The 144179-nt window shown below is 42.3% G+C and overlaps 1 protein-coding gene across 1 annotated transcript; it reads right to left on the bottom strand.

The window, feature by feature from the left end:
• Nucleotides 1–60451: 60451 nt before the first annotated feature.
• On the bottom strand, nt 60452–142517 carry CEP120 (centrosomal protein 120). The gene is made up of 20 exons (XM_060235529.1): nt 142230–142517; nt 137329–137485; nt 136519–136633; nt 134168–134309; nt 133135–133277; nt 132424–132621; nt 128742–128963; nt 128387–128588; nt 119004–119181; nt 117092–117241; nt 113099–113281; nt 109343–109439; nt 109101–109259; nt 106329–106418; nt 101718–101810; nt 101023–101184; nt 99576–99698; nt 96854–96952; nt 63950–64095; nt 60452–63347 (listed from the first exon to the last, which is right to left on the bottom strand). Exons 1-20 carry the CDS (start codon nt 142276–142278, stop codon nt 63092–63094), a joined length of 2964 nt encoding a protein of 987 aa, XP_060091512.1. The 5' UTR covers nt 142279–142517; the 3' UTR covers nt 60452–63091.
• Between the last annotated feature and the right edge of the window lie 1662 nt (nt 142518–144179).

The following is a 144179-nucleotide window of genomic DNA, read 5'->3' as shown; positions in this document are numbered from 1 at the left end:
GGCAAAAATACATGATGAAGGAAGGGAGTTGCAGCCTAGGAGAGTTTCTTTAAATGAAATTAAGTCCTCTGGGCCAGATTATTTGTATACAAGTGTCCTAAAGGAACTTACTGATGTAATTCTGTCAATTACTTTTGAGAATTGTTGGAAAACAGGTGAGGTGCCAGAAGACTAGAGGTGGGCAAATGTTGCCTCCATCTTCAAGAAGGGGAAAAGGGGGAATCCAGGTAATTAGCAATGTGTCAGCTCTGGTTAGACCTCATGGAGTACTGTCTTCAGTTTGGGGCACTGCAGTTTAAGAAGGACATTAACAGGATGGAATGTGTCCAGAGGAGGGCAACAAAAATGGTAAGGAGTCTGGAGACCAAGTCTATGATGAAAAGCTGAAGGAGCTGGGTATGCTTAGCCTGTAGAAGAGAAGACTGAGAGGTGATATGGGAGTCATCTTCAAGTACTTCAAGCATTGTCATACAGAGGGTGGGTGCAGCAGAGTTGTTTTCTATTTTCCCAGAAGGTAGAACAGAACCAGTGGTTGAAAAGAAATCAAAAGAGTTTTTGGCTAAACACTAGAAAGAACATCCAAACTGAGAGGTTTCTCAACAAAACAGGCTTCCTTGTGAGATGGAGGGCTCTACTTCTTTGGAGGTTTTTAAGCAGAAGCTACATGGTTATCTGATGGCAATGCTGATTCTGTGAACTTAGGCAGACCCTGAGAGGGAGGGCAGGAAGAGATGAGCCAATGCTTGGCTCTTGTGGCTCTTTCTTACATGCTTAGGGTAAAGTTAGTCACCCCTATTGGGTCAAGACGGAATTTTCCTCCAGGCCAGACTGGCCAGGAATCCTGAAAGTTTTTACCTTCTTCTGGGCATAGAGCAGGAGTCACTGGGGGATGAGTAGTAAATGTCCTGAATTTTGCAGGGGGGTTGGACTAAACCCTTGAGATCCCATCCAGCTTTATGCTTCTATGTTTCTAAGCCATAATGCTCATTTCTGTCAAAACTGAGATTTAGTTGTAGATGCATTACCTCATAATAGCAATGTCTTTTGATTACGTTAATTCTACATGTTACTAGTTGCTAGAGTCCAATACCTGGTTAAATAACCTTAAGAATATGGCTATGTTTGCACCAGGCATATAGAAGCAGTGGCAGAAACAGCATGTGGTCCCAGGCTACACAGTACCAACACTGAAATGTAGTACCTTCACCATTATGGATGCAGATCAACACTACAACTGATTAAAGACTATTTGATCAATGTCAAGCATTGTGAGGAAAAATCCCCTTATAGAACATCGTGATTACCAGCTTGGTTGCCAGAGCACCTGGAGAAGTGACTCACACACGTCTGGCCAGAGAGTGTGGGCAAACCTATCCAGGAACATGAGGGACTTATGTAGTACAAGCAGCCATAACGCCAAGAGGGCACTCTAGACTGGTATAAGAGTGTCCCCCAGAAGAACAGTCAGCTTCCCATCGTTTCGTGTTCCAGCCATGGAGCGGAAGAGACTGTGCCGCCAAGAGCTATCCAGGCAAACGGTTATGAAGCACTGACCATGGAATCCACCGTGGAAGGCTAACACCACACGCAGCCATCTTCCTACCAGGCTTGACTCCATTCCATCGAAGTGGACGGCTCACATACACACCAGATATCACCTTGGGCCTATAAGCAACCTACCCACCCCAGGAGTGGGGAATAGTCCAACCGCCACTTTCTTTGTTTAAAGACTAGTTCCCAGAAGAAGACAGAAGAAGAAGACCATCTTCAGTTAGAGCCAAGCTTCTTTGTATACACTGGGTGTTACCTAGGCCAGGATTTGACTCTCTATTGTCACCCTTTTAGATAAGTCTATTTAGTCTTAAGTATACCCCACCCCGTAATCACTTCTATTATTCTCCCCAACTGTCACTTTGGAGCCTCCCCCTGGTCCGTTTTAAGCTGAAAGTTTACTCAGGTACTCCTGGACCAAGCCAGTCCATTGGTCAAGAGCAGGCACCCAATTAGGTGCCACCAATGAACTTTCTATTGGCTACTGCAGTAGTCCAGCCCTTATGGTCACTGCAGAGCCTCCCCTTTCTCCTCCCTCGCACCTCCCATCCCCCGAGGGCTCAAGAGAGTCCTTATAATCTGTGGACTAGCTACCCACAGGTGTGCTTCTATCAGTATCCCAACTTCCGCTGCGTAGCTCCATCCCCGATTCCTGATCAGTTTCCGGTCCCTTCTCCCACTTCCTCGCTTGTCACCATTGGAGCCTTCCTTGAAGACTACGATAGGTAAATATCACCCTGTTTGTCTACCCATGTGTTCCCCTATCTCTCTATCTATGTTTCCTAGGACTGAATGTGTGTTTTGATGAGTATTTTATCTTGTATGGAAGCCTATATTTTTCTTAATAAATTTTAATTGATTTTACTAAATTAGAGTCCCTAATCTGTTAAGCATTACTTTTCTGGACGTGTTAATCCTGTATACACAGGTAAAATGATCCTGAGTGAGCCAGGTGCCCACCTGACAATTCCCCAACCTCGTTTTGAGGGCATTTTGGCTTACAGCATTCCAAGGCACCATGCTGCAACACCTGTTCCCTGGAAATACTTGATACTGGAAACTGTGGTGCATGGTTCTTCCTCTTCTTCTACTAAGATCTCCAGGTAGGCTACACAACAAAAAATGCAAGCTGGTGACCAATTTACTAAGAAGTATATAGAAATCAGTCCAAATGTCCAAAACATGTATATATTCAAGTCCCAAAGTAGTGTAGTGACAAGCCAATCGATTAAGTACTTGTTTCTTTCCAGTCTTCATCAGACCTGGGACCAATATTGATTCAATTATATAGATTCTTTACACAATTTTCAAAAAAGAGGGACGCAGAGCATCTCCAGCAACAATTTCACATCGGCTACAGCTCAGCATGTGGCTTTTCAGCATAGCATCTGGTGACACTCCTCAAAAATACTTCCCAAGTTTCAAAACATTTGGACTGGGGGGTCCAATTCTATGATCCCCCAAAGGAGGTGCCCCTATCCTTCATTATTCCAAATGGAGGGAAGGCATTTAAAAGGAGTGAGGTCCCTTTAAATGTGATGGCCAGAATTTCCTTTGGGGTTCAACTGTGCTTGCCACACCCTTGCTCCACCCCCAAAGTCTCCTGGTTCCACCCCCAAGGTCCCAAGATATTTCTTGAGTTGGACTTGGCAACCCTGTCTTCTACTGATGATGCAACAGTCCACCCACCCTGCTTTGCAGGTTCAGTTTCTGATGCTGCCCATTAAGGTATCTCAGCAGGTGCTTTGAAAAACCTTTCTCTACATGAAACCATAGAGAGCCACTGCCAATCAGAATAGACTACATGGACCAGAAGTATGAAAGGCATGTACAAGGCAATGTTATATGTTAAGTAGCTCCTGTACACACTATGGAAGTCAGCAAACATACTGTTGTTTCTCACTTATAGTTTTTAACTCCAAGGATTTGATGGTGGACCAAAAGGTACTGGAAAGGAGGAAGGTTTTTATAATCATCAGGACTTATTTTACTATTTTCCAATTAACAATGCAATCATATGTGTTCCTAATGGCATCTAAGGTTGCCTTATGCCCACTGAGGGTGGGATATCTACTGCCTCCAGTAGACAGTACAAGTTGGCACTCCAATGGCTGGTGGAAGGAAAAAAACAATTTAAAACACCATTGGCAATGGTATAACATCAATTCTGCAGAAAACCTGAATATCACACCTCTCTAGGAATCTAGTGACATCATGCCTCCCTAGGAATATTGCTCACATGATAAGAAACATGGTATCAGGAACTATTTGCCTCTCTATGGTAAAATGATAGGTCGTTTTCGCACTTACTTTAAGCCGGAGCAACGTCCCTCTTCACCGCACAGCGTCTGCACGGTTTTCGCACTAATTGCTGCGGAGCACCTGGAAGAGCTGCAAAGTCCCGCGGCTTTTGCGGCGCAAATGTAAACCGGTTTTTGGCGGTTTACATTTGCGCCGCAAAAGCCGCGGGATTTTGCAGCTCTTCCAGGTGCTCCGCAGCAATTAGTGTGAAAACCGTGCAGACGCTGCGCGGTGAAGAGGGACGTCGCTCCGGCTTAAGGTAAGTGCAAAAACGCCCATAGTTTTCTGCAATTCCTGACAACACTTCCAAGGAAAAAATTACATAAACATAATTAACAATATGTAACATATTTCTTGTCATGAGAAAGGAATTTAGTACTCTTCTTCTGTGGTCAGGATGGGTACAAACTGGTTCACGAACTAAAGTTCACAATGAATTTTGGCTGGTTTGTGGTGTTGATCATGAACTGAAGAGCTGCCACGAGGTCCCTTTAAATGTGATGGCCAGAATTCCCTTCGGAGTTCAACTGTGCCATGCAGTTCATGGCAGTTTGTGAGGAGCAAAAAACATGGATTTAAATGGCTCTGAGACATTCAAACCCCTGTTTTCTGCTCTTCACAAAAAATCTGAGTTCCCAGCCACTCAGCTCTTTTATTTAAATGGCTCAGAGCCATTTAAACTACTGCTTTCTGCTCCCACCTGCTTTTCATGGGGATCAGAAAGCAGGAGTTTAAACTTTAAATGGTTAACAAACCAATACAAAAATACAAACTGGTTCAGTTCACAGACTGGCCTATGACAGTTTGGTTTGCAGTTTAATCACAAACCACAAACTGAACTACAAAAATGCAGTTTGTGTCATCCCCATTCTGTGGTATTATACAATGGTGGAAGTCAAATGTGTGTGTGTGTTTTTTAAAATATATATATAAAAACACCACACTGTACATATTAACTCTCTAGTGCTACAGAGGTAGGGAATGTGTTCCAAACTTAGAACACTGCTCAAGTGCTATTAACCACAAAGGACCCATTTATAATGCGCTCTCTATGTAAAAAATTGTAGTTAAAAATACTAATGTCATTTGGAGGCCTTAGGGTAAAATTTCATTTCACAGCTCTCTTGTTCCCATACCATGTAAAAAAGAGATTAATGTCTGAAATTTCAACTGTATTTGTTTTACAAATTTGCTAGAGTCCCATGAGAAGAATTGTCTTATATCATTTGAAGGCTGGTAATTCCTTTAGAATGACCTCTTGTATTATAATTATAGCAAGAAAACTTGCACGCAGCTAGAGAGAGAGAATGTTAATACTTTCAGTTAACTGGATTCAGGTCTGTTTTTTTTTTTAAGTAATGTAGAATTGCAACCTATAGAAATATTTGTAAACAATGCAAAATAGCTTCCTTTTATCAACTTTAGAGATCATCTACTCATGTATCCATAGTGTTGGGGTTTTTAATATATATATATATATATTTAAAAAAACACATCTGACTTCTACCGTTGTATAATACAACAAAATGGGGGTGGACATGCTTTTATTATGATTATTAGTCAATATTATTGATTACTGAACAAAATTATGTTGCCACTTATTGATTTTAAGAACACTGCTATACACCAAAAGCTATTATTAATAATTGGCATTTAAATCTTATACAAACTAAGCTTTTAAAAGCAGGATTAATTGACCCAAATTAACATCACTCTTGGAATTGCCAACTCCAGCTTGGGAAATTCCTGGAGATTTGGAGGTGGTGCCTGGGAAGAGTAGAGTTTGACAAAGTGGGGCAGCTCAGCAGGGATGAGATGTTATAGTGTCCACCCTTAAAAGCTGCCATTCCCTCCAGGGCAGGGATGGCCAAGCTGCAGCTCATGTGGCTCTTTCACACATATTGTGTTGCTCCCAAAACCCCCACCACCTCATCAGCCAGCTTGGAGAAGCATTTGTCTTATGTCTCTCCAAGCCAGCCAGCCAGCAGTTTGAAGAATGCATTTAAAGTTGCTTTCTTTCCACCTCTTCCTCCCCATCTTCCTTCCTTCCTTCCTTCCTTCCTTCCTTCCTTCCTTCCTTCCTTCCTTCCTTCCTTCCTTCCTTCCTTCCTTCCTTCCTTCTTTCCTTCCTTCCTTCCTTCCTTCCTTCCTTCCTTCCTTCCTTCCTTCCTTCCTTCCTTCCTTCCAACATCTGTGGCTCTTACATTAAGCACATTTGGCCACCCCTGCTTCAGGGTAACTGATCACTGCAAACTGGAGATCATTTATAATTCTGGGAGAATTTATGCACACACATTTATCTAAATTCAGTCTGTTAGAACTGGTGAAAAATCATAGTTTTCCCAGGCTCCTGGTTCAGTTCAAAACTACATTTCCTTCAGCTAAGACAGGAAGTTATGCTTGGGAAGACTTATCTACAGTGACAGTGGGCCTACTTGAAGCCTATTCTCTCTTTAAAGAGAGTAATCTATAGCAGGTTATAGTAAGAATGGTAAGATTTGTGGTTTAGTTGGGGAAACCAGTAGGAAACAAGACAGACTCTATTTTCACAGCAACACATATATGTGCATCTTGCAAGTGTCCCAAACAATCACTATGCCCGTTAATATCTGACTGTTAGCCTGAGCTGGATAGCCCAGGCAAGCACGATCTCATCAGATTCCAGCAGACAAGCAGAGTCAACTTTGGCAAGTGCTTGGATGGGAGACCTCAATGGAATACCAGAGCCTGAAGGAAGGGGCAGGCTTTATTCAGCCACCTCTCTGAATACCCTCCATGCCCCTAGTAGGGGTCTGTCACCAAAGGTCACCATGACTTCCAGGTGAAGATATACACTCATATGCATACACGTGCACAGTAAAAAAAAAATTGAGTGTTGAACAGGTATGCTGTCAAAAGTGAGAATGGTTTCAAGCTGAGCATGGGGTTGGCCAGTTATCATTTATCTCGATAGAAGCAGCTGACAATTCTACCTCTCATACTGTACACATTCCAATGTTTTTGGTGTTATACTGAGTGCATATGGATGTACTTTCAAAGGCATTTTGTTCAGATAGTTTTTTACAGCTCATTTCCAGACTACAGAGATCAGTTCCCCTGGAGAAAATGGATGTTTTAGAGGGTGAATATTGCTTTTTACCCCACTGAAGTTCCTGTTCTCCCAGGGATGCCAAGCTCCCGGGCAAGGCACGGGTTCTTCCGCTTCGGGGTGCCCAACCCACTGGCCCAGTGGACCTGCAAAGGGATCCCCTCCCGACATTGCCAACACAATGACATCACTCATAAGTGATGTCATCACTCCGGCCACATCACACAATGGCTGCTCTAGGAGCTTCCAGGAAAACTCTATGGTTTTCCAGGACAATTTAGCAATTTGCAAGGAAAACTCTATGGTATGCATGTGTGAAAAAAATCCACCACTGGAGGCCATGGGGGACTTGTGCAACCCTATGTCCTTCCCAAGCTCCACAAATCTCCAGTTTTCCTACCTGGATCTGACAACCCTACCCCCCCCCCCCAATCACTTGCTGGTGGTCAAAGGGGACCTGGCAACCCTACAATCAATTGATCACTCACAAAGAACAAATACCATGTGGCCATTTCAAATTAATAATGGATCTGTACACTCTTATGGACAATCAAGACATTACCATTTCAAATGTACATGGGAGACGGGATGGATATGGAATCACCACAATGATTCAGTCTTAATTTTCAGGTAAAAATTAGAGTTTGTAGTTCTGAGATCAGACTCTGCTCACATTACTACTTTCCATGAGCTACAAAGGGTCACATAGAATGTGCTTGTATAAATTGGTATAACACTTTTTTAGCATCCGTTTCTATTCTTGTCTGCTGTGACACTTACCGTCAACAGGCAACTGAATAGACTCACTAGATACAATCTGTGAAAAGATTTAGGTTTAGCTTCTGACTTTTACTTATTAAACAAGAATGCCTCTAAAATGGAAACTGACAAATTAATGAGAAAGACAAACAAATCACATGTATAAATTGCTGTGTGCAACAGAGTAATGACTGCCTTTCTGACAGATGAAGATGGTCAGTTGCAAGTGACCATACACTGAACTCCCTGGATGCTGGTGGCGATAACAGCAGTTGCAATGTTGGTTATCCTATGGAAGTCCCTTCACCCCAGCCCCCCAAAGTTTTCAAGGTACAGAATTTTTCCCTAGACAACTTGTGTCCTTAAACTGACATTAATTGGTATTGCATGGGTCAAGGAAAAAGTAAAACATGATGTAACAAAGTATTTAAGCTGAATTTCTTACTCCTTTTTGCCTCTTAAAAAACAAACAAACTGAACAATTTTATTGTTACATTCTTGTAACTGTGTTAGAGTTCTTTCTATTTTTATTTGCTAAGATTTGATAATTCACCCATAAAATATAATAAAGTGAATATTTACCTAAGAATGATCTCTAGTATCTAGAGCAAGAACAAAACCCTGAAATAATAATATACTTAGTAAAATTATACTTAGCCTTTAAAAGTATATTAAACTAACACAATTATTTGAAAAAACTGACATGTGCTTAAAAACTGATTTATCTAACCACTTTAAAATTTATTGAAGAGATTTATTGAAGAGCTCAATGTGAATTATCTTGAAGGATAGTCAGTACAGAATAATTCAAATGCATTTTGTAGGATGGCATATTAGGATGTCAAATATGAGCATAGTGATTAGATAGACTAGCAATTGTGAAAACTCACATTCATGTCTCCCCCCTGACATGAAGCTTATTGGGTAATCTTGAACCAGTTACTCTCTCTCTCTCTCATATAAATCACTCGAGGGACCTTGAGTGAGTTATAAAATAGAGAGGGAGGGAGAGAAAAGTGGGGTATAAATAAAGTAATGAAATAAATAACTCTTTAACCAGTTACTCTCTCACCCTAATCTACCACAGACTAGTTAGAAGGATAATACAGGTGGGGCCATACACAACAACCTAGATGCCTTGGGAGAAGCATGGGATAAAAATGTGACAGATCCAATATAAAATAAGATTTGGGATTAGTAAAATAAAAATCCATAATTTGGCTAGATATAGGCTATTACTCTAAACATACTGGCTAGGAAGTGGTCCTTATTAAATTCAGCCAAACTAGATGGTTGGTGCAAACATAAAATCGAAAACTCATGTTGCTGTTTTTGTTTTAAAGACTCATGTGAGATTTGCAAAAGGAAAGGGGAGTAAGTTCCCAGAACTGCATTTGTTACTGAATTTAGCTCCAGTGGAGATTCAGTAGTCAGCAACAAACACAGATGTAGCAGGCAGCAAAATAATTTATTTCAATGGCAAAGCAATGGAGGCAATGCATCCCTCCACATGCAGGACTCAGATTCAGCAGGAGCTCACAGGAGCACAGCTCCTGAATCTTTCTGACAGTTCCTCCTTTTCCTTCCCACCTTCCTTGTTCATTGAATAGTAGGTGCAGCTGCATAACAATTCCTGGATTAGGAGAGCAGCCAGCCACCCACCAGGGGCTTTGCTACACCTCCAGCAGCCCTCATTAACCCCTGGAGAAGCTCACACCACCCTTTCTCCACTTCATATATGATTCTGGGCTGCGGATGACTTGCTGGCTTTTTGACTGGGGGCACAGTGACCCAGGAGGGCCCCAGGTGAGCAAGTCCTGCTTGGGCTAGCTGGATCTCTAGCCAGCCCAAGCAGGCCTCGCTTTCCCGGGGCTCTCATTTCTTGCATCGAGTTGCTTTTGGCTGGTGGGGGCCCAGCATATGTTAATGAGTTATGCTAATGAGCTCCACCACCTATTTTTCTACAAAATGACCACTGTCCACAGGACACATTTCCTTGTATCTACTGCAACCAGTGTTCCCTCTAAGCTGAGTTAGTGTGAGCTAGCTTACAGTTTTTCAGCCTCCAATTTATATATTTTTGTCTTAGCTCAGGGAAAATGTCCTCAGAACAAACTAATTTATGCAGTAGCTCACAACTTTAATGCCTGTAGCTCACAAAGTAGAATTTTTGCTCACAAGACTCGACAGCTTAGAGGGAGTATTGACTGCAACCTCTTTGGTCCCAGATGAGTGTTTGCCATGTCAAGTGGGGGGGGGGGGAAATAGGGAGGTTGCAATGGGGAAAGTGGCAGAGTAAAAAGTAAATTCATTCTGCCCACCCTTTCCCCATATACACATCTTGCAGTGGCAGATAAAAGATCAAGTTTCTGGACAATGCTTTTAGCCAAATTCTTAGTTCAGATTCTTGTGGCACATATTTTCAAATAAAAATGTTTATATACAGGCTATTAACAATATAAACAAGGAACTGACAAGATGGTAAGGCTTTTTTGTTAGGCAATGAACCTGGTTTTAAACAAATGGGCCAAGTTACCAGAAAAATAATGTCCTGTTCTACTTCTGGTCCTTAATCGGCAGAAATCAGCAGATGATTGTTGTAGTGGCATGCAGGTAATATACATCTACTGATATTTACTTATCAAATTCTGTTGAGGCATGGGAGCAGGGTTGTGATAAAAGTTGGTAATCCTAGGACTAAACTGTCTGGAGTGGCAATTGTTTCGGCATTTCCCCTCTCATCTATACCTTCATATATTACTTCAGTCAAGGAATATGTACCCCTTATTACTGGGTTTATACTTTAACGGCAGACCTGCCCAGTGATTTTGGCAGGCTGGAAGATGAAAATAGAGAAAGTGTTTGTAGATTGCATAAAAAGATAAAAGTTGCACAGAAAGCATGAGAGAGAAGCCGCCTGACCCACATCATTCCATGCTAATCCAGAGTGCTACATTTGTCATTTTCCCTGGGAAAAAAATCCTGGTCTACTCCTGGTCCTTGATGGGAGAAATCAGTAGGTGGTTATTTCACCCTTCTGTCCCCTTCTAGCGATGATAAGGCTAGGGCTGCCTAGCTAGCTGTACTGCACAGATTGGGAAACCAGGTTGCCTTCATTGGAGCTGGTGGTGGTGCTGTCAGGGGCTGCTGCTCATAGTGGCACAGCACAACTGATCCAGCATTCCACCAGTGGGGAATACCATCCAGGGCTGCTACTTGCTATACCCTGTGTACAGGCACTCACCAGCCAGGTGCATTGTGGGCAATACCACTCAGCCACAGTCTTCCAGTACAGGTGCTGCCTGGGACTGCTTGTTGCCATGGCCAATCTCAGTGCTGCAAGACGGCTAGCCTGCCCTCACACAGAGCCTACCACTTAGGCATGGGAGTCTTCCCCAGGCCTTTTCTACCTCTAGTGAACTAGGCAACTGCTGAGGTATGCCTAATGAGTGGGCTGGTTCTATTTTCTTGAGATATCTATATTGGATCCTATTACCTGGGTTTGTATGGAATATTTCTGCTAATGGAAGGGACATCAGTGAAGTGAACCTTCCTATTTTCTCCCGTCCCCTGGAATGCAGCCATGGAGGGACAGGAGACCCCCAGGACCAGCATGAGGGAGGCATCAAAGGTTTGCAGCTGGGGGTGGGGGGTTGGCAAAAAATTTCACCTTCCATTTGCAGAAAACCTCCACAGAATACAACCCACTGTTTACATTTAGTATGGATGAGAATTACTAAATCACAGTGAACTGAGCAATTATAGTTAAGATTTTGTTTCTGCAATCTGAAAATGCATTGAAATGTTCAGATCTAATAGCTTTTCAAGGATAGGAAGATTTCAGTGTGGTGCACCTTAACATATACAGTGCATCATACCCCTGTTGAAGTGATACAGACAAGCAATATTATTTTGCTAAAATCTGAATAAGGCCCAAATAAAAGCCATTTAAGAATTAGAAGAAAAGATGGCCTCCATGGTAAGGCAAGATTCAAACACTGAAGGATTGAAAGTTTATGGAGAATAATTTAAACATAGAAGCTATACAGATGATGTTTTATCAGTTAAGGATCCCCATATTTTGTTGTCATACGTAATAAAACAAATTGAAAAGTCTGGATCATTCTCAGGATACAGGATTAATTGGGGCAAAACCAAAAATAATCACAAAATTTCTAACATGACTGGAAGAGGATACTGTTAAGAGAATTACAGGAGGTGAAATAACATCAAAATAGTTAAATACTTAGGAATACACCTGTCTGGACAAAATGCTACATGGTTTTAAAAATAATTGTAAAACTACATGGACAAAGATACAAAGAGATATGGTAAAATGGTCTAAACTAAAATTATCATGGTTGGGAAGAATCTCCGTAACAAAAATGAATGTTTTGCCAAAATGGAATTTTCTTTTCCAGATACCATCAATTTCCGTACAAGAAAAAACTTTGATGGACTGGCAGTAACAAATAAATGCATTTATTTGGAATGGTAAAAACCCCATAATTCAACAAATCATAGAATTAGAGACAGCTTACTTCAGACCTGGTGGTTTTTAAGAAAAATAATCAGCACCATAATATCTCCTGTTATGTCACTAATACATGCATACTACAATAAACATGAGAGAAAAAACTTTTTTTTAACTTACAAAGATATAATAAACTCAAAAGGTGAAATTAAAACTTGGCAGAAGATTCAAGAAGGAAAGAAGATACTATGGCTAGTCTACCTTCAATTAACCTCTGTTTAAGATCTTCTTACAGAAGGAGGCATACTAAGAGCGCAATCCTGAGGGGGGGGCAGAAAGTCTTTTGGAAGAAGATGAGCCAATACATGGGTGCAGGAAGGGTTTGCAGTGACATACAACCAGTGGCACCAGAGCAGAGGGGAGGTACGTGTGCGGGAAGCCGCCCGAGCGGCGCCCCGCCCAAGGGCAGCGGTGCCTGAGGGCTGCACCCGAATGCGAGTGGAAGTGAGGTGGAGTGAGGCATTCAGGCAGAGAAGGGGGTGCAGTTGGGGAGTGGCCAGGCTTAGGCAGCTTCCTGAGCAGTTTGGCCCACAACACGCCCCCCCCCCCCGAGAGGCACAACTTTATGCCCACAAAAACAGCAGCGTGCCTCATAGGCACTAAATGAAACCAAAAACAAAGGTCATCACCGCCACTACAGAAGCTCGAAAACCCCTGAGGAAGCGATGTGATTGCCTCACCAATCCCTTCATGGCTTGGGCTGAAGAGCCCCCTCCCCATCATTCAATTACGGTCTCCCCCCCCTCCTAGAAATACTTCCACTCTGGCCTCACACAACTCAGTTGTTAGGGAAAGGAGCGCATGGCGGGAAGTTCTGCCGGTGAGCTCCCGGTCATATGGACTTAGAGTGAGAGACAGGCAGGCACGTTGGTGACGGGTTTTACACCTCGCAGTTGCTTTGGCAGTATCTTTGCCTTGCGAGGGGGAGAGAGAGGTCTCTTCCCCTGGGGCTAACTGCTCTTTTTTCCAGGTCTCTACAGGTTCCAGGCTCCCGGAGGCTCTGCATGCGAGGACTGTTGCCCATGGCTGGGTAAGTTCCACGGCCCCCCCGCCTCCCCCTTCCCTCGCTCTCGACCACTCAGTGTGCGAGCATCTCTGGCATGTGAACCAAGTAGTGGGCTCTAGCAGGGGGCATCTGCTGACCCCGTTCCCCTGTGCTGCCACCTGCTCCCTGCCCTTGGTTTGCCCTCTGCCGTTTTCCCAACCCCTGGCAGGGCACGAGGGGTGTGTGCATGACAGTTGCCCTGGTGCGGGGAGGTGGGTCAGAGACTGTCCCTTTAAGAGAGCACACTGGCAGGGGGTATCAGGGCAGCACATTATTTATTCTAGTTATTTATTAATGTAATATATCTATTTTACTAAAAAGGTTTAAAATAATAAGTAATATGTAGAATTTTCTTTTTTAAAAAGGTTATAAATGTTAATCCAAAATTACTATTTCAAACTATTTTAAAACTGCTATGCTTAAAAAAGTATATTGCTATTCTGAGATAAATATGTAATTGAACTGACGATATTCTACTCTTGATCTATGTATGTATATTAGAATTATGTCCTCAACAAATGCAAAATGTCTGATGATTAATGACTTTTTGATACCTTCTTTCCTTTTTTTTCTTCTGTGCCCATCAAATTTTATAATAGAATAAATATATATTTGAAAAAGGATTAGAAGAGTGCAAGGAAGTTTTGTTTTCATATAAATTCATGGTAACACATGGGATTTCATTGTTGCAGACAAAAGAAATCTTAATATGGGGAACACTTTTTTTTTTGCTGTCAAATCACAGATGACTTATGCCAACCTTGTAGGGTTTTCAAGGCAAGAGATATTTCAGAAGTGATTTGCCATTGCCATTGCCAGCCTCTGTGTCATGACCCTGGTATTCCTTGTTGGTCTCCTATCCAAATACTTGCTAGGGGTGACCCTGCTTAGCTTCTGAGATATGGCAGGATTGGCTTAGTCTGGGCTATCCAGGTCAGAGGTGGTAAAAAACAGGTTGCTTACCTGTAACTAATGATCTTCAAGTGGTCACCTGTGCAGTCACACACACGGTACTGTGCCTGCATTGTATCCCTCACCATGAACATTCCAGAGATAGACATAGTAGTGATTAGTATGCAGGATGTTTTGTCCATCTGAATCTTTTGGAGTACCCTCAGGAGAAGAGGAAATAGAGTGAACATGTAAAACAGTTGACTGTTCCTGTGATTCAGGAAAGTGTCTCCAAGAGACTCCCTGGAGGTGCCCGCCCACTATAGAATTGGGTTGATGGTCAGCATGCTGAATATTTGGAATATGGGAGCCAAATACATGGTGTTCAGTTCCAACTCATGTTTCAACAGGCTTTCCCTGCTGAAAAAAAAATGGCACAACAGTTCTGAAGTCCTGATACATGGATCACTTGCAGGTGAATGTTTCTCAGAATGCATCAGTTCCAGATCTGGATTGCCAGGTGCAAAGAGATAAAGACTGTGCTGCCTTGCTCGTTGAGATAGAATACTATGGCAACATTGTCTGAAGCTACCTCTATCAGTCTTCTCTGTATTTATTTATATTTTGATTTATATCCTGCCCTTTCCACCGAGGTGGCTCAGGGCGGCTTACAACATATAAAACTTACATAGGTTTGGCTTAAAAACAATTACATGGCAACAGTTAAAACAATAAATTAATAAAACATAGGACATAAAAACCAGCGGTCTGTCAGAATGCACTCTAGCTCCATCCAAAAATTCTCAGTGTCAATTAGTTATAGGCCAGCCGGAAGAGGACTGTCTTGCAGGCCCTGTGGAACTGCCCTAGGTCCCGCAGGGTCCTCACTTCTTCCGGCAGCTGGTTCCACCAGTAAGGCACCGTTACTGAGAAGGCCCAATCCCTAGTGGATTTCAGACGGGCCTCCTTTGGCCTGGGGATTACTAGCAGGTTTTGCGAACCCGATCTCAGTACTCTCTGGGGAACGTGTGGGGAGAGACGGTCCCTAAGGTAGGCAGGTCCTAGGCCATATAGGGCTTTAAAGGTAATGACCAGCACCTTGTACCGGATTCGGAATATTATTGGCAGCCAGTGCAGATCCCGAAGCCTCAGCCGAATGTGCTCCCATCTTGGGAGCCCTAATAAAAGCCGGGCAGCGGCATTCTGCACTAACTGCAATTTCTGGGTTCGGCACAAGGGCAGCTCCATGTAGAGGGCATTACAGTAGTCCAACCTCGAGGAGGCCGTAGCATGAATCACCGTTGCTAGGTCGTCGTGCTCCAGGAAAGGAGCCAGCTGCCTCGCCCGCCTAAGATGAAAAAATGCAGACTTGGCAGTGGCTGCTATCTGAGCCTCCATTGTCAGTGAAGGCTCCAATAGTACCCCCAGACTCTTGACCCTGTGCGCCGCTGTCAACGGCACCCCGTCAAAGACTGGCAGGGGTATTTGCCCTCCCGGGCCACGATGACCCAAGCAAAGGACCTCTGTCTTCACCGGATTCAGCTTCAGCCCACTCAGCCTAAGCCACCTAGCCACCGCCTGTAACGCCCGGTCCAATTTTTCTGGGGCGCAGGCAGGTTGTCCATGCAGGTCCACCAAGTAGATAGAGCTAGGTGTCATCAGCATACTGATGACAACCCAACCCATACCTTCGGGCAATCTGGGCAAGGGGGCGCATATAGATGTTAAACAACATCAGGGAAAGCACCGCCGCTTGAGGCACTCCGCAATCAAGCGTGTGTCTCCGGGACAGTTCATCCCCAATCGCCACCCTTTGTCCCCGACCGTCAAGGAACGAGGAAAGCCATTGTAAGGCCAGCCCCTGAATCCCCGCGTCGGCAAGGCGGCAAGCCAGCAACCAAAGGTCGACCGTATCGAACGCTGCCGATAGGTCTAACAATATCAGCACCGCCGAGCCGCCTTGATCCAGATGCCGTTGAAGGTCATCCACCAGGGCAACCAGCACTGTCTCCGTCCTATGGCCCGGGCGAAAACCAGACTGGCGGGAATCAAGGACAGAAGCGTCCTCCAGGAAGCTCTGTAGCTGCAACGCCACTGCTCTCTCGATAAGTTTGCCCCAAAAGGGCAAATTCGAGACCGGCCGAATTTGTATGTGAAGGGCAAACAACAGTAGAACATGATACACTGCCAGGAGTTCGTTTGTTGATGTGAAGGGAATGTTGACAGCAGGGGTGGAATTCTAGCAGGAGATCCTTTGCATATTAAGCCACACATCTCTAATGTAGCCAATCCTTCAAGAGCTTACAAAAAAGAACCTTGTAAGCTCTAGGAGGATTGGCTACATCAGAGTGTGTGGCCTAATATGCAAAGGAGCTCCTGCTAGAATTCCATCCCTGGTTGACAGGGTGTCCAGTAGCCTTGGAGTTGAAGATTGTTGCAGTGGGCTCCCCAACTCCACAGTGATGTGTCAGTATAAATAGTCAAATCCAGGGTCTCTGGGTAAAATGGGACTTTCGAGAGGAGGTTGTCCATGCAGGTCCACCAAGCTAGCGACTGGAGGACTTCAGGTGAAACAGTGAGACAAAGTGATTGCAGGTCAACTCCCAGTTTGAATGTTTGAAGGAACCAAAGCTGGACAGGTCACATTCAGAAGCATGCCAAGGGAACCACCATGGTGGTTCAAGCCATCAGACTGAAGAGTCTTTGAATCTGTAAAGCAGTCTGAGTTGGAGTTGAAACAAAGATTTGCAAAATGTTCTGGATGCCCAGAGCCCTGTCAAGCGGGGAAAAGGCCTTTGTGTTTGATGGTGTCAAGATGTGCATTTAGGAACTTTATAGTCTGAGTGGGAGTGAGACACAATATTTTCAGATTCACACCAAGGCTGAGAGAATCTAATAAATGAAGTACAGTCATAAGGTCTTTGTGAGTTGGGCTAAGGAGCAAGCCACAAAAACCCAGTCATCAAAGTAAGGGAACACCTGAATACCCTTTGTATGAAGATATGATGTCATTACTGCCATGCACTTTATGAATACACGTGGAGCCATGGAGATGCCAAAAGGAAGAGCCCGGTGCCGGTAGTGGATTGTCCCAATAGCAAAATGGAGGACCTTCCAACGCTGAGGTTGCATGGTGATATGGAAGGAGGCATCCTTCAGATCGACTGATGCCATCCAGGAGTTTGGGCGAATCAACTGCATAATGGCCTGAAGAGTGACCATGAGAAGCTTTGTTTTGGTGATATGATCGAGGTCCCATAGTTTGAAAATGGGCCTCAAACCTCCATCTGCTTTGGCAACAATGAAGTACAGGGAATAAAAACCTTGATCCCATTGGCTGGTGGGTACAGGCTCAATGGCACCTTTGGCCAGGAATTTTTGGACCTCGGTTAGAAGTGCAGATGATGGAGAAGTGACAACATAAACTGGTACTCAAGGCTTGTGCTCTAATTCTATCATGTATCCCATGTGAATGATGGGGAGGACCCAGGTATTGGTGGTGATGATGAGCTCCCAGGTGGTGGCAAAGGGGAGCAACCTGGTTCCCATCAATGGAATTACTAGGGAGGGCTGAGCATGATTGTGGCTCAACGATACTTCAAATTGAAAATTTAGTGTGCTGTGCAAGCATTTTGGCAGAAGAGGTGTTAGATCGCTAATGGTAAGTTTGCTTAGAAGAAGGTTGACGCCATTTCCAAATGTCGGTAGGAGGTGGAAGTGAACATTGGCGGTGATAGTATGCAGGACACCAAGGCTTAGATCTGGAATGCTTTTGAGGTTGCAATGTGCTAACCCCAAGGTTTTTGGCCCTCTTGCGTCCATCATCAACAACCTTTAGGGTGTCATTTGTGGAGGTATGAAAAAGGCCCTCTCCATCAAAGTGAAGGTCCACCATCTTCACTTTGACATCAGGTTGGAGGGCTGTGGACCTCAACCATGCATGTCTGTGCAGTGCAGTTTTGCCATATGAGCCTCAGAGAGCACTACAATCAAGCTCACAAAATCTCCTAATGATCCTTTGGCCAAAGGATTCTTGGCTGTCCACCACCTGAGTGAGAGCCTTTTTGGTGACAGCCCCTACCCTCTGGAATGCTCTCCTTGAAAACACAAGGACCCTGCAGAACTTGCTACAATTCCACAGGGCCTGTAAGGCGGAAATGTTTAAACAGGCTTTTAACATCTAATGGAGGCAACCAGTACTTCACCAACCCACAGCATTGATATCCTGACCCAACCCAAACAGAAATGTAATGATTTTATTGTGATTTTACTGTAATAATTTAATTTCATGTTTTAACTGTGGTTAGCCACCTTGAGCCCGTCATGGGAGGGTGGGATATAAGTATAATAAAACAAATAAGATAAAATAGATGCAATGGAGCAGGAAAAGCAGGATATGGTGTGTTTCACAGTCAAAATTTGTTGTTTTGAAGTGAGTAAAAGCTCTTGCACCAGATCAGAAGCCTCCACTTGCGAGTCAGATGGGAGCTGGTGAAGAAGAGACTATTTCAACAGCATGTGGTTGTAAGTGGTGAAATAGGATAAGTATCTTTGCATCCTGGCAGCTGAGGCAGTGAAAGAATAAATGCTCTTGGTGATGCTATCAACCATATGCGCCTCTTTATCAGGTGGAGACAGTAGGTGAGTCTGTTTCCCTTTTGAAGAAGAGTGAACTGTTACAGAATTCGGCTCAGATGGTTAAAGAGGAACTTGGCATCACCAGGTTGCAATTTATATATGGCATCATATCTCTTCGGAAGCAGTGGGGTAGTGCTGGGTTCGTCCCAGACCTCCTTTATGGTAGTAAAGTGCACAGTGAGCATTGGAAGGACTGAAGTGTCAGGTACATCAGTATACAAGATGCCACACATGATGTCAGAGACAGCAGGTGTATCAGAAGCAAACTGGATCTCTAAACTTGAGGCAAACGTTTGAACTGTTCAACATAAGACTTATTACCCTCTGTAGGAGATAGGTTACAGTCAGGTCCTTGCAGGAGGTTCAGTATCATCACCTGGTTGTTCAGGGGCATCCGATGGTACTGGAATCCTCTGAGTCAGAACCAGGGACTCAAAGTCCACATCCAATGGAGCAGGTGAAGGAAGTCCTGGTCTCCAAGGGGACTTGCCTGGGATCCCAGTGTTTTGGTGTGGCTGAGCAAACATAGGGGACCAAAAAGCATCCGTCAGCCTCTGATGTAAAGGGGGCTCTCGAAGAGGAGCATGAATAGGAGTGCTGGAGTGCCTGTTGGATGAATCTCAAACACACAGAGGAGACCTGGAACGAGGTCAATGACAATGAACCAGATGGTGGGAAAGATCATGATAGTCAGTATAGCAACATTGGCATTGCTGATAATACGGGTCATAATAAGGATCCTCATAACAAGGAATATTGTAGAAGTGGCAGTTCCACTGTGACGAAGTACAGTACCGTCACTAAGGTGACCAATCCTACGAAGGAGGAGGAGACCAAACAGATCTGCAGCTCACTAGAGAAGCGATGTAGAAGTAAGGAACTCAGAGATACAACTGCAGTAGAAAAAAGAAAATAACTGTGCACACTAATTAGTACCCAATAATCCAAAATATAATACCACTCTTATCACAGAAATTCATAAAATACACCAGAAATTCATACCATGTATACAGAACAATTACACATACAATTCACACACTTGGGCCAGCTGATTGGGGCTTTCTGCGCTGGTCTCTTGGTGGGGGGAAGAGAGAAATAGCCTGGGAATGGAGGGGCCCTGCAGAGGGAAGGGGGGTTTACATGGAGCAGCAGGGCTTGACTGTACCTTTAAAAATTGGTTTTGAAGGTGAGTGAGCATGTGCTGAAAAAGGATTGTTTATTTTGTATTGAGAAATGTATGAGTGTATGAGTTGGAAAAAGGTATGTCTATGGATGTTTAATTAGTTGAGTGGATATGGTCTTGAGTGACTTTTTTACTCTTGTGTTTTTATAATGTTTTGTTTATTAGTGTGCTAAGGAAGAATCCCTGAGGAAGCTGTGAACGTGAAACACTATCATCAGCCAGTGAAAGTGTCGGGTTTGGCTGCTTTGGCAGCTTATGGAGAACCCTGCTTCAGCAGCATACAGAGGAACTGTTATATTGAATCTTGAGCGACCTGGATTTTATTTCTTACAAGTATCACTGAAGTGGATATCCTTCCAGGCTTATATCTACAATATCTGAAGTTGGACTGGAATTTTGGACTGAAAAATAAGACCTGGGCAAAGACGATTTATATACATAGTGATTTATGTTAAGTGCTCTATGTGTGTGAATTGTTTTGTATACACGGTATGAATTTAAAACATGATGTGTGTTATATGAATTTCTATGATAAGTGTGCTATTGTATTTTGGATTATTGGGTACTAATTTGTGTGCACAGTTATTTTCTTTTTTCTACTTCTCTAGAGAAGCGGAGCTGGAAGATGGAGCCAGTGTGTCAGTAGTGCGTGGGAGTTCTGCAGTATGAGTATGCTGATAAGTGCAGCCTCTAGTAAAAGTCTACAAAGACACAACTTCAGTAAGCCGGTTGAAACAGTTGTATTGGGGTTACAGTGTAAGAGTAGTTAAAGGCAGTCCAAGATAGTCAAAGCACAGTTAGTTCAGTTCATCCAGGTCAGAAGTACACAGTCACAAATCCAGAGAATAGTCTACACATACCAGGGTCATTACCATCATCAGTCAAACGGACAGAGTAACAGTCTCTGATAACAATAGCTCTCCGCTTCTCCAACACGTCCTTCCTCCTCATCAACCCAACAAAGACTAAGAGTTAGGTTCCTTGTTCTTATGGTGCAGCTGGCCAATCATGTTACACCCCACTTAACTAGCTTCACATGCCTCTCATTAGCTAGTATAGTTGGAGTTACATACTGTTGCATCAGCAGTTTTCATCTTAAAGTGCCTGATGCTAACATCCTCCCCTTGTGTAACGACATGGACTATACATTTTGTCACCATAAAACATTTCATTTTTAACATTCATACAGCATGACTTTACTGTTTCATTTTCTAAGACCCAAAGATATACAACTTTCCTTGTGCTTTACATGGGTTTGAATCTTGGTAAACAAGTCTGCGATATTAGCATTAGTTTCACAGTACTCCAGCACTATCAGTTTGTCCTCTAAACATTGCTTAACATTATGAAAGCGTACATCTGTATGTTTAGATCTACTCTTGACTCCATGAGAGGTTGCTAACTGGATAGCTGCCTGATTGTCTTCCCTCACAATGATGGGATTCATATGACATATACCAAAATCTAACAACAGTTGCTTGAACCATATGATTTCAGTACACACTGCGCTTAATGCTGCGTATTCTGCCTCGCAGGTGGACAGAGACACGTGTTTCTGCTTTAGTGATCTCCACCCAATTAGGGTGCCACCCAGAAAGATAGCCATTCCTGTTGTAGATTGCCTAGTTTTAGGATCATTTGCAAAACTAGCATCTGCATAGGCATGCATAGTAAGTTCACCAGTAGGTGTTATGAATAAACTTAAGTCTATGGTTTGCTTTAGGTATCTTAATATATGCTTGGCTGCTAGCCAGTGCTTTTGCCTAGGATCTTTAACAGCTCTAGCCAAAACGTTAGTGGCCATGGCTATGTCCGGCCTGGACCAATTTGCGAGATATGACAGACTTCCAATCAGGGATTGGTATATTCCTTGATCGAACAGTGGACTCGGTTCACAGTCAGATTCATTACCTGGTAGCATAGGATTTTGTACCCCTTTGCATTGTTCCATCTTGAACTGTTTTAGCAAATGGGATATTTTTGCCCTCTGTGATACTCTGTATCCATCATTTACTTTTGCAATTTCCAATCCAACATATTGCTTGATCTCTCCTAGATCTCTTACAGTAAATTTAGATTTTAGAGCATCAATAGTATCACTCATTACTTTGGCAGATTTACATATTAGTGCCAGATCATCAACAAACACTAATATGATAGAACGTTGCTCCCCTGTTCCCTTCGTGAACACACAGGGATCTGCAACGCCTTGCTTATAACCCAACATTTTAAGGTTATCTACTAAATGCTGGTTCCATTCGAATCCAGACTGCTTTAATCCATACAAGGATTTCTTAAGCAACCAACAAGTATTAGCATTATCATCATCATCTGAGACACCTGGTGGTTTTTGCATATATATACAGTGCCTCAGTGGTGCGTGCAAGTAGGCTGTTTTCACATCAAGATGCCTGACTAAACATTTCTGTTTGGCTGCAATAGTAAGAGCGCAATACAGTGATGTAGCCTTTAGAGTAGGGGCAAAGGTTTCGTCATAGTCTTGCCCCCCCTGTAAAAAACCTTGGGCTACAAGTCTGGCCTTGTACTGAGTAGTACCATCTATGCCAGACTTCAGCTTAAACACCCATTTACACCCAATGAGTCTCTGACCGATAGGTAGAGTCGTTTCTTCATAGACGTGCTGGCTTTGCAGGGACTCTAGCTCAGACTTCATTGCAGCGCGCCATCCAGCCTGCTCATCTGTTGATAGATGCTGTATACTCTCATAACTCGAGGGTTCAGCAATCACAGCGCATGTCTGTCCTGGGCTGTAGCGATCTGGTGGCCTCGTTTCTCGAGTGGACCTCCGAAGAATTGGTTCTACAGCTTCATCAGACACTGTCTGTTGTGTTGCCATCTCAGGCTGCAGAGAAACACCAGCTCCTGGGAATGTAGGAGTTAACGGTTCTTCCTTGATGCCTCCGTTGCTGAGCGACGGGCTCCTCCTCCCCCTCCGAGGAACGGGTAGCGGCTCTTGTTTCACTACTGCCGGAATGATCAGAGTTGAGGACATTTGTTGCCAGTCAACAGATTTTTCAAGAAAGCTAGCCGATGCGCTAGTCGTTATCTTTTTCTCTCCAGCATGGCAAAACCTGAAAGCTCGATGATTGTTAGAATAACCAACAAACAACAATTTTTTAGCTTTGTTTTTCCCTTTCCTCCTGAGCTCCTTTGGGATGTGGACGTACGCTGGAATCCCAAATATCCTGACATGCTCTAAGGAAGGTTTCTTGCCGTACCATGCCTCTGCAGGAATCATACCTGTAGCTGACGACCAAGACAAATTTAATACATGAGAAGCACACATTATGCTCTCCCCCCAGTAACACATAGGTAAATTGCTGTCTTGTAGCATGCTCATACACATATTGGTTAGCGTTTGATTTCTGCGTTCGCAAAAAGCGTTATGCTGGGGGCGGTAAGGAGCTGTACATTTTCTTTCAATGCCGTGCCTCCTGCACAAAGCAATCATTCTCTCGTTGCAGAATTCAGTACCGTTGTCACTCAGAATGGTTTTAGGGTATTTCCCTGTCTTGCGGTGCACAAAGCGAAGCCAATTATGAAATGCCTGGAATGTTTCTGACTTAGACCTAAGAAGGAAGCAGAAACCATACCTGGAAAAATGGTCTTCGATACAAAATGCATATTTTGCCCCGCCCAGACTCCTCGTTGGGAACGGGCCTATCAGGTCGAGGAACACTAAATCAAGTATGTCATCGGTCTGAAACTTGCTTGGAGATATCGTGGCTGTTGCTTTGGACTTAACAGCCTTGCATACCTCACAGTCAATGTAACACCCACATGCCTTGGGAGTAATTCCGGCCGCTTGAAGCGTCTTCTTCACTGCCTGGAAATTAAGGTGCCCCAGCCTGCGGTGCCAGAGATGTATGCAATTATCATGCAGTGGTTCATTAGTACTCACATGCTGTACCGTTCGCTCCTTCTCCAGAAAATAGAGGTCGCCTTTCCTTTTTGCTTTAGCAGTAATTCCTTCTGTACATATATTGCAGTCAGTAGCTGTAAAACAAACTTTATAATTTTGTTCAGTCAAAGCCGAAACTGATAACAAATTATAATTCAGACTTGGAACATTGAGCATAAGGAACTTTCTCCCCAGGCTCGGGATGTTGATAAGACCATTCCCAGCTACATTGGCAGACAGCCCATTTGCGAGCTTCACGCTCTGACCTTGCGTAGGAGTAAAAGTCTCAAAGAGCCTCCTGTCCTTGGCAATGTGCTCCGTAGCACCACTGTCAATCATAAATTGCTGGCTACTGCAGGAGGAATCATTAATGATTACATTGCACCCACCTCCTTTGGTAACAGCTGGAGAATGTTTCTTCTTGTACAAACAACACTGACGCTGTAGGTGCTTGTGACTTCCACACAAGTAACACTTGCGCACAGCACTTGTTTTTGCTACTACTGCCTTGCACTCTGCCCCTTTAAAGACCTCCCGGGCAGGCACATTCATTGTTGAATGGGCTGGAGCCTCATGGAATCGAGCTGCATCCTTCCTTCTCATAGCCTCATTCAACAGGCGTTGGGTAACGCTGGACACGGTGATTTCAGCTTGTGGAACAATATCAAGGTTGGCCACAAATTGATCATACGTACTGTCCAGGGAACATAGGATTATGTAGGCTTGCTGCAGGGGAGTAAAAATTACCTTTTTGTCCTGCAGCTGGTGTAACATACGAGTCATGTGCTCAAGATGAGTCATCATATCACCACCTGCCTCCAGACGTGTGGATAAGAGCTTTTTCATTAAGAATATGTGTGACCCAACACTTTCTCTCTCATATATTGCCTTTAGTGCATCCCAGCACGACTTGGCTGTGTCGGCCCCTTTAATATGGATGAGTTGTGAATCTTCCAAGGTCAAGCCAAGTAATGCGAACGCCTTCTCGTCATTACTCTTATGCTTTGCTATCACCTCAGCATCATCCTCTGCATGTAGCGTGGTTATGTCTGGCGGAGTTGCCACGTATTCCCACAGCCCCTGGAACTTTAACAATAGGGTGACCTTCTCTGACCATGTCCCAAAATTCTCTCCATTAAGCCTCTTTATCAAGAAGCCAGAGATATGAACACTGGACTCCATTGTTGCCTATAACACAAACAAAGTGCCACGCCCCAAACTGCTCCCTTACTCACGAGTAGAACTTCCGGCGAGTGCTGCAGCAGACAGAGCTCACTCTCCCGCAGACCACGCTGGGCCCATAACCGATGTCAGTAGTGCGTGGGAGTTCTGCAGTATGAGTATGCTGATAAGTGCAGCCTCTAGTAAAAGTCTACAAAGACACAACTTCAGTAAGCCGGTTGAAACAGTTGTATTGGGGTTACAGCGTAAGAGTAGTTAAAGGCAGTCCAAGATAGTCAAAGCACAGTTAGTTCAGTTCATCCAGGTCAGAAGTACACAGTCACAAATCCAGAGAATAGTCTACACATACCAGGGTCATTACCATCATCAGTCAAACGGACAGAGTAACAGTCTCTGATAACAATAGCTCTCCGCTTCTCCAACACGTCCTTCCTCCTCATCAACCCAACAAAGACTAAGAGTTAGGTTCCTTGTTCTTATGGTGCAGCTGGCCAATCATGTTACACCCCACTTAACTAGCTTCACATGCCTCTCATTAGCTAGTATAGTTGGAGTTACATACTGTTGCATCAGCAGTTTTCATCTTAAAGTGCCTGATGCTAACACAGTGATTCTGCCTTGGAAGGCGAGCATCTCGGAGGATCAGTAGACAATTGAAAGGTGGTCAGATCACATAGGTACCAAGTGGTGAGGTTGGACCCTGACAGACCATGGAGGTATCCAAATCCAGAATGAGAATTGGAGGCTCCAAAGAAATAGACTATATACTGATATTGACTTGAGAGGCAGTATCCAGTAGGACCATAGGTTGAAGGTCTAGCAGGGGAGCCGTTGCAGTATTGGTGATTGTTGCTAAATGAATGCTCAGAGTTGCTGTTGATAACTCCACTACTTTAAGGGGTTAAACAGTCTTAGATGGAGGGGCAGAAACAACAGAAGTGGTATCTAAGGATCTCTTTGACTTCTTATGATGCACCAGCATGGACTTAGCTGAAGAGTGACACTTCTTAGCCACGTGTCCATCAGCTTTTTTTGAGAGACGCTTTGAGGTGGATGTTGTTGAAACAGTTTTTAAAGCCAAAACAGATGGTACCAAATCCCCTCTCAATTGCTGCAGGGGAGGCAGAGCCAAATGGGCATGAGGGTAGATTCAAGGCGATGTGTCTTCAGACAAGAAGCCCATTTTTTCCACACTTGACAGCCAAAGCTAACACAATGAGGTCAAGAATCTCTTCAATGTTGTTCACTCAAGCAAAAAAGGCAACAATCATGGCCATCAGTTGGGGGGATTTTTGCATTGCAACCAATGCAGCTCTTGATAAAAGAACCTCCATCTATTTGATGTAACTCCTCAGAAACAAAATTTATGAGGGGAAGGGAAGGAAGGATGGGGGGAAGAGGACTAGGATGAAAATAAAAGCAGGGGAGAAATCCTTTAAAAAAAAAAAAAAAGGTCATAAGCCCTCCAAAAGAAGATAAAGACCTCTGAAGAAAAAAGAAGGGAAAGCTTATCTGTAGAAGAATGTTGACAAAGAGTGAGGAGAAGAGAAAAATTCCATCCAGCCGGCAGGCGGTAAGGAAGAAACTTAGATGCGGGCTGGGTTTCCCTCATCTCCAGGCATGCACAATCGGTGCCTGCTCCCCAGAGCTGAGAGAAAGCCCACCAAAATTTTTTTTGCAACCAGAATGTTCCCAGTGAGGGATATAGTGCAGGTACAGTGCCCAGTGCATGGTCTGCACAGTAACCATGAAGAAGATCAATTAAGATACCATTACATTAGAAAGGGGACTTGCATAGACAATTGTTTTTAAAAAAAATAGTGTTAATGTTGCATCTTACTCTTATGTGAACTTAGAGTTAAAAACTTGCAGTTGGCTTTCAAAAGCTATTGAGCTTGCCAGTGCTTCTCAAGCGTTGCCTCTCTTCCATGTACGCTTGACAAGTAAATTGCAAGCTTTAAATCTTTAAAGGCAATTAGCAAACAGCTGATGTGCCATATTTATACTTGGTGCTCATTTAGGGGGTTAAATTGCTTTAAATGTTAAAAGAGTCACTGACACTTAATCCCTCTCAATGTTTAACTGCAAAAGGGCCCCAAAGTAGCACATTAATCTAATTTATTTTAGATGTTGCTCTCTAACCTGACAGTGCATATTATTAATATATTAGTCTGATGTCATTTTGACTTCACTTTCATGAATTGCAGGTTCTCCCTTTAGACCTTCATGAATGCAAACTACTTATTATGAGGTAAATTGATGGAAATCATACACAAGGGAAGCTTCATTCCTCAGATTATCAGTTACTACTTCCAACCATTATCTAGGTCTAAAAGAGTGTAAATATAGTCAAATATGGGATTATGGGGTGCCTTCACACTTTCTATAAAAGGTCACCTCACAACCTTCAGGAAGCTGGCTATAAAACCCATCTCTCCAGATAGCCAGGTAACAAAATTAGAAAGACTGAAGAGAACAGAACGCATTACTGTGTGTGGTAATAAATATTAGCTACATTTGGCTCCATGCATTTAGCTTTCAATAAGTTTTCTATTTAGTTTCCAATTGTAATTATTTTTAATTTTTTCACTGTAATGACATTAGTCCAAACATTTAACTTTTTCTTGTTTTGCCCTGAAGTTGTTTTAGAAACTAATAGCTTTAGTGTTGCTGTGCAAGATCATCACTAGGGCTGTCAGTTCAGTAAACGCTTTACTGAATATTTACCGAATAGAAGCCTTTTCAGTAAATTTTCCGAAATAGGTATTCCGTATAGGCTTTTGAGCCTATTTTGTATTTCCAAATACCTGATTTCCGAATAATTACAGTATTATTCAGAAATATTCGGTAAAGCTATTGCTTCCATAGAAAACAATGGGGAAAGGCAAAAGGCAGTCTGTGATTGCCTTCCCAGCCTTTCCTTGGCCTTTTTCCACCTCTGACTGGGGTGAGGGGGAGAGGGGCAGGAGGCCTCTGACCAATCAGAGCCATGCATTTTTGTAGATTGCTAATGCATAGCTTTGCAGGACCCTGCAGGGCTGTTTCTGTTGTGCAAAGTAGGGGGGAGGAAGAAACTGCAATTCTCCAATGGAATTGCATGTTTTTCCCCTCAAACCAATCAGAGAACAGAACTATTTATTTTCAAACTGTTCTGTTCTGTCCATGGGCAGAAAGAGGGTATTTATTTACCATCTCTTGCCCCCTAAACTCCATTGCTGTTCCTGTTGCCATAGAGAGACTGTGATGTGGTGTTGAGCCTCTGCTGCTTTGGCACAGTGCTCTGTTGCTCTGCTCTCTGTGGCCTGGTGTGGTGATCCTGATCCTGAATCCTGGACCTGAACTTCAGCATCTGACTGGGTGAGATCCTTCCTTTTTTCCTTATTGAGGGGAAGGGGGATGGGGAATTTTTATAAGCAGGTTTTTGTTTCTAACTTTTAGAAAACCTTCTGTTTTCCTCCTGATTTGGGTAGGTGTATGGGTGGTTTTGTGTTTGGGGGGGTTGCTGGGGGGGATTGGGGGTGGTTCTGCTCTGGGATTGTTTGTTTTAATCACTTAATTTTATTTATTTTGTTAAAATTATTTTTGCTCTGCTCTGCTGTTTTGAGCCTCTGGTAGTCTGCTTTGGTTCCTTGGCATAGGCCATTTTTCTGTGACTTGAGTGCCTCCCTGGTCTGGTTGTTGTGCTTGTGGGTGGCTTTGGGGGGGGGCGGGTCTGGTAACCCTTCCTGGTCTGCTCTGCTGTTTTTGGCCTCTGGTAGCCTGGTTTGGTTCCTTGGCAAAGGCTGTTTTTCTCTGCCAATTTTCTGTGGCCTGAGTTCCTCCCTGGTCTAGTCACTGTGCTTGTGGGTGGGTTTGGGAGGGCTGGCCAGCTCTCCCCATGTTGTTTGGGGCAGGTTTGGAGAGATGGCACCTGTAGATAGTGTGTTCCATGGCAGAGAAGCTGGCATCTGGGTGAGAGACCCAGAACCAGCATGCTTGATGTGCTTGGCCAGCTCTCCCCGTATTGTTTGGGGCAGGGCTGGAGAGCTGGCATCTGAGTTTGCTAAAGCCAGGTCTGCAGAGCAGACCTTGAGCAGATTATGTTTTGTGTGGCACTGAAGTTGGCAGCTGGGTTTATATTGGTGTCAGGATGCATAGAGTAGATAGATTTAGTGCATTGGAGTTCTATAGAGATTCTCTGAGTTGAAGTTAGACTTGGCTTTAGGTGCCCCAGGAATTGGACCCCCGATCCAATTTTTTTTTGCCCTTGTGAGTTTTGTGTGAGACACTGCCCTGAAGCTGCACAGCAGTTTTAGGGACTCTCCCCCAAACCCCCTGCTCCCCAGAGCTACTTTTCCCACGATAATTACAGTGGGGGAAGTGGCTAATTGGTTTTTTTTCACCCTTGGGAACAGTGTTCTCTTTGGGGTGCCCACAGATGGGTGCAGTCTTTTGGGGCCATGGGGGTTGCATGTGGTGGAGTCCCCTGAAGCTGCCCTGAAGTTTTGGAGGCTCTCTCTCATACCCAGTGTCCCCCAGCAGCCTTTGATAATGCCCTATGTTGCCATTGAGTTCAATGGCACATAGGGTATAATGGTGGGATATGGGCACCCTCTTTGGGTGCCCCTGGAATGGGACCCCTGGCCCAATCTTTTTGGGACTTGGGGGTTTTGTAGGAAAGAGTCCCCTGCAGGTTCCCTGCAAATTTGGGGACTCTCTCTCAAACCCCCTCCAGATGGCTTCCAATATACCCTATTTTGCCATTGACTTTAATGGCCCATAGGGTATAATGGGAGCCGAATATCATATATATCCGAATATATCTGTATATTTGGATATATCTGAATACCACTATTTGGTAATATCTGGTATACCGAAAATTTATTACTGAATATTTCCAAATTCGGATATTACCGAATTTTTTTGTTGTTGGCTGCCCTATCATCACACAGGACAGGCATTCTATGCTGCTGGACCACACTCTTGCCTATGCTCTAATGATCAGTCCACATCAGTACAACCTGCAATGGCCCCAAGAGGCTTACTCCACAGAATTGCTAAAGGTGAAGAGAAACAGCCGCTGAGAAATCCAAGGCTACTTCCCAGCCCAGATCTTACTTATTTCCCGGTCAGGTTTCATAGTAGAACTGGATAGATAATTAAACTTAGGCCACAATAGCTGTAAAAATACAAATGAAAGCTACACTTGTAGGTTTACAGCTTGTGAATACCTTGTCCTACTATATAAAGTCTACTATGCTTAGTGGAACTTATTCACAGTTAAATATGCACATGATTGCAGGCTTTGGCTGCCCTTTGGGTGAAGTTCATGTAACTGAACCTTGTTATTGCATTTTACACCAACTGGAGCTTCCTACCATTCTTTGACTGTAACCTCACATAAAATATCTTGCAGTGATATTGCCTGGATACTATCAGAGCATGGACAATACTGCCAGTTCTTGGATGGATCTTCTGCTCTCATACAAGGGGAAGTGCAAGAAAAAGACTGGTAGCTGCTGCATTAAGTCAGACATATTGTATCCCCATTTGTGTTTCCACTTGTGCAAGTTACGGTGCAAGCAATTTCTGGGTGCTACAATATATAGGGAAGGAAGGACTTGATATTGCAAATGGAACTGCACTAAGCTTATTTACATTGCACATTGCTGGACCAAGTCAATGTTTCTCAAGGAAGAGCTGACACTAGTGTTCAAGCTAAAGCTAGCTAAAGGCACTCCATTCCATTTTCATAAAATCATATGCCATGCAGCAAAAGCAACATCCATTGCATCCTGCAACTAATGCTGATACTAAAATTCTGATATTCATTATCCAAGAAGCTAATCAGCCATCCCCTATTTTATACAGAAACATTCAGTGTATTTACTTGTATCTTCTAGTTTTAAATTGATTTTCCTTTAAGGTATTTTTCATCTTCTCGCGTTTTCTTTCACTCTGATTAACAATCATAGCATGATCTCATCATGTTTAGACAGGTATTGATGGCCTTCAGTATCATGAGACTAATAAAGACTGTTATTCTGTATTTCCAAGTGACATAAAAGCTCCCTTATGAAAGATGCAAGGGAGTAGAGTATAAATGCCATTTGAGCAACTCTGGTGTTACTCAATACACACAAACTTTAGTGTATTTATTAATGCATTTAGAGAGGACTTAACATTTTAGATGGAAAGGGAAGGAAAAAAAGAAATATAACTGCAGAAATTTCAAAATGATGTTTACCTAAAAAGTTAATATCAGAATTACAGAACATTTTGTGGAAAAATTAAGTCCTTGTTCACACCTGTAAACCATGTTTCTCTTCCATGTGCATATTTCGTACTGTGGAAATAGAGGTAACCTTCTGCAATGTTATATAGGTTCCTTGGACATTTTAATATTAAACTAGGGAAGAAAGCTGAAACGTTGATATCTTCATGGTATCCACATAATCTTGTTGACTGACAATACAAATTCTTTTTATCCCTGATTATAGTACATTTGGGAAGAGATACAGGAGGATCCTTCTGCTTTAGGTGGCAATAGAACATGGCAATAGAAGTTCAGTATGGCTAAGTGTAGAGTGATGTTATGTATGTGATCTGAATTGTGTTCAATATATGGAGTTCTTGCCTGGCTCATTGGAGCCTATAGGACTAAGCTTGGGGACTCGGGACAATGGGCAGTAGGATCCAAATCCCTGCTGCCCTGCTCCAATCACGGGCCCCCTGCTGGTTTGAATGGTCCAATAGGACACTAGCGCAGGAACCTGGAATATATATATAGTTGGCCCTGTTGACCCAGTAGTTAGACTTATAGTGCAGCCTTATACTATGCTGTATTTAATAAAGAGCTCTTCCATGTATTGAACCCACTATATTATAGGTGATACACACTGGAACAAAAATGGAATATTGTCTGTGAATTGTCTTTGCAAGTGAAAAAGTTCAAAGCATGCTGTGTCTCCTATAAATCAACCAAGGGGGTCCACACAGTTCTTAAACTATCAAGAAACTGGGTTGTTTTAAAATAAAACTTTACTCTCAGTTTTTTTTCTCAGTTGTTTTCTTCAGTTATAAAGTATAACCGTTACCCAAATGAGGTACATGTGGAGGGTGCTTAATGTTACAGCATCCTCCTTGTGTGTGTCAGGTCAGATATGTGCCTTTGTGAAACTTACGTTTAGGATCATTGTCTGAGGTCTACCAGGGTACCAGCTTGGACAGTGCTTTGTGAACAAGTAGAGGGGAAAACAGCAAGGAACAGACAGGAGATCACCTTTACTAGGGGAAAAATGACAGAAAGAAATGAAATGAATGTCAAATACAATGTACATAGCTCATAAGCAGTCAAAACCTATGCCCCAGGATAAAATCTCTAAGTTCTGAAAGGGGGGAAATATGGAAGAAAGAAATCATGTGAGTCTGATCCTGGTGGGAAAAGAAATCCAGAAGAGTCTAGTGAGGAAGATGAAGAACATACAACAAAGCTGCACAGGATGATCTCAGGCAGTGATTTGGGAAGGGGCCAGGGAGTTAAAGAAGGAAATGGATAGGGTTGCCTGATTAATCACATATTATCTTGAGACCACAGAGATCAGTTTCCCTGGACAAAATGGCGGCTTTGGAGCTATGGCAACATACCCCATCCTCACCAGGCTCCATCTTCAAATCTCCTGGAATTTCCCAAACCAGAGTTGGCAACCTTTGAAAATAAGAACAAGGCTTGACCAGAATCTCTGTAGTCATGTGCAGCATCACTGGGGCAGTAGGTGGGATGACCCTGCTACAAAGCTTCCAGGATAATGAGGCTACTTTTATGATCTCATCATTAGGGGGTCTTGGACTGAATGGATAAGGATTGGACTGAATGGAAAAGTTTGGATTTTACTGGATAGCTTAAAATTGTGGATAGCTTAAAATTTTGAAGACAGAGCTTGGATGATGCCATCCATAACATGTATCTGAAGTGTCTCCAGAGTTCTGAATGGGGAAGTGGCCGATGAGATTGCCTCCAAGTACACCTTTTTCCACAGGAGTGGCTGTGTAATGATTTGAATTTATATATGTACTAGGAATAAAGCCCGTTGTGGAGAAAAAATACAACGGGCTCTAGAAAGAGGCTCTGGGTGAGTGCCCCTCACCCTTGCTGTCTTCCCATCCACCCAAGTGAAGGCATTCACTCCCTTCTCACCTCAAGGGGAGCTGATCTCTGCCATCTGGAGAACAGTTGTAATACTGAGTGATCTCCAGCCTTCACCTGGAGATCGGCAACGGTATTTCCCCTGGAGGATATGGCATTGTACTAGTCTGAGGTCCCACCCCCCTCAAACCCCGCCCTCTCCAGGCCCCATCCCTTAAATCTCCAGGAATTTTCTAACCTGGAGTTGGCAAATGGCAACCCTATCTCCTCTCTGACTTCAGGTTTTCATCGCCTTTCACCTCTCTTCATCTTCTACATAGGAAAATGATAGTCTTTCTTCACAATGGGGGGGAACCAAAGCAGTTTACAACATTCTCCTTTCCCTCCATGTGATTTGAACAACAACCTTGTGAGGCAGGTTAGAGTCTGTGACTGATCCAAAGTCACCCAGTCAGCTTCCATAGCAAGAAGCTAGGTCTGGCAGATCCCACTCTGGAATCAACTCCCATGCCATAATGGCTGTTATAGGGGGGCTGCTGCTGAACAGTAGCAAGCAGTCAAGCATAGGGTAGCCAACCCCAGGTGGAGCAATCCTTTTACCTGTCCCTCTGACTTCAGGTTTCCATTGCCTTCTCCTTCCCTGTAGCCTCTATATAGGAAAAGAAGAGTCTTTCTTCACAGTGTGTGTGTGGGGCGAAAGTAGGTTACATCATTGTCCTCTCCCCCTTTGATCTGAACAACAGTCCTGTGAGGCAGGTTAGGCTGGAAGCCCATGACTGGACTGAAGTCATCCAGTCAGCTTCCACAGCAAGAACCTGTATTTGGCAGACCCCACTCTGAAGCCCTAAATTGTATGCCTTCCTCAAACTCCACCACAGAATCTCCAGGAATTTCCCACCAACCTGGAAATGTATCACTAAAGGCCTCTGAATAGTTATGTATTTCTGGGAATACCTGCTCTTCACAGTTAAAAACAATCTAAGTTGGTTTGAAATATTGACCGTTTGTACATATCTGCTTTACAACTACCAAACTATATTTCCAATTTATCTTGTATTTGCTTTTATGCTTCTGGAGAGATCTTGCTGTCCTCTATATGGAAATATTGTTGTCTCTCTGTTGTTTGGTTTTGTTTTGCCTGTTGAAAAAATTGTAATAATAATAGTAATAAAAAATGTCTTATAAAAAAAACTAAAGGCCTCTGGGTTAGTACCTCCCAACCCTTGCTGTCTTCCCACCCACCCAAGTGAAGGCATTCACTCCACCCCCCACCTCAAGGGAAGCTGATCTCTTCCATCTATCTGGAAAGCAGTTGAAATTCTGAGTGATCTCCAGCCCTCACCTGGAGATTGGCAACAGTTGTTCCTCAGGAGGAATGGCCTCTCCCTCAGAGGCCTGTAGTGACACCTTAGGAATTCCTCAACAACTACTAAAGGCCTCTGGGCTAATGCCCCCCAGCCGTGCTGTCTTCCCACTCACCAAGTAAAGTCATTCAGTCTGTCCCCCACCTCCAGGGGAGCTAATGGTCTGTCGTCTAGAGAGTAGTTCTGAGTGATCTCCAGCCCTTACCTGGAGATTGGCAACAGTGGTTCATGGGGAGGAAATTGGCTGGTAGCATCAAGGCACCCTGAGGTGCTTTGAACTACAGACAACATATCTGTGTCCCTGTCCTGGAGAAAATCACTGCTTTCAGAGGGTGGACTGTATGCCATTCTATTCGCCTGAGGCCTCTCCCTTTACTGAGAAAAGTAGCCTGGGTGCCTAGCAACAGACTCTGGCTAGCTCTTCCCAGGGGGCAGGAAACATTCCCAGCAGGGCCAAGCCTTGGGTAAGCTTGAAGCAGAGCTCCATTGTTGGCAGCCATGTCAAAGTTAGGCTGCAGGAGCTGAAGGCCTCAAACTTGGGCTTGAGTGGCTTTGCGCCTTTTTTGCTGTGAAGTGGAAGGGGCCAAATTTTTGTCACAGATGGCTGCAGGAAATGGTGGAGAAGCAGTGGAGATTTGTCTCCATCTGTGGCAAGTTCATTTTGGTGACTGCGGGAGCGTTTGGCAGTCTATAGTGGGCAGGTGACACTTAGTAGAGCCAATAGGAAAGCCAAAGTTTGCAGAAGATACTGGAGAAGCAGCAGAGATGTGTCTCTGTCTGAGGCAAGTTTGTTTTGGCAGTTGGGGCAGAATAAGAATAAGAAGATATTGGATTTATATCCTGCCCTCCACTCTGAATCTCAGAGTCAGAGTGGCTCACAATCTCCTTTATCTTCCTCCCCCACACAGACACTCTGTGAGGTGGGTGGGGCTGAGAGGACTCTCACAGCAGCTACCCTTTCAAAGACAACCTCTGCCAGAGCTATGGCTGACCCAAGGTCATTCCAGCAGGTGCAAGTGGAGAAGTGGAGAATCAAACCCGGTTCTCCCAGATAAGAGTCCACACACTTAAACACTACACCAAACTGGCTGTCAAGCCCCAATATTCTAAACAATGAATTCCTTTGTTATTTCAAATAGAAGTTTTATTTAGAACTCAGGGTACTCCACTAAAGATAGCGGAAAAAATAAAGTACAGAGAGCTGCATGCGTAATATAAAGAGTATCATAAACAGTTACCCACTGGGATCTTCCCCCCTAAAGGTCACAGGTTACAAGAATAAACTAACAATTATTTTACAAAGATTTTCTCACAGGAACTCTATAAGATGTTGGTGAATTAGGAAGTGTAGCATCCACATACAACAGGCTATTGAGTACCATAAGCATCTCCCCTGCCAGATGGCCAGGTCTACGTGTTGACCTGCCAGTGAATGATAGGGAAGGAATTAGAGATGCCAGACAGGCCCCTTAGATACAGAAAATATTTTCTGTAACAAGGGCTTGACATATTGTCCCCCCTCAGGTGGGGGCCCTGGGTTGGAGTGGATTTTGTTCATAGAACTGCTTCACTAACAATGGAGCTTTTACGTCCGGTTCTGCTACCCACTCATTTTCTGAAGGGGAGAAATGTTTCCACTTAAATAATACAAGTTCCCTCTTTTCAGTTTAGCATGTAATATTTCTTCCACTTTGTGGTGATTCTGGTTGCCCACTGGAATTGGGTCCGGCACCGGTGGTTGGGGGTGCCAACGTGTTGCTCCAGGGTCTCTGCGGAGTAAACTGGAATGGAACACAGGGTGGACTTCACTAAACATCTTAGGCAAATCTAACTCCACAGTTACTTTATTTATAATCCGTTTTATATGAAAGGGTCCCAAATATTTATATGCCAGTTTCTAGAAGCCTGTGGCAATGGTAAATTCTTTGTTGACAGAAAAACCGTGTCCCCCCACTTTAAAGTTCCACAGGGGGAGGTATGGTATTTGTCATAATGTTTCTTGTATGATTCTTTAGCTGTTTCGAAGATCTCCTGGATAACTGCCCAAGACCTTCCCATTTGAGACACCATTGTTCAAAAGTGGATGAAGTTTCCCCTGCTTCTCCCACTGGCAAGAGTGGAAATGGTTTCCTTTCGCATCCATTAACTATTATAAAAGGGGAAGCCTTGGTAGAGCTGTGCACACTGTTGTTATATCCATATTCTGCAAAGGGCAACAAGTCCACCCAGTTAGATTGTTGATGATTTATAAAACACCGCAAGTATTGTTCCAGCACCATGTTAGTACGTTCTGTCTGTCCATCTGTCTAAGGATGGTAGGCTGAGCTTAGCCCTTGTTCTATTCTAGTTAGTTTACAAAACTCCTGCCAGAAGTTGGCAACAAACTGGACACCTCTATCGCTAATTAGTTTTTGAGAAAATGAGTGTTTTACCACGTATTGGAAAAATAGCTGCACCAGTTTTTTAGCTGTGGGTATTTTCGAGCACGGGATAAAATGTGCCTGCTTCAAAAAAGTGTCCACTACTACCAAAATCACTGTTTTCCCTTGAGAGGGGGGCAGTTCTACAATAAAGTCCAAAGATACCACTGACTATGGTCGGGTGGCCATTTCTAGAGGCTGAAGGAGTTCTGGGGTCCCCCCCCCCTTTTCTTCGCCATGATGCAAACAGGGCATGAGCTAATATATTCTGAAATGTCCTTTTTCATGAAAGGCCACCCAAACTGCTGATTTACTAGATGCAAAGTTTTCACATATCCGAAATGACTAGCTAACTCGTTATCATGGCAGTGTTGTAAAATTTCCCTGCGCAAACTTTGGGGACATAGAGTTTATTCTCTTTATACTAGAACCCACTCTCTCCCCTTTTCACTTCTTGCAGTTGGTTTTCTCTCTCCTTTTCTGCCTCCACTTTAAACTCCCCCCCCTCCACTGTTCCTCCACCGACTGCCAACTCTTTTGGGAGCATGTGGTTAAGGCTCCCCCGAGTTGAGTAGGGAAGATTAACGAATCTATGACCTCTTTCCACTGGCTATTGTGCTGTGGGAAGCAGGATAATGCATCAGCTAGAAAGTTCCGAGACCCTGGGTTATGTTTAAGTTTAAAATCAAATTTTACAAAGAACCCCGCCCAGAAAATTTGCTTCTCAGTTAATTTCCTACGTCCCATAAGGGCTTCCAAATTCTTGTGGTTGGTCCAGATTTCAAAAGGCATTCTGGCTCCCTCCAACCACGATCGCCAGGCTTCTAGAGCAAATTTCAAAGCGAATGCCTCCTTGTCCCAGACCAACCAATGTCATTGTTCGGCTGAGAATTTCTTGGAAATATAAGCACAGGGTCTCAGATACCCCTCCTCATCAGGTTGCATCAAAATTCCTCCTACAGCCATGTCACTTGCGTCACATTGAACCACAAACGGTTTTAATTCATTAGTGTGAATTAATATAGGTTCGCTGGTGAACAATCTCTTGAGTTTATCAAAGGCCCTCTGACACTTCTCTGTCCATTCTAGTTTGGCCCCGGGCTGTTTAGCTTCTGGCCCCTTCCCTTTTGTTTTAAGCAAATCTGTGAAAGTAGCATGGTGTGGGCGAACCCCTGGATAAAATTACGATTAAAGTTCGCAAATTTGATGAAGGAACTTTCGAAGGACTTCGTTTATAAAGAGCCCCTTGCAGTCCAAATGGCATGACCTAGTATTCAAATTGGCTCAGCAAGGTGTTGCATGCTGTTTCCCACTCATCCTTTCTTTAATGCGCACTCAGAAGTACACGTCTCATAAGTCCAGCTTGGTAAATATTTTCCCTTGAGATACTGTATTTAGTAAATCTCGGATGAGGGGGATGGGGTATGCGTTCGAGGCCAAGATGGCATTGATCCCCCTAAAGTCTGTACACAGTCTCAAACCCCATCTTTTTTCTTGCAGAATAGCACTGGTGCAGTGTGGGGGGCCATTGCTGTATGAATGAAGCCCCTAGCTAAATTCTTGCCAAAGAATTTGCGTAACTTGGCCTTTTCTGCCCACCCTATCGAGTAGATCTTAGCTTTAGGGAGGCTTTGCCTGGGAATTAGTTCTATGGTACAGTCTGTGTCTCTGTGGGGAGGTAGCTTGTTTGCCTCCTCTTCACTAAAAACAGCTTTGAGGTCTCTATATTCCTTTGGGATAGTCCTTACTTCCTTTTTGATGACGGGTGGGGGTTCTGGGCCCCAACTTCTCTTCCACTTGTGATCATCACACACCGAATCTTTAAAGTCTATGATTTGTTCCCTCCATCTGTTGCTCAGTTCGTGTTTCATTAACTATCCTACTCCTAATGCCACATCAAACGAGGAGGAAGGAGCAATCACAAAAATCTCTGTCTTCTATTCCCACTGGTACACCTCAGGTTTTTTCCGTGCAGGGTTCCCCCTTTATGACTGTGCCACCCATCTGCTTGAATTGGATGGGGTGCTGTAGAGAGCTCCTAGACAACCCTAGCACCTCTACCAGTTTTGGGGTTATTATATCCTTGGTACATCCCAAATTCAACAACGTCCTTACATGCATGAAGCATTTGAGGTTGGGGTTCATCAGAGTTAGGGGAATGAAAAATAAAGTTCCAGTGATTCTCACCAGTAGTGGAGCCATTAGCTCCACGACCTGCAGCCTAGCACCGCTCAGTGCAGGTTGCCCCGTTTCCTGCTGGCTCTTCTTCCCAGGAGTCCTCTTCCAATTCGGTCACCAGTATAATTTCCTCCTACCGTGGGGTGGTCATTGTGCTGGAGACCTTGGCTGGTTCTTTTTGACGGGTTTCTTGCTCTTGGGTGCGCTGGGCTTTGGAGTCGGGGGGGGGGGGCTCAAGGTCTCTCCAGGCACTCAGTTGCTAGGTGGTTCACTTCTCTGCATCGGAAGCAGTGGCAAGATGGTGGAGGTTTGGTGGGTCCTCCTCCCACTACAGCTTTTTTCCTGTCGGATTGCGCCCCAGATCAAGACTCATGTCCCCCCATTTTGATTTTGGCATTGCAGGGCCACACGTCTCATGTTGGTTTCTACTTCCCTGGCAAGTTGGATCCACCCCACCAATGAAATTGGCTGCGCCTGGTGGAGGGTCCTGTCCAGTAAGCTGGCATTTAGCCCTCTCTGGAACTGCTCCATTTTTATCTGTTCACTCCATCCTGCACTTCCGCGGTGTTTGCTTGGAACTCCACGGCATATTCCCTCACCGACCTGGATCCTTGCTCTATGTCTCAGAGGGTGGTGAGGGTCCGATTCTCTTGCAGCGGGTCCTCATACTGGGTCAGTATGGCTCATAGAAATGCCCCTACTGTGTCTAGTTTGGGGCTGCAAGTCTCATACAGGCTCAAGTACCACCTCTTCACAGCCCCTTGCAGCTTCAACCCCAGGTAGTCTATGCGACTGAACTCATTGGGAAAAGTGTGGCCCCAATAGTACATGAAGCCTGCCTCAGCCAAAAGTCTGGCAGAACAGCTCTGTTTCGCAGGCCCTCTAGAATGGTAATACTTCCAGTAGGGCCCAAATCTCCTTGGGGAGCTGATTCCACCAGGTTGGGGTCAGGGCCAAAAAGCATGCTTTAAAATATGCTTTAAAAATTACGGCTGCTGTCACACAAGGCCCTGGCCAAGGCAAGCTGGATGTCCTTTGGATCAGGGATAGTCAGAAGATGTTAATTAGCCGATCGTAGTGGCCTCCAGGGCTTGTATGGGGAGAGACGATCATATATGTTGCGTTGACTAGGATCAGTAACTGGCAAAACCTTACAATATCCTTTGGAGACCAATTCCCATAGGGTATAATTGAGAATTGATCTGTGGGTATCTGGGGGCTTGTGGGACACCAAATTTTCAGGTAGAGGCACCAAATTTTCAGCATTGCATCCTGTGCCTCTCCTCAAAGCACCCCCCAAGTTTCAAAAAGAATCTATGAGCCCAAAAAGAAGGCGCCGTATCATTTATTTTCAAATGGAAGGAAGGCATTTAAAATGAGCACTGTCAGATGCTCAGAACTTCCTTTGGAGTTCAGTTGTGTTTGTCACACCCTTCTCCTGGCCCCACCCCTTAAAGTTCCCATATATTTCTTGAGTTGGACCTGACAAACCTAACTGTATGCACACTTTAGAATGATACATGCACTGTTGTATCATATACACACTACTATCTACTTGTGGGAAGGCTGCCAAAAAGAACGGAGGGCAGTAGCAGAGGAATAAGCCAAAGCCAACAGAATTGTACTTATTAACCCAAAATTCTAGCATTACAGACACCCTTTCTGCCTCTTCTCAGTATCTGACACCTTTATACTTAAGGGCATACTTAACAGTAATTTCCATGGATGTCAATGAGATATATTTCTGCTGAAACATTTTCAGATTTGGAACAAACTGCTTATGCTCAATTTCTGACTTTGAAAAGACCCCTTATGTTGCCAAGTCTTTCAAGAACATTTTGGTTTTGATCAGACAAAATATAAGTTCTTATATGTAAAAACACATGGACATATGTGGTTGCTTTATACAGAGTCAAATCATGGCTCTACTGTCTCCTCTGACTGTCAGGGGATAGGCAGGGATTCAGGCAAAGAGAGAGCTTTCCTTATAAAAAGGTAAAGGTAGTCCCCTGTGCAAGCACCAGTCATATTCGCCTCTGGGGTGACATTACTTTCATGTTTTCACGGCAGACTTTTTACGTGGTGGTTTGCCATTGCCTTCCCCAGTCATCTACACTTTCCCCCCAGCAAGCTGGGTACTCATTTTACCGACCTCGTTAGGATGGAAGGCTGAGTCAACCTGGAATCAGCTACCTGAACCAGCTTCTGCTGGGATAGAACTCAGGTTGTGAGCAGAGGGCTCTGACTGCAGTACTGCAGCTTTACCATTCTGCGCCACGGGGCTCTTAGCTTTCCTTATACTCTGGTGTTAATGTGTGTATTTGTGTCAGCTAGACACATCTTGTTTAAATGAACCTTCTAGACTTCTCAAACTGGACTCAGGGTCAAGCAAAATAGCCAAGCATGAGAGAGAAACATCTCCCCCCATTTCCCACATCTTACCATAGCATGAGCTATAGAACACACTATAGAATCTTTATGACAATGACAAGGCTCCAATGCAAGGCTGGAATGAAGACAGGGACAGAAGTTTAGAAGATTTATCATAGAAAGTTTATTGAATAAAAATACAGTACAAACATACAGATAGATTCATGTATCAGATAACACACAGCACAGCTGAAAAGCCCATGAATACTTACCCCAAGAAATCTCTGAAGGCCCCCATTAGGTTGCTTCATCTTGATTTAATTGAATCATCCCAGAATACTTCTTATGGACCTGACTATGCCTGATGAATCTGTCTGTCTTGTCCTTTTGTGCTAAGGCTTCAGCTTTCCTGGTTTAAGCTGGCTGGCCATCATACTCCATGACTGAAGTTCACTCATGCAAATATGGTCCATTTCTGTCTCTCTCTCGGCCAATCTGAGGGTGCGGACACATGCCTTTAGATCTGTCTTACCCACAGTTCCCATTTGGATTTTATGAGCATATCCAGACAACCACATCTGTCCCTCGAACGCAACTGGTCAGCAACCCGACGCCACTGGAGAAAGTCCGGCCCTTTTCCCCAGAAGCAGCACACATTTGGGTTATTCTTGTTTGGACAACTTATGCGTGATACTGCCCCTTGGGGTGTTTGGTGCCTGCCATCTGCCCCTCCCACTTTTTTTAAAAAAACAGCCCCAGCAGACAAGTGCAGGACCAGATCATTGGGAATCTGAGGTGAAGCTTCTGCTTCTCCAATCAACACAGGATCCACGGGACCATTATCCCACTATTCAGAAGAACAGGGGGAAAAAATCTTTTTTCAGTGTGGAGGATTTCCAGATATCATCGTCACTGCCCATTTCTAGGAAAGTAGTTCCTGGCAGTCCTAGTTTGAATCAGCAATATTAATTCCCAGAACTACCCTGCCCCTCCAAGCAACGTTTGATTCCCCACCTCACAATGGTTGGGTGCATGTTCAATGAAAACCCCATGGGTATGTTTGCTCAGCAACTGAATGAGAGTGAGATGACTTTGAATCTGCTTGATCAGTTGTGCGCATGCGCCAAGAAAAGAGCATGATAGCATTCAATATGTCTGATTGTTCAACAACAGGATGATATCAGGACAAGTTGCATTCTTGGATGCTCGTCTGATTGATCCCACGTTGAATCAATATTCAGTGGTTCAAATTTGAGCGCTGCATGCCCGCTTTTAATGAGGCATGTGACCACACCCTCACTTTCCTGACTCTAAATACTCGCACATTTTCCAATTGAGATTAACCTAACCTATCTGGCAAACACAGGAGCCCTGTGGCACAGAGCGGTAAGCTGCAGTACTGCAGTCCAAGCTCTGCTCATGACCTGAGTTTGATGCCAGTGGAAGCTGGGTTCAGGAAGTTGGCTCAAGGTTGACTCAGCTTTCCATCCTTCCAAGGTCTGTAAAATGAGAACCCAGCTTGCTTAGGGGTATAGTGTTGATGACTGGGGAAGGCAGTGGCAAACCACCCCATAACAAAAAGTCTGCCAAGAAAATGTCATAAATGATATGTCACCCCATGGGTCAGTAATGACTTGGTGTTTGCGCAGGGGACTACCTTTACCTTTTATCTGGTAAACAACTCTTTGGACAAGAGGTGGGAAGTGGTAACATTTTTTCAAGATGTCAGGACAGGCAGGGGTAGAGGCTGGGATCACAAAATGGATGCCGAATGGTCCTGGTAATACTTAGCAATAGGGGTATGCATTTGGTTCGGCCAAACCAAATCAACTGCCGAATCACCCCTGATTTGGCTGTATACGGAATCGCATACAGCTGAATCCAATTGGGGCCCATTATGCAGGATATTTGGAAGTATACGGAATTCAATGCAAAAGGCGGGAAAGGGGCTTCTGCAGCCTCAGGGGAGCTGCTTGCCTCCTTTCCTGCCTTTGGTAGTCTTTTCCTGCCTCTCCCATAGCCTCCCTGGGATCAGGGGGGGGAGGGGGAAGAGGAGCCCCAGCAGCCAATCCAAAGCAAGCATTTGCAAAATGCATTACAAATGCATGCTTTGCAGGGCTGTTGTGTAGCTGATCCCCCAGCCATCAGCAACATTGTTGTTCTTTTGATCTTTTGCTTACTTGGGTATCTTACTGTAGGGCCAGAGAACCTTTTTAAGGAGTCTGCCTAGTTGGACTCCTCCATTGCTGCTGTGCTGGTGTGTGTTGGTGTGTGAGAGAGATTGTGCTGTGCTGGCCCTTGGCCTCAGCTGCTGCTGCTCTCTCTCAGCTTTACCAGACTTGCCTGGAGTAGAGAAGACGTCTAAGGTAAGACAGTCTGGGGTTCTTGTTTTTATTTTAGTTGGCAAAAGGACTTTTTAAGACTCAGAGTCTCTTTACTTATCCAGATTTGGGTGGTGGGTAGCTTATTTGGGGTTAGGGTTAGGGGGTTCTGCTGGGGGAGGGGGCCTGGGGTGGGTTTTTTTTGCCAATTTGCCCATATCTTACTTTAGTGAGAGGACTTTTAAAAGTGCTGTGTCCTTTTACTTTTCCTGATTTGGGTGGCTTGGATTTCTTGGGGTTAGGGTGAAGGGTTTTTTGGGGGGGAGAGGGGTTGGTAAAGTTCCTGTATTGTTAAAAGTTAAGTTTTTTACTATTTTAAAAGGATTCTGTGTTTGATTTGTTGCTGCTGTGTTGTGCTGCTGTTGTTCCTTTTCTCTCCTGGTTCTGGTTCTTGTGTGTGTGGGGGTGCTGTTTGGCCTAATTTTCATTGTTTAAAAGGCCACTTTTTAAACAGTTGAGTTTGTGTTGGCCTTCTGTTTGGATCTATTCTCTATTGCTGCAGGTTTTGCATCCTCCTGTCCTGTTGTTCCCCATTTCCTGGTTCTGGTTTTAAGGGGGGGGTTGTGCTTGGCCAGCTCTCCCCTTGTTGTTTGGGACAGGGCTGGAGAGCTGGCATCTGTAAACTGTGTGTTCTGTGGCAGGGAAGCTGGCACCTGGGTGAGAGACCCAGAACCAGCAGGCTTGTTGTGCTTGGCCAGCTCTCCCCGTGTTGTTTGGGGCAGGGCTGGAGAGCTGGCATCTGTAGATTGTGTGTTCTGTGGCAGGGAAGCTGGCACCTGGGTGAGAGACCCAGAACCAGCATGCTTGTTGTGCTTGGCCAGCTTTCCCCATGTTGTTTGGGGCAGGGCTGGAGAGCTGGCACCTTGAGCAGATTGTGTTTTGTGTGGCAGGGTTCATAGAGTAGATAGATGTATATAGTGCATTTGGGTCCTATAGAGATTCTCTGGGGTGAAGTTAAGTTTGGCTTTGGGTGCTCCAGGAATTGGACCCCCTGGCCCAATCTTTTTGGGACTTGGGGGGTCTGTAGAGGAGAGTCCCCTGCAGGTCCCCTGCAAATTTGGGGGCTCTCCCTCAAACTCCCTTCCCTCCAGGCTGCTTCAAATATATCCTATTTGCCATTGATTTCAATGGCCCATACGGTATAATGGGGCGGTATATTCGGAAATAGCTGCGCATCTACCGTATATGTGGCTATTCCGACTACGGAATTCAGAAATATACGGGATTCCTTATCCCCCCCCCCCGTATATTTCCGAATCCGTGTACTACCGATTTTTTTTTGCACATCCCTACTTAGCAATTCTCAATGCAAAGCTGGTACTCTGCTGCTGAATCATTGCTGGATGTGGGGAGACTTGTCTAAGTACTTGTCCAAAGAAGAAGAAACAGACTAAAGATATAATAAAAAATGTACCATTATAAATTGGAAGCTAGACAGTGAATTTTCTGTAGATGTACTATATAAACCTGTCTATATGAATAAAAGATACCTTGCTCTGAATGCAGCGTTCCCATCCCATGGATTTTTAGTGGTATTACATAGCTAGGCATTGGAACTGAAGGACCATTAGGCTGTGCTGTGTTCCTAATGGATCAACATACTTCTGATATCTGCAGCCTCCTTAAATGTTGTTCCTTCGAATAAAAACCTGAACAGTAATGAGATTAGCATTCTCTGAAGCTTCCCAGACACTATTGTTAAGCCCACTGATAGCTGTGTGTCTGCTATTCCTGTCTCCAGTGCCACATGCCTCTACTGATACTCTCCTATTCTTCATTTTGAGTTGAAAAAATAATTCTTGAATCAACTCAGAACCAGAAAAATATTATGGCTGGGAGTAAGTGAAACACACACAAGACTTTAACAGAAATTGAAAAGCCTGAATTTGAAGTTTGGTACTCACATTTGATTTAAGGGTCAGATTTCCATGTCAAAAATGTGAATACAAATTGGTAGAGGAGGGAGATGAATTCCAGTCTTGGCATTTGATGTTATCTGTTTTTAACTCTGAAAGCATTCATTAAAGGACAGATGAAATCCGTACAGCGAGGGCAAGCAGGTGTTGACTTCAGTTTTATCAGACTTTGTGCTACTAATTAAGATTAGTATATCTTCTACAATGCAGTTCATTCAAATGTATTAAATAAAAAGTCAGCACCACACACTGAAACACACTGTAGATTTCCTACAATGGTCAAGACAGACTAATTTGCAGTACCTACTTGCTATGTTTTACCCTGCCCTTCCTCCAAAAAATTCTGGGCAGTGTACAGAATCATCTCCTTCCCTATTTATCCTCATAATAACCTTGTGAAGTAGGTCAAGATGAGAGACAGTGGCTGACCAAAGTCAATCAGCAAGCTTCAGGATGGATGGGTGATTCAGACCCAGGTCTCCTCATTCCTAGTTCACTATACCACACTGACTCTGGAACTATTATCACCTATTGCAAGGCTTTTTTGTAGCAGGAACTCCTTTGCATATTAAGCCACTCCCCCATGATCACAGAATCATAGAGTTGGAAGGGACCTCTAGGGTCAACTAGTCTAACCCCCTACACAATACAGGAAACAATACAGGAACCCCCCCCCCCCCTAAATTCACAGGATCTTCATTGCTGTCAGATGGCTATCTAGCCTCTGTTTAAAAACCTGCAAGGAAGGAGAGCCCACCACCTCCCAAGGAAGCCCATTCCACTGAGGAATTGCTCTAACAGTCAGGAAGTTCTTCCTAATGTTGAGCTGGAAACTCTTTTGATTTAATTTCAACCCATTGGTTCTGGTCCTACCTTCCAGGGCCACAGAAAACAATTCTGCACCATCCTCTATATGACAGCCCTTCAAGTACTTGAAGATGGTGATCATATCACCTCAGCTGCCTCCTCTCCAGGCTAAACATCCCCAGCTCCTTCAACCTTTCCTCATAAGACTTGGTCTCCAGACCCCTCACCATCTTCGTAACCCTCCTCTGGACCCGTTCCAGCTTGTCTATATCCTTCTTAAAATGTAGTGCCCAGAACTGAACACAATACTCCAGGTGAGGTCTTACCAGAGCAGAGTAAAGCGATACCATCACATCAAGTGATCTAGACACTATACTTCTGTTGATACAGCCCAACTATACTTCTGTTGACACAGCCAATTCTCCTGGAGCTTACAGTAGTACTAAGAGCCCTGTAAGCTCTTGGAAAATTGGCTACATCAGGGGTGTATGGCCAAATATGCAAAGGACTTCCTGCTACAAAAAAAGCCCTGAACTATTGACATATGTATTATTTTTTATCATGAATAAATATTGACAAATAAATTTTATTTCTTTATTAAAACATTTATACCCTATCTTTCCTTGTGGTTCATGGTGGCTTAAAATAATAAGAAAATATCCAGTTAAAACCAGAATAAAATAACATATCTCAAAGAATCCCTCCCTCAAAAGAGGCCTATAATTTTAACTCTTTCAAAAGTTGTTGCAAATAAATAAACCTTGCAGCACCTCCTGAAGATCTCCAAGGAGAAGTCACACAGTTAGGATGCAGTTATGTAGGATAGTACAACTGTTACCTCAGCCTGTCTACCCAGCAGTGCTTTGGAGCTCTGGAGCTAATTTCCCATCTGATTAGCTTTCTATCTACATTTTTGATCCTATGTAAAATGTAGATGTGGATTGTGTTAATGTTTTTTATGGGGCGCGGGGGTGGAACATTTAGTTGAATGGCCTAGCAAGTAGAAAGTTGGATGTGCACTGGGAAGACTAGGATTCAAATTCCACCTCTGTCATGAATTAATTATATGATTTTGACCAAGTTCATCTGTCCCTGTGCTACTCAAGGTGAATTACCCCATGCATCTCATAAAGCAATCACAGCAAAGACTGCAAAGCATTTTTTCAAATTTAAACTGTTATGGGAATGACAAGAGTAGCAGGAGTCTGTTGATACAGAATCTGCTCTCTGTATTGGCCTCTAATTATGTCTTTTAAACACACAGACACACACTAACTTTTGAATACCAACATCTCATACATCATAGTGTTAAAGGGCAGCATGTATTCATTCCTACTTCTTATTTCCAAACAGTATCACATTACACAAAACCTATGATATTCTGAAGGAGGGCAGGCAGCATGTTTATCAGATCTGCTTTGATACTGTTGTCTTTGCCTATTCCTGATCTGCTGGCTACTGACATTGTGGGCTCCCTACACCCTTTTAAAATTTTTCCCAGAAGCAAATTTTGCTGGAAGACAGTCTAGCTTGGTGGTATCTCAGTCACTGCTTCCCCCAGTTGCCTCATCATCGCAGAACACTTTTTGAAACTAAGCAATAGCCCAGATAAATGATTGTATAAAGTTTTAAACAAACATACATTTATGTTATGTTGTTTTATCAGAATGATTTATTGTCATTTTCTTCTTCCAGTTCTGAACTCTGGACATAAAAGCTACAAGGCTCTCTGCTGTTTATCCAAGCTAAATCCCCTGTTTGTTCTGCATAAGCGTTTTTGATTCTATAATATATTGCCAGCTTTAGTTTCAGGTTTGTTCCCTCTGGGAATGGTGGAATTAGATACTTTAGCTGACAAAGATAAGGTACCCATGCTGAAACTTAACAGCCATTACAATGGGTACTATGATAACAAAAACTGAATCCATTTAGATTGTTTTTTAAAGTATATTTATAGAGATACATCAATAAATATGGGATATTACATCTTTCCCAGACCAAAAAAAATCTATAACAAAGTTTTAAAAGGAGAAAAAGAAGGGGGGAAGGATATTCTCTCTTCCAACTGGCAATTACAGTTCAGCCCCAGTCTCTCCTCCTCCTAGCTAGCTATGTGAAATAATATCTTCATATGCATCTAAGTGTGTTGCTAATCCAAACACAATATTCTTGCAACAGAACTGGGGGAGGGGAAGGAGGTTGGCTTTTTTTAAAAAATGGAGGAGATTAGGGTGTTGGACTAGATGACCCTGGAGATTCCTTCCAACTCTATGAATCTATTAATATTTTCAAGGGGTGGTGAATGTGAAGAAAAAGGCAGACAAACTATAAAAAACTGGTGACCTTCTAAATATGGAAAGTAAACGTACCCTTTGAATCTCCTCTAGTGAACCCTAAAAAATTACACAAGTAACAGATAGCAATAACAGGTAAAATAAAGCTGTTTGCCACAATATATTTTTCATCTGTAGAATATTTGTACTAAACTGGCATATTTTCCCCTTCACAATTTTAACAGATTTCTTGGGAGGGAGCTGGTGAATCTTATTCAGTGAAGGTCTTTTAGAAGATTTTTAAGATAGTGGTTCTAATACAGAATTTAAACATGCAAGATCTCCCTCCTGATACCACCTACCATAGTCAAACATCTGCTATCTCAGAGGGAAAATGCCAATTGCCCATTCCTCAGGAAACTGTCTTGTGAGGTGCCTTGACCAGGTCGAAGTAGCATATAAATTGGCTAAACAAATAAATAAATCCTGTGCTGCTCTCAGTTTCTGTGGATCATTTGGTTGCTATGGGGTTTTTTTTACCAAGTATTTTCTTTATTCTTAAACAAAAAATAAATACTCTTTTCCATTTGAAATAAAACTTCATGAATCTAAATCCTGTATGTCTTCCCTTTTTTGTATGGATATATGTCTGACACGTACGTGATATTCCTTGATTTTATCTAAGAAAGAACTTCTTCTTGGAATTTTATTCAATTGTTACATTTTTGCCAATATCAGTTTAGCACCTTGCTATAGGCATTCAATGTGTTTGCCAGGGTTTTAACATAAGAGCGACTTATTTGCTTTTAATCTTTATATATAGTGAGGTCCTTATTCCTTTTTGTTGTAGATTATTTGTATTTAAAAATTTAAACTGGATTCTACATTGCATTTTAATAATTATATGCTTGTATTGTTAGAAATTAATAACATTTCTAAATCAAGAGAATGGTATGCAAATAAATAAATAAATGCAACAAATAAATGAAATTAGCATTTGGAAATTAAAACTTTTTGATGTTTTTATTGTTTTAAATGGTGTACGGTGAACCTATGCCAGTCCTGCTCTTGTAAACTGCCCTAATCCTGCCTCAGTGGGGAAGGAGGGGTATAAATTGAACTAATAAATAAATAAAATATTTACATATTTGAAGTATTTTTCGTATTTTAAGATGCCTTTTCTAGCAAATTACATGAAACCCTTTAATCTTAAAAACAAATTTATTTTGTTACTGGGGGTAATTTCAATATGGGAGTGAATGCCTCTATCTTTTCCTTTACCCATTTTCCCCATTATACAATGAAATAATCTCCCTGATACATCCTCCCCCCCCCCCTCGGTTTAAAATGAAGAGATTCAGCAGTCTCTGTACTTTGGAACACTGCAAAGAAATGAGTAGTAAAAAGGTTTGCAGCCACTTTTAACTAGGTCTAAAACAAAATACATCCACCAGACTTCATTCCCTCCCCTCCCCTGCCTATCACCATTTGGTTCTCCTCAGAGGTCAGAGGCAGATATCTTTTATCTCACAAAAATGTCAAGAATTGATGTACAAGGACAAAAATTAGGTTTTTGCAATCTGGACAGGATTCTGATTAACATTCCTTGCAAGAAAACAGCAAAGTCTTGCCGTTTCTGTTGTGCATATTGGCTCTGTGGTGCACCAGATCTCTGGAGTGTTTATGCTAACTTCCAGGCGCATTTTGATAATTTACAGCCTTACAATTAGACGTTAAATGTTTTGGATAGGGGAAGAGGAGGACAGGAGTATAATCCACAAAGAACAAGTCCTGCAGAAGCTGGAGAGAGCTCCCATTGCAGTGGCCCTGGTGAAAGAGAGGGATATTCATCCAAAGGAAACAGAATCATGTAGGGACAAAAGCCCCAAATAAATCCACCCCATAATTGGCTTCATGTGTGCTAATCAGAACATTATTCTAGTCTTCCGATTTTTAGTAGAAGCTTTAAATACTACTGTGAATATTAAGGGTGTCAATTTTTTTAAAAGAATACACCACCAACAAAAATAATCATGTGTGTTTCTGTGTGTGTGTATAGAGTTGCCAGACCTTTCAGTGGAGACAGGGCTCCCAGCCTCCAGGTCCCAGCAAGGTTTCCTCCACTTTTGGGGGCTTCAATCCACAGCCAGCTAGCAGGGGAAACCTCACCCCCAAATAGGGATGTTGTGTGGTGATGCTCTGGTTCTGGGACAAACTATTGTTTTTCATTGTATAATGGGGGAAAAGGGTAAAGGAAGGGATAGAGGCATTCACTACCATATTGAAATTCCCCCCCAGTAACTGACATAAGCTTTGTACACAACTTCACCAACACAATGATGTCACTTCCAGGTGATGACATCTCATCAGGGACATTGCACACAACATTCTGCCGATCTCCAGAGTACTGCCCAAATTTCCCCACCTGACAACCCTAAGTGAAGAAGAGAGTCCCCTAACGCCAGGTCTTGCCATTCAGCTGCCAATCAGCTGGCCAGCAGGCAGATTTACCTGGAGAAAGAGGCCAAATTGTTGGCATCACACAGGAAGTGATGTCATCACACCAGTAACATCTGGGCAACATTCTGGCATCTGGGCAAAAACTCTATGGTTGGGACAAGGGTCAAAGCACTGAATACTATTAAAATATGGTCACAGTACTTTAAATACTTCAAATGGAAAAAAGAAAATATTGATATATAAATTAGCAGGCATAACTTTTGTAACACTGTTATTTATGGGTCCTTTCTTGGTCCTTTATCATGATGAATGGCACATCTCTTTGAAAAAAGACTAACAGCAAACATTTCTATATGAGTTGGAATTCAATTACTCTATCTTAAAACCTCTATAGAGTTACTATACATTTATTCATCATAAAGACAGAAAATTATTTCTCTATAAATTAGTCTTTCAGAACCGATTCCTTTTTGTTCTGGATGCCAAACTCCTGACCACCTCTCCGCCATGGAGAATTCCTATCTGGAGAGCCAACATCTGTAAAAATATTTCTAATGAAAATACTAATGTAGCCCCCTGGAGAAGCAAATGAAATTAGATCTAAGTATATGGCTGCCGCCATTCACCAGTTCTAACAATATCAGAATTGGGGTTTCCTGTTCAAAGACAGGTATTGATAATTCAGGAATAGTAGAACCAAAACAAAAGAAAATGCAGTTTCTCTTATACATGAGTCTGCAGTGACACTCATTTTATTAGATCATGAGTTTATCACCATATAAGGCCTATTTTTTTTAGCATGCAAAGATTAATGTCAGAACCAGGGATGCTTGAACATCCACTGGTTCAGAACATTGTGTTTGCTGTTTGCAAACAGAAGACTGTTTTTTTTTTATGATCAGCTCAGCAGTTTATTGATCTCTTTGAGAATGTTCAGCAGGCAGTTTCACTGTATTCCTTACTAATCATGAGTAGAGCACAAATGGCTTTTCATGCATGTGCATGCTCTGGTTGAGTTCTACTATCCTGCACCATCCTTGCTGCATAACTGCTCTCTCAGACAATTAAACAATTAGAGCATTTACAAATCATATAAAATTGGTCATCAATAAATGCTGCATTTCAATAAGATCCTACTCTCATGTTCACCTAAGTAATATTTAGTGATGCTTCCAGTCACCAATCAGTTTGAATTAACAGTGTCTTTACACATGTGCAGTTTTGAGGAAATCAAGTACAAATTAGTTCAGCAGGTGTTCATGGCTTGGCACATGCCAAATACACCTAGTAATCACTTCATATCTGATTGTCATCTTCAAGCATGGCCAGTTTGGCAGTTAAATTCTGAAAAATTCACAGAATCCCTAATCAGAACCATGCATTTTAGAAACAGCATTCCTAAGATGAATGAAAAGTGATTTTGGATGTTGCTGCAGATGAAAAAATGTATTTATACCTACAATGGATTTCATTTAATAACTGTAGATTTCAGTCATACCAAAATTTCACACAACCTCCTGAAAATGTGAAAAAGGTATCTCTCTAACTGGTAACTGATAGTTATATTTGTTATTTTTATTGGTATTGCTAATTTTTTTTAAAAAAAGAACACATAACTGTCAAGCATCGATATTTCACAATAATCAAGCGTTTGTTCTTTAATCAATACTTGTTTTATTGTAAAACTCCATAGCTTGCTCCAAGGCCTGATTCCTTGGAAGTAATGGCATACATAGTATTGAATAGTATCTTATAGGCAAACTTCAAAAGGCAGGGTTACAGATAACTTCAAAAGAATAACATAAGATACAAATTGAGTTGAGGGTTCAAAGGCTACTTTCTAGTATCTCTTTTATGGTTAAGGAATGTTAGCTAATGACAACATCTCCATTTCTCACACATTTTCTGCGAGCTGATAAGGCATGTCTGTGTGAATCTGGGGGAGAGGCATTCTATACCGTTAATACAAGGTTACACTAAACATCCTGGGTCCAGATGGATTTATTATGCATCCAAGGGGGAGGAAGGAAAAAGGGGGGAGAAGAAAGGGGGAAAGACAAAGGTGATACTCTGCTATAAATCTGGCCTGTTTACTAGGTACAAATAAAACCAGCATTCAGAAATAGAATGCTTGACATACTAAGATCTTCTTCGGGGTTTGGAGGGGTGAGCATTATAAAACCTTTTTATTAAATCTGGTGCTTTGACATGTGAGCCCTCCACCCATTCATCGTGGGCTGGTGAAAAATGCTTCCATCAGATCAGAAAATATAATACCCCACGTTTTAGCTTAGCATCCAATATTTATTTAACTTCATGGTGACTCTGATCCCCAATCGGGTTAGGTTGTGGAGCTTGAGGTTGAGGGTGCCAAAACATAGCTCCAGGGTCTCGCCGTAGACTGCAATGAAAGATAGGGTGTATTTTACTAAACAGTTTGGGTAATTCAAGTTCCACTGTCACTTTATTGATCACCCTTTTGATATGAAAAGGTCCCAGGAATTTGTATGCTAGTTTCTTAGAAGGTTGGGGTAACGGTAGGTTTTTAGTAGACAAAAAGATTGTCTCTCCCACTTTAAAATCCCAAGCAGGGGTGTAACTCTTGTCATAGTGTTTTTTGTAGGTCTCTTTGGCTAAGTCCAGATTTTCCTGAATAACCTTCCAAACTTTCCCTAATTTTCCCCACCACTGTTCAAAGGATGAAGGTACTTCTGGTGTTACTCCTCCCGGTAAAAGCGGGAACCGTTTTCCTTCGTACCCATTCACTACTAAGAATGGAGAAGTTTTTGTGGAACTGTGCACACTGTTATTGTATCCATATTCTGCAAACAGCAGGAGCTCCACCCAATTCAACTGCTGATAATTCACAAAACATCTTAAATACTGCTCTAATAGAGCGTTCACCCTCTCCGTTTGTCTGTCCGTTTGAGGGTGGTAGACTGAGCTCAGTCCCTGTTCAATTCCGGTCAATTACAAAACTCCCACCAGAAGTTGGCAACGAACTGCAGGCCCTGGTCGCTAATTACCTTATCCAGGAACAAGTGTAATTTAACCACGTGCTAAAAAAACAATTGTGCTAGCTTTTTAGCTGTGGGAACTTGGGTGCAAGAGATAAAATGAGCTTGTTTTGAGAATGCATCTACTATCACTAAAATCATAGTTTTCCCTTGTGACATCAGCAGTTCCACAATAAAATCCATTGAGACGACCAACCAAGGCCTGGTAGCTGTCTCCAACGGTTGTAATAATCCGGGAGGTTTCCCTCCTCTTCTCTTCAAGCATATTGGGCAAGAAGCAACGTAGTTGGAAATGTCTTTCTTCATAAATGGCCACCAGAACTGTCGATTCACTAAGTGTAGTGTTTTCATATATCCAAAGTGCCCTGAAAGTTTATTATTGTGACAGAATTTTCGGAGTCTCTTTTCGGAGACTTTCCGGTATGTAAAGTTTGCCCTCTTTGTACCAGAAGCCCCCTTTCCCCTTTGTCACTCCCTCCGGTTTGGTGTCTCCCTCCTTTTCCACTTTGCTGATTAATATTTCTCCTCCTCACTTTTCTTATAGGTTTTCACGCTTTGCCTTGGAGCGGGTGGTTATGGCCCCTCCTAACTGGCTTTGCGGGATGATGGAGTTGATCACTTCCTCCCTCTGGCTATTATGTTGAGGGAGTCTAGACAATGCATCAGCTAGAAAGTTTTTGGAACCTGGGATGTTTTTTAAAGTAAAGTCAAATTTGGTGAAGAAGCCCGCCCACCGGATTTGTTTCTTGGTTAGTTTTCTTCGTCCTATGAGGGCTTCCAGATTTTTGTGATCTGTCCAGATTTCGAATGGAACCCTCGCCCCTCCTAACCATGGTCTCCATGTTTTTAAAGTGAAAGTGACTTCAAAGGCTTCTTTGTCCCAAACTGACCAATTTCTCTGTTCATGAGTGAATTTTTTGAATATATAGGATATATAGGCACAGGGCTTTAATGCCCCCTCTTCGTCAGGTTGCATTAGAATTGCTCCTACGGCGACATCACTAGCTCACATTGCACCACGAAGGGTTTTAACTCATTAGGGTGAATTAGAATGGGCTCACTCGTAAACAGTCTTTTCAATTTATTGAATGCCTCTTGGCATTTGGCCGTCCACTCTAATTTAGCTCCTGGCCGTTTGGCTTCAGGACCCTTTCCTTTTGTTTTCAGGAGATCTGTTAAGGGGAGCATCGTGTGTGTATAAAATTGTATAAAATTATGATAAAAATTCTCAAATCCGAGGAAGGATTGGAGCTGTCTACGTGTCCTCAGGGGTTCCCAATCTATTATGGCTTGTATTTTAGCCGGATCCATGGCTAGCCATCTCCCAGACACTCTGTATCCTAGATAATCCAATTCTGTCTTGTGAAATTCACATTTGGATAGTTTGGCATACAGTTGATTCTCATAGAGGGTTTTCAGCACTTCCCAGACCAATTTTACATGGGATTGCATGTCTTTGGAATAAATAATTATATCATCCAAGTACAACACAACCCCTTTGTACAAGTACTTGCATAGGACTTCATTTATAAAGTTCATGAAAACTCCCGGGGCTCCTTGTAATCCAAAAGGCATGACCAAATATTCAAATTGTCCCATAGGCGTATTAAACACTGTTTTCCATTTGTCTCCCTCTTTTATGCGCACCCGGAAGTAGGCATCCCGTAAATCTAATTTGGTGAAGATCTTTCCCTCTGACACTGTACTAAGTCCTTTATCAGAGGGATGGGGTACGCATTAGAGGTGGAAATCCCATTAATCCCCCTAAAATCCATACAAAGCCGAAGTCCCCCATCCTTCTTTTTCCAAAAAAGCACTGGGGCAGCGTGGGGTGCTGTGGCGGGTCTTATCGAGTACAGTTTAGCTTTCGAGAGTTCTTGCCCTGGGATCAATTCAATGGCACAATCAGTATTTCTGTGGTAGGGAAGTTCCTCTTCACTGAACACTCGTTTTAAGTCTCTGTACTTCTTAGGGATTGACTGTACTTCCTCAATGGTTAAGCATAGCTTCTCATTCCTAGGGGGTGGTTCTGGACCCCAATCCCCGTTCCAATGATGTTGTTCACACCTTCCATCTCTAAAGTCTATGATTTGTGCCCCCTACTTTATGTCGGGTTCGTGTTTGGCGAGCCATCCTACTCCTAGCATAATATCAAAAGATGAAGAGGGGGCTATTACAAATGTTTCCGTGTCCCAATGGTCCTCTATTCCCACTGGTACTTCTTGGGTCTGCTCAGTGCAAGGCTCCCCTCTCATAGTTTCATCCATTTGTTCAAACTGTAAAGGGTGAGGTAATGGGCTGTTATGGAGTCCCAAAGCTTCCACCAATTTGGGCGTGATTATATCCCTAATACACCCTGAGTCGAGCAGCGCTTGAGCATGAATAAATCTCTTTAGTTTGTGGTTTAACAGAGTCAAAGAGAGGAAAAATAAAGTTCCAGTTATTCTCACCCTTCGCGGTGCTGCTCAACACCTCTCAGTGCAGGTCGTCCCCGTTTCCCGCTGGCTCATCATCCCAGGATGTTTCACTTAGCTCGTCTATGATGATGGTTTCCTCTCCTAGCAAGGTTGTGGCAGCGATACTCTTTACCGATTCCTTCGGTCAACTTCTGATCTTCTTCGCTTTGGGTGTGCCGGGTTTCGGAGTAAGGGGGGGCCTCGAGGTTGTTCCGGGTAGTTGGCAGCCAAGTGGTTTGGGTCACCACACTGGAAACAGTGTCGGGGAGTAGTTGGTTTAGTAGCTCCCCCAGCTGTGCTGGCCTTCTTTCCATCTTGTTTTGCCCCTGACTGAGACTCTGACCTTTCCCCCTTGCTGCTGACCCTGACCTTTCCCCCTTGCTGCTGTTGATGTTTTAGGGCTACTCGCTTCATGTTGGTTGCGACTTCACCTGCTAGTTGCTTCCACCCCACCAGTGTGGTGGGGCGAGCTTGCTGCAGAACCCGATCCAGCATGCTCGCATTTAGGCCCCTCTGGAATTGCTCTATCTTCATTTGCTCGTTTCATCCACGGATTTTGGCCGTGTTAGCTCGGAACTCGGCGGTGTACTCATGCACGGACTTGGACCCTTGCTGTAGATCTCTCAGGGTGGTGAGGGCCCTAGTTTCTTGTAGGGGGTCTTCATACTGGGTCAACAGTGCCCGAAGGAACGCGACCACAGTGTCCAGTTCTGGGCTCCTGGTCTCGTACAGGCTTACGTACCATTTCTTCACAGCCCCCTTCGACCCCAGGTAATCCACTCTGCTGAACTCATAAGGGAAGGTGTTTCTGCAATAATGCATGAAGCTATATGCTTGAATGGATAAGTATTCCACCTCTTCTGGGTCTTCATCAAAGGTGGCATCCAACTCTCTTCCTCTTCCATAATCATGGGGAAGAAGAGGTAGCGGAGGCGATTGCAATGGCGGTTGCCTTACCGGAGGGGGTATTTGCCCTCCTCTTGGGTCTGGCGGCTGCAACACTCTCTCTAGTTGCCTCCTCATCTCTTGGGCCATGAATGTAGCATTGGCTTGCATCTCATCTCTTAGGCACTTAGCTATTTCGGCCACCTCATCTCTCACTATCTGGAAGAGTCCCTGGTCATCAGGATCAGGTTCTTCTTCCTCCTCATTCGGGCACAGCTGCTCTCTGTCACCCCCGTCCTTCTCATCCTCACCTGGCCTCAGTTGTTCCTGGTCATCTCAACCCCCTCCTCTACTCGCTCTCGAACCATCCTGGTTGCTTTCTTCTCCCGCTCTCGGACACAGGGAGGGTAGTGCCAAGATCGCTTCTCTCCGAGCCAGTGCCTCGTCCGTCAGGGTGGTAGACGTTCTGGGGACTCACACTTTAGGGGTGATAAACAGTTGCTGTATATGCAGGGGAGATCCTCTCCCTGTGACTCTTGGAGTGTCGAGGATGTGCCACGGGGGTGTTTGCACCCCGGCACCGTCTCCTCTGGGCTCACCACACAGTCTGTCTGGAGTTAAAGGGAATCTTCCATTGCCTGGAGTTCTCTCTGCCATACGGTCAGAAAGTTGCCAGTTCAGTTAAACTCCTGAGTGAGATTACTTCCAAAATGTCAAGCATCGATATTTTGCAATAATCAAGTGTTTGTTCTTAAATCAAACACTTGTTTTATTGTAAAACTCCATAGCTTGCTCCAAGGCCTGATTCCTTGGAAGTAATGGCATACATAGTATTGAATAGTATCTTATAGGCAAACTTCAAAAGGCAGAGTTACAGATAACTTCAAAAGAATAACATAAAGATACAAATTGAGTTGAGGGTTCAAAGGCTACTTTCTAGTATCTCTTTTATGGTTAAGGACTGTTAGCTAATGACAACAACTCAATTTCTCACACATTGTCTGCGAGCTGATAAGGCATGGTTGTGTGAATCTGGGGGAGAGGCATTCTACATCGTTAATACAAGGTTACACTAAACATCCTTATGCATCCAGGGCGGGGGGAGAAAGGAAAAAGGGGGGAGAAGAAGAAAGGGGAAAAGACAAAGGTGATACTCTGCTGTAAATCTGGCCTGTTTACTAGGTACAAATAAAACCAGCATTTAGAAATAGCATGCTTGACAATAACATCTTTACATTCTCAATAATAAACTAGTTATTCCTAATGTCTACACTGATTATTGGATTTGTAATCCATCCAGCACACAATAAGGGGAATTAGAAATGATTAAGTTCCATAGAAACTAAGAGGATGTGAGTGTTTAAGTGTGAATTTATGCTTCACTAATTTTAATTGTCACTTTAAAATTATACATCCCCTCTTCCCACTGTAACCTGGTGTTCAAGCTCTGAGTTTATGTCTTTTGTCAACTCTTTCCTCTATCCTCCTAACCCAGGGAGGATAAAAATTTGAACTGGAAGATAGCATGTTGAACCACAGGATCTCTTGTATGGTATGCATCATCTCTGTGCTTAGATACACAGTAGGGTAAAACAGGAGAGAACTTGTAGAAGAAGAGCATGAACTAGGATGAGAACAAAGTTGGTTTTTTCCCCCAGTGTCTTCTGGGACACTGGAGAAGAAAGGGAAAGAGACTTATATACCAACAGGAAGTCTCTTCATGGCCCACAATATAAATTGTGAAAAATGAGAAACAAGAAATGCGTAACATTAACATAACTACCGAAGTTGCTTCCATCATTTCTTCTCCTCTGCCTGTTCCCCACCTTTGTTTTTTTCCCCAACTCAATTTTATCAATCCTAAAAATCCCAAGTCAGTTTAGGTTCAATCACTATAACATATATCTTAGGAAGACAATATTTTTTTAAAAAATTTGGTTATTAAAACAAGACTTAAAATTTAGGCAGAACAACATTCTACTCTAATGAAATCTCTACCCTAGTATACTATACATATGAAAGCAGCACACCAGAAAAGGCCCCACCAACAGGAGAACAGAACCTTTGAATTCAACCCAATTCACATTTGAAATGCATACTTATTTTTTCTGATACTCCCTTGCTGCGTAAGTAGATCTTTTCAAAATTTAAGTACATCCCATCTTCAAAAATTGGAAACATTTTCAAATATAAAGAATAAAATAATGAATGCTACAAATCATTACTATAATCATCCGCCATATTGCAACCAGCTTGCCAAAAGCCGCATAGATTTTTAAAGCATTCATCACGATCCGTCAAGGATCTTACAAGGCTAATACAGTAATAGACACCTCTGCATCCAGCTTGCTTGCAATGGGGATATTTTCTGGATGAAGTCCATCCATATCAACTAACAGATGGCCAATAGGGTCAGCCTAGACAATACTCATCAACTGTTGTGGAAAGAGAGATAGATTTACATCAGTCCCCCCCCCCCCACACTAGTGACTGGTGTTATAAAAGTTAATTGTTCAGGCCATCATTTTACAGTTTGGAGATGTATGTGTGGACCTGTGCTTGAACCCCCAGTACTGAATCAGTTTGATAAATACAAAGATATTTTGAAGCAGTAGAATATGCATAAAATACCGCTGTTTCCATAGTTCAGAGCTATTGTAGTATTTGTTAAATATTCTATCAAATATTTTAAGACTGTTCAAAAGCGTTTTGCATAAACGATTTTATTTGTTAGAAAGATCCAAAGGAAACAATACAAATATATAATTAAATGGAATAAATTTGAATTTACATTCAGCAAAGGTAAAAATAAAACTACTTTGGATTTTTAAAACCACTTTTATTTAATGTTAAAGCCCCCTCTAGTGTTTAAAAACAACTGCAAACTTGTACATGATGAGATAATTTGGCTACTTAGAATATAACTGATCTTTTCTGAAAGATAAAAGAAAAGTTCTAGATTGATTTTCCTCTCTACTAATATATATATTAATTAGTAATACACTAGTAGTGCAGTCCTGCGCAGTTACTCCATGGAAGCCAAAGAGTTTAGGCTAGAATAATGCTGCCTAACATTGCACCATAAGTAGCGATAAATAATATTTACACATATTTTTGCAAAACAAGAAGAACATACATTATTTTAAAGACTGATTAGCATTTTGTATGTTCTCAGGATATAAAACTGATCATGTTAATGAAAGAAATGTTTTCTACAACCCCAAAATACTTGATATTAACAAATACTATACCTAAATTCCTTCCCCCATCATTTTGGTTATTTAAAAATTATCCAGATTTGCATTTGGTTTTTACTACTACAGCTCTCATACACAAGAAAAACAAAATTTTTAAGCCCAATATCCAGAAAATCCATAGGTAAAACAAAATTTGTGGTCTATAATACAGAAGAAAATAGTGAATAAACCCAGAAGATTAATAACATAACTACCTTGGCTGTTTTCTTATTCAGATTTACCTCAAAGAACATTGAGAAACTGCAGTCTGCATCTACCCACTTACGGGTAATTAGCTCATAAGTATTAACTGCAGAAGATAAACTTCGTTTGTTGGAAAAAGGCATATTTGAAAGATTATTTCACAGTTAATACTGATGACCAAATGCAAACCAGCTTAATGTAGCTGCTTCACATTTTCTGCCTATTGAGCTGGATCGCTTTTGGCACCATTAACACCACAGGACAGCAGTCTTGCTAACACAGGCAAAGTTGTACTTGTGGTCCCAGCACAGCAAGTTCTAATTATAGCTAAACTATGTAAGACATACTGAGGGAGAAGGTTTTATTCCTCTACAGATATAATACTAGTCCGAAGATCCCAATAGCACTAACAGTCTGTTTCTAGAAGCTCACTATCCAGATTATAAACAATCACTGAAGACACAGGCATTGATCATTCACAGGTCTTAATCCAGTAATACGTTCTTGTGCATAAAAAGGTACTTGTGCTACGCAAAGTATTTTTGTAATACTGCACAGATAGACTATACAGTGGTGCCTATAATAGATGGGAATAAACATTCTTATCCATGCTATGCAACATAATATGGATTGATGCACCGTAGAAAACATTTGGATCCAGGCTATTCTAACCATGTACTGAACATTGCATATATGGTACCCAATGCAGTGTTTGAAGTCATGTATACAATTTGATACATTAATTTGATAAATTAGTAATTATATGTCTCTATTTTTATTTTTAAACTCCTTTTTCTGATATGTGGCTGACAGAAAATGTTTTATTCCTTGTCCAAAAGGCATGCAGTATGCTCAATCCAACAAATTTCTTTAACTCATTCTTAAAGTTTCTTCAAAAATTTAGAAAAAAACCTCTCAGGTAATTAGTGGATACATTTATAACCTGTTCAGAGTTGTAAAACATAATCTATATCTTTCTATGTAAGGAGATTCATGGATATGCTAATAATAAAATGGCAACAGGTACACTGTTTCAGGGAGATGCATAGATTGGATCTCTCATATGCATTGCCTTTCAGTAACAAAATGCACCTTTTAATGTGTTTTCCTGCATGGAAACAATATAAATATATGGAAACTCTTACATATGAAACAGGAAAGGCTCTGTGAATTGGATGTGCTATTATTTAACAGTTGATAGAAGGGAGTTTGAGCTCATTTCTATGAAGCGTCCCTGTATTGCTCTACCACCATTCATTTCAGAGCTGTACAAGCCCAATTAAAATTATGGATGGAACACAGCACTTACCAGGGTTACACTTTTTGAGAAAAGATATGAGCTGATAAAAAGCTTCAACATAACATATCTGGTTTACATATTTTTAAATTATGGTGGTTTGTGTTAAACTTTCAACAATAGGATGGATACAGTTTCAAAGACGACAAGGTGAGACACATTTACCTTTAGGCTCAGATTTTTAAAAAGTCCCAAGATACTGCAGCCCTTTATTCCTAGTGCAATTTTACTGAAACGTTTTGATAAATATCTAAACAATCAGATAAGTATGTAAGTACAAAGCGAGTAATCAAAACTACCAAACTATAAAACTGAGTTAGAAACACAAACTAGCAAATAAAGTAAGCTGAGGCAACAGAGGGAGACAGATAAACTCTTGTAATTAAAATAAATAAATAATATAGAGATGTAAACATTATAAAATGATCAAAAACATTTTCATTGACACTATTCTCTCTTACAGCCTCAAAATGGCAGAACTGTGCTATGCACATTGCAGAAAGTTTTGAGAGAAAACCATGTGTGCAAGTCTTTTAGAATATAGTATTTGAAGAGACAATGAATGACTAGTTAAAATTTAGGTTCTCCCTTATGCAGAAAGGAAGAATTCAGCTCTTTGGATTCTGCTCCTTGCTGCTGCTTCTTTTGGCAAGCACCTCACTGATTTGGCGATCAAGTTCACTTACGATGTGGTCTTCATGGTTATACACTCCTGTCCTCAACAATGTATCCCTCTCTTCTATAAGACGGGCAAGATAGTCATCAAGGCTCTCATTTACTTGCTTAGTGCGAGCACTTTGCAACTGTGAACCAAAATCCTCTTGGGAATCAGGTAAATGCTTTTTGTCTTCTTGCTGTTTTAATCTGAGAGAAAGAAATGGTCACTTGATTCACCCACAGCTAAATGTTTTTGAGAGAAAATTTCTAAAACATTAAAAATGTTAAGCTGTACTGTCCCAGAAACAGCTACTATCATCCAGTATTATGAACTTTAGTACTTACTTTATTGGAAAGGCTATTACTGGAAGGTAAGAATGCCTTTGATCAAACGCCTATGTTTCTGAATGATTTTTAACAAGAACTGAACTGTTTAAAAACACATAGAAGACATCAGGTCAAAAGGTACTGAAACTACTGAGCCATTTAAAACAAAGCGTGTTCACCAGAGATTTGAGAACAGGCACCATTAATATGTCTTTTTATGCAGCAAACAGGTTTACTTAGAACAAGAGAGGGGGGAAAGGCTTGCTGTAATATAGCTACAGTCAAGATAAAAAACTGGGTCTGGTAGCCTTTGGCATAGATTTCCTATAATACAAGATTGTTACATTTTATAAATGGGCAAATATTACCTAAGGGACCAAAAGCTGTGTTCTTTTACTGGACTGACAGCCAATTAAGTTTGACTTAGCTGAACCCTCACCTATTCAGCAGCAGAAGTAAAAATCCAACAAATGGTATAATACCTGTTCAGTTCATTTCTGATTTCCTCTAGCTCTTGCCGCTGAGCCTTCCCCAATTCTTTTTCTTCTGCTGCCAGGTATCGAAGCCTCATGTGCTCCAGCTCTTGCTGCTGCTTTTTAAGACGGGCCATTGCATTCTCTTGTTCACGCTAAGGAAAGACCAAGTAATTTCATTTACTTCAAAACTTACTACATGTGGATTTAAACTGAACCTTTACCACTATGCATATGATGGACAAATACCCTGGCAGGACAAATACTATGGCATTCACATACTGGTAATTTATATAAGAAACACAAAGACAAATAAGATTGAGCACTTCACAGGGCAAGTGAAACCTGAGACATGACTGAAGAATATTCTCAGGTTTAAAAAAGCACAAAATATCTGCATTTGTGTCAGGAAATACACATGGGTGTATCTTGTTATACAAACAGACAAGCAAGCAAGTTATTACAACTGACTGACGTTCTGAAATCCATTTTGAAACAGTTAAAGTATCATGAGTCTCCACTTTAAAAAAAAATTAACATGTGGTGGTCTTGCAAAAAAAACCCCACACACCCAAACACCTAGTATCTATTGGATAGAAATACATACTGAATTAAAAAAAAAGAATATTAAATTTTCTGTTACCAGAGACAATGTTACTAGGAATTCTACCAGTGAATGCAGACAGAATACATGATTGCTTACATACATGTTAACTGCAGCAAGAGTAGTAGCTGCAGCGAAGAGGAAAATTGAGGGTTGTCCAACTCTTGAGAATTGGATACACAAAATGCAAGAATATGCTGTTATGATAAAACTGACAAATTGCATTAATCTAAAGACTGAAATATGAAATTGAAAATAATTGGTGAGTTTTCTATGATTACTATAATCAATCTTTGTAGTTATACAGTTGAATGGTTTATATTATATGATTTTTAATATGTAATATTAAAATTTTTATCTTTTGTAAGACTTATATCACAACAAACTATTATGTTAAAATTATATACAAATTTCTATGAGGTTATTCATGTTTTAATAATAATAATAATAATGCTTTTATTTATATCTTGCCCTCCCCGCCGAGGCAGGCTCAGGGCGGTTTTATCATATAACTGGTAAGTGATAAAATAGGATCAAAATGATAACATGAGAAAATGGTAGAATAAAACTGAGTACACGGTGGTTTCTTAAGCTACCATGTCATATATTTTTCTTATATATACACATTTTAATCAAGGATTGTCCTTTGTAAAAATTGTGTTTTTGCAATTTTATCTTTTATTTTTTTCCCTCTATTTCTTTTTTTATTCTGTATTGCCTTAAAAAAGTTAAAATAACCCCCCCCCCCAACAAAATTAAAAATTTAAGCACAGGCTCATTAGGTCACCAGCTCTTGTAAAGGTTATAAAAAAACCTGGAAGAACAGCAGCAACAAAAAGGCTTCTCAAGTGACATTAAACTAAGATATACCAGAATACTTTTACAGGGGTGTTATAAGTAGGAAGAGAGGAATGGTGTCTCTCCTTGCTGAAAAACTCCCTTAGAGCAAGGTTTCCCTGTTGACCAGCTGCCACCAATCCAACCTCCTGAGAACATCTAGACTGATCTGCTGAGAGGGTACTTTTCCAGCACAGTACTACAGCAATAACCAAGTGGTAGGTTATAAAATACTTTATAACCAATGATGTAGTGCCTGAGCAGTCTAGCATATAGGGAAGACATTCAGAAAAATATCCCAGAGAAATAAATTGTACTAAATAAAACCAAAATATGTCTTCATAAAAAGGATTACTATAAAAGGGGTGGGTGGGAATGGCAGTTAGATTCAAAGTTCCATCTCTGACATCAGAGGCTACTGTTATCAGAGAGTAATAAATACTGTTATCAATCAGAGAGTAATAGAATAAAATTACCCATCAAGGAACTGGTAATAGCTCTGAATTTCCATGACAAATAGGTGGTCTGGCCCAAACTGGATTGTCCAAAAGGGATTAGCTGTCAGTATGCTCCAATGTGGAATGGAGATGAATGGGTCATTCTAGTGTCAACTCCCCAGGGTCCTAGATCCCAGATACTCTAGGTGGTGCTCTTGCCCTAGTAAGGTTTTAGGGTCTCTGTCACAAAGGGTCAAAATACAATTAAAGCTAACTGCATTACATTTTTAAAACAATTATATACTGCCTCTGTTTGAGACACTGCAATCAATCCTTAATGCCAGTATATTAAATTACAACAATGAAAACGAGGCACAAACAGCGTCAATTTTTACCATTCTGCAGAATGCATCATGTCAACAATTGAACACCCTCTGATGGGATGCCTACACTGTACTAGCAACCATAGCAGAGGAGCTTTCAAGATCTTCTCTGGAAGCCCTTTCCACAGGATCAGTGCTTTAACAGAAAAAGCCTACTATCAGCCTGTGGAAGTTCACATCTTGGAAGGTGAGCAGACAGCTAGAAGCAGCTGCCCTGAAGTCCTCAACAAGGCATGGATTTATACAAGGAAAGATACAGCATCTTGAATTCAGCCCGGAAACTAAAAAGCCAATGAAGTTGTTTCAAAATGGGTGGTGTGTAGCAGTTGAAAGGCTGCAGTATTTTGTACTAATTGTAATTCTGAGTGACTTTCAAGGGCACCCCACGTCGAACGTGTTAACAGCCATGCAGTCTAGGGGTTACAGAAGACTGTATCAGTGTATCTTGGCCTGCTGAGTTCAGAAGGGAGGAAAATTTCCTAATCATATAAATAGCGCTCCTAGCAACAACACAAGCAAAAAAAGCAAGGTTAGATTCAGGAGCACCTGTAAGCTTTCCAGTTGATATGCCAAAAATAATTTCACTCCATCTAGTAGAGGAAAATTAATCTCTTGCACATAAGCTTTCCCCACTAACATCACATCCATATAAAGATGTTACAAAGCGTTCCTCAGATCCCTTTTGAACTGAAGCTGCTGTCTGTTTTTCAAGTACTCTCTTTGGTCCTTCCCAACGCAATATCTTGTGGGCTGACTATAATTTGACAGTAGTGTGTCAGTGCACAGCACTTCTAACCTTGTAGAAAAGCAAATACTAACACAATTGACTGACTTGCCACTTAATGGTATGATGTCAAATTTACCAAAATGCAAGCCATTCTGAATTTCACTGCCTCAGGGATCTTAAAATTACTTTTCAAAAGTCATCACATTCCTTCTGTCATCAGCCAAAGATGTTTCAGAATATTGACTGATAACGTTCTCCCATTATGTGAAGACTGCATAAATGGGTATTTTATAAAAGCCACTCTCAGTACCAGGGGTCATTTTGTAGAAAAATAGGTGGTGGAGCTCATCCAGGGATTGTTATGCAGCTGCACCTACTATTCAATGGACAAGGTAGGTAGGTGAGGAGGAAGGGGGGAACCCTGAGAAAGGTTCAGGAACTGTGCTCCTGTGAGGTCCTGCTGAATTCAAGGCCTGCTTGGTACATATAAAAAGAAAACTAATCAGGTGATCATGCTGCATTTCAATGTATGGCCAATATGACCAGGAAGACAGGAGACTCACATTGCCTCTACTAACTAAGAGCCAGTTTGGTGTAGTGGTTAAGTGCGTGGACTCTTATCTGGGAGAACCGGGTTTCCCCACTCCTCCACTTGCACCTGCTGGAATGGCCTTGGGTTAGCCATAGCTCTGGCAGAGGTTGTCCTTGAAATGGCAGTTGAGAGCCTTATCAGCCCCACCCACCTCACAGGGTGTCTGTTGTGGGGGGAGAAGATATAGGAGATTGTAAGCCGATCTGAGTCTCTGATTCAGGGAGAAGGGCGGGGTATAAATCTGCAATTCTTCTTCTTCTAACTGTTCATCACCAGGGAGTCAAGCAGTTCTCTCTATTTTTTCCATGAAAGGAACAACTTGCTCATGCTAGTGGCATTTGAGAAAAGTTTATGATTAAATTCCTATTAGTAGCTTCAAAACCAACCATTCTTCTGTGATCTCTTGTCATTAGTTTAAGCAGCAGACTTAACACAAGATCAGTTGTGGTACAGGCTTACATATACTAAACACCATAAAATCAAAGTATTATTTGATGGACCAAACAGCTTGTGTGAATAATAATTACAAATGCCAATTTTGCCCTATTCTTCCTCATCCCTGACAACCAAAAACCAATCTGAATTTTTTAAAAAAATATCTTTTACTGTCTGCTTCACACCCAAACTCAATTGCTGGCAAGTTCCCAGGAAAAGGGAACTCCACAGCTGACAAATCTTGTATGCCATTATAGATCTAGATTTTTGAGGTGGATTACATACACATGCTTGCTTGCAGAACTGTAATTTAAACAAACTACAAAACATATCACATATGACAAGACTTCTTGACTTATGAAATGAGCCCCTCTAGCATCACTCAACTAACATCCATTTCTGAAGCAAATGCACACCAAAGATAACTTGATTCCATATACATTGCAGTCATCTTTGCTCCTATTTAACTTGGATCCAAAGCACAATACGGAGTCTTAATCAATAGTGCTAATATTGATATAGCCTAACACTGAGAAACAGGAAACTCACTCTCTCAAAAATAAAGTAGAGAAGAATAGCCTGGGAAAGATAATAAAGTGGAGGTGGATAGGGCTTAATATCTGACATATAATATCCAACCTATGACCTTACCCCTCCCCAAACTACAACAAAGGCACAGTTCATCTGTAAATGTCACACTTACCTCCCCATGCACTTCTCTAAAATAATGAGAACTAGAAACTTTTTTTTCTTTAAGACTCTGTGCCTTGCCTCAAAAAGCGAATGCAGATGTCCATTTGACATGTGAAATTTTTTAGAACAAAAAACAACATAAAGCATTTCCTCCCCTGAAGACTTTAAATGAATCAGTGTACTAGGAAACAAAACTAAGATGCTGCTTTCCTCCCCCTCCAGGGCTTTTTTTTTTCAGCAGGAACACAGTTTCACCTATGGCCTGATATGCAAATAACTTCCTGCTGGGCTTTTCTTCTTTCTTTCTTTCTTTCTTTCTTTCTTTCTTTCTTTCTTTCTTTCTTTCTTTCTTTCTTTCTTTCTTTCTTTCTTTCTTTCTTTCTCTCCCCCCCATTTTCTTGTTGTTCACACTCCATTTCTCCCTTCTTTGGCATTTATCACCTCTCTCCCCTGCTTTACTATCTTAATGGTGAAAAAATTATTCTGTTTGTGATAGATTGATGCTTGTGATTTAATTACTAGAATGATTAGAAGATAAGCTACATTTCTCATCTATACTACATATATTCAGAATATTCTTTACTTGTGACATTTAGCCCTTTTTACAAGAACTTTAAAGAATTTTTTTATTCTAATGGACATTAGAATAATTTAGTTCAGTTATTTAAATAATTGAGTTATTTAACTAGTTTAAATATACTTTATTTGAGTTCAGGGCTTTTTTTTTGAGCAGGAATGCACAGGAACGCAGTTCCAGCTGGCTTGGCATCAAGGGATGTGGCCTAGTATGTAAATGAGTTCCTGATGTTTTTTTTCTACAGAAAAGCCCTGTGTGAAACAATGGTGACATCAGTGGGTGTGGCCTAATATGCAAATGAGTTCATTGAGGTTTTTTTCCTACCAAAAAAGCCCTGGTTATTTAAATAGTATAAACTTGTATTGTTGTGCATTTGATATATGCATAGAAAACAATATATGGGAATAATATATGGAAAGTGAGTACAGTATTTTTAAAAACAAGAGTGAGAAGGAACATGACAACAGGAACAAAGAATAAAAGAATACAGATGAAAAGCTGAGGACCAGAGAACTGAAGAAATGGTGGTAACATGTATATGGTTAATATTGTTGCACAAGATACAATTTGAAGAAAGAACTCAAAAGACCATTCAAGATTCAAAATCTTAAAGAATATTGAGAGAAATATGCAAGCATCTGAGGAAAGAACCCAGAACCTTCAAGTAGTGTGTCAAGAGGCTGGACTAACAGAAATTGGAACATAAATGGAACCTTCTTTCGTATGTGGTGGACTTGTAAAAAAGGAAAGTGATATTGGAAATAAATACACAAAACATGCAGAATATACTGAAGTTTAAATTTCCAATGGAAGCCAACAGCATGCTATTAGGTGTTCTGCCTAACAAATTATCAAAAATTTTAAGAAGAGCTAGAACTATTTATAACCATACAGAAAGGGAATGTAAAAGCTATCTAGTGGTACATAACACCCAAGATAATTTTAACATTCATATTAGAACAACAAAATTAAGCAGCCAAATAACTACTTTTAATTATAAGTCTTTTTCATGTTTGAAAGAATTGAAGTATGAGAACCAGACTATGTCTGAAGTACAAGTACAAGATTTATGATGATTAGATCAAAGGTTTATAAAAAGAATGAACTGTTTGTAAAAGTCTAATTTCTAGTGGGAAGGATTCTTTATCTATGTTTGGTGCTGACCTGGAAGCTATTTTAACAGAGCTTTTTCAAATATGTCCAATTTATACCATCTTCTCAAATCTATTGTTGATTTTAATTGCTTTGTAAAATTACTGAAACATACCATCTGAAGGAAACTTTCTGACTCCTGTCTGCTTCAGTTACGTTTTATAACCCATTCAAAAGTTCCTTGCCCTGACATTTTGGATATTCTTAGAAAGCCATGACAGCTTTTCATACAGGGCTGGCCTAACAGCAGAAGCAACTCAATCACTGGGCTGCAATGTTTGGGGGATACCAATAAAGCAGTGAGCAGTCCAATGACAGAGTTCCATCCCCTCCCCCCAATATATTTTTGAGGATTCTGGATTGAACTTTTCAGCTCTCATCTTGGAATAGCAGAATGTCTTGGGCTGGCCCTGGGTTCAAAAGCCTCTAAAACAGGAGTATCAAACTCATTTGTTATGAGCAGTGCTTTTTTTTTGAGCAGGAACGCAGTTCTGGCTGGCTTGGTGTCATGGGTGTGGCCTGATATGCAAATGAGTTCCTACTGGGCTTTTTTGTAGACAAAGCCTTGTGTGAAACAATGGTGATGTCAGGGAGTGTGGCCTAATATACAAATGAGTTCCTGCTGGGCTTTTCTTACCAAAAAAGCCCTGGTTATGAGGACCATATCTGCCATAAATGTGACCTTGTCGGGCTGGGCTATGTGTGTCATAAAATGTATGCCAGGTAAGGCACATATAAACTTTATAAAGGATACAGAAAAACACACACAGCCTATTCCATCACACTGGCTTGTTGTTATTATTCATCTAAAATAGTTCACATTGCTTTCCTACTGAGAAAGACTAGATCATGAAGGCATAAATACAATGAAAGGGAAGGCAAACCAGCTGCACCCAAGAGAGCCCCTGACATAACAAGCCAACAAAAGTCTCTCTCCCTCTGTGTAGCAAGGCAAAAAGCTCATATTTTGAATAAAACTTTGTTGGCCTTAAAGGTGCTTTGCATTTCTCCCTGTGATTGAGGGAATTGGACAAAGGGAGTTCTTGCTCTTTCTCTCCCTCTCCAGGGGACGAGGAGGAGTCTCAGCCAATAGAAGGAAGAGAGGCTTGGCTCAGTAGCTCTGCTGTTCAATTGAGAGAGCTTGGCAAAGCAAGCTCTCCTGCCCACACTTCCTCCCAAGGGAGGAGCCTTAGTCAATGGAGAAAATAGAGGCTTTGCTCTGTAGCTCCTGTGTGATTGAGCAAGCCTAGCAAAGCAAGTTGTAATGCAGAAGGAAGCAAGAAAGGGAGAAAGAAGATGACAGTGAGTTGCTCACAGGCCTGATAGGAGCCCTCCGGGGGCCTGATTTGGCCCTCAGACTGCATGTTTGACACCCCTACTCTAAAGTAAACTAAACTGAGAGAAGCAGCATGGTGTACTAGTTAGCATGCTGGACAGGATCTGGGAGAGCCAGGTCTGAATCCACACTCTGACATGGAAGCTTGCTGGGAGACCTTGCACTAGTCACACACACTCACCCTAATCTACATCACAGGTCTGGTTGTGGATAAAATGGAGGAGAGCAGATAAGATAATGAAGTTGGCTCCATAAACAGCTCTCTAAAGACTTGAGAAATAAAAAAGACTCCTTTAGGAATTGGAAGGAGGACTTTATAACCGGGGGTGAATATAAAAAAATCACCAGTGCTTGTAGAGAAAAAGTTAGGAAAGCTAAAGCTCAATATGAGCTTAGGCTGGCCAAAGATGCTAAAAACAACAAAAAAGAGGGGTTTTTTCTTACGTTCAGAGTAAGAAAAAGAGCAAGGACATGGTAGGCCCATTGTGAGGGCAGGAAAGTGAAATTGTAGCAGGTAATGAAGAGAAGGGAGAACTGCTCAATTTCTACTTTTCTTCAGTCTACTCTTCTGAGGGAAACGGTGCTCAACATGGCAAAAACAGAACATATAAGGAGAGTATGAAGTTCCAACCTAGGATCAGCATAGGGGTAGTATATAAACATCTAGTTTCTTTAAATGAAACTAAGTCCTCAGGGCCAGATGAATTGCATCCAAGGGTTCTAAACGAGCTTGTAGATGTAATTTTTTAACCTCTGGCTATTATTTTTGAGAATTCTTGGAGAGCAGGAGAGGTGCCGGAAGACTGGAGGTGGGCGAATGTTGTCCCCATTTTCAAGAAGGGGAAAAAGGAGGATACAGGTAACTACCGACCCGTCAGCTTGACGTCTATACCTGGAAAAGTTTTAGAACAAATCATCAGTCAGTCCTGGAACATTTAGAAAGGATGGCTGTGATTACTAAGAGCCAGCATGGATTTCTCAAGAACAAGTCATGTCAAACTAACCTGATCTTTTTTTTGAGAAAGTGACTACCTTGCTGGATCAGGGGAATGCTGTAGACATTGTTTATCTTGATTTCAGTAAGGTTTTTGATAAGGTTCCACATACTATCCTTGTTGACAAGTTGGTAAAATGTGGTTTGGATCCTGTTACCGTTAGGTGGATCTGTAACTGGTTGACATCACACCAAAAGAGTGCTTGTGAATGGTTCATCATCCTCTTTGAGAGGAGTGACAAGTGGAGTGCCTCAACGATCTGCCCTGGGATCTGTTTTGTTTAACATAAATGATTTGAATGAAGTAATAGAGGGAATGCTTATTAAATTTGCCGATGATACTAAATTGGGAGGGATTGCAAATACAGTAGAAGACAGAAACAGATTACAGGATAACCTTGACAGGCTGGAAAACTGGACTAAAACCAAATGAATTTTAACAGGGATAAATGTAAAGTTCTGCATTTAGGTAGGAAAAATCCAGTGCTTGGTTATAGGATGGGGGAGACTTGTCTTAGCAGTAGTATGTGCAAATAGGATCTAGGGGTCTTAGTGGATCATATGCTGGACATGAGTCAACGATGTGATGCGGTGGCTAAAAGGGAAATTGCAATTTTGGGTGGTATCAACAGAAGTATAGTGTCCAGATCACGTGAAGTGATGGTATCACTTTACTCTGCTCTGGTAAGTCCTAGCCTGGAGTATTGTGTTCAGTTTTGGGCACTGCATTTTAAGAAGGAAATAGACAAGCTGGAACGGGTCTACAGGAGAGCAACAAAGGTGGTGAGGGGTCTGGAGACCAAGTCCTGTGAAGAAAGGTTGAAGGAGCTGGGCCTGTTTAGCCTGGAGAGGAGGCGGCTGAGAGGTGATATCACCATCTTCAAGTACTTGAAGGGCTGTCATATAGAGGATGGTCTTGAATTGTTTTCTGTGGCCCCAGAAGGTAGGACCAGAATCAATGGGTTGAAATTAAATCAAAAGAGTTTCCGGCTCAACATAAGGAAGAATTTCCTGACCATAAGAGCGATTCCTCAGTGGAACAGGCTTCCTCGGGAGATGGTGGGCTCTCCTTCTTTGGAGGTTTTTAAACAGAGGCTATATGGCCATCTGACAGCAATGAAGATAATATGAATTTATGGGGAGGTATTTGTGAGTTTCCTGCGTTGTGCAGGGGGTTGGACTAGGTGACCCTGGAGGTCCCTTCCAACTCTATGATTCTAAGCTGCTATGGGTCCCCACTGGAGAACAGACAGCATATAAATAAACAAGCAAAATTAATATAATCCTACAATACTCTGCAGCTGTTTTAGCTCTAACTGAACAAAAAGGATTTTAATGGTTTATTTTTACATAAACAGAAGTGTAGGATACTGCCCCATCAAGAGGAAAACTCATGCTCTTGTTTTTTTACTGTTACATTTGAGAAGCACTTCAATAAAGCTCACAATAAAAGAACTAAGAGGCCATTTAGTCCAAACCTATAAGCTTATGTGGCTTTTCTGAAGAGGAGTTATGGAATGTTGTCCACTGAACAACCTGCTCCACTGTGTAATGTGTTTTCCAGTGATATTCCTATCCTGCACAGCTGCAAACTGATGACATTTTTTCCTGTGATCAAATGTATAGGAAATAAACTATTCTCTCTCAACACCAGCACCTAATACAAAGTAAAATGTTACACTGGATTTATCATGCCATTGATTGGCCAATTAGGCTTCCCAAATCCCCCGCCTGGGCGGGGGACCCCCGATTTGGAGCCTGCTCCCCCCGCTGGCCAGAAATCTGGAAAGCGGGGGGGAGGGGGGGAGGGGGAATGGCGGCCCTTCCCACCCAGCAGCTTCTCTCCTTGCCCTTGCCTTCCCACCTAGCCGATCGCAGCAGCCCTTCTTCCGTTTTCCCAGGCTGCTTCCGGCCCCCAGTCAGCTGGCTGACGGGGGGGGGGGCGGGGGAAGCCCAAGGACCATGTGCCTTTAACAATAATAGTACAACCAAATCGGAGTGGCCAGGGAGGGGAGATTTTAGGCAATCTGAAATGCCCTCTACCAGAGTAAGTCTCTGCATTGGACTGGACCATCTGCTTTGAAGCGGGTATTTCTTCCAAAAGGGCACAGAACTATGGAGCTTGGCTAAGGATTATTTGGCATGGTGAGGCCGCCCCAACTGAAAAACACGGGATGTACTTCTGAGTCAACATGAAGGAGTATTGGACTAGGACTTGCTTTTGTTGCATTGCTGAGGGGACGCTTCTGGATGCTGTTGCATTCAAAGACCCCTCTCCCCCCCCCAGGGGCGGGGGGGGGGATGTGCGTGTATCTTGAAGAAGTCGGTGGGCTGGGAAAACCAGGTGACCCCACCCCCTTTCCTTCGGCAAATCCCGCCCTGCAAGTTTTGCCTTTGCATTTATTGAATTGCATGGTTCTGTCCTAGCGACTTCGCAGTCCCAAGCAGAGAGTGTCGCGGGGAGGGGGGGAAGCCAGCTGGTGGAAAGGAAGCCGGTGGCTACCCCTTTCCCATAAGGAAGGCGGAGGAGAAAACGATCCCCCCACCAGCAGCCCGGTGGGAGAAACGGCGGAGCCAGGCAGAAGCCCGGGAAGGCCCTTTGGGGGAGGTGATCGCAGAGCCCCTAATGATCAAGCCGGGTAGAGCAGCAGAGAGAAATGAGAAACTGAGCTTGGCCCAGATGGGGGCGGGGGGCTTGCTTGGCATGCTCGTGGTTGTTCTCCCCGGGACCACTTTATGTCTGTGTGCTGGGAGGCCGGGCTGCAAAGGCTGGGCAGAAAGCAGGGTTTCATTTCCATTCTGTCTCTCTCTTGGATTCCGGCGGGGGCGTCTTCCCATTCAGCAGGTAATGCGCTGTGCTCTTCCCACTGGGATTGACGCTCAAGGTGGCGAAAGGGCGCCGCTCTCTCTGTTTTGGGGGTGACTGACTGCAGCCGGGAAGAGAAGGGCAGGGATGGAGCTGAGCAAGAGATAGTGCCCAGGTTCCCCCACCCCCACCCCTGTTCAACCCTTTCCTCTGCCCGGGATGTGGCGAGGTGGCTTGAGTAACCCTAAGCAGAGTTGCAGCAGGAAAGAGCAAGAGACTACCCATCTGAAACGGCTAGGGTTGCCAATCCCCAGGTGGGGGCAGAGGATCCCCCAGTTTGAAGGCTTCAGGGTCGTCAGAAAGTGGGTTGAGGGGAGGGAAATGTCTGCTGGGAACTCTGTTATTCCCTAGGAAGATTTATTCCCATAGAAAATCATGGAGAATTGATCCGTGGGTATCTGGGGCTCTGGGGGGGGCTGTTTTTTGAGATAGAGGCACCAAATTTTCAGTACAGCATCTAGTGCCTCTCCCCAAAATATCCCCCAAGTTTCAAAGTGATTGGACCAGGGGGTCCAATTCTATGAGCCCCAAAAGAAGGTGCCCTTATCCTTCATTATTTCCTATGGAAGAAAGGCATTGAAAAGGTGTGCCGTCCCTTTAAATGTGATGGCCAGAACTCCCTTTGGAGTTCAATTATGCTTGTCACAGCCTTGCTCCTGGCTCCACCCCTAATGTCTCCTGGCTCCACCCCCAAAGTCTCCTGGCTCCACCCCCAAAGTCTCCTGGCTCCACCCCCAAAGTCCCCAGATATTTCTTAAATTGGACTTGGCAACCCTATGGCCAATCCTTGCCCAGGACTTCCCTTCACAGAGAAGTATTATGTATATGTTTTTAAATTTTCCATCACCTCTCTTATGTGCCTTTCCTCTGCACACCTATTATGTGAAATAAGTGTCCACCCTTCAACAAGCAATGTGGCATATTATGTAGACATCATGCCCAACCTGTTATGTAACAAGAGAAGAGGTTATATACCCCTTCTCTTCCCCACACTTTGCAATCCCTCACTGTGAAATTTGCACTCTTCTAGGAGAGAAGAGGGAAGTCTTTTATGCTACCCCAACATACTAATTCTTACTTGGATTCCTGTATTGTCTGACAATAAAAATACAAACTAGTAAATCTCTAAGAAAAATCAAATATTTAAGTTCTGCAAAAAGATCTTTGCAGGCTGCCAGGTGCTAAAGCTAAGAGGCTCTTCAATCAAGTGAGAGCGATCTTTATTTTGTCATAGCAGCTTATAAATCCAAAGGGAAAATGTAAACATACATACCCTAGACTAAACAATGGCTAAATAGCAGCCACTATTCACTCTCTGACTTGTGCATACCAAGCAAGTCTGTGGGAAAAAATGTACAACTAAAGCTAAGGAACTCAACTCAAGTTTTCTGAAAATAACCTAGAGCTGACAAGTCAGGAGGAGAGTCTGGATGGTTTCAAGACACAGTTTTTAACGGAGATTTGGACTCTGTTTTTTTAAGCAAAGATTTACATCCTTTCTCTAGCTAAATTACTCATAAATTAATCACATTAATTATTTTGAGAGGCTAAGCAGGAGGCTGGACAAGATACAGCCCGTGTCAGCCAATGAAGTCTGTGTTTGTTTAAAACAAATGCCCTGGCTTTGCTGTGAACAAATCCACACGAAACAGTACAAAAATGGCAAACCTTAAACTTTCCGATAGTTACTAATCTCAAATATACATACTTTTGAGTTTCTACAAAAACATTCAAAATCCAGACACATCCCTCTGTAATCACCAAAGTTGAACTCTGACATTTTCTGTTACAACTTCAACAAAAATATACTACAGTTCTCCAATGTAACAGGAACAAATATTGCTCACTGTGATGATCAAGTCTCTCCAAAAGCTCAACCCAAAGCATAAACAGGTATAATGGATAATGGAATCAATATTCACTTCCATTTTGCCCTCTGAAATTTCACAAATATAGCTCTGATTTTACAGTCGTCACCTAAGAATGTCTTCACATTAAAAAAAAACTTACACAGAAAGCAGTTCTGTGCAGGACTTCACATGTAATGTTTGTAGATGATCCCAAAGCACAACCCTGTATGCATGAATTTCTATACTGCAGTGTAACAATGTTGTGAAGAAGCAACACTTTAAGTTTCATTGAAAAGCAAATTGGTACATTAAAAAAAATATGCATAATTACAAATACATACAGGTATCTCCCCTATAATATAATTCTCCAGACTCGTCACAGTTCACCTGATCTCCTATTGCTGAGCTGCCTGCTGCTCAATCTCAATGGAGAAACTCCCACCTTCCAGCTCCAGGACAGAGAAGGACTGAGCCACTGCTTCACAGAGGAGAGAAACAAACCTTTACTTTGATTGACTGAGAGGAGGAGGGAAAGAGCCAGAGAAAGCCTTCCCTTAATTGGCTGAGGGGTCCTCCCTCTCCTCCTCTAGAAGGGAAACAGCCAGAGATTGGGGGGGATGGCGTCCTGTGGCAGCAGAGTATATACAGAGAGAGGAAGGGAGGGAGGCAGGAAGAACAAGAGAGAGAGAGAGAATGCAGTCCTGTGTTTAAGACTAACAATTTATCAGAGAAACAGCATTGGTCTGAAAGGTATCACTAAAGGCCTTTGAGAGAGAACTAGGGCTGCCAGTTTCAGGTGGGTGGGAAATTCCTAGAGATTTTGTGGTGGAGTTGGAGGAGATCAGGATGTGGGGAGGAGAGAGGCCTTAGCTGAATATAATGCCATAGAGTTCTCTCCAAAGCAGTTATTTTTTCCAAGAGGAGACAGCTTTGTTGTCTGAAGTTCAGTTGTTATAGAGATATTCAGGCTACCCTAGGCCTCCCTGCTTGCTCCTGTTCAGCAGCAGCCCCCATGATAGTCACTGTGGCATAAGAGTCAGGGCTTCAGAGTGGAGTCTGGCAGACCCAGGTTCTTGCTGTGGAAGCTGACAGGGTGATTTTGGACCAATCACAGACTTCAAGCCTCACCTACCTCACAGGGTTGTTTGTGCAGCTCAAAGGGGAAGAAGAGAATAAAGTAAGCTTCTTTGGTCCCTTTCCCACCATGGAGAAAGACAGTGCTTTTCCTCAGTAGAGGCTGAAGGGAAGGGGAAGGCAATGGAAAGCTGCAGTCAGAGGGGCAGATAAAGGGAAGGAAATAGGGTTGCCAACTCCAGGATGGAAAATTCCAGGATATTTGAAGGGTTGAGCCTGGAGAGGGTAGGGTTTGAAGAAGGATGGTACCTCAGACAGGTATAATGCCATAGGCTCCACCTTCCAAACCAGCCATTTCCTCCTGGTGAACCATTGTTGCCAATCTCCAGGTGAAGGCTGGAGATCACTCAAAATTACAACTGCTATCCAGATGGCAGAAATCACTTCCACTAGAGAAAATGGCTACTTTGCAGGCCGGACTCTTTGTCAGTATACTCTGCTGAGGTCATTTTCCTCTTACTTTGGTCCACACTGTGATTTCAGACCAGTCACAGATTTTCAGCCTAACCTACCTCACAAGGTTGATGGGCAGCTCAGAAGGGAGAGAGGAGAATGATGTAAGCTGCTTTGGTCCACACTGTAGAGAAAGACTGTACTTTTCCTAGGTAGAGGCTGCAGGGAGGGGAGAGGAGATGGAAAACTGAAGTCAGATCAATTCTCCTAAAGAAAACTGCTGCCTTGGATGGGTGGAAAGACAGCAAGGGTGGGGGGTGGGGACTCACCCAGAGCCTCTTTCTAGAGCCTATTGTATTGTTCCTCACAACGGGTCTTATTCCTAGTTTCTACATATTTCAATTGGCTTTTTATTTAGTCAGACAGACATACTGACAGACATAACCTTTATTGACATAACGAAAAAGAAAAACAAGATTCAAAGAAACTTTGGCTTTTTATTTTACAGATTAAGATAAAGGACATGAAATGGCTGATGAAAGAACTACTGTTATTTGGACTGCTTTAATAAAATATTAAGAATAAAAACATGCATAGTCTTCAGTTTCCAAAATATGGTATGAATCTTGTTGGAAGATTAATAAAGAACTCTTTCATTCTCTCAATCTCAGGTAGCATAGTTAATCAAGTACATTTTAAAAATGTGTACTATGCAGGCTTAATCTTCCTATAGATGTGGTAGTACAGTCAAACCTCCACAATCCTGTGGCTAACAGTTTTTCAGCATGGCCAGGAGAAGTGAATCTGCCGAACTTTATGTTACCAGTATTCCACTTACTACTTGTCAACCCCTGACTTTCCACAACTCTCCTTTTCTGATTAGGAACTGTGGGGAGAGAAGCAGCCAGCCAAATAGGGAGGGGGCAGACTGGAACAGAAGCCTCAAGCTCTGGGATGGTCCCCAGAGTTCTATCTCCTGCGCCCCCCACCCCAGCCAGCCCACTGGAGAGCTGATCAGTCAGCCAGAGCTTGCAGCAGTGTCCCTGCCCACCAGGCTCTTGAGGCAGCTCAAAGCCAAAGAGGCAGCCTCCCTCTGTTCACTCCTAGCTCCATGGCTGCAAATATGGCTCCAGTTCAGGACCAATGCTTAGCACTCATCAACCTCTGACTTTCCATAAGTCTCCTTTTTTGATTGGGCACTCAGATAAGGAGGCAACATCTAGAGCCAGTTTGGTGTAGTGGTTAAGTGTGCGGACTCTTATCTGGGAGAACCGGGTTTGATTCCCCACTCCTCCACTTGCACCTGCTGGAATGGCCTTGGGTCAGCCATAGCTCTGGCAGAGGTTGTCCTTGAAAGGGCAGCTGCTGTGAGAGCCCTCTCCAGCCCCACCCACCTCACAGGGTGTCTGTTGTGGGGGAGGAAGGTAAAGGAGATTGTGAGCCGCTCTGAGACTCTTCGGAGTGGAGGGCAGGATATAAATCCAATATCTTCTTCTATATAATTGTTGGTATGAAGGGCAGAAGAGGATAACATACAAAAGTTCCAGGTCCAATGTTCCCTCTAAGCTGCAGAGTCTTGTGAGCAAAAATTCTACTTTGTGAGCTACTGACATTAAAGTTGTGAGCTACTGCATAAATTAGTGTGCTCTAGGGTCATCCTTTCTAAGCTAAGACAAAAATCTGTGAGCTGGAGGCTAAAAATCTGTGAGCTAGCTCATGCTAACTCAGCTTAGAGGGAACACTGGAGGGAAGTGAGCTGTAACATTAAGTCCTCCTCCTGTAAGATCTCCACCTATTTATGTTCTCCCTCTCACAAATCTACTACTTTGCAAAAAAAAACCCTTAATTGTCCCCAGCTTCATGAAATGTAGGGCAACACCTCCTGTTGTAGATGTAATGATACCAGATGCCATTTTAATTCCTATAGAAATGTCTTGGCCTTTGTGACCGCTGTGCTTCTACAAGTGTACAGGGACTCATGAGTTCATTCCCTGAAAGACTTGGCCAGCTCTCTCCTACCACATACTAGCACCAAAATTTTCAAAAGTTAGCAGCAGTTACTTTCATGAAACAATGTTGCTGCCTGTTAAGCACGTTTCCAATGTCAGTTTAAAATTAGATAAACTTGTAGCTGCAATTTTTATTAGTAGTTTAATTTTTGAATTCAAAAGGACTTTTACCTGCCCTGAACACGGGACGGTTAGTAATTAAACAAAACAGTCTGGAATAAAAGGGCATTATGCTAAATACCTGGATTCTAGTCATGGTTCTAGAATTCACAGTTTGACCAGACTGTACACTTTTGATTAATGGAAATCTGTTTAAACACTTTTTTGGCAATAGTCACAAAGTATTTGATCGCCTTTTCCAAAAGCTTGCCAGCTGGGTTTTGTCATTAACATTTATTAACAATCCAAGATATGGCTTTCTGCAACTAATTCTCACAACATAAATGTTTTGTATAGATCTCCAGAGAACTCTGGTGTGACATGTTTCTGGCACAAATTACAACCCCACAGCTATTCACCAGAATCAGTGTAAAATTATCAGGTATTACTCCAATTTAAACAAAAAATAACACAAATCATCAGAACTTAAGCAGACTTAACATTCCTTAAGACTCCTAAATTTGCAATTTTATATTCAAAACACAATTAAGGATTCTTTATACCAGTTTCATTTTGTAAGTTTATTCATAACACACATGCATTTAAAATATTTCCAGAAAGCCTCAAGCAAGTTTTGACACTCCTAATTTAAAGGGGGAAATACTGAGAAGCATTATAATGATTTGTAATGCTGTTTCAGTTATTTGGTTAAGAATACTGATAAAGATGACAGTCAATTCAGTTCTCACCCAAAACTGTGACTCAGATAAACACTTCTACTGCAGTTAATCACAGAAATAATCACAGAGCTAACTAGTGATAAAGCTGAAACAGAGTTAACTTTGTTTAATGATCTGTGGACCTATTCTCACATCTCTCCCCTTTTGTGTTGGGCTGACATATTGTTTCAAGCATTGATGAAAACTATCAAACCTAATAAGTTATTGCACTACAAAACAGCATTTACCAACTAACCCTCTTCTTGCTTATTCAAATTTCATTGAGATTTAATCCAATTTAAGTGGGCATAACATTCCTATCCTAGTTAGATTTATAGATTGTCTAGAGATCCTGAAGGATATAAGAGCTGAATGAGGATAGGAGCCTACTCCACTTATTGGATACAAGTCTTGCTAAAATCAGGAAGGTTTAAGTCCTGATAAATATTTGTTAATTGAATCACAGTCAACTTAATCTTATTCTAGTACTCACAGTGCAGGCTTTTTCAAACTCTTTCAGAACAGGGACATTACCAGTGGTGGAGCACAGAGAGCTCAGGATAGTGCCCCCTTTCAAATTAGGGACACCCCTATCCCACCCATTTTCACTTTAATTTTTAACACTTTGTTTAAGCTGTGAATTCTCCTTCTCCACAGCTCCCCTCCTCCTCCTCGCTTACCAGCCTGCAAGAGGAGGCAGCAACAGAGGGGAAGAAAGCTTGGGCCCTTGCTGGGAAGGGATGGGGAGTGTTGGAGAGCCTGAGCTGCATGGGTCACCCAGCTGCTGGAGAGGGTGGCAGCTGGGCAGGCTGTGGCAGGGCTGTTCATCTGTGTGTCTGGCTTCTCTCTGTTCTTCATGCTGAAGAGGAAGCAAAAGCATGCTGGTTTGGAGAGATCTTTTGACACAGGGCTGGCCAGGTAAGGAGCTTAAATTAAAATCATTACATTTAATTTAATTTAATTTAATTAGCAGTGCCTCCCTGGCATCCTGGCACCCCTCCCCCCGGGAAAAAAAATCCTAGATACAGCTCTTTTTTCAAAGTAACTCTCTAACCTTCACTTATCTTCATTCAGGGAGAACAGGACTCCTGTACTTTCTATAGTTGGGTAGAAGGGAGCAATTTCTGACATATGAAGACATATAGTGCTGTCTTATACAGCTTCGGACCACTGGACTGTCATGGTCAGTACTGTCTACTTCAACAAGCAGCAAGTCTCCAAGGCTGCATCTCCACAAGTCAATACATAAAACTTTGTTTTTAGGGAAATCAATATTGATTAGGACAATCATCATCAGTCTATGGAACTGTAGATTTACTATGCTGGAAATCTGGGTCCAAATACTGCTTCAATCAGCCACCACCCTCTGCCCTACTGCAGCACCTCTCAGTGGGATTGCAATTCTTTTGAAAGGTTTTAGGCAACAAGGTCTGAAACACACTTTAATGCATTGTAAATATTATCTTCACCACCCAACTATGCAGGCAGTATTTGAGCAAATAATGCATCCAATTGTACATTTTTACCAATGTGTAGAAATCACAGAATCCTGTTCAATCCAGGAAAGATGCCAGCAGGAAAACACATTCTTCTTTTTTCTTCCCAACTTTATAAACACCTGACATGAACAATCCTTCACCAATATCGTCAGTAATGTTACTTTAAATGATAGAATGTATAAAGCTAGCTATATATACAGAATAACAATTGCTCTATCATCTGCACATTTACTTGGGATTCTCTCAAAATTCAGTTATATCTCATATCATTCATGAAAGTCATGGCTACATGTATATTTAGGTAGTAATTATTGTGACACATCAAATCCATTTGAGTCACTTCTGATAGGATTATGACTATAATTATATAACAAGCTTGGAACACTGAAAGTGCTATATAAATGCTACATGTTATTATTAGAGAAATCTCACTTGCTTCAGAGCAGTAAAAGCATGCACTGAAATTTCTCACACTGGTTATTTGCACAGATTATCATGCCTGTACAGCTCCCTCCATTCAGTGGGCAGGGTTTCTCTCTCCTTCCTGGCCTCTCAGTTACTTTACTTAGAAGCTTTTTACATAGAGATCAGTTCAGTCCATGCCTTACACAACTCATAGTAGCTGAAAATCATTACCAGAGTATAACTTCCAGTGCAATCCTAAAATCTATTTCCTGGGATCAATCCCCACTGAATATACCAAGTAGCTCTGATTAGGATGATGCCCTAAAGCAGGAATCCCCAACCTTTTTTAACCCACAGCACAATGTTCCCTCTAAGCTGCGGAGTATTGTGAGCAAAAATTCTACTTCATGAGCCAAAAGAGCTACTACCATTAAAGCTGTGAGCAAGCCTATATTTGACTATCATGTAAATTTGTTTTTTAGAAGATTATTACCATAATCTTGTAAAAATCTCAGAATGAATTCTTTTAAACTATTTTAAACTATATCCAGGAAGTCAATGCTTCAAATTTCTAGGTGGCTGTGACGGAAAGCAGTGGGTTAAGAATAAACTGAAGGCGCACAGGGCTGCGTCAGGTGACCTGAGGGTGGGGGGGCAGAGTGCTCTGAGCTCTCAGGGAGGGAAAAAAAAAGTTGGTTGGTGACAGGAAACTGCTGAGGCAGGAGTTCTGTCAGGAGTCTGTCAGAGTTGGAGCCTGACAGAAAGACTGAGAGGGTCAGTTCGGGCCTGAGAGAGGCTGAGAAGAAGCTGATCCTGAGAAGAAGCTGGATGAGGAGACGGGGAAGTCTTCCAGAGACTGCCAGCTTGACCTAACCAGCCGAGAGGGCTGTGTGTGTGTGTGTGAGTCAGTTAAAGACCTGAACGGTCGCAGACACCAGGAAACTACTCTAAAGACCTAGTGAGGAGGTTGAGGGAGTAGATGTGGGTCAGAGACACCAAGAAGGGCTGAGAGAAGAGTCTTCAGTCGAGGGGTGTGACTAGACACATCTATCCCAAGAGGCCAGACCTCGACAAAAGGTGGAGAGGGAGTTGAAGGTGAACTGTGTAACGGTGAAAGACTCAAAACAAAAGAAAAAGTAATCGTGAAGCCTGAAACAAAATAGTAACCTGTGTAAATATCTCCCATATCCCCAGTTTAAGACTGTTTGTAACAATAAATCTGTGGTTTTAAGTTCAAGTTCTCGTGAGCCTATATTGTGTGAGAAAAACCACAAAGCTGCAGTGGTCCCATCCATCGAAACAAGTAAAATACCCCGAAGAGACTGAAAATTAGAGATCTAGTGAGGCCGTGAAGCTGGCGCTGCGATAATTGGTTGCCAGCGTCGGGATTTCGAAGAAAAACCCCAAAATAAGTGTCACTAAGAGACACAGAAAGTAGAGGGACACTGCAGTGAAGGAATTAAGACAGTTTTGTGAAAAATTCCTGTCAGAAATGGCTCCTCCTAAGAGAACTACCACAGCCACGGGGGATGGGCAGACGCAAGAAGAGATTCCTGAGGTGAATCCTGGTCAGAGCATTGAGGCTATGAAAATACAGTTGGAATTGGCCAGAATAGAAGCAGAAAAAGAAATTCAGATGGCCAAGATTCAAGCAGAAAGGGAATCAGAAAGAGAGGAGAGAGAACACAGAGAAAGGGAAGCCGAAAGAGAAAAAGGAATGGAAATGGCTAGGCTGGAATCAGAGAAAGGAATGGAAATGGCTAGGCTGGAATCAGAAAGAGAGGAGAGAGAACGCAGAGAAAGGGAAGCAGAGAGAGAACAAAGAGAGAGGGAAGCGGAAAGAGAGAGAGAACATGAGGAAAAAATGTACAGTTTGAAACTCCAGGAGATTCAGGGAAGGCCTGAGTTTCAACGTGATACTAGAAATGAGAGGCGCCTCACAGTAGAACAAAAGAAATTCCCCAAGTATCAAAAAGGGGATGATGTAGAAGCTTTTTTGTTTAATTTTGAAAGAACATGTAAAGATTTAAAAGTTGCTGATGAGGACAGAATGATTTATTTGAGACCTCAGATCTGTGGAGAGTTGAGTGAAATCTACTCTGAACTGAGGGATGAGGAGACTTCTGATTATCAATTGTATAAGGAAAGGGTCAGAGTCCGCTTTGGCTTAACAGCAGAGCAAAGCAGGAAAAAATTTAGAGAAATCAGAAGAAAGCCTGGAGAAACATACTCTCAACTAGGTTGTCGGTTAGACAGGGCCCTGAACAGATGGGTTGAAGGGAGTAAAGTTTCCACTTTAGAGGACCTGAAAAACTTAGTGGGCTTGGAACAGTTTTATAACCAAGTCCCCTCTCAGTATAGGTGGGTTCTGAGAGACAAGAAGTTGAAGACAGTAGAAGAAGCAGCTATGATTCTAGATGAGATTGAATCAGATCTAGGGAGATCAATGTGGACTGCTCCAACTAAAAAACCCCGAGTCTGGAACTCTCCAGAGAAGTCTGGGGCGGGTAACAACAACCCTGCAAAGCGGTACAGTCCACCTCCATACAGGAAGACCCAAGCTGCTTGCTTCCAATGTGGAGGAATTGGGCACTATGCCAAATTTTGCCCAGAAAAAGGGAAAAAGACCCCACCAGCTAAGACAGTTAAAATAGTGCAAAGTCAACAGAAAGAAGTAGAAACAAACCCCTCACTTCCAGAGAACACACCACCGGAAAGACCCAATAGTGTTCTGAAGGTGTGGAAAGTGCAGGAAAGCTTGAGTGAGGAATATACTGAGACTGTGATGGTAAATGACGAGGAAGTCAAGGCTTATAGGGACACAGGGGCGCAGGTTTCCCTAGTACAGCCAGAATTAGTAAAAAGTCATCAGTATTTGCCTGGAAAATCTTACACCATAAAAGGCATTAAAGGACCTACATTTGAAGTGGCCCTAGCAGAAGTTCCTATCAAGTATAGAGAGTTCCAAGGTGATTGGATTGTGGGAGTCCTGAGTGACATAGGAACATCGCTTCTATTGGGCAATGATTTAGCTGATGAGTTAAAGAGACAGCAAGCTAATCCTGTCAACATTGTTACAAGAAGCAGGCCAGAAGCAGCAACGACTGAGGTGTGTGTACAGCAACCAGCAGAAGAAGAGGAAACAATGTTGCAGACCATCCCTGCTGCAGAATTCCTCAGAGAGCAGCAACAAGATGACAGCCTGAGGGAACTATGGCAGAGAACTGGGGTGAGTGATACTGAGATCACAATTGAACACCCAGGCCAATTTAAAGTGATAGACCAGAAACTATACCGGGTGGCTTTAAAAAGAAAACATAACATAGTGTGGGAAAGAAAGAAGCAATTAGTCCTGCCAAGAAAGTATAGGATGCAAGTGTTGGATTTGGCTCATGCATCACCCATGGCCTCTCACCTTGGCATCAATAAGACAAGGGACCGAGTGCAAGAACGGTTCTTTTGGCCAAATATGGGCAAGGACATAAGGGCTTTTTGCAAATCGTGTCAGGCCTGCCAAATGGTGGGGAAAGCTCTAGACAAAACTAAGGGTCTATTACAACCAGTCCCTATAGTCACAGAAGCCTTTGGGAAGATAGGAGTAGATATTGTTGGTCCTATCTCCAGAGTGACCAGAAGGGGAAACAAGTACATCCTGACCATCGTAGATTATGCCACCAAGTTTCCAGAAGCGGTTCCACTTAAGGACATTGAGGCAAAGACAGTGGCGGAAGCCTTATTGACTGTGTTTTCAAGATTGGGTTTCCCAAAAGAGATGGTGACTGATTTAGGCACCACATTTATGTCAAATGTGATGCAAGAATTGTTAAGAGCTTGTGGAATCCGGCATGTGACCACAACAGCATACCACCCACAAGCAAATGGACTCAATGAAAGGTTTAATGGCACCCTGAACCATATGCTAAAGACTTACGCATGCAAGCATCCCAACGATTGGGACCAGAGGTTGCAACATCTGCTCTTCGGGTACAGGGAGGTACCCCAAGAAAGTTCCGGGTTCAGTCCATTTGAACTGTTGTATGGAAGACAAGCCAGAGGACCCCTTGATGTTCTGAAAGAGGCGTGGTCCGGGAACGAGGACATCCAGGAGACAGATGTCATCTCTTACCTACAAGAACTACAACAGCATCTGCAGGAGGTGAGGACGGCTGCTGCAGACAACATGAGAAGATCACAACGACGGCAGAAGCAGTGGTACGACTCCAAGTCCAGAGACAGAGAGTTCAAGCCAGGAGACAGAGTACTGGTTTTGAAGCCCAGAAAGAAGAACAAGTTAGATGTGGCCTGGGAGGGACCTTATACCATCGCCCATAAGGTCTCCAACGTGAACTATGTAGTGAACTTAAGTGAAGATGGGGAACAATGTAGGGTGTTCCATGTAAATATGCTAAAACCTTATTTTGACAGGGGTAATTTGGTTTTAGTTGCAAAGAAGGGAGTGAGTGCGGGAACTGAATTGTCGGGTTGGGGGAAAATATCCCAGGAAGAAACCATTAAGGAGGTTCAGTTCGCCCCTTCTCTTAATGGAGAACAGAGAGCCCAATTACAAACGATATTGGGAGGGTACAAGACAATCTTTTCAGATGTACCAGGGAAGACGAACTTAGCGTGTCATAAGATTGACACAGGGGATTCGAGGCCTGTAGCACTCCAACCATACAGAGTGACTGGCCCGAATGCCAAGTATGTACAGCAGGAGGTAGAAGAGATGTTACAACTGGGTTTAATTGTACCATCAGAAAGTCCGTGGGCCTCACCTGTAGTCCTAGTACCCAAACCGGACAAAACCATGAGGTTTTGTGTGGACTACAGAAGACTGAATAAGATCACAGTACCGGATGTGTATCCAATGCCTCGCATAGACGAGTTAGTCGAGACAATTGGAGCTGCCAATTTTACTACCACCTTAGATTTGACAAAAGGTTATTGGCAGGTAGCTATGGATCCAAAAGATCAACAGAAAACAGCGTTTATAACCAAGGAGGGACTCTTTGAGTTTACTGTGTTACCATTTGGGTTAAGGAATGCTCCATCCACATTCCAGAGAGTAATTGATAAAATGCTAGTAGGACTGAAAGAATTTGCGCTCGCATATATTGATGATATTGCTATTTTCAGTGCTACATGGAAGGAACACTTGCAGCATGTGGCCATTGTATTACAGCGAGTGAAAGATGCGGGTCTCACCATCAAGGCATCTAAGTGTCAACTAGCCATGGCCGAGGTTAAGTATTTAGGGCATGTGCTAGGAGGAGGTAAGATCAAAGCAGATTGGGGAAAGGTGCAAGCCATACATGAGTGGCCCAGACCCCAAACCAAGAAACAAATTCGAGCGTTTTTGGGCGTAGTAGGATACTACAGGAGGTTTATACCTGAGTTTAGCACGATAGCAGCACCGCTATGTGAGTGCACCAAGAAGAAGAACCCTGATCCAGTAATCTGGAATTCAGAGTGTGAACAAGCGTATGAACATCTGAAAGTGGTTCTGACCACGGAACCAGTGTTGAAAACGACCCTTGGCACTTACCGTGAGGGGTCCTTCTCCTTAGAGGACAGGAGGACATCTTGGGTGTTTCCCACCGTCCAATCAGGGAGGCAGGAATCTTAAAAAACTTCCCCTTCCTGTGGATGTGGGAACCACCCTCCTTCCAGTTCGGGTGACTCCGAGAAGCAGTAAAAAACTCTTGCAACCATCACTGCTATGAAAAAAAAAGGTGAGCTAACTGGTGGTCGGTACAAAAACTTGGCATGAGCCTCCCAAACCGACTGAAATAAACTCATATAGAAACTGAGAAAAAACAGGTAAACTACAGGTAGCCTGTGTTAAAGAGTAATCAACAGCTGTAGATGAGACTACAGGAGAAGAAGTTAGATCCAGACACATAAAAGATAGATGCTGCCCGAGGTAGGACGATAGAAGAAGGGGCGGGCAAGATGTCCTCCTGTCCTCTAAGGAGAAGGACCCCTCACGGTAAGTGCCAAGGGTCGTTCTCCCTAAGAGGCGGAGGACATCTTGGGTGCTCCCATAGCAGTATGTCATACAGGGTGGGATCGTCCTACTCAGGCAGCACGTGTTGCAGGATTCGTCTGCCAAAGGCTGCGTCCGCCGACGCATATGCGTTCAACTTATAGTGTCGGATGAAAGTGGAGATAGATGACCACATAGCTGCCTTGCACACCTCCTCTATGGAGGCATTCCTGTTGAAGGCAGCATTGGTGGCCGCACTCCTGGTTGAGTGTGCAGTGATCCCTGGTGGTACGTGAAGGTTTAACGCCTTATACGCCTCCGATATACACTGCTTGATGGCGTAGCTAATTGCTGATTTGGACATCTTCTGTCCCAGTCTAGGAGCCGCTATATTAATGAACATGAAGTCTGATTTTCGAATAGATTCAGTTCTTGTAAGATAGACCTTAATTGCTCTTCGCACGTCTAAGGTATGCCATGCGCGCTCCTTGGGATGCTTGGGATCCGGACAGAAGGATGGTAAGTTGATCTCTTGACTCTGATGGAATCTAGAAGAGACCTTCGGTTGGAAGGCAGGGTCCGGATAGAGGATCACCTTGTCCTTGTGGAACACACACAGTTCCCTCTTAACCGATAAGGCCCCGATCTCTGAGACTCTTCTGGCCGATGTTATTGCCACCAGAAAGATGGTCTTCATACGCCTGAACTTTAGGGATACAGAACTTAAGGGCTCGAAAGGAGGACCTGTTAGGGCCGAGAGTACCAGGTGCAATCTCCAGGTAGGAAACCGATGTACTTGTGGTGGAGAACTCATGGAGGCTCCTCTAAGGAAGCGTCGAATATGGGGGTGAGATGAGAGGTTCACGCCGTCCACCTGCTGGAGAACTGAGGATAAGGCTGCCACCTGACGTTTGAGGGTAGCTGGCTTCAATCCAGAATGGAGACCGTCCTGAAGGAACTGCAGGATCTTGGGGACAGAAGGATGCAATGGGTCCACGGCTTTTCTCCGACATCATCTGTGGAAGGCTTTCCAGGACATGTCGTAGATCCGCGTTGTGGAGCTTTTTCTGGATGCTAGGATGGTGTTCGTCACGTCACTTGCATAACCAAGATCTAGGAGAGAGCGCCGTTCAACCTCCAAGCGGTCAACCTCAGCCAGTCTGGATGAGGATGCCAAACCGGGCCCTGTAACAGCATGTCTGGCCAGATTGGTAAGTGAAGCGGTTCCGCTACTGACATCTGTTGGATTGATGAGAACTAGTGACGTCGCGGCCACCAGGGAGCAACCAGAATGACGTCGGCCCTTAGCAGCCTGATCCTTCTGAGCAACCTCGGAATGATCGGGATTGGGGGAAAGGTGTAAAGAAGGCCTTGCGGCCAGGGAGAAGTTAATGCGTCCGTGGCCTCCACTTGGTAGTGGTAGTACCTCGTGTGGAATCGAGGAAGCTGGTGGTTCTGAGAAGACGCAAAGAGGTCCAACACCGGCGGGCCGAAGCGTGTCACTATCGTTAAGAAAAGCTTCTTGTTGAGAGACCACTCTCCCGATTCAATTCTCTCCCAGCTGAGCCAGTCCGCCTTGATATTGCAAGTCCCCTTGATATGCTCCGCCCTTATGGACTATAGATGACTCTCCGCCCATTTGAACAGTTTCACGGCCTCCTTGTGAAGGGAAGTCGACCTGGACCCCCCTTGTTTAAATAAGCCTTGGCAGCGATATTGTCCGTTCGAACCAGGACATGCCTCCCGGTCACCTGGTTCTGAAAGTACAGGAGAGCCAGTCGAATGGCACGGAGTCCCAGAAGGTTGATGGGAAGACTCGCCTCCTCGGTTGTCCACTGGCCCTGGGTAGGTATCTCGTTGAGGATCGCCCCCCAACCTGAAAGGCTGGCATCTGAAAAGAGCTGTATTTCCTTCTCTACGAGGAACTTTCTCCCCTGACGCAGGTTGTGGTCCTTCGTCCACCACAGGAGACTCTCCTTGACCTTCTTGGGAACAGTCAACGACATAGGGCGCTTCTCCATGATCTGGATCTGATAAGGGCGCAAAAAACATCTGAAGTTGTCTGGTGTGAAAGCGGCCCCATTGAAGCGCCTCTAGATTTGAGACTAGAAGACCCAAAAGTCGTGCCAGGGTCTGGAGAGATGACAATGGTTCCCGCACTATCTGGAGCACCAAAGCCTTGGTCCTCAGTATCTTTTCTTCTGGGAGGAAAACAGAGTCCTTGTGTCGATGACCATACCCAGATGTTGTAGCCTCTGGGACGGCTGTAAATGACTCTTGGGAATGTTGATTATGAACCCGTGTTGTTGAAGACAGGATATGGTGTGTATAACATCCTGCTCCGCACTCTCCCTCGACGAGGATCTTATCAGCAGGTCATCGAGGTAAGGGTGCACATGCAACCCTCTCTGTCTGAGGATTGCTATCAGGTTCACCAACACCTTGGTGAACACCCGCGGTGCCGTCGCCAGGCCGAAAGGTAAGGCTCTGAATTGGTAGTGAGTCCCATTTACGCAAAAAACGAAGAAACTTGTGATGTACTGGGAGGATTGGAATGTGCAGATATGCCTCTGTTAGGTCCAGAGAAGACATGTAGTCCTGATGGTGCAGGGACTCCGTTATAGATTTGATGGACTCCATCCTGAAGTGACGGAGGTTGATATATCTGTTTAAAAATTTCAGGTCTAGAATCGCTCTCCAGTCCCCGTTTTTCTTGGGCACCGTGAAGAAGACGGAATAGACGCCTTGACATCTCTGCAATGGAGGAACAGGCTCTATCGCTGCAATTTCCAGCAAATGTTGAATTGCTTTGAGGGTGATGCTTTTTCGTTCTGGGTTTCAGCGAAGAGGAGACACCAAGTAACGATCCCAAGGTGCCCTTTTGAATTCTATGGGCTAACGATTTCCAACGTCCAAGCATCGACCCTCGAGGCCGCCCACGCCTGCTGGAAGTGTAGTAGACGGCCCCCCACTGGAATAGAATTCCAGTCATGCTTTGTTGGGCTTGGGGCCCTTCTCGAATTTGTCGGACCCATCGGGCTGATTCCTCTGGAACCGGGAATTGAAGAAGCCCTTTCGGAAACTCTGTTTGGACTGTCCCCAGGTTGTTCTTCTGAAGTCCTGTTTTGGTTTGGAGAAGCTGGAGGAGGCACGAAAGGAACCAGACCCGAAGCTTCTCATATCGGAGCGGCGCAGATACTTGGGCATGGCCTTTTTCTTATCCCGTGTTTCCACCAGGATCTTATCCAGGGCGTCTCCAAATAGCTTTTCTCCCTGGAATGGGTATGCTGACACGATGGACTTCGAGTGCATGTCTGCCGGCCAAGCCCGGAGCCATAACCCCCGCCTTGCTACGGTGCTTGATGCCATTGCTCTAGCGGAGAAGGTGAAGGCATCCAATGAAGCATCCGCTGGAAATTCGGAGGCCCTAAGGAGTCTGCTGGTACCTTCCAGGACCCGTTTATCCAGGTCTGGCAGTAGCTGGGTAAGCCGTCTTATCCAGACGATCGCTGCTCTGGAAACTATAGAGGTGGCCGCAGCTGCCTTGATGGCCAGAGCCATAGCTTCGTGGCTCCTCTTCAAGGCCAAGTCTATCTTTTTGTCCCAGTTGTCTCGCACCGAGCCATGGCCATCCTCAGCTAACAGACCGTGTGACTGTAAGGCTGCGATTGGTGCATCCACCAATGGTACTTGCAGCATATCGTTAGCAAAGGCAGGTAATTCATAGAGCTTCTTGATAGAATTGGGTACCTGTCTGTTGGTACTAGGTTTGGCCCACTCAGATTTCAACTGACGCTCAAAGAACTCAGGGAAGGGAAAAACCTTTTCAGAGGATCTGAATCTGGGGAAAAACTCCGTATTCCCTTGGGTTTGTTTTTGGGGTTGGCTAGTGGGTGGGGAGACTCCTGCTCCTCGAGTGATGTTTGTAAGTCTAGAGCAGAAGTCACCTTGGCTAAAAGAGGTTGGAACTCTTCTGCCTTGAAAAACCGTGATGAGGGTTCCGGAACTGCAACATCCTCTATCTCCTCATCAGATAAGAATTCGCCCTCCTCCCGATCTCCCCCATAGGAATCATGAGAGTGGGTCTCAGAAATGGATCTTTCGCTCTCCATCTGGTCACAGAGCAGAGGTTTCTTTGAAGCCCTATGGTGGCTGGAGCTACCTCTGGACCTCTTTGGAGAAGGTGATCTGGAGGAGGAACTGGACCTGGGGGACCTGGGTCTCCTATGGCCAGATGCCCTGACTGCTGCCCCCACCATCTGCTTTATTGATTCAAGAAACTCAGTAAAAAAAAGGAGGGTCCCATAAAGGGTACGTTACCCAAGCCCGACTGGGGCTGGCAGGTCTGCGTGGCTTCCAGCGCAGGTTGGATCACATCTGCGACTGAGTCTCCCGCCAGGAGGTTGGCATCGGGACGTTCCTGCATCTGGAAGCTGCATGGCTGAGGTCTGTCCCCGTTTTGCGCCTTTTTGCGCTCCCCAAGATGGCCGCCGCCAGTGGGGAAGAGCCCTGACGAGGAAGCCTCCTCCGCAGCTGGGGAAGACCAGCGCCGCCTGCGTTCGCCTTTGGGTTTCTCGCCCCTACAGGGCACGTTGCCGGTAGCCGAGGCAAGCTTAGAAGTCATGCCGGCTCCGGAGGCGGGCCTCTCGGTTCCGCGCCAGGCGTCAGGAACCAGGTCGTCGTCCATGAACGCGTCTCTTGACCGACGCGTCATTTTCCCTCTCCTCTGCGGCTTGAATGCTGTGCGCTCGGCCGCGGCTTGAGTTTAAACAGCCGTGCCGTTTCTGAAGCGCTGAAGAAAGTGGGGGGGGGGGGGAAAGGAGGCAGAGAAGCTGAGAGGGACTGAAGGACGGATTGAAAGGCAGAAAAAAAGATCTGAGGTAGAATATCAGGAGATGAACAACAAGGTAGGAACTGAGGGGAAAGAAAAAGTATCTTTTTTTTTTTTTTTAAGAGATAGGCAAGTAATGAGAAAGGGTAGGAACCTAGCCTAAACGCTGCTACTCCCTGTCGAGGCAGGAAATAAACTGGAAGGAGGGTGGTTCCCACATCCACAGGAAGGGGAAGTTTTTTAAGATTCCTGCCTCCCTGATTGGACGGTGGGAAACACCCAAGATGTCCTCCGCCTCTTAGGGAGAACTCCAGAGTTTTCAAAGGAGTTTACCCTCTTTACTGATGCATCTAATGTTGGGGTTGGTGCAACTTTAAGTCAGCAAGGAGAGGAAGGACTGTATCATCCAGTTCTGTATTTGAGCAGAAAGTTATTGGACCGAGAGCAACACCTCTCAGTAATTGAAAAAGAGTGTTTAGCGATTGTGTGGGCAATAGGTAAATTGAAACCATACCTATGGGGAAGGAAGTTTACACTGTGTACAGATCATTCTCCCCTGAAATGGTTGAACCAAGTTAAAGATACGAACAGCAAACTGATAAGATGGAGTTTACAGCTCCAAGATTACAACTTTGACATCCAGCATATCCCTGGGAAGCAAAATGTGATAGCAGATGCGCTATCAAGAAGAATGTGAAGTGTTAAAAGTCTGTTTGTATAGTAATGTTAAAGAGTATTAGACTGTATAACTGAGTAAGAATGTATATAATTTTGAAGTTGGTATTATGACAAAAGTGTTATAACGTAGTGTAACCCAAGCAAGTGTGCCCATGTCCCATTGCTCAGCAAAAGGCTGAGACCTTTCGCCTTGCGCAGTGTCTCAAAAGGGGGAGGGACATGTGACGGAAAGCAGTGGGTTAAGAATAAACTGAAGGCGCACAGGGCTGCGTCAGGTGACCTGAGGGTGGGGGGGCAGAGTGCTCTGAGCTCTCAGGGAGGGAAAAAAAAAGTTGGTTGGTGACAGGAAACTGCTGAGGCAGGAGTTCTGTCAGGAGTCTGTCAGAGTTGGAGCCTGACAGAAAGACTGAGAGGGTCAGTTCGGGCCTGAGAGAGGCTGAGAAGAAGCTGATCCTGAGAAGAAGCTGGATGAGGAGACGGGGAAGTCTTCCAGAGACTGCCAGCTTGACCTAACCAGCCGAGAGGGCTGTGTGTGTGTGTGTGAGTCAGTTAAAGACCTGAACGGTCGCAGACACCAGGAAACTACTCTAAAGACCTAGTGAGGAGGTTGAGGGAGTAGATGTGGGTCAGAGACACCAAGAAGGGCTGAGAGAAGAGTCTTCAGTCGAGGGGTGTGACTAGACACATCTATCCCAAGAGGCCAGACCTCGACAAAAGGTGGAGAGGGAGTTGAAGGTGAACTGTGTAACGGTGAAAGACTCAAAACAAAAGAAAAAGTAATCGTGAAGCCTGAAACAAAATAGTAACCTGTGTAAATATCTCCCATATCCCCAGTTTAAGACTGTTTGTAACAATAAATCTGTGGTTTTAAGTTCAAGTTCTCGTGAGCCTATATTGTGTGAGAAAAACCACAAAGCTGCAGTGGTCCCATCCATCGAAACAAGTAAAATACCCCGAAGAGACTGAAAATTAGAGATCTAGTGAGGCCGTGAAGCTGGCGCTGCGATAGTGGCCTTCCCAAATCACTTCTTTCTCAGTCCCACTATCAATCTGTAATATGGGGATAACCATATTGGTCTGCTCTGCACCGCTGTTGTAAGTATTAGGACTGCAATTATATGACAAATTTGGAACACTGAAAGTCCTGTATAAGTGCTACATAATTTTATTAGAGAAATCTCACTTGTTTTACTAAAACAGCAAAGCATGCACTGACATTTCTCACATTGACTATTTGCATAGATTATCATGTCTGTACAGCTCCTTACATTCAGTTGCCAGGGTTCCTCCTTCTTGGCCTCTCGACAACTCTAATTAGTAGACCTTTACACAGAGACCAGTTCAGTCCTTATAAGGGTAGTCAAAATGAGAAATCTTGATTGAACACATTAAGAACCTAACAGCGTTCTAACTCCTAATCAGGGTCTTTTTATATTAGACCACTACAGCCTCATCCATTTTCTAAAGATTGATAGGCACCATTTTTGGGAACCCTCCTCTAAAAGTATGTGAATTTGGAACAAAAGGCCAAAGAAGAGGACCAAGAAGAGAGGTTATCACCCTGTATGTAGTGTGGAAAGGACTGTTGCAAGAATGCTTATTGGATGAGACTAGCTCACAATTTCTTAATTCTAAGAACCTTCCTTCTAATAATTTATTTTGCCTCCATTTACATACCTGTTTTAGCCTTGCTAGTTCTTTCAAAGCCCGAGCCCACTGTTGCTTGTAGTGCAGTTTTGACTTGGTAGCTGATTCCAATTTCCTTTCGAGATCCCCCTATTTAAAAAACCAAGTTTTCTTTGCTTGATTATGCATATAGAGACCAGATTAAGAAAACTGTTGAGTATAATATGTGACATCTTAAACTGTTATGCAATTTGATGTAAATATTGTGGCACACAGACATATTCTTATTTAAGCAATAGCTTTCTTTTTATTGTCTAACAAGGCAAAACGAGATTAGTCTGTACTCAGACAGTTTGCATAAACACCTTTTAAACATCTTCAAAAAGAGACAAAAATAATATGACCATTTAGTTTTTTATATTCCAGTTTAATTGATGGTAGAAGGTCTTGCATGTTTTATCCTTGAAGCTGTAACAAATGTGTCCCTTTTAATTTGAACAGATTGTACCATAAGTCTTCGGTTCCAAAGGTCACGGAGTCATTATTCATTTTTTAGAAGATATACCTTTAATCCCACTGACTGGCCATCTCAACCACAGTAAGTAGAAAATTCCACCATTAGTGCTATTGCTATGTCATCTATTTATTAAATAAATAAATCTGATTAAATAAATATGAAATATAAATAAATTACACTACTGTGGATTTCAGAGACCTGTTATGTCTGGTATTATGACATACGAAGTCACTGTCAAGCTGATGCCTATGTTATCATTTTAAAGCAGGTTGGGAATTCGAAGGTGGCAACTGTTAGAAGAACAATACAAGAAGATGTACCTTCTTCTAAAGAAAGTGAAAGCTGTATTGGCCTTTGAGTCCAATAGATCATTCTGCAGAAACCTACAGTACCTTAAATTAGATTAAGTGCCTTTTTCAACTTCTGTCCTGTGTTATAGAACTTCTTACTTAGGAGAAGAGACTGGTGCCATCCTTGCAAACATTCTGGAGTAGGATAAAGATGCTTTTATTTGGGAAGGCTTTTGAAGGACTTAAAAGCAGCAGCAGCTGTTGTTTCCCTGAAGTGATTTGGTTGTTTTTTATATAGCATTTTAATGTTTATTACCATTTTCATGAATTGTTTACTTTTAGCTGCCTTGAGTATCTTGAATGATTAAAAAAAAGTAGGTAGTCTCCACACATTTTGAGCTTCAGGGAATATTTCACAATATTTGTCCATCCAAACTGAGTGACATCCTGAACATAATAGAGCTCGAGAGATGTAGAAATTGGCTCAAGGAAAGAGAAAGATTTTAGACCATATAATTATCTGGGAATCTGATACCCCCTGAACTAAGCATTCTTTTACAACAGATTTTTCATAACTATTCCCAAACACCCAAACTTACCAAACACCCAAACAAAGTAGAATCAATTGGCATGAGGAGCTTAAGAGAAAGTCAAGCTTTCTCATAGAATGCTACTCATACTGCATCTAAGTGTGAATGATCTGGAATTATTTTTTTTTTAAATCACCACCTCAATAAAAAAAAATTACTTATATAATTACCCATTAAAAATAAAAAACCAACAACAATAAAGCAAAGATATATGGGTACAAAAAATATGACTCAAGTCCTCGTATAAGAAAACAATTTGCAAACAGCAATTACTGTCTATTACTTATATTCTCCATACAGATGTTGCGCTCATGCAAACTGGGAACCTGGGATCCCTGCAATGCACCCAATGGCCATATCATATGAATTTGGGAAATATGGATTTTCATACCCATGTACTGTCTCCAGAAAATGAGCCATAATGCACACGAGGAATACATGCATGAAAAAGTCCACATTTCTGAATGCCAGGCGATGGAATCTCAAGGCAATGTTCATTTGAAACAAAATGACACTTTATTGGAAACTCGTAGCTGGTTACAAAGATTGAGACTAATACCGATGCCTAGGCATGGGTCACTCTTAAGAGATTCTACATCAAAGCAATTCTAAGCAAAGCTCCCTTTCCCAAGACATCAAGGAGTTGGAGGTGCAAACTTTCACACAGGCTTCAGCTTATCTCTTTCCCCTGAGAAGTTGCCTTGCGGCCAAGCTATCTTTTAACGGTTGCATTCTTTTGTGCCTTGGGAGCATCAACAATGTTTACACAGTAATGGCTGTCTTTGATATGCATAGAGACTACATAGCAGGAAAGATATATGGGTTAGTATCAGAAGTCCATATGGTTAGTATGTTGCAGTTAATATTCATAAACCTTACAGAGCCTGACAACAACACAGTCATAGTGGGGATTGTGCTCTCCCGACATCTGTGGAGTTTATATGAAGATAAGTTCCTAGATTATGTGATGATAATGTCTCCACAGGGTAACTATGATAGCAAAAGGAAAAAGGCTAAGAAGTTGACTAGCATTTATTTATGATCCAAAGCTGATTTTAAGCGTACCCCATTTGAAAGTTTGTAACAGTCTAGAAAAGTACTGATACAGATAGCCTGCAAAGGCACCTTGAGAAGAATTCTAGAGGGTGGTGCACAGCTGAAAACTCTCACCACTGGCAACATCTTTAAAACACAGTTTCTTAAAAAAAAATTGTTTACATTTACGCTAGTGTTTTGCAGCTGAGATTAAGTACGGAGTTTATTTTAGGTCTTTTTAAAAAACAATGCTGTATATTTTTATGATGTTATAAAATGCTGCTATACATTCTAAGCTTTATAAATGGCTCTGAAAGGTTTAAAGAAGTCCATAGGCATACCTTCTCTAATGTCAGAATATTTATCTCGGACTGCAACCGGATTTCTGGTTTGCTGCTCTGCTGATCCTTGTATTGTTGAAATTCTTTCTCCAAACCCTTATTCTTGTTTTCTGCTTCATATATCTGTTTGGTTTTGTTTAAAAAAAAGAACACTTGAATGAGCTTACATCTGAATGACAATCTGGCAATCAACTGGGAAGGACATTTTGCAAATGAGACAGAAGATACAGTGAATACTATAGCACAGCTGTTTTGAGATGTCAGATAAGTGAAAGAAAAACACATGGTAAAGTGTGCAAGAAAATACCAAACTGCTTATTTTCCCTGTCCAACAATTCCTTGCAGGCCTCCTGCTTGTTCCCTCCCAAAACCAAATTTTAATGTTGAGTGCACACCATGAAAGCTTCTTCCAGAGTTTCAGCAACCTTGGAAGATTCTAGGCCCATGACGAATATTGGTTTGTAAATAAAAGGAACCTTGGTTTGTAAATAAAAGGAATATTGGTTTGTAAATAAATGACCTGAGGAGAAATAAGGATGCTTCTTGCCCAGATAACACTGATAATATCTGACAGTCAGTTCAAGTGAAAGCAAAAGAGAAGATGGGAAATCTGGCAGGCTTAGTACTTTAAGAGTTTAGTGTCCCAAAGGAGATTCAAGCTGGGGAGTGAATGCTCCGAACATATACACAATTCCCCATACGCCCCGAAGCTTGTATTCACACAGAAGACAGGATACAATGGGGAGCAGCATAAATCAATCAATCCTGTGCTGCATACAGGCAGCCACTGTCCCTGTCTTCTGAAGCTAATATTAGAAAGAGAAAGAATAACTTTCAGTATACATATTCAATGTGCGTATCACTGCAAGAAAGTTATGAAGAATAATGTATGTGCATGCCATCACCAACAAAAGTTTGGTAATCTTGTGGGAATTATAATTTCTGGGTGGTGATAACTCCCATTTTGTAGAACATACTTCTGAGGGAAACATTCCAGATCACTACCACTATTTTAGAAGGATACTGACGCCTTCTGGTTTCCCCACCAATTTTATGATGGAATAATTTTATTTGATAATGATATTTTAATTAACTACATAAATACAAAATATTGTAAATTCTTTGTATTTAACCAATATACAAGGTTGAATGTCTTAATATGTTTACTTTGAAAACAAAGAGCCCATGTGTCTCATTAGAAACGTTTCCAAATTACCTACAAACAAAAACATCAATGAACTTGCAAGCAGCATTATGAAAACATTCAGTACATTAACAAAAACAGAAGTACTTTAAGGTGCCGTTCTCAGACAGCTGAATAGAATGATTCAAACAAACCTTGATTTTAATTTGGTTCCAGTGACACATTGTTTTTTAAAAGGTGCATATTCATTTGCAGCTTTAAGCAAATATTTAGCCAACTTGGCAAAAGGAACATTTCACTCACTTGCTGCTGCAGATGGATCTTGCTCTCTTCCAACTGCCTAATCCTTGACTTCTCCAATTCAACCTGATGAGCACATTCATCTTTGACTCGCCGCATTGTGTCTTGAAGCTCCTGCAGATTTCGTTCATGCTCTGCTTGGAGTTCTGTCTTTAGTCTTTGGAGCTTAAAACACATTAAAACCATGATGAACATTTAAACTATCGCATTTAACATGAAGCTCTAATTATTATTGTCAGAGCCACATTAACATGTATTTTTGTGAATATAATGTCTAAGTTAACAGTAGACATACAGCTCAGCTATTTTTTGTAAAAATAAATTCCACTATAGGAGTTATAAGAAAGAAACTGTAGCTCCTAGCTGTACAGCAGTTATTTATCTATGAGTTCTAGCACCAACCAGGAAATGGCTAGAGATTGGCAGCTTTTAGTATGAAGATGTTCTGTACAAAGTTTAGTGGTACCCTAATTTTATCATTTCCATCCACAAAACAAGGACTTCTCTTCTCACCCATCCCAGTGTTCCAAAAGACTTTTTAAAAGGCTTCAAAAAGCCTATACTGAAAGGCAGACAAAAATTATACTCTGCATGTTGGACTAAGAGAAAGTGACATAGGCTTTGGTATTTGGTTTTCCCCTGGGCATTTTTAGTAATAAAGATCAACAAAAACACAATGCTGTCTGGCTCACATTTACCTCAGTTTCAGAACTGACAAGCTGCTTTTCACGCTTCTCTAGATCAGTCAAAGTTTTTTGAAGCTGTTCCTCCAAAATTGTGTACTCTGCAATCTAGAACATAAGACATTTAAGAAACAGAAAAACTGAACTCTTGAAAATGAATTACCAAAATGTTTGCTATTTCAAATTAATTTACCTTGTAATGGAAGCCAGATTTCAAATGAGACTGAATTTCTGAAAGTGTTAAGTAATGAATCCAAGAAGCCCCTGGTAATTACTTTCACACATAGTGAATTCCCAAATATCAAGCACAGTCAGATTTGTTCTCCTAAAATAGCTCAACAGTGATAGTAGTGGTCTTTTTACTACAGCTACTGGAAAGAAAAACAATGGCATATATCCATCCATTAAGTTCCAAAGACTTAAGAGCACAAGTCTTTGGAACTTCCTGGTTGGATATTTGCCACTGTTTTTCTTCCCAGTTCCTGAAGACTTAAATTCCTGTTAACAAATTGGTAAAATGTGGCTTACTGTTACTGTTGGATGGATCTGTGACTGATTGACAGATTATACCCAAAGAGTGCTTGTGACTGGTTCCTCATCCTCTTGGAGAGGACAAGTGGAGTGCCTCAAGAATCTGTCCTGCACCTGTTTTGTTCAACATCTTTATAACTGATTTGGAAAAAGGAATAGAGGGAATGCTTATTAAATTTGCAGATGATACTAAATTGGAAGGGGTTGTAAATACAGTAGAAGACAGAGTAAGGATACAGGATGATCTTGACAGGCCTCAATACTGGACTAAAACAACTAAAATGAATTTTAAGTGAGATAAATGTAAAGTTCTGCATTTAGGTAGGAAAATTCCAGTGCATACTTATAGGTGGAGAAGACATTTCTCAGCAGTAGTATGTGCAAAAAGGATCCAGGGGTCTTAGTAGACCCTACACCGAATACAAATCAGCAGTGTGATGCAGTAGCTAAAAATGCACATGCAACTTTGGGCTTTATCAACAGAAGCATAGTGTCCAAATCATGTGAAGTGATGGTATCCCTTTACTCTGCTCTGGTTAGACCTCACCTAGAGTCTCGTGTTCTGTTTTGGGCACCACTGTTTAAGAAGGGTATAGACAACCTGGAACCTGTCCAGAGGAGGGCAATGAAGATGGTGAGAGGTCTGGAGACCAAGTCGGTGGGAAAGGGCAGAATACAAATTAACAAAAATAAATAAAATAAAAATAAATATGAAGAAAGGTTGAAGGAACTAGCCCAGAAAGGAGGCACCTGAGAGGTGATATGATCACCATCTTCAAGTACTTGAAGGGCTGTCATACAGACAATAGTGTGGAGTTGTTTTCTGTTGGCCCAGAAGATTAGACCAGAACTAACGAGTTTAAATTAAATCAAAAGAATTTTTGGGTAAACATATGGAAGAACTTTCTGATAGTTAGAGTGGTTCCTCAATTCCTAGAGTGGTTCCTCAGACTTCCATGGGAAGTGGTGGTATTTCCTTCTTTGGAGGTTTTTAAACAGAGGCTAGATGGCCATCTGATAGCAATGCCGATTCTGTGAATTATGAAAAAACAGGGATGGGGAGAAAGACTAAACAACCAGAAAACACCAGATATCTCCCTTGTATAATGAAACCAATGTAAATATCTCCAACTCATAAATAATACACAAAACACTAGTATTACTTATGATAAAAATTCAAAATGTTGTAACATACACATTGTTGCCAATAAATACAATATCCAGAATAACATAAACCAAATGGGGCTTAAGGCAGGGCTTAACCTGTTGAATGACCCACCTATATAGTTATGCTGACACCAAAAAACTGCTCCTGTTTAATGCCTTAGAAACAGGAAGTCTCAATCAGCAATATGATTTGTCAAGCTTTTTTTAAATTTCGTACTGTCTCTTAAAAACTTGCTTCTCTGGTTGAAGCACCTGTTACATTGTATCTATATGAAGTGAGTGGGGACTACTTTCATTGAGAGCTACTGGCCCAGGAGGAAGTTTGTACCACTGAGCCATGAATATTACAGAGGCTATGAGGCTCCAGAGATAAGAAATATTAAAATAAATATTTTTGAAGCTGACAAATGGTTTAGAGAGCCTCAGAGTAAAGGCTTAAGTAAGTATGGTTTTGGCAGCACACATCTATAGCCATTGCAATGTTGTTGTATTGTTAGCTGGATAGTGATGCTTCTATCTTGTTGTTTGTTTACTCTTAGGTTATTCATATGTGCATCTCTTGACAAAGATACTAATCAAAACGGGAAATATAATGATCGAAATTCCGTTGAGAACTTACTTTATGCACAGTTGGAGAATATATTCATATCACCTTTGAGTGTTGTACAAGTCTTTACATATTCCTTGGAAGCTTGGAACTGTAATGGAACTTGGTGGTTTGGTTTATGTTATTCTGGATATTGTATTTATTGGCAACAGTGTGTATGTTACAACATTTTGAATTTTTCTCATAAGTAATACTAGTGTTTTGTGTATGAGTGTTTTGTGCATCTGGACTGAGGCGGTTCAACAGTACTGATGTTGTTAGATCTATGCTGTGTTCGATATGGTCGACCATTAGTTGCTGACCCACCGTCTCACCAATGCAGGGGTTCAAGGGTTGGCTTTGCAATGGCTCTCCTCTTTCCTTTATGGTTGGGGACAAAGGGTGGCAATCAGGGGACAATTGTCCTGGAGACACTCACTTAATTGTGGTGTGCCTCAGGGGGCAGTGCTCTCCCCGATGTTGTTTAACATCTATATGTGCCCCCTTGCTCAGACTGCCTGGAGATATGGGCTGCATTGCCATCAGTATGCTGATGACACCCAGCTCTATCTATTGATGGATGGCCGGTCTGGCTGTGTCCCAGAAAATTTGGACCCAGCGCTACAAGCTGTGGCAGGATGGCTTAGGCTGAGTCAACTGAAGCTGAATCAGATGAAGACAGAGGTCCTGGGTCATGGTGGTCCGGGCAGGGAAATTCCCTTACCAGCTTTTGATGGGGTGCCACTGACAATGGTGTCCAGGATCAGAAGCTTGGGGGTGCTGCTGGAGCCTTCCTTGACAATGGAGGCCCAGATAGCAGCCACTGCCAAATCCGCCTTTTTCCATCTTAGGCAGGTGAGGCAGTTGGTTCCATTCCTTGAGCACGGCGACCTGGCAACTGTGATCCATGCAACGGTCACCTCGAAATTGGACTACTGCAATGCCCTCTCGAACCTGGAAACTGCAGCTAGTGCAGAATGCAGCGGCCAGGCTGCTATTGGGGCTCCCCAAGTGGGAGCATATAAAGCCGGGGCTGTGGGAACTGCACTGGCTGCCCATAGTATACCAGATTCGCTACAAAGTGCTGGTTATCACCTTTAAAGCCCTATATGGCTGAAGATCTGTTTACCTTAGCATACGTCTTTCTCCACATGTTCCCCAGAGGGTACTTAGATCTGGGATGCAAAATCTATTAGTGATCCCTGGGCCGAGGGAGGCAAGATTGAAGTCAACTAGAGAGAGAGCCTTCTCGATTGCTGCCCCCTCTTGGTGGAATCAGCTGCTGAAAGAAGTCAGGGCCTCGCGGGACCTTGCCCAGTTCTGCAAGGCCTGTAAGACAAAACTATTCTGGCTGGCCTTTAATTGATCTGGAATGACTGATATGGTAATATGGAATGACAAAAATATTCTGAATGCCATCTGAAATGAAACAATATCAAATGATATTAGCACCAGACTTATTTTACTGTTTTAACTTTTTAATTTTAATTTAGGATGTAAATAATATAAGTGAATTGTTTGATTTTACTGTTGTGAGCCGCCCTGAGCCTGCTTCGGCGGGAAGGGTGGGATATAAATCCAATAAACCATAAACCATTATTTATGTGTTGGAGATATTTACATTGTTTTCATTATACAAGGGAGATATCTGGTGTTTTCTGATTCTATGAATTAGGTAGATCATGAGAGTGAGGGCTGGAGGGGTTGTATCAGTGCTTAGTCTTCATATCCAGGGAAATGCGGATCTCCACTTTGGGGTCAGGAAGCAATTTTTCTCCAGGTCAGTTTGGCTAGGGATCCTGGAGGGTTTTTTGCAACCTTTTGGGCATGGAATGGGGGGACACTGTGTGTGTATGCAGGGGGAAGGTAATTATGAATTCCCTGCATTCTGCAAGGGTCGGACTAGATGAACCTGGAGGTCTCTTCCATCTATATGATTATAAGTCTTTAGAAGAGGAGGTGGAAATTTCCACTGAATAAATATCCTTCCCCACTACAGACTCCACCTCCAGTGCAATTCTGAAGGTTTGCTGATCCTTAGGAACAACATTTCAAGAGACTCACGCTACATTGGAAGGGGGAAGCGGGAAAGTCCTGCTTTGTCAAGTCATGGACTGATGCAGGCCAAATATGACTTAATCTATACACCATTCCTAATTCTAGCATATTTCTAATGTTTGGTACCTGGACTGTTCTCATATAGTTCTCATATAGTTTAGTATAGTGTACATCTAGGTCTACTTCTGGAAAGGTAACATATAAATCCCTTTTGTCACTGCTGCTGAATTCCTTTGTTAGTTAATTATGTTACACTTAAAAATGAAAGGGGAAAGAAGTCTTACTTTTTTCTTTACCAATGCTTCTCTTTCTCGGTCCCTTTTTCTCCACTCTTCTGCAAGAGCTTGCATGTGAGCCAGCTCTTTCTTCTTCAGCTATAAAAAACCCCACATATTTACAATTAAAAACACTTTCCTTTTGCAAGCCAAGGGAAAATGAATGCTGACTGAACGGCTACACACCCTGCTGAGAAAGTCTTATTTCCTCAAGCAACTACCAAACAGCACAAACTTTCACATACCCAAAATAGATTCCAGATTAAAACACTGGACTTTATATCCAGAGAACCCCCTTTATAACCTGAAGAAGACAACACTTTCCAGAACAGAAGATTATTTTTTCTGTGAAGGCTAAAAAGAAAGTTACTAAGAACAAATAATATTTACAGCAAGGAAAAGTGCAAGTCTATTTCAAAGTCAACACAGCAGTAAAACATGTCACATTGTGCCACAAGTACAAATTTTGTAAAACATTCAGGGAAACACTGCCAGTTTGTGTTATAATGCTAATAAATACTGCTACTATGGTCCATAACCAACCACACCTATTGAAGACTTAAGAGTAATTATCTTAAGCTGGGGCGGGGAGCCCTGGGAACAAAATTCTGGGGAGCACAATTGGTTGCAGCATGATGAAGGAAGTCAGAAGAAACTGGCTCTCTTGTAAGAAAGAGTCCAGAAGTCTTTGGAACCAGCCACTGCAAGTTGTAAGCAGAAAATTGTAAAAGAGATAGAAAAAGCACACACGTTTCCACTTGTGCTAATTGGACTAAAGTATGAAAACTAACAATGAGGAGAAAAAAATTAACAGGTGAAAATAAAAAAATAACAAGTTCACTAACAATAGCAGAAATGTTTCACTTCCAAGTTATGTTTAGCTCTCCAGAAATGGCACATCATGGTTTACTCAGATTACAAGTTCCCACTATAATGTGATATGTAGGAAACTATTACGTACAAGTTGCATCAGAAACCCGTAAACTAGGACTCTTTCTCTGAGGTGCAAAATCCAGAACCTCATGCCTGGCCCATATTATATAGAGACTAGAGCAGGGGTGTCAAATTCATTTCTTAGGAGGGTCTACTCAGATTAGCAATGGCTAGGCAGTGTCATATCCCCCTTTGGCTGTAGGTTCCCAGGTTAGGCACTAGTTCTCACTCCACTGAGAAGAGACAAAGTTGGCTCAAGGCATCAATGCTTGGTTTGCAACGACACAACTCCAGGAAGCTTCAGCTGGCCGTAGGAATGCTGGGAAGTTCTTCTCCATTGAAACACATTGATAAAGTTGCAAAGAAAACTTGGAGTGGATTTTCTGTTCACCTGTACTCTGCCCAGAACCCAGAGTGGGAAATCCATTCCACATTTTCTTTGCAGCTTTGCTTTCAGCTTTAGCCTTTGCAAAAAGAAGGCAGAAGGAGCTGGGAATGTTGTTGCAGCCTTCGGAGCTTCACAGGGTGAGGACAGGAGGGGGGGAGGGGGAGAAGAGAGCCCCGTGGAACTGATTGAAGTCCTGGGTGGGCCGGTTTGGCCCGTGAGCCACATGTTTGACACCCTTGGACTAGAGAATGGGCAAAGTCCACAAAATTACTTATCTCAGTAACTGCCTTTTGTACTTATGAACTTAAAATGGCAAAGATTCCTCTTGAGCATCTTTTATATATAATTCCCTTTTCATCTTGGCAAATCCCAGCTCCCTCATTGGTTGGATGGTGCTTGAACTATTGGGTAATGAAGCGTCTGTCACCAGTTTGGCCTTCCTATTGGCTCCCCTACACACTACTGTAGCCTGCGAGACATTCCCACAGCTGCCAAAATGAACTTGCCTCAGACAACCACATTTCCGATGCTTCTCCACCCTCTCCTGTGGCTGTCTGTGGAGAAAATCAGGGCCCTTCAACTTTACTGCAACCTCTCAGTTGACCGCAAGAAGTGGTCAAGCCACTCTTCAACACCCTATGGCCCACTTTTTCAACTAATCTCAGGAACAGCCTGAGCCTTGCCCTCCATGCACCCAGCAGCCGCCCAAAGGCAATGCCGCCCTGCTGCTCCTTCTGCACCTGTGGGCTGACTTTGATACAGCTGCTGACAATGTCCCACTGCCCCAAGCCTAACCAAGGCCCCAGGAGTTGCCTCCGCTCCTGCGGCCTTCATGCACACTCATTGGCCATCTCAGGATAGAGTGTGTGTGTGTGCTTATCCTACACAATGCTCTCCCCCACTCTTTCTAGAGCCTGTTGTATTTCTTCAAAAAATGGGCATTACTGTTAGTTTAGAATATTTTCAAAATATTCTTACATATTCCAAAAGAACTGTTTCAGCCTGACAACATACCTCAAAATACACACGTTCTAAATTCCAAACAGTGTCTGGGCTTAACTACAAAGTTACTGTGTAACAGCCAACAATGGCAGAACTAAGTAATGTCATATAAAGTTACTATATAGTGCATAACATGTCAGAGATTAGCTCTGACCAGATAATTTCCCTATGAAACACACTGAAAGATGATTCCATGACAATCATGGAATCATCTACAATGACACAGCTTTGCATGCTTAATATTCGGTAGCAATCTTTTAAAGGTAATATGATAGGATGGCCTTGTCAAATACACATATTTATAGCTAAAAAGCTGGTGCCTTATTTAAAAAAACAAAATTCTAAACTTACTCCTTCAGTCATTTAAACTCCAACACAAGTGTAAAACTGATCAAGTATAATGTTGGTATAAGGTTGAGTTAAACTGCAATTGAACATCAACAAAATTACACAGTAACCTGATTCTCAAAAAGATCTTCTTGCATCTCTTTCCACATTTCCAGTTCAAGGGCTGCCTTGTATTCTAGAGTTTCCCGTGGTTCTGGCTGGACTGGTGGAGCATTAACAGGATGAGGTGGAAGAACCTGTGGTGCTTCATCAGCATCAGCACCTAAACACTAAGGATGAAATGCTTTTAGAGAAGGCTTCCTTGAAAGCTGTCTTTCTTTTTCTGCACCATGAAAGTTGATATTTCACTAACCTGGGATGAATCAGATACTAGAACCTCATGCATTTTCACAAGTCCATAGTCTTCTAGAGTCATTGTATATGAAAGTTCTGCTATCTTGTTGCTTGGCCTGCAAGAGATACCAGAAACATTTCATTGCCCTTTTCTTCCAAGGTAGATATCCTTACTTGATAACAAACTGTATGACAAAAATTTATGTTAGAATGTCGCAAGTATTTAATACACTGGAAATATATACTTGCTGTTTACTGTAGTGCCACACATTTCCACAATTTCAGCATGCAGTACTTTTTTGCTCTCAGGAAACAACCTTTAGTGCAAAATACATCAATGAACACTGGGTTTCCTCTAGAGCAAAATACATCAATGAACACTGGATTACAAGTTTATTTAATATATTCCTAAACCATATTCTCAAGGGAGTTGAAACCCAAGAAATGTGTTTTTCGTTGTGCTGCTGTTCAAAAAGCAGCAGATCCTGTTAAGATTACTACATCTTGTTCAATTTTTTGGTACCTTTAGATCACAAAGGTTGTCGAGACCTAGACCTGGATCCCCCTGAACCACTGCTCCTCTCATAGGCTAGCAGGGCTCAGACCTGTGTGTCCTTGAAGAAGAAGAGATTGGATTTATATCCCACCCTTCACTTGAAGTCTCAGAGCAGCTTACAATCTTCTTTCTCCTCCCCACAAAGACACCCTTGTGAGGTAGGTGAGACTGAGAGCGTTATGATAGAAGCTGCTCTTGAGAGCACAGCTCTGACAGAGTTATGACTGACCAAGATCACTCCAGCAGTTGCATGTGTAGAAGTTTGGGGGGAAAAAAACAGTTCTCCCAGATAACAGTCTGTGCATGTAACCACTACACCAAACTGGCTCTGACTGCAGGCACACAAGAAACCAGACTTTTTCGTTAAATAATAGAAAATGTTTTATTAGATAACAAAAGGAATAAGAAAAATACCATTAGGCAACACAATCTGCTTGATTAAACAGCATAAAATAATAAAAGCTGACTTCTCTGTCTAGCACATTGATACCTCACATTGGATGGCACAGTCACAGGATTTCAGAGTCCAAAGGAATAGAGGGTCAAATATTCTTCTACAATTCAACATAGTCCACTCTGATATTCCCACTAAGCTGTGGCATCTTGTGAGCAAAAATTTAGCTTTTTGAGCTACTGGCATTAAAGTTGTGAGCTACTGCATAAATTAGGTTGCTCTGGTGCCATTTGTCCTGGGCTAAGACAAAAATGTGTGAGCCGGAGGCTAAAAAACTGAGCTAGTTCACACTAACTCAGCTTAGAAGGAACATTGGTCCACACCTCTGTCCAGTAAAATCACAAAGTCAGCCACATCTTCCCTTAATCTCCAGCTCCATTGTATTCTTTAGCATCGGAGATTTCCCAAATCCAACCAGGGCCCAACTCACAAGAATTCTCTGGAAGTTTGCATCATCACTCCTGCTCCCCCTCCCCCCTAACAAACTAATTGCCATATTCTGGGTTACAGCCTGGATAGAGCTGTAGATAGAAAAGATAGATTAATTATGGACACCTACAAAGCTGGGGCAAGCCCACCGATATTCACAATTAACCCTTGAGAGGAAACAGCATGCTTCACCTCAGAAAGGTGTCTGTAAATTTTCCTAGCAAATTTCTGAAGAACCTTGACCACCGCAGCCCACCAAAGATCACAGAAAGCTGAACAGGTTTAATATAATACAAAGAGCTTGACAACAGATAGTTGGCAAGATGTATTGTCCCCTTTTAAAGTGAGCCTGGAGTGGGTATTCCTCCTCAGGCTTCCATGCTTCCCTTTCTTACTGTGTCTAGTGACAGCCACCGCTGCTTACTCAATTAAAATATTTCCATTTAAATAAGCTCATATATATAATTTGCTGTACATCATAGAGTATGCAAGTTAAGTCAATGAGTAAATCCTTTAACGGTGTCCGCATGCAACTTGTCAAGAAGTTGTACAACCAGTTTGTTGTAGTGGTTAAGTGTGTGGACTCTTATCTGGGAGAACTGGGTTTGATTCCCCACTCCCTTGCAGCTGCTGGAATGGCCTTGGGTTAGCCATAGCTCTCATAGGAGTTGTCCTTGAAAGGGAAGCTTCTGTGAGAGTTCTCTCAGCCCCAACTAACTCACAGGGTGTCTGTTGTGGGGGATGATAAAGAGATTGTAAGCCACTCTGAGACTCTGATTCAGAGAGAAGGGCAGGGTATAAATCTGCGGTCTTCTTCCTTTTACTATTTACAGGATAAATGTTCTAGGCTCTACTGAAGCAATGATAAGATTTAAACGCGATGCAGGACAAAAGAACTTACTTGAATGATCTTCCACAGACTCAGTGTCTTATTTAAATTGGTCCATAAAGTGTGCAAAGCAGCTTGTCAAGCGGGCCTGATGACATTTCATCCAAACTGTTACTTTTGCGCTCTGCTTTGCCAGCTCCTATCTCTGTGTAACTTTCAAAGCATTCTTTCAGTCTGATTTCAGAGACAGTCAAGGCCATCTCTGCCTGATTATGTGTGCACCTGCAAGGGGCTTGGGAACGGAACAATGGAGGGAGGGACAGCTTGCTTCGTGTCTTGGGTTTGAACGTGTAACAGTTTATGCACTTAGTATAAGTAGAGAGTGTTTGCCCACCAAAGTTAGTTTTCAGAAGACCCATCTTGCTCTGAACTGTCAATGTCTCAATAAAGTCTATTCTTTGAGTGGCCTGGTGTTGATCACTGAATTGTCGGGGGACTTGACACAGCTATGTATTGAGTATTAGCACATCAAAAATCTGTAGCCTGAACAGCTGCTACACTGCTATGCTAATGGTGCATGCACATTCACTTTGCATTAATAGCAACCCGATTTAAATATGACATTGAGTGCATGTCACAAGGGTTATTTTTTTTTGTCTTCAAAGCATCACATGTTACCGACCTAATACATGGCTAACTATATATCATAGAAAGTTACAAGGAAGAAAAAGCTGAGAAAGATCTTTAATTTCATGAGCTTCCTTTCTTTCTGTTAGCAAACATCCAAAACCTTTGAAACAAACTAAATTAGCAGATAGGACTACAGTAACTTTTCTTTCTGTATTGGTGAGTTAGGTATAAAAAGAATTACCAAAGGCAATTAGGCTTGGACCGCTGCCATCTAGTGGTTATAAGGTTATTTCTCATGTTTGTCAGAATATAATGGAATGGTAGAATCAGAGATGAGCATTTTGAAAGCTCAAAGATATTCAAACACCACTAGAAACCTATATAAGCCAAAAATATACCTTGGGTTTTCTAAGTCTTTATGGTGAGGGCGGAATATAAGTTGAATAAAAACAAACAAACAATGAAGTCAGTCTTAACCAAGGCTTAACTGACAATATTTGGAAGACTGAGCAAGAAAACATTTTTTAAACCATAGCATACAAAAATGGACAATTAGCATGAATGAACTCCAAACATATTTTCAATTGTATGTATCCTTTTAAAGATCTGTGGGAGGATATGGACAGTATACCCTTTGCACTGTTCCTCTGGTATGTTCTTCCTGTCCAAAGTGAGATGAAATCCAGCTCTGTAAGGTGAAAACCAGCCCTGAGCAGACTAGCAGGGATACATAACAAACATGTAATATCCTCCATCTGATGTAATTAAAAAATAATAATATTGAATCTAATTAGAAATGGTGTTTGTGATGGCTATTAGGATGTCAAACAGAACTGGCTTTAACAGAGTAACCTCCATTTTTCAAAACATGCCATACCCTTGTGCTGCTGTAAAAGGGACTGTTTCACTGAAGACCTGTCGCCAGCACTGCTCTCGGTTAGCTCCCAGAAAACGGGTTTTTTCCATGGTCAAAACATTGGAAAGCTGGAGTCTGGCAACTCCCAGAAGCAGGTCTTTGGCCATTTTATCTTTGTGCCACAGCTCAACCAGCAATGGTAGTCTAAAATAAAGAAAGAGGGAAACTAACACAAAGGAATCTGTACTTTGTTCTTACAAGAAAGCATTATTTCGGCTTTTCTGAATGTATGTGAAAAACTAGTATGCTATTCTAAAATATAAAGAAAACAGGCAAAATAAAGTAAAACAGAACTTTATGAGCATGAAGAGTGATTTTTTTTTTTGCTTTTCGGATGGGTGGATTGATGAACAAAAGTGTAAACCAACTGGTATTAAAAATACAATCAACTGAAGTTCTGGAATCTGTTTCACAAGTGGCTTTAATAATTTTCATAGTAAATTTTCCTCATGAAAGATATATTTTAATTATGTGGTGATCATGGCTTCCCTAACAACCAGAAAAACCCCTTCTTGGCTATTTTAGATTCCTGACTTTTCTTGCTGACAACTTCCTTTTCCAGAAAGTGAAGAAGGAAACAAGACGATCTGCTATCTTGGATTTGATTCTCACCAACAAGGAAGAATTGATTGAAGAAGTGGAAATAGTGGGCACCTTGGGAAGAAGTGACCATGTGATTTTGGAATTTACAGTCTTAGGGAAGGGAAAAACTATACGTAGTCAGACTTATAGGTTGGACTTCAGAAAGGCAAACTTTGATAAACTTAGAACTATGCTGAGTAAAATCCCATGGTCAGAAATACTTAGGAAGAAGGGGGTTCAAGAGGGGTGGGAGTTTCTTAAAAGCGAATACTGAAAGCACAATCACAGACGATTCCTATGAGAAGAAAAAATTGAAAAAGCCTAAAGAAGCCGATTTGGCTCCATAAACAGCTCTCTAAAGACTTGAGAAATAAAAAAAGACTCCTTTAGGAATTGGAAGGAGAGCCTTATAACCAAGAATGACTATAAACAAATCACCAGTGCTTGTAGAGAAAAAGGAAAGCTAAAGCTCAGTATGAGCTTAGGCTGGCCAAAGATGCTAAAAACAACAAAAAAGGGTTCTTTCCTTATGTTCAGAGTAAGAAAAAGAGTAAGGACATGTTAGGCCCATTGCGAGGGCAGGAAAGTGAAATTGTAACAGGTAATGAAGAGAGGGCAGAACTGTTCAATTCCTACTTTTCCTCAGTCTTCTCTTCTGAGGGAAACGGTGCTCAATGTCACGGCTGGGGCCGGGTCAGGCAAAGTCCAGAGGCAGTCCGAGGTCTGTAGCCAGTAAGCAGGAGGGTCCGAGGCGCCAAATCCGAATCACTGTAGAAGTATCGCAGGTCTGAGGTCCAGAAGCCGAGGTCAGGGAGTCCAGAAGTCCAAAGCCAAAGTCAGGGAGTCAGGAACCAAAGTCAAGCCGGAGTGGATGCTAGAATGTCAGGGAGATGACTAGTTGCTTCCACAAAGCTTCCTCCCAAAGCCCACAGCTATATAGCCCTCTGCTGGCTGTTGCCCGTTTGGGCTAATTGCTGGCTCAGGGAGGCAGCCAGGATCCTGTTACCACTCAAGCATCCTTGCTCTTAGAAGGGCCAGAATCCTCTCAGAACTCAGGGCTCAGGGAGCGTCTTGCTTGTGAGCGTGCCGCCCTCCTCCGATCCCTGAGGTCCTGCCGGAGGCGGTCACGCACACGAGCCACCCGAGAGGGCGAGGCAGGGGGGCTGGGATCTTCTCCAGCAGGAGGCAGGGGCACTGGTGCAGGTGGCAGGGGCACAGTTTCCTCATCAGACTCAACTTCCTCTGAAGGGTCCCCAGCACCCATGACACTCAACATGGCAAAAACAGAACATATAAGGAGGGTATGAAGTTCCAACCTAGGCTCAGCATAGGGGTAGTACATAAACACCTCATTTCTTTAAATGAAAGTAAGTCCTCAGGGCCAGATGAATTGCATCCAAGGGTTCTGAAGGAGCCTAAGGATGTGCTTTCTGAGCCTCTGGCTATTATTTTTGAGAATTCTTGGAGAACAGAAGAGGTGCTGGAAGATTGGAGGCAGGCGAATGTTGTCCCCAAGAAGGGGAAAAAAGAGGATCTGGGTAACTAACGACTCGTCAGCTTGATGTCTATATCTGGAAAAGTTTTAGAACAAATCATCAAACAGTCGGTCCTGGAACATTTAGAAAGAATGGATGTGATTACTAAGAGCCAGCATGGTTTTCTCAAGAACAAGTCCTGTCAGACTAACCTGTTCTCTTTTTTTGAGAAAGCGATTACCTTGCTGGATCAGAGGAATGCTATAGACATAGTTTATCTTGATTTGTGTAAGGCTTTTGATAAGGTTCCACATACTATCCTTGTTGACAAGTTGGTAAAATGTGGTTTGGATCCTGTTACCGTTAGACGAATCTGTAACTGGTTGACAGATTGGACCCAAAGAGTGCTTGTGAAGAGGAGTGACAAGTGGAGTGCCTCAGGGATCTGTCCTGGGACCTGTCTTGTTCAACATCTTTATAAACAGTTTGGATGAAGAAATAGGGGGAATGCTTATTAAATTTGCCAATGACACTAAATTGTGAGGGGTTGCAAATAAAGTAGAAGACAGAAACAAGATACAAGATGACCTCGACAGGCTGGAAAACTGGGCTAAAACCAATAAAATGAATTTTAACAGGGATAAATGTAAAGTTCTGCATTTAGGTAGGAAAGATCCAATGCATGGTTATAGGATGGAGGAGACTTGTCTTAGCAGTAGTATGTGCGAAAAGGATCTAGGGGACTTAGTGGATCATATGCTGGACATGAGTCAACAGTGTGATGTGGTGGCTAAAAAGGCAAATGCAATTTTGGGCTGAATCAACAGAAGTATAGTGTCCAGATCACGTGATGTGATGATATTGCTTTACTCTGCTCTGGTAAAACCTCACCTGGAGTATTGTGTTCAGTTTTGAGCACCACATTTTAAGGATATTGACAAGCTGGAATGGGTTCAGAGGGCGACAAAGATGATGGGGGGGTCTGGAGACCAAGTCCTATGAGGAAAGGTTGAAGGAACTGAGCAAATTTAGCCTGGAGAGGAGGTGGCTGAGAGGTGATATGATCACCATCTTCAAGTATTTGAAGGGCTGTCATATAGAAGATGGTGTTGAATTGTTTTCTGTGGCTCTAGAAGGTAGGACCAGAACCAATGGGTTGAAATTAAATCAAAAGAGTTTCCAGCTCAACATTAGGAAGACCTGACAGAGTGATTCCTCAGTGGAAGTCTTCCTTGGGAGGTGGTGGGCTCTCCTTCCTTGGAGTTTTTAAACAGAGGCTAGATGGCCACCTGGCAGCAATGAAGATCCTGGGAATTTAGGGAGAGGTGTTTGTGAGTTTCCTGCATTGTGCAGGGGGGGTGGACTAGATGACCCTGGAGATCCCTTCCAGCTCTATTTCTATGATTTTACATTTTGATTAAGAATTGGTGTCATAATTCAAGATCACTTTCCAGTGTGCTTACCAGCAACTATTACTTATGAGAACAATGCAAACTTCTAGAAGAATAGATGAACTTCTCTATAACTTCTCTATATTCTTCTATAGAAGAATAGATGAACTTCTCTATAAGACCTGACACATATTTTGATTATCACAGTGTTTGTATACACTATGCATTTTGTACAGAGAACATGACCATTCCCAGAGAGTTAAGAACATAAAATAGCCAAAAAAAAAATCCACCCAGGATTACTAAAGCGGGTCTCATTAACAGAATAAGACATACAAAGTTACTGACATGAAATATACTATTTGAATAAAATGGTATTTCCTGAAACGGATATTTAGCCAGTAATTTCAAAACTTTTCAATATTGATAATATTGTTTTGCACCAATGGGTACATAAAAAATATATATTTCTATTACTAAACCAGTAGTCTCAGCATAGATACTACCTGAAGAAAGTATCCTGAAGCTGATGAGGTAAAGTTGCAAAATCAAATGCACAGTAGGACTGAGGAAGAAAAACTTCCATGTTTTTCTTCACTTCTACAGGAGGACTTGTCATAATAGGTGCAGCACTGCCAAAAAATGGATATGAGTACCTATTGAGGAAGGAGGGAAAAAATCCAAATTAAATTCTTGTCATTTGTAACGTTCAGATCTTTTAACTAAAAGACTTCTAAACCAACCATTATAATGACATAATGCTACCAAGAATGTGGAAATTATAGAAAACTTTCATTAATTAAAAAATGCAGAACTCAGTGCTGACCCACATCTACCCAGTAGATGTGGGTCAGCAAATGGTCATGCATTCCTGAAAAGCATGATCATTATAGAATACATAATAATATAAGTGGGAGGCCCACAACACTTGCATGGGGGGGGGGCAGAATTCCATCTCTCTTCCCTCCATTGCAACTCTAGGTCCCATCACCCACCTTCAGTGACAGCAATGGTATGTAGGAGCTGCTCCCAGCATCCTCCACTGACACAGCCAGCCCCAGAGGCTCTCTTGGAGTCCTCTGATGCACAGCCGAGTCCAGAGCGGCTCCCTGAGCACACCGCCATGGCAGCCTGGCAGGGAGCAGCTTCCAAATTGCTTTGCCAGTGCAGCAAGGCCCATAGCCTCTCCTTGTGATTGACAACAGTGTTTGAACCCCAACCCCAATAGCTCTGTGTGAGTGAGGGCTGATTATTAAACGGAGCTGGGCTGCCCTGTCTGTGAATGTCTCTGGGGTTGAGAGAGAAGACCTGAGGTGTGAGATGGTCATGACTTTTTGATTTTTAAAGAGACAAGAAGTGTGGCAAGTGTGATGACCTGACCAACTTATATCCCACAACCTAAATAAGAGGTTGTAGAGGATGACAGGCACTCTATGTGAGTGGACAAGAGGCATCACAAAGTTATTTTAAATTCTTTCTGCCTACTCACACTACAGCACAGATCTGAACTGGGAACTTGTTGCAGCTGTGTTGAGCAACAAAAATTCAATCCAAGATCCAATCATCCGATCAGTTTGCAAAACGGAGAATGACAAAGCAAGGAAGCCCCGCCTAAGCTACAGGTGGCCTGAAGGGCCAATCTGTCTTCCCCCTTCCTCCAGGGGAGCAAAGAAGCCCTCTGACCTCACAGCAAGGTTGCCGGTCAGTAGGGATGAATTTCTAGCACATGACTTAGGTTAACTCCAAACCATGTAGCTAAACGCTGAAGTTGTAGAAATGTTGATTTTTACATTCCAGCAAGATGAGAATGCAGTTACCATCTGAAAGCAAGTTAAAAGGTTTGTTTTCCTGCTTTTTAAATTACTTATGAGAACAATGCAAACTTCTAGAAGAATAGATGAACTTCTCTATAACAATGAGGACCTGGCACATATTTTGATTATCATGGTGTTTGTATACACTATGCATCTTGTATTTTGTGCAGAGAACATGACCATTCCCAGAGAGCTAAGAACATAAAATAGCCAAAAAAATTTTCCACTATCATTATGCTAGTTTAAAGGCACGGGAGGGAAAGAATCTCTGCAAGCAATTGCCTTATATATATAGACCAGACAAATCTCCAGTCTGTCAGCCTGGGAGAAAAAACCATTGCCTTAATCCCCAAATATATGAGAATCCACCAAAAACAAAGTCATCACAGGATGTCTTTGAATTGTAAAAAAAATAATTTATTTGTGTTGAACCTCAACGCATCTAAGGCTAGCAACACACTCCAGGAGCCAGTCTGTGAGATACAAGGGATAGAATCACAGCTCTACGTAAAAGGTCAATACAGAATTAGGTGCATCTCATACTTTTTCAAGTGGAAAATCACCCTTCTTTCAACCACAGAACTATTAACTAAACATGTTATACCTTAAAATGCAATTAACAGGAAAGCCAGCATCCATATTATAGACTGATCTTAAATCTAGAGAGAAGCAGAAGTGATGAGATACCGCTGGAACTGCAATTTTTTGCCCTGTAGTAGGCTCAGAGGTACCAGATCCAGTGACATGTTGAGACTGGGATGCAGGCACTTGAGTATTCAAAACTGCAAGAATAAACAAACAGCATATTTATTTTTAAAAACTTCAGCTTTTGTTTCAAAGGGATCTTGTATCTTCACCACCCTTCACAGCTATGTAATGTAGTTCTTAACATGCATCTATGCTGTTAATATTTCAGATGTAAATTTAACTTTTCCCTTTCTAAAACTAGATTCTGAACTACTAACACTATTATAGGCTGCTGCCAAATACTCGGGACACATGACAAAAACTTGATCCATAGGGCAAACAAGTTTTCACATTTCACTGCTTTTCACATTGCAAGCAGCCTTCCAAACATTGGCTGTATTGTGCAAAGTGGCTACATGTTGACCTCTGACTGAAACTTTCAGAATAGGTTAAGTTTCCTTTGAGCACTCTCTAGGATTAACTATTTCTTTCTACAGAAGAAGAAGACTGCAGATTTATACTTTGTCCTTCTCTCTGAATCAGAGACACACTGTGAGGTAGGTGGGACTGAGAGGGCTCTCACAGCAGCTGCCCTTTCAAAGACAACTCCTATGGCTGACCCAAGGCCATTCCAGCAGCTGCAAGTGGAGGAGTGGGGAATCAAACTTGGTTCTCCCAGATAAGAGTCCGCACACTTAACCACTACAACAAACTGGCTCTCCAGGATACTGTACTGTATATTCAATGTATTGTATACTGTATTGTATATGCAATGAATAGTGGGATAGTGGAAGTCTCAATTGTAAAATGAAGATTACAAGCTGGTGGGGAAGGATACATGGAATCTCAGGGAAAGTAGATTTGAAAATCCATCTTTACTATGGGTATGCACTTCAAAATTATCATTTTAATTCCATATCAGAATGTCTGGAATGTCATAATAATAATTTTGATTAAATAATGGAAGTATTGTTACCCTATTGGAAAGTTGAAATATTGAAACAATATCAAAAATTCAATGAAGGGGGGAAGGTGGAGCGTTGCTGGTGCATGGTGGACGCGACTTGACGGAGCTCCTGAACAACCCCCTATACGTCGTGTGTATAAAGTCACCAGACTCAGCTTTTGTGAGTTATTTCAATGGGACAGCAAACTAAAAATAAAAAGGTCGATTTCGAAGGAAAAAAAATCGGTGGCGGAGTTCTTTAAAGCGGATAGAGCGGGAAAGGTCAATCGCCCTGCTACTCGTTTGGTTCCAAATATGGCCGCTAGTAACTCTCCCTCTCCCGACCTGGTGATAGAAGACGAGGAAGCTCCCCTATGTAAACGAGACTTAGATGTTTTGAAAACTGATATCCATCGGTTTTTTACTGAATCGATGGAGAATTTCCTGAAGCCCATCCAGTCCAAGATGCAGAAGCTCTCAGAAGAGCTTTCAGTAACCGCCAAATTGGCGGAGCAGTCAGCAGAAGTGACTATGGGGCTTAAGGAGGATGTAAAGACTATGAAAAAAATATGAAACATTGCTTGACAGCAGAATTTGTATTCTGGAAAACTGTTACAGGGCTTCAAATCTTAAGTTTAGAGGCTTGGAAGAGGGAGAGGAAGGAGCTACAGATTTATCTATATTTATGAATAAGTGATTGACGAAAGCCCTAAAGATGGAGGAGGGATCATTGATTGCTGTAGCGAAGGTGCAAAGATTAGGATCGATGGCATCGGCGAGAAGAGGGAGACCAAGGGATGTGTTGATGAACTTTGTTTTCCCTAAAACAAGAGATATGATTTTGAGGGAGGTGAGACTGAATGGTGCACTATCATACAATGGCAAAAAGGTGCTGGCTCTACTAGATTTACCCCCTGAAGCCTTAATGAAACACAGGAAGCTAAGGCTCTTCGTGTCAAAATTGCATGCTGCCAACATACACTTCAGATGAAGTCCTGCGTCGGATATTTTAGTCTTTAAAAATGGAGCCATGAATAAAGCGTCTGATACAGAGACAGGAAAAACATTGTTGAACTCATTAGCTTTAAAACTGACATCTTCGGAGGAAGAGGAATTATCAAAAGACGACTCCACCGGAGAAAATCTGTTGAGTGGAGACTGATTAGGCTTGCCTCAAGCTACAGGGACTTTCTTTTTTCTTAGGCGCCATAACCGTTTGCATTTGAACTACTGTTGAAATTGTGTCGTCACTCTGAAAATTTCCACGGTTCTTTTTAAGGGCCGTTAATTTTTGAAACTACAGATATGTATAGTTATAATGTATTGTTATAATAGTTGCAGTTAGAGTGGATGGTGTGAGTTTAGATCAGTGAGCATAGGGGGTTGTATGTTATATGGGTATGTGGTGAATGTCTATTTTTGAATGGTTTTATGAATGGGAATAGAGTGGAATAACAGTGTGTGTCTTGATTAGTGAACGTGAGTGGGTGTATGCTAAATGGGAAAATGATGTTTGTTATTTCTGAATGGTTTAATGAATTTTTATTAATTATCAAAAGACGACTCCACCAGAGAAAATCTGCCGAGTGGAGACTGATTAGGCTTGCCTCAAGCTACAGGGACTTTCCTTTTTCTTAGGGGCCATAACCGTTTGCATTTGAATTGCTGTTGAAAATGTGTCGTCACTCTGGAAGTTTGCGTGGCTCTTTTTTTAAGGGCCGTTAATTTTGGAAGCTACAGATATGTATAGTTATAATGTATAGTTATAATAGTTGTGGTTAGAGTGGATGGTGTGTTTTAGATTAGTGAGCATGGGGGATGTATGTTATATGGGTATGTGGTGAATGTCTATTTTTGAATGGTTTATGAATGGGAATAGACTGGAATAATGGTGTGTTTCTTGATTAGTGAATGTGGGTGGGTGTATGCTAAATGGGTAAGTGACGTTTGTTATTTCTGAATGGTTTAATGAATTTTTTATTATCCTTTTTCAGATCGGAGGGATAATTGATCTTGATGCATGGCTTTGAGTGGTCACAGTAGGATGTTAGAATGTTAACGTGTGGATGTACGATGGTTAGTATGAGTGATAGGTTGAATCTGGAAGTTACTTGAAGGGGTTTTGTATTGGCAGAATGAATTGGGGGAGGGGGGTGGATTGTTGATTGAGGTCTAATAGGGTATGGAATGGTTTGAACATAATTAACCTAACTTAATTCACTTTATAGTATTTGATGGAAATTATTAAGGAGACACGAGAATATTATTTCTACTTAGCCTGCTTAATGACAGTGTTTATACAATGTTACTAAATTGCTTTTTATTCTATTTCTATATATATTTGCGAAATCCAGGGATATATATGGATGTGTGATATTTGTTTTTGAGATGCAGTAGGGGATAGAATGATGGTTACGTTACTAAAGCTATACTTATCAAAGTAATACTGTTACACTAAGTGTCTTACATAATGTTATGGATTATATCTTTTCTTTTCAGGACCATAAGGAGTTCTTGGAAAAATTGAATTTTTGTGTATTTATAGCTGGTACCTTACATAATTCGGCTGTTTCTGATTTGGTCTAACCGGAGTATGAGTTTGGTTGTTTTTCTCTCCTGTTATAGGGGGGTTGTGATGGAGTTGTAACAATAATTGTGTGTAACTGAAAGCTTGGATACGATAGCTCCCCTTGAACAACCAATTAGTTTCACTTTAAGGGAGTACGTTGGGTATTGCTCCCTTGTTCTCCTAGTGATAGGGGGTTGGTGAAACTGAGCCCTGAGGGTGGGGAGACTGCTTTTGTCTTTGCCTTTTTGTTTCTATAGTTAACAGGCTTTTAATTCCTGTTAGACTATCAGCACTATTGGCTAGTGCTGGTGTTTGTTAGGGGCAGTTGTGCTCCTGTTAAACTAGTTTTTCTTTATTACATAGTTGGGCACATTGCCCTTGGTTTACTGGTTGTTGCAATATGTCTAGCCATATCAAAATCGCATCGCGGAATTGTAGAGGTTTTAAAAATCCTATCAAACGTAGACGCATCACCAACTACCTGGAAAAGAAAAAACTTAATATTGTATGTTTGCAGGAAACACACTTAAAGGAAAAGACTGCTAATATCTTTAAATCGCGTTGGTTTCTTCAATCATATCAAGCTCCTGGCACATCCAAAGCAAGGGGGGTGGCTATTTTAATTTCGAAACATACTCCTTTTGTCTGTCATCAGACCAAAATAGATCCCAAGGGCAGATTTTTATTTGTCAAAGGTGAATTAGATGGGGTGGCCACTACTATTGCTTCAATTTATTTCCCCAATAGCGGACAAATTGACTTTCTTAAAAAAACGTTCCTAGAATTACAAAGCTTTCAACATGGCAATGTACTAGTGGGAGGGGATCTAAATTTTGTAGTAGATAAATCGATGGACAAGTCAAACCATATCAGACCTGCAAAGGGGTACTCATCCACTCGTACGGAACTGGGCTCTGTTATAAATAACTTTAATTTGGTTGATACTTGGCGTACTCTACACCCTAACACTAGAGATTATTCTTTCTACTCTCCAGTTCATGATTCTTACTCAAGAATTGATTTTCTTTTAGTCTCCCAGTCTCTGATTAACAGTTTAGAAAATGCAGAAATAGACATCAGAAGTATTTCTGATCATTCGTTGGTAGGCTGTGATTTGATAGCCCAGGATCTAGATGGGAAAGGTCCTAATTGGACTCTAAACAAATTGTTATTGTCTAACGAAGACTTAAGTAAAAAAATTGAAAAGCACATCCATTCTTATTTTGATTTAAATACCAAATGTGGGGTTTCTTAGGCATATGTCTGGGACGCCTTTAAGGCGGTTATGAGAGGCAATTTTATTTCTTTAGCGTCGGCTTGCTACAAAGCGCGAAGAAATCTTTGGAGGATTTAAATTCTCATATAGCGGCTCTTCAAAATAAGCATTGTAAGTTTAGGGAGAGAAAAACACTACAAAAATTAAATCAAGCCAGAAAACAGTTAGAGCTGTTAGAATTATCTTCTATTCAGAAACTTCTTTTCCTCAAACAAAGATTTGCAATGAAAACCTCTAAATCAATTAGATTCCTAAAACTTCATATAGCACAGAAAGGTCTCAAAATTTGATTCACGCTATACGAAATTCTCAGGGTGCTATTCATTCTTCCTCTAGAGAGATTTCGAAAACTTTTTTTGATTTTTTATAAAACTCTATATGAATCTGGCAATCCAAATTCACAGAATATTGAGAATTATTTAAGATCCATTAATTTCAATGCCATTCTTACAAATGACCACGCTTCTTTCTTAGATAGGCCCTTTAATTTGACTGAACTAAATGTGGTCATTTCAAAAATTAAGAATAATAAGGCTACTGGGAGGGATGGTTTTCCAATTGAATTTTACAAACATTTTAAATCTTCTCTATTAACCCCTTTACTAGATGCCTGTAACTCGGTCCTGAAAGAAGGTCGTCTTCCTCCTAGCTGGCTGGAATCCCGAATGATTCTAATCCCCAAGCAAGGAAAAGACAAACTTAATCCTGCCTCTTATCGCCCTATCTCGATTTTAAATCATGATTTTAAATTTTTTTCGTCTTTGTTAGATGAACGTTTGAAAAAAAATATCACTCAATATGTTCATCCTGACCAGGCCAGTTTTATGCCGGGTCGTTCCATCACCAACAATAGTCGTAAATCACTAAATCTGATTCATGGGGCAAAGTTGTCTGCTTCTTCTTCATTGATCCTTTCTTTAGATGCCGAAAAGGCATTTGATAAGGTTGAAATCAATTATTTAAAAACTTTACTTAAATTTATGAATTTTGGTCCTGGTTTTCTGAAAGCTATCTCTGCAATCTATAGTGCCCCATCTATGCAAATCGTTACAAATTTTTTTAGGTCAGATGAACTACACCTGTATAGAGGTACTCGCCAGGTTTGTCCCCTTTCTCTGCTTTTGTTTGCCCTCTCTGTAGAGCCCTTTGCATTTGTAATCAGAAATTCTCCTGAAATTACAGGTATTTTGATTAATAAGGCAGAATACAAAGTAAGTCTTTTTGCCGATGACATGGTTTTTATTTAACCAATCCTCTCACCTCTTTAACCTCTCTCAAAAACAAACTTGATGAATTTAGTAGTCATTCTGGCCCAGGTAGTAGCCACTGCCAAGTCCGCATTTTTTCATCTTAGGTGGGTGAGGCAGTTGGCTCCCTTCCTGGAGCAGGACGATCTGGCAACAGTGATCCATGCAACGGTCACCTCAAGGTTGGATTACTGCAATGCCCTCTACATGGGGCTGCCCCTGTGCTGAACCCGGAAGTTGCAGCTAGTGCAGAACGCCGCCGCTCGGCTGTTATTAGGGCTCCCTAGATGAGAGCACATTCAGCCGGGCCTCTGGGGACTGCACTGGCTGCCAATAATATACCGAGTCCGGTACAAGGTGCTGGTTATTACCTTTAAAGCCCTATATGGCCTAGGACCTGCCTACCTTAGGGACCGTCTCTTCCCATATGTCCCCCAGAGAGTACTGCGACCTGGCTCTCGAAATCTGCTTGTAATCCCCGGGCCAAGGGAGGCTCGGTTGAAGTCAACCAGGGACAGGGCCTTCTCAATTACAGCCCCTTGCTGGTGGACCCAGTTACCGGAAGAGGTCAGGGCCCTGCGGGATATTGGACAGTTCCGCAGGGCCTGTAAGACAGTCCTCTTCCGGTTGGCTTATAACTGACCGGCACCAAAATACTGAAGGAAGTTTATAGATAGCACACCGATATGGACTGATGTATCGATATTAATGTTTTAACTATGTAATTACTATTGTATTTTAATTCTGAATTTTATTGTTAGAATTTTTATGCTGTGAGCTTCCCTGAGCCTGCTTCGGTGGGGTAGGGCGGGATATAAATCAAATCAAATAAAAATAAAATAAAAATTAAGTTTAACAAATCAGAAATTTATCCTATTAATATCTCCCTAGATCTGCAGGAAAGGATTAAGTCTTCTCTTCCTTTCAAATGGGTTACCAAAACTTGGAAGCACTTAGGTATTTTGTTTCCATTGAATCTGGCAGATTTATATCAAGTTAATTATGGTTCAACATCTAAATATATGATTTCTACTCTAGGTGATTGGTCTAAACTAAATTTCTCAATACTGGAAAAAATAGATCTTTTTAAAACATTACTTCCCCAATTATTGTTTTTATTTCAAAACCTCCCGATTCCAGTTCCAAAGAAAGAGCTCTCAACATGGCAATCACAATAGACCTCCTTTCTCTGGAATAATCGGAAGCCCAGAATAGCGTCGCTTTTGGCAAAACCTTATAACAGGGGAGGTTTAGCAGTTCCACTGATAGATAAGTACTTTTTGGCAGCTCAGCTAAGATGTATCGTTCTTTATGCTTCTCCATTTTCTACCCCTGCTTGGGTGCAAATTGAAAAGGCTGACCTACCTAATATTCTTTTACATGAATTCATTTGGTACCCTAAGGCTGATAGAAAAGAGTATGTCATTTCGAATCCATTTTTAAAGTATACGTTACAATTGTGGGACCAATGGAGAAATGCTCTATCTCGGCTTCTTCACCAGTAATGGCATTCTTGGGTCAACCATAGTTTCGTCCAAGTAAAGATAAAAACCAATTTAGAGTGTGGAGGGACAATAATATATTTAAGCTTACTGATGTTTCAAATCAATGGAAAATTGTGTTCACACTCTCAATTGGAAAACAAATTCAAAATCTCTATCCCGTGGTATCAATATGCACAAGTGGACCATGTATTGGACCAAATAATACCAATTATTATGACTAACAGAACGCTTAACCTGCTTGAGAAACTAATTAATAAAGGAAATACCACTATAAGAGGAGTAATCGCTATTATCTACTCTCTTCTAAATCAAACTCTCTGGAAATGTATAGCCAGTCATCAAAATATCTGGCAAAGAGACTGTCAAATTTCAATTAATAGAGACCAATGGGAAAAGCTGTGGGCATTGTCTTTATTTAAGTCCAAATCTTACTATTTTCAGCTACAGAATTATAAAATATTTGCAAGGTGGTATGTGACTCCTTATAATCTTTTTAAAGGTAAAGTGAAGGTTGACCCAAACTTCTGGAAAGGTTGCCGGCAAACTGGAACTTTCCTTCACTGCTGGTGGGAGTGTCCTGAGATTAAGGCTTTCTGGAGGAGTATTCTAGAAATAATATCAAATAAAGTTGGGAGCATTATCCCATTGACACCTGAAGTGATACTGTTGAATTTATGGCCTGATTCTGAGCTTTCATCTCTAAAACGAGAATTAGTTGCATTATTACTTTTGGCTGGAAAGATTGCTATTGCCAATTGCTGGAAACAAACTAAAAGTCCCACCCTTCAAAGTTGGAGCAATAAAGTCTGGGACATATTAATTCAAGACAAGTTAGCTACCAGTATTTCTTTATTAGACAATGCAAAAGCGGGAGACTGGTTTACAGAAAAATAGTTTTGTTTTCTTGAATATGTTAATAATAAGAACACTGCATTTGGTAAAATTCCGGTAAAATATATGAATTTCATGATTTATTAATTTTTTGACTGGTGGACAGATACTTTCTCCTCTTTCAATGGTGGTTGGTGTACTGATATATATGTACTGGTATGAATTGTCCCTTTGATAAGGCATGTGATGTATGTATAATTTTTATTTATGATGATGGTTTTGTTTGGTTTTTAATTTGGGTTGTTGTTATATATTAAAAAGTTCTTAATAAAAAATTTAAATTAAAAAAAATTCAATGAAAATAAGGGTGTCCTTTCCAAAATTTCAAAGTAAAATTAAAACATTGCCCCTCCCAGCAATGGCTAGAGAGGATGGAGCTGATCCATGACATCACAACCCCTTTAAAACACTAAAAAAATACTGTGGCAGATGTAGCTTCTGGGGATAGGCAGGGACCAGAAAAATTGAGGTCCATGAACCACACACTTTCACAGACTTTTGCAGTTTATGAACCAGTTTATGATTCATGAGGTCCGTGGGGACCTGGAAGTGGATTCAGCTCACTTCTGGGCTGTGCCACCTCTGCAACACACTGTCAGTGAGCTCAAGAGGCATTTAAATCCTTCTCCTGCTCACCTCACCACCTTTTCACCTCCTTTAACTGACTAGAGCATTTTCAGTCTTTGTCCTGAATTTGAGGGCTTTTCTTCCTCTTGATTAATTTATAAAGTCATATTTGTTTGCATACCTGAGAAATCCCCTGAGTAGGTGACCTCTACCTTGCCTGCTCATGGTCTCTTATGACCATAACTGGGATCAGCCATGACTAACAGATTGATAAGCATTAATATCTATGCAACTCTAACCTTTTTTCTGTGGCTTTGTATTCCTGTCATACTGAATACTTTCCACTTCACTTTCTGTTGCATCCTCTTTTGTGGGAGAAGAATGTGTCTGAGGTGGTGCGTTATGAGAAGTTTGCTCAAGAATCCTTTCCTGATCATGTGTTGGAGACAAAGTTTTCTTCACATTTTCAGGTTCAGCCTGTGTAACTCCTTGAACAATAGGCTAAACAAAACAATATAGTGCTTTAATTAAAATATTAATTTCATTCTGTGGACAATGTAAAGAAACATTAATAATATTTCAACTTAGCATTTATGTCTCCTGTTATATCTACATTTAGACATAAGTAAATCCGTAAGAACAAAAAAGCTGTACCTGAGAAACATCTTTTTGTAGAGCTACTGATACCCCAAGAGTGGGTGCCATATCCAGAGGCATTGGGGGCAGTTTTTGCCGGGCTCTACTAGGTGGTACGAGAATAAATGCTCCTTCAATAGCTACAGGTTGATGACGGATATCCACATTTCCTTTCTTCACCAGTCCAGTAAGAAGTACTTCAGTGCTTCCAAGAGATTGGTCCCCACAGCACAGATGGATCTGTGTTCAAAAAAAGCACCATGAAAACTGAAGTGTAAATCACATTTAGTTGTGTAGGCGCTAAATTGTTTAGATACTTCACAGAAGCAAAATCATTACGTAGAAAGAGTAAGTTCTTTAAGAAAAGAGCAGCTAGGAACCTAACACAGCAGCAGATTCTAATCTTTCCTAAACACTGGTTTCCCTGAGTCAAAACTTGGCAACAGACTTCAAGTGGTCACATTAATTAATGTGCATGGCAAGTCAGGATTCCCACTCTGCAAGGAACACAGAAAAAGAAGACTAGAAAGTTAATGTGACTCGCTAACCTACACTGGAGTCTGATCCTGAGTTTTACAGGTAGTAATGTACACAGCCTTAATCATTTGCTACTGCAGTTGCTGGCAAAAAAATTAAATCTGTTTATGGCATAGGCCCTTTTCACACTTACCAGTGGAAACCAGAAGGGAATCGGTATTGTGCCGCCTTGCAGTAATCCGAGACAGGGATGAGAGTTTTCAGAAACATGGGTTTTTTTCCGGTAAGGTTCCATGATTGAAGTGAGCCATTTCACACTGTTCTGCTTTTATCTCGCTTCCACCAGCGCCAGCCGTTTTCACGCCCTTTTTTGCCCACCGGTGCGCTATCACCCATCCATGCCCACAGTCCTGCCATGATCTGGTGGCTGATCACCCAGAAAGGTCATGGCAGACAGCCTTCTTGACTTAACGCTTCCTTCCCCCTTCAGTATTCTATGAAGCTCCTTATAAAAGGGGCATGTGACTTTTTTATTTCCAGGATTGGAATTATGTGCAATTACCCACCTGTATTCTGCTCTCAGGCTTTTGATTTTACTCCTACATTCCTCTGCTGTCCTGTCATGGCCACATTTGGCCATCTCAGCTGAGACTTTTTGATAGCAAGCATAATTCCTACGGGATGTCTGCAGAGCTTCTTGGATTTCATCATCTCCCCATACTGCTAGGAGATCCAGAATCTCCTGCTCACTCCAAGCTACACCTCTTGACCCACTCATCCTCCTCACAATTCCTGACAAACCACTCACCAACCTATTAAACCAGACAATCAGCTCACCAACTACAACCCACAGAAATCTGTGGCTTCCTCCCCTGACATTTATACCTGCTGCAGCTTGGCACAAGTCGCTTTCCAGCCAATAGCCTGTGAGCATGGATGGGTGCACATCAGGCTGAGTTAGCAACATCTGTCTCACCAATCACTGTTGGTCTGTTTTCCCACCGAAACCTGCTGCCCTATGGGCAACCCCTCTCCAGGTGGCAACAGCCCCCCCCCAAAAAAAATGGGCCTCAGAGTCACCTACAAACCAATCACATTCCCCTGACTCCCATGTGGGCATGGAAGTGATAGCAACAGGTGACAGACCAATGCCTGGTGCCGTGATCTCCCGCTTGAACTGTATATCCAATGGGGCACCAGTTAGCAAGTTTCAGTGGCGATGATCTCTGGCATCTCAATGGAGCCCAGCTATCCCTATGGTGGTGCTGTTGTGAGACGTCGCTATAGCAATCTTAAAAGACGTTCCCCCCCCCCCCCAAAAGTTGGAGATCGGGTGCAAAAGGACGCAAAAACTGCTTCCGGATTAGATACTGGACATTTCACACAGCGCCCCATACCAATTTCAACCTGGAAGGAGGTGTTGAAAACTGGAAGAAGCTGCTCTTTGTTAGTAACGACTCAGGCATGCCTCACTACCAGGACAGCCGTGGGACTGTGTGAAAAGGTGACAGTATTCTGGTAGCAGCCAGTTACTGAGTCGGGTCTGTCTGAAATGCCAGCAGAAACCCGTTACTGTTCAGTAACTGACCAGCTTAAGAACATAAGAGAAGCCATGTTGGATCAGGCCAATGGCCCATCCAGTCCAACACTCTGTCACACAGTGGCCAAAAAAAAATATTATATATATATATATATACACACACACACACACACACATACATACATACACAAACACACATATATATATACACACTGTGGCTAATAGCCACTGATGGACCTCTGTTCTATATTTTTATCTAACCCCCTCTTGAAGCTGGCTATGCTTGTAGCGCCACCACCTCCTGTGGCAGTGAATTCCACATGTTAATCACCCTTTGGGTGAAGAAGTACTTCCTTTATCCATTTCACCCTGACTGCTCAGCAATTTCATTGAATGCCCATGCATTCTTGTATTGTAAGAAAAGGAGAAAAGCTTCCATACTGGAATACTTAGGCTGTGTGAAAAAGCTCATAGTGTATGGTACAGCCAGGAGATCCAAGGATTGTCTGGCAGCCTTAAGTTTTAGCTCTTTTTTTGATGAGCTAGACTTATTCTTTGTGCTGAGAGCACCATGACTGACCCAAGGTCACCCAACAGGCTTCAAGTGGAGGAGTGCAAAATTGAACCCAGTTCTCCAGATTAGAGTCTGCCACTCTAATCTGAGAGCCAGTTTGGTGTAGTGGTTAAGTGCGCGAACTCTTATCTGGGAGAACCGGGTTTGATTCCCCACTCCTCCACTTGCACATGCTGAGTTGGCCTTGGGTCAGCTTTCATAGAAGCTGTCTTTGAAAGGGCAGCTGCTGTAAAAAACACTCTCAGCCCCACCTACCTCACAGGGTGTTTGTTGTGGGGGGGATGGTAGAGGAGATTTTGACCGCTCTGAAACTCTGAGATTCAGAGTATAGGGCGGGATATAAATCCAAAATCTTCTTCTTCACTCTTAATCACTATGCCACACTGGCTCTCACATATAAGTGGCATGGCCAAACAGAACTGCTACCTGCTACTGAAGAGAGGAGAACAGGAAGCCCTTATACCCTGAGTATGCATGGGCCTGCAGAATTCAGATGCAAATGACAAGTTTTAGCTCATTCTTCTCCAGGTCCACAACTTTAGCATGCATGCTTTATGACACTAGTATTAGTTATCCACTTTTGTGGGAAGAAGGAACTCATATCTGAGTTCTCTGTCCCATTCAGAAGCATATTAAATAATTAACTTCTGTAATCTACTACACTCAAAATGTGAAACAGCTACTGATTTCAATGGCCTTCAATTCAAAAGCATAGGACAAATTCATGGAGACCAGGTCTAACAAAAGCTGCATGAAACCAGTATGTACGGCAATTTGGACTGAAGATGCTGCGGGCAAAAATCATCATCATCTTCATTCTTCCCTGTGAGCTTCCAGATTCATAGGAATAGCTGCTCAGAATGCTTCTTATGTAAACTCATTTTTTGAAATAGTTATCAAAAACTATCACGAGTCTTAAATCTTTGTATATTCATACCTGGCTGAGTCAGTTTATTAACTAAATGCTGCAAGTACTAAAGCAATTGAAATTGTTTTCCCATACTTTTCTTTAAGAGAAAAAGATACATTTCATTTTGAAGTTTGTGACCTCTTTTTGTTCAAAACACAGCAAATGAAAGTAATTTAACTAGAGCAAAAAAATTTCTCACCTGCAACTTTGAGTGTGTTAAAAAATAAGCTCTTAGAACTTCAATGCTGCTGCGAATTCTAACAGATGCTCTCTCTGGCTCAAAGTTTGGATTGATCAAATCAGTAAATGGTTCATTGGTCACATCATTGCCCAATAGTGAGTAATAGAAAAAGAACTCCGTCTGCTGTTCTGGAAGTTTTACTGTGGTAGGTATTAGCTATTATAAACAAAAAGGAGAAAAATAAACCCTGGAACACTGCAGGTCTTCAGTTGAGGGTGTTTTTGAAAAATGCTTCATATTTTAACAAATATTTCCAATTATTCAAGATTTTTAACCTTCAGTATTAACAATATAAAGCAACCAATAAAACCTGTGTGTTCCAGAGGTACGTTGCATTAGAATAATCAACTCATCTAATCTGCTCCCATCATGAAAGTAACACTATTATTTGAGGGTTGTGTAGGTTCTAAAGGGGGCCCATTATGAAAACAAACATTTTAGAAGAACCTATAACAAAATCAAACAACAGGAAGAGGAACAGAATAATCAATCTTAAGCACATTTCTCCACATGCCAATATCCTGTAACCTATAAGTACTACTAAAAAATAAAGTTAAACTAGAAAGTGGTACTAAAAAGGTGAATTCATAGATTGTGAGCCTAGCATTTCTATTTTATCAGAGTTTTTAATTAATTTTATCAGAGCATCTCTATTTTATCAGCTGCTACCTGTTCTAACTGTGTAGCAAATGCAATTGTAACAGACAAAACAAAGTAGTCTTTGCAGTATTCTGCTGGTCCAATTTGATGATATCCTTCCTCCTTGTTCAGCACTGCTACAAGATTTTTGGAGTCCAGCCCAGGTAGAGGTACTGCAAAACAAAAACAATTTATTTGTCAAGTTTTGGAAAAAAATATCACATAAATATTTACATATAAAGTGTTGGAAAATACTTTGAGATGAAATTTATGGAAGATAGAGTTATTAACAAAATACAATCTGTGCTAGGCTTTTATACAGGTAAATTAAACTAATTATATATTAATTCAGTTACAAGTCCACCATAAGGATTTTATCATGAAGCAAATGATGTCTAAACATAAATTGTTCAATCATGTCAAAGTCTCCACATTCGTTTTTTCTGTAAGCAAATAAGAGGAACTGCAAGCAAATATGAGAACAACATCTAGTTCACTGTCCATGTTCATATATTGTGAGCCTAGCATCTCTATTTTATCAGAGTTTAATTTTATAATTATATGACCATAAATCAAAAGACATTAATACAGCTGGTACAAGAGAATAAAGCTATAAAGGAGATGTAAGCAAGCAAACTCACCATTCGCAACACTCCACTGAGGTTGTACTTTACTAATCTTGACAAAAGAATTTAAAGAAGCTTTGAGATAGAGAGTTATATGAAAAATAAAAAGGGGAAAAGTGAAAACAAGAAAAATGCTGACAGAATAGCTGCATATATTATCCCCCCCCCCCCCGTTATATTACTGAAGCCAGAATCAAAATTGGAAATAGGGGAGAAGGATGGCATTTTCTTAAACTTAATATTCTGTTACTAATCCTAAAGCTTCTTGAGGATATGACAGGATAAAAATCAGATTCCATGAAGAGGTGGAATTATTAGAGAGATGAGAAAGCAAATGATCATTAGTACAGTGAATTTGCAAATAACTAACAAGGATATCTTCATGCCAGTTCCCAGTATATAATCCTGTTTGGTGTAGATCTCATTGTATTACTCACTTGTTATATCTCTGGGAGGTGCTTCCTTTGCTTTAAAACCATCCACTGATGCTTTGGTATCAGTTTCTAATGTTACACTTAGCTGCAATTCAGATTTAAATTTCGGATATTTATTGCTGAGTAAAGGATACCATTTTGGTGGCTGAACATAAGAAAACATTAAAAAGTAAAAATAAATATGCAATGTAGTTATCAGATAGGTTACAAATAAACTACAGAACTATTAAAACTTATAATTAACACAAAGCCAACACATCACTGCACTACATGTGAAATATGTCAATTGTTCATGGGAGGATTTTGATTTATTCCACTGAGGCAATTAGGATTGCCAGCCTCCTCTCACTTTTACAACTGATCTCCAACTGAAAGAGATCAGTTCCCCTGGAGAAAATGGCTACTTTGAAGGATGCACTGCATGGCATCGTACCATGCTGAGGCTCCTCCTCTCCCCAAACCCTGCCCTCTCCCAGATTCATCTCCCAAGTCTCCAGGTATTTTCCAACACAGACCTGGCAATCCTAGAGGCAATTCCCCCAGTTAGTTAAATCAAAACAGAATCGGAATTTCACTGCATTGCCACAGGGCAATCCAAATGTCAAGGAATTGGAGATAGGCAGCGAGGCTTTTGCGAAATTTTTTGCAGACAAGATCCAGTCGCTCCGCCGCGACTGCCCTGCCAATTTAGATACAGTAAGTGAACTCAAGGCCCAATGCGTGTCTTCTGATTTGACCCTGGACTGCTTCGACCCACTCAGCTTGGAGGAAGTTGACAGAATCCTTGGCACTGCACGACCAACAACTTGCAATCTGGACCCATGCCCCTCCTGGCTAATTACGGCCTGCCAGGAGGAGCTAAGATGTCCTATACGGGACATCATAAATAGATATCTTTCAGAGGGCTCTTTTCCAACACCCCTGAAAGAGGCAGTGGTCCGCCCTCTCCTGAAAAAGGCTACATCAGACCCGGCCGAATTGGCTCATTACTGGCCGGTCTCAAACTTGCCCTTTTGGGGCAAAATTATAGAGGGCTGTGGCGGTGCAGTTACAGGACTTTCTGGATGACGCTTCCACCTTAGACCCATGCCAGTCCGGCTTCCGCCCGGGCCATGGTACGGAGACAGTCTTATTACCTTTAAAGCCCTATATGGCCGAGGACCTGCCTACCTTAGGGACCGCCTCTCCCCATATGTTCCCCAGAGAGCACTGAGATCCAGTTCCCAAAATCTTTTAAAAATCCCTGGACCAAGAGAGGCTAGATTGAAAACAACAAGGGAGCAAGCTTTCTCAGCAATGGCCCCCTGATGGTGGAATCAACTCCCAGAGGAGGTGCGAGGTGAATCAGTTTCGCAGGGCTTGCAAAACCGCCCTCTTTCAGCTCGCTTTTAAGATGGAACCTGGCTAAATTGACTTCTAGCCATCCTATACATGTTTCTGAATTGTAGCACCTTAATTAATAACTCATAATGGCTGTTTTATCTAATGTTTAACTTTACAAATGTAATTCAACTGTATTTTAATCTGTTTTATTGTACTGATTGTATTTTATTGAAATCATGGTTATACCATGTCCTGTGAGCCGCCCTGAGCCTGCCTTTGGCAGGGGAGGGCGGGATACAAAAATAAATTTATTATTATTATTATTTGCTTTTTTAAAAAAAAAAAAAGCAAGAGACCAAGACAGAAGTAACCCAGCAATACCTGCGGGTACGCATGGATATTCCCTCCTTTGTCAAAAGGATAACCCACAGAAATCACCCACGTACCAAGTTATATCCACCCTACATGGTCAGGTGTATAGGGGTCCATGAGCACAGCAACAAACAGGCACTCTTCTGCATATTGGAATTGGGCTAGAATTCTACACTCAACTGTGTTTTCATCTGTTCATGGAAATCTTTCTGCTGCCACAACAGAAATTCATTAATGCCATGTCTGGCATGTATCCCTTCAGAATGAGGGGGGTACTCATGACAGTGCTTTCTTCAATACAAAAATAAAATTATTCCCAGTTTCATTTTGGCAGAAAATATTACTCCCATTTTATCAACCATGTGAAAAAGGTAAGCTGAGAAAGTGTGATGGGTCCATGGTCTCCCAATAATCTCCTTTGCAGAATAGAAGGGATCTAGTCTGTTAAGCCTTCTCTCCAATATGACTAGTTTGCTATGGTATGCATTTTTAATGTGTTAGTATCCATTTATTTGACCAGTCAACATGAAGTGATATGCCAAGTCTGAAATTGTACACCTCAGTTAAAATTTTGCTATTTGATTTATCATTTTTAAAAAATCATGCTGGGATATTTGATATCAAACAATGATTTCTTAAAATCACAATGTAAATAATACCTGCTTCTTCTCCTGAGCAGCTCTTAAATCTAGTACTATATAACCTACAATCTCCTTCATAGAAGTCAAAGAGTCTAAAGCAAAACACTGTAACTTGATAGGTGTACGCTGTAACCTGCAAGAAAATTAAAATGCAATTTAATTTGAGGAGAGATTTGTAAATATGTTTATCAGTTTGTGCCCTAACCTGGATAGTCCAGGGTAGTCTGATCTTGTCAGATCTCAGAAGCCAAGCAGGGTCAACTGTGGTTAGCATCTGGATGGGAGACCACAAAGAAAGTCCAGGGTCAGAACACAGAGGCAAGGAATGGCAAACCACCTCTCAACATCCCTTTTTTTGAAAATCCCACAGGGTCACCATAAATCAGCTGTGACTTGATGGCAAAAAAAAAACAAAACGTTTGTGGTTCCCTGCTAGTATGCACGCCTTGTGAAGTTTTTGCACATTTAGCAAATTAACAGCAAGCTTGGGAAAGGCAAAACAGCAATACCAAACAAAAATATATTGATTTTACAATCTAATCTCATGTCTATGAAAAAGATAACAAACACAAAGCTTCTATCTATGCAATGGGCTCCAGACAAATAATACCAATTACTGTATTCAAGGAAGAAAGACCCAAGACACAGGGCAACAAAGATGGCTCTTTTCAGTGACTGCCCTAGTTCACTCCCAGAAACCTATGATTCATCCTTTGTTTTTTTAAAGTACAGTCTACTATAATTATGATACACAAAGTTCACCATAAGTTGAAGATAGAATACCATATTTTCAGTTGAAAAGATAATTTAAAACACTAAGAAAGTAACCTGTGCTGATGAAGTGCTTTCCTGTCCAGCTCCCAAGCCAATTCTGTGGCAAATTCAGGTTGATCTGTATGATCAACAGGATCTGTAGCTAGATGTTCACCATCAAACTTGGCTTCTACCACAAGCTTATGCTTTGGACGTTTAGGAAAATAACGCCCTGGAAAAAAGAAAGACCTACGTTTAACTGGAATTAATTGCATAAACTACTAAGAGTAATCTAATCACTCAATTCTAAACATGTATACTCAGAAGCAAATCCTGCTGCCTTCATTTTAATTCATTAGGATCAAAATAAATTTCAGACTGGTCTGCAAAGCTGAAACAAGCATTCATAAAAGCACCCAAATGTTAGGGGATGTAACATAATCTCTCCAGTACAATATATCACAAGAGCAAACACTTAGTTGATCCTGAAAGGGCATGAAAATTACTAAAACTGACTTAAAGGTTGTCAGTCCCAGTTCACACAAGTTAACTCTAGCATCTTATATTGTCTAACAAAGGCTCTAGGATTTAAAGAGGATGAGGTAATTTATGTTATGGACAAAAAAAGAGGCCTTTTAAATAATCTACTGCATTTTATGTATTTATTAGGAATAAGGCCCATTGTGAAGAAAAATGCAACAGGCTCTAGAAAGAGGCTCTGGGTGAGTGCCTTCCTCCTTGCCATCTTCCCATCCACCCAACTGAAGGCATTCACTCCCCCCATCTCAAGGGATGCTGGTCTCTGCCATCTGAAGAGCAGTTGTAATTCTGAATGATCTCCAGCTGCCACCTGGATATTGACAACAGTGATTCCCCAGGAAGAAATGTTATTAAGAACATAAGAACATAACAGAAGCCATGTTGGATCAGGCCAATGGCCCATCCAGTCCAACACTCTGTATCACACAGTGGCCAATAAACACCCCCCCCCCCACACACACACAGTGGCTAATAGCTACTGATGGACCTCTGCTCCATTGTACCTGTCTGAAGTCCCAACCTTCCTTAAACCCCACCCTTTCCAGGGCCTACCCCTTAAATCTCCAGGAATTTCCTAACTGGGAGTTGGAAACCCTATCTCTTTCCCTTTATCTGCCCCTCTGACATAAAATGCCTCTGACTTCAGGTTTCTATCACCTCCCCCTCTATATAGGCAAAAGACAGTTTTTCTTCATAGTGGGGTGGGGGCCAAGGCATCTTACATCATTCTCCTCTCCCCACTTTGATCTGCACAACAACCCTGTGAGGTAGATTAGGCCAGAAGTGTGTGGCTGGTCCAAAATCACCCAGTAAGCATTGGACCTGCTGGGCTTGCAAACTCCCCACTTGGAGTGTGATTCTGTGCTTCACATCAGTCCTGCTATGCTGGCATTGTCAAAATGGTGCTGGGTTTTACTGAGGGGATACAGTAAAAGGAATGACAGGATTGCCCACTGGAAACAATGGGAGCCAGAAGTGCCAACTGACTTGCATGGGCTCTATTTACATACATCACACATACATACATTGGGGAGGGATGGTAGCTCAGTGGTAGAGCATCTGCTTGGTAAGCAGAAGGTCCCAGGTTCAATCCCCAGCATCTCCAACTAAAAAGGGTCCAGGCAAGTAGGTGTGAAAAACCTCAGCTTCAGACCCTGGAGAGCCACTGCCAATCTGAGTAGACAATACTGACTTTGATGGACCAAGGGTCTGATTCAGTATAAGGCAGCTTCATATGTTCATATGTTCATCACAGCACAAAATAGTTCCAATGAAAATACAAAGTCAACTGTAAATTAATGTCTCTGGATCCAGTTTGGTGTAGTGGTTAAGTGCACGGACTCTTATCTGAGAGAACCAGGTTTGATACCCCACTCCTCCATTTTCAGCTGCTGGAATGACCTTGGGTTAGCCATAGCTCTTGTAGGAGTTGTCCTTGAAAGGGCAGCTGCTGTAAGAGCTCTCTCAGCCCCACCGACCTCACAGGATGTCTGTTGTGGGGAGAGAAGGTAAAGGAGATTGTGAGCCACTCTGAGACTCTGATTCAGAGTATAGGGCGGGATATAAATCCAATATCATCATCATCTTCAGACAAACTGGTCTGGGGCTGGAATAACAGGTCCCAAGGTGGAAGATGACCCTAGAAATAGAATTAGTGCTCTGGGACTGGAATGACAGCCCTCCCAAGTGGAACGACAGCTCACTGGAGTAGCAGAAGTGTTCTGGGAGTGAAATGATAGTATCCAGGAGTAACAGAAGTGCTGGGCCCTGGTACTGGGCAAATTGCACTGGTTCTGCTGTGTTTAAAAAAATGGCCCCCTCTAGAAAGAGGCTCTGGGAGAGTGCCTACCATTGTTGCTGTCTTCCCACCCACCCACGTGAAGGCATTCACTTCCCCCTCATCCTTGGTGTCTTCTCACCCCCTATCCTAATACCACCCACCCAAAACACTTCTTCCTCTTAACTACTCTGCACTCTTGGCATGCCACTACCCCCCCCCATTCACTCACCCACACCCAACTGTCTTCCCACCCACCCACAACTCTTGGTATTCACTCACCCGCCACCTTTGCCATCTTCCCACCCACCCAATTGAAGGCATTCACTTCCCCCCACCTCGAGAGATGCTGATCTCTGCTAACTGGAGAGCAGTTGTAATTCTGAGTGATCTCCAGAAATCACCTGGAGATTGGCAACAGTGATTCCCCAGGGGAAATGACATTGTACCTGTCTGAAACCCCACCCTCTCCAGGCCCCACCCCTTAAATATTCAGAAATTTCTTAAAGAGCTGGCAACCCTATCTCCTTCCTTTTATCTGACCCTCTGACTTCAGATTTCCACCGCCTTCCCTCTCCTTGCAGCCTCTACATAAGCTGTCTTTCTCCACAGTGTGGGGGGGGGGGGGGGACCAAGGCAGCTTACATCATTCTCCTCTCACAACCCCATGAGGTAGGTTAGACTGAAAATCTGTGACTGGTCCAAAATCACCCAGTCATCTCCCACAGCCAGAACCTCGGTCTGGTAGGCCCCACTCTGAAGCCCTAAATCCTCTGCCCTCCTCACTCCACCACAGAACCTGGAAATGGCAGGATTTGTCAGGACTGGCCCCAGTGAGTTCTGCCTCAGAGGCCTGTAGTGAGACCTTTCAGACCAATAGTCTCTCTCTAATGATGTTGTTGGCCTTAAGCACAGGACTTCAGTCTCTCTCTCTCTCTATGTGTATTTGGTCTGTTGGCACAGGACACCATTTTTTCCCCTTTCCAAAGGAGTTCTCAGCCAAGTTTGGTGTAGTGGTTAAGTGCATGGATTCTTATCTGGGAGAACCGGGTTTGATTCCACACTCCTCCACTTGCAGCTGCTGGAATGGCCTTGGGTTAGCCATTGCTCTGGCAGAGGTTGTCCTTGAAAAGGCAGCTGCTGTGAGAGCCTTCTCAGCCCCACCCACCTCACGGGGTGTCTGTTGTGGGGGAAGAAGATAAAGGAGATTGTGAGCTGTTCTGGGTCTCTGATTCAGAAAGAAGGGCGGGGTATAAATCTGCAATTCTTCTTCAATCAAAGGAAGCTTTTCTCTGGCTTGTTTGCCGCCTTCTCCCTCTGTCATTCTAGGTTAGGGTTTCTTTCTCTGATCTGTTAATCGGTGCAACAGGTGGCTCAGTCAATGGGAGAGAAGGGATAGCCAGTAACTGCCAGAACTAAGGTTGGTTGCATTCACTGAGAGAATCAGCTTTGTTGGCTAGCAACAGCCACTCAGGCGGGAGAGAGGCGCAGGCTGAACCATTGGTATGCAAGTACTCTTGACTGATAGTTTGACGGGCCAAAGACTGATGCAGTGCAGTCCCACCCAATCAGGGAACTGGGATTTCCCAACAAGAAACCAGTTTTATGTCTATAGATTCTGCCTTATAGCCTATGCATGTGGCTTAGGGTAAAAGCAGAACTAATGTTACTCCACAGAAAGAAGACTATGACAAGATGTAATGTTTCAGAATGATCTTGGATTTCTAAGCATATTACAGAAGCTGGCCTAAATGCTGCAAAGCTATTCTGAGGTACATCTCCCATAGACCTGCATTAGAGAACAGAACTATCAAAGGGGGGGAGAAGGAATGGCTGATTTTTAAGGAATCCTTACACCAACCAATCCATAGCAAAAATGGATTATAGCAAAACTGGCTTTGAGCTATGAAACCCTTTGAATATAAACATACACTGGGGCTGCAATCCATGCAGTTACTTGGTAGTAAATGCATGTGAATTCCTAAGTAAGCATTCATAGAACTGAGCCATTTGTTTTGATATCTGTGGAGCCGCCAACGATCAGGAAAACACAACTGAAGAATGAGTAGAAATACAATACTTATTTTTCCCTCTGCTAGCTATACCCATAGAGACTCTCTATGTTTTACTTTAATCATATGGAATTTTTTTACTAATTTTAACTCAGTGATGACCAGAGAAAAATTTCTAAAAGGAAACTGGTGTTCAAGACTGCCAAACAGTTCGGCCTTACACTACTATGTTGGAGAAGGAGAGGGTTGCCACCATTAAAAAAAGATGTACTGTAGACATATTCAGGAATGCTCTTATCATTCGCACACATTTTAAGAAGACCTGAGCTGAAGATGCTGTGCTAGGGAACGGAAATAAGCAACCGAGGATCTCCAAACTCATTCAAGAGTAAAGAAACCTTCAGGTTATGTAGAATACTTCATCTGGCATTCGGGATAACTGGAAAGCTTCCGTCTGCTCTAAAGAAGGTGCTTTAGTGAATCATCTCTTTTTGCTGATTTTGCATTTAGTACTGCTCAGGATCATCCAAAGACAATCACTCGGACCTACATCCGGGAGATCATTCACAGGTACCGTAAGCGCCAGACGCCTGTTCCTTCTCTTTCGCCCACCCGGCCTTTCCAAAGGGAACTTCTCTGTCATTTACCTTCTAGGACTGAAACCACAATCAGAAGCTGGTCGGACTTGGAGCCCATTTTCCAGGCAGGCCAGCTGCCAGCCAAGGGGCCACGGAGGTCTCTGCTCTAGAGGATCGCCAAGTCCAAGATTGCCCTTCCGCGTCGGGTCCCAACATCAAACCTAGCAAGCGACTCGCTGATCCCGCCGGCCGGGTATCTTTTGGCGCTTCAAATTTGGTTTCAGCACCTGCTCCGCCGCTTAGCAACCAGGAGGCGTATGGCTGGCGCTGGAGGAGACACAGAGATTGAGAAGGACGGATAGAGAACGGCACTTTCGGAAGAGCCAATCGCTTCCGGATCAACCCTATTCAAAAAAAAATTCCTTGTCTTTTGCACTCTATGGCGATTCAGAGGCGTGAACGTCAGGGAAATGAATCTGCGGCAGCGTCATCTGTCGGCGTTGCAGCAGATTTCGCGGGTATGTGGAAGGGGACAGGTCGCTGCCCACGTGGGCGCTAGGTGCGGAGGGCCGGATTGGTAGGGTAAGGTTGAATTACAGTATGCACAGCTGAACAAAGTTAGAGTCCACTGGCACTTTTAAAGACCAATAAAGTTTTACTGAAGGTACAGGTATAAGCTTTCGTTTGCACACACACTTCTTCAGACGCAGTGAAATGGAAGTTACCAGTCCATACTGGTAGAGGGGGAGAAGTAAATTAGCATACAACATAATGAAGGTGCTTAACGGATTCAAGGACCAAACAGGAATAACAAGTTTAAATTTACATGATTACCATTTGTTTGGGTTTAATTCTGGGAGGGGGGGGCGAACAATGAAGGATTGGAGAATGATAGGCAAATGTATCTTTGTGGAATGCTGAGAGTAAGTAACTCAGGCACCGCCATTTGTCTCCCGTCGAGTATGGAGGCGACCTTATAGCATCGTCTTTGAAATGGGATGGTTTGCAGTGTAGAGTCATCTCCCCTGTCCCTAGACCAGAGAAATAGCTGTTGGTGTCTTCTTTTTATATACCATACACTAATATTATGTTCCTGGTAATCTAAGAACTAAGGTTAAATATTTAGTGAATTAAAAAAAATTGAAGCTGAATTAAGCATTAAAAATGTAATTCTGTCTTTCCCCCAGTTAAAGACGTATTTCGTTCTCAGTTACACATTACTTGTAATTCTTGTGTACAGGAGAAACTCTATCTTTGCCAATCCTCTCTCTGTTGAGATCTATTATCTGTGCTTGGTCTTCTGCTATTTTCTCTTCACTTGCTGTCCCTGAGCAACCTTATGACCCTGAGTGCAAGATGACTCCCCCACCCTGTGTTATATCTCAAAATATTTTATTATTTAATATACCTATAACTTACATGCCAATTTAAGATGACACCCTTTGATAGGGTTGCCAAGTCCAATTCAAGAAATATCTGGGGACTTTTGGGGTGGGGCCAGGAGACATTGGGGATGGAGTCATGAGCAAGGTTGAAACAAGTACAATTGAACTCCAAAGGGAGTTCTGGCCATCATATTGAAAAGGACTGCACACCTTTTCAATGCCTTCCCTCCATTAGAAATAATGAAGGATAGGGGCACCTTCTTTAGGGGCTCATATAATTGCCCCCCTGGTCCAATCCTTTTGAAACTTAAAGGGTGTTTTGAGGAAAGGCATCAGATGCAGTGCTACAAATTTGGTGCCTTTATCTCAAAGAACACCCCCCCCCCCGAGCCCCAGATACTGGTGGATCAATTCCCCATTATTCCCTATGGGAATTGTTCTCCATAGAAAATAATAGTGCCCAGTAGACATCCCCCCACTCCCACTTTCTGAAGTGGGGGGAGGAGCTCCAAACCAGGGAATCCCCTGCAGCCTCCCTTTCTCACACACACACACACTTCCTGGGTCTGGTTCCTCCACAACTTTACTTGCTCTGAAAACGAAAGCAAAATAAATGGAGGGTCTGTGCTCTGAC

This window comes from Heteronotia binoei, chromosome 4 (genome assembly GCF_032191835.1).
Source record: "Heteronotia binoei isolate CCM8104 ecotype False Entrance Well chromosome 4, APGP_CSIRO_Hbin_v1, whole genome shotgun sequence".
NCBI lineage: Eukaryota > Metazoa > Chordata > Lepidosauria > Squamata > Gekkonidae > Heteronotia > Heteronotia binoei.
This window is presented reverse-complemented; position numbering and strand designations above follow the sequence as displayed.

Coding starts and splice junctions, on each gene's coding strand:
- CEP120 (XM_060235529.1), bottom strand. CDS start 142,278: ATGGGCTCCAAGTCCGACCAGCTTCTGATTGTGGTTTCAGTCCTAGAA. Junction 132,622..133,134: donor TTGCTACACAGTTAGAACAG/GTAGCAGCTGAT, acceptor TGTTTATAATAG/CTAATACCTACCACAGTAAA. Junction 109,440..113,098: donor CCTTTTACAGCAGCACAAGG/GTATGGCATGTT, acceptor TATCTCTTGCAG/GCCAAGCAACAAGATAGCAG.